The sequence below is a fragment of the Cebidichthys violaceus genome, unplaced genomic scaffold (genome assembly GCF_023349555.1).
Source record: "Cebidichthys violaceus isolate CVI_PGR_0920_01 unplaced genomic scaffold, fCebVio1.0.p SCAF_19, whole genome shotgun sequence".
NCBI classification, from domain to species: Eukaryota; Metazoa; Chordata; class Actinopteri; order Perciformes; family Stichaeidae; genus Cebidichthys; species Cebidichthys violaceus.
Window position 1 is genome coordinate 8,066,815 of NW_027176361.1, and position 118,098 is coordinate 8,184,912.

Below are 118,098 nucleotides of genomic sequence, written 5' to 3' on the forward strand. Positions count from 1 at the left end.
CTCAACTAAGGCCTTCTTTTTCATGACGGTTTCACAAGAGTCTTGTTAATGTCAGCCTGGCATGTTTTCCAAGATCTAATAATTCAGCCTTTGGCACACTACTCTTTGGAAATATGATTGTTAAGATGTTGTTACAGTTGTGTGAATCCTGTGATTAACAATGTCTGAGCAGCGCGACTCACTGATTCCATTGAAACTAAGATGTAGGAAGTCAGCTGTGGAGAAGCCGCCCGTTATGGTTTTTGGCGTGTTGGAGAGACTCTTTGCAGCCAATTGTTCAAAACCCAATTGTTTCTCAGATCTGAGCAAAAAGCATTTAGTGATGCAATGAAGTGATGAAAAGAGGACTTGATCATAGCTGTGGTGTTGTTGTAAAGTATGATAAGTGAAAGCTCAAAAGTAGACTCCGTAGAAAAAAACAGACTGCTTTAGATTTGTGTCATCACAAGATTCCTCCAAGTTTCACTACATCACATATGTTTCTGTTTATCACATGGCTCAGTTAAACACCTGCTGGGCACCATTTTAGAAAGTGCTTGCAATCAGACCAGAAGCTAACAGTTTCCAGATAAAACCCCATTTTCCCCAATCCAATACTTTCAGTCCCCCCGCTGACCATCTTGTCAGCAAAACACAACATATACTTGGTCAACAGTGCACGGCTTCTTAAAAACAAATATGAAAATCTATAACGTGAAATGTGATTTCCTCCTGTTTCTGGACATATTTTCGGGACATATGCAGGGCAGACAGCCACAACTGTACCTAGCAGATTAGACTTCTCCACTTCTTCCTGTTTCATTCCATCCAGGTGCATACTGGGAACGCTGCCATCTATATCCCTCGGTGCACAACAGTACAGCGCAGCTGTGGAAGCCACCTAAATTTGATTCCTCTTGTTGTAGCCTAGCAACGGCGGGTATTAGCGCACACAAGCTGGATGGATGCGGTTCTGGTGCCAGAGGCAGGATGGGCGCCTGGTTGCAGCTCATTGGCAGATGACATTGAGTGAAAGCTGGCATTCTGAGATTAGAGGATCAGATGCTCACAGTGCTCTATGCAGGAAGTAGTATGAAATGTAAAATCAATACCGGGGGGGCTTGACAGGTTCTTTACACTCGACGTACAGATGTACACAGATACACCGTGCATAATGTTGTTATACACACATAAACCCACATTACACCAATTCGGGTTTTAATTTGTTGGGATACTGTAGCTTTTTGAAAAATATTTACAGAGGACCATTTTTAAAAATCTGTTATCAGATCTTGGCTCCCGCTGCAGATAAGAAAAGTGGCCCAGGATTTGAGCAGATGTACTGGCGTCCCTCCAGCAAGCACAAATTCCTAATGTCACCTTTGCTATTGATTTACTTTGAATAAATAAGCTACTGTTTAGACTTGTTGTGGTAACTCAGCACAGGGGGCGTCCTGGCAGCCTGGTGGTTTGTGTGTACCATGTAAACATGAATTTCAACCAGCCCAGGACTTTTGTCACATGCCTGTCTTGTGTCTCTACTACCAGCAACCCCCCCCCCCCCCCCCAAAAAAAAACCTTAGGACAACACAGCCAAACAATACACCTCGTGTAGATTTAAAAAACAAGCCAGTAGCATTTCCACTGGCTTGAGGCCGCTGAGCGGGGGAGGCTCTCTCCCCCAAAAGCGTTGGCAGCTACGCTAGTTTCTGTTTGCTGGAATACCAGATGCCTCACGCCACATGCTTCAACCACTTTGATTTCATCTCTGTGCAGTTGTTGATCAGATCTGTCTCTGTTTGACGCAACCTGCCTCCCGTCTCCCTCATAACTTTCATCTTTTTCAAGCCGGGCAGGCAGGCGGCTGCGGCTGTCTTGAGATGTCACCCGGTGACGTGCAGTGTCCATCTGGTATATGTTGTAATGGGGCTGGATGAATGAATGGCCAGCCACTCCACTGCTTCCTTTATGAATCTCAGCAGTGGTGCTGTCCAACTTTGATTCCCCAGTTATTAGGGAATCGAATTCCCCACTGAGGCGACGCCCAGAGGAGAGGAAGAGAAAGAGACACACAAAAAGAGTGTGAAATCTGTGGCAGGGCTACAGAACATATTGTACAGCCCACCACCACTCTCTTCCTGGAGCCTCTTCTTTCTTAGTTTCTCTGTTTCTCTGTTAACGCCACAATCAGCCCTCTAATAGTGGAAGGATGGCAAAGATGTTGCAACAAACTAATGTGTAGCACGAGATTCTTAAACTGAGGCTTTGAACTGTATGAGTCTTGTCTTTGCGGCTGAGAGAGTGAAATTTTGCGGTTGTTTTAAAGAGTAGCAGATCATAAAAAAGCAGTCTGAAGGTCATGTAATGAACCAAGCACCCTACGTCAGAGACAGACTACATTGGGTGAAGAACCCTCGGGGGATTTTCCTTCATCTTAAAAAATATCAACCGTTTCCCTCTGAATTTAAAGGGCTCCTACTGGATCCCATCACAAGGGGATTAAAGAGGAAAAGGGCAACTGGGATCACTTGGAGAGCGGACCCCTTCCACTTGAGCCAACACTCAAGCAGGGATGAAGTGGAGGCGCAGAGACGACCCAGAGGGAGAGAGCGCAGAGGGTAGGGAGAGACGGGGAGGTGGCATAGTTTGGGTTCCCAATATGTGTCCGGGGAATCTGAAGTGAGGCCAGATGGCACAGGCCTGCCGGTCTTTGGGAATCACAGCATACGGCGGCGGGACGCATGGCAGAAGGTAGCGGGAAACAGTGCCGGGGTCAGCTCTTGATGTTGGACGCTCCCCGGAGCGGTTCCTTCCATCCCTTTGAACAAGAGAGCATCTCCACACAACTGTGCCGCTCCTCTGCTTAATGCGGCAGTTGACTTCAAACGCCGCGCTATTCCCTCCTGCCCAAAGCCTCCTGAGTTCTAAACATATGTTGTCAGACCTGATGAAAACTCTGTGCCAATAACATGCCACTGAGCGCCATGCATGGACATATGTGTTCTGTTTTCGCCGCAACTTTCATCTTGAACAATTTCATCTGACTCACTCCGACTGACGCGTCAGAGCCTACGTCACCGAGCGGCGGCAACGCTTCTACCTTGCCAGTGTGCTTTGCCATAGAATGAAGCGCGATATGATGGCAGCCAATTACATCAGTCAGCTCTCTGAGACAGATGTCCAATATAACCTGGTTAGCACTAATAGGCCGATTTTTAAACAAGAGTAATTATTCGTCTCTCACAGACCAGTAAAAGAGACGGATGCTAATATCTGATGCTGAATGTGTGTGACAGGTGTTACCGCCAATTTCCCTCAGTCTCCTGTGGCATCGGCCACTATGAAAACATCTTAAAACATGTCTACACACATTTTTAACACATACTCTTTGACTTTGGGAAAGAAGCTACTCTGCATATGCATACTGATTATCTCCTTCTATTTCTGTCTGAATAACAGTTTTTTGGAAGCCAAGTGTGGTGTTAGGATTGTTGTTGCATCTCCATATCCGTGTATAGACTAAGATCCTCTCGTTATTCTCATTAATGGTCCATCTGTCATTTTGGCAGAAACCCACTGCTATAGAGTTAGCTATGATTAACATTTAATCTATATGATTTTCTAATGAGAGCGGGGTGCCACACTCGGCAATGATTGATTTGTTCGCCTTTTTAATAATGGCTCTAGTTGTTGAGGGAGATGTTTAACTGTGTGCTGATTATGACGCCATTGTTTTCTGCATTTCACACAGTGCTACTTATTAGGCTACTGTGAATTTCTGCTGTTGAGCATTGTAGTTATTATTGTATTCGTATAGGGAGGATGAAAACACTGTCACTCAAATGCAAGTGATGCAACCTTTTGTAGTTTGGCTTTTGATAATCTTTATTTCAATCATGAAGTTTGCTTGTTTGGTGTGTGTAAGTTTCCTTCAGGTGGTCCGGACCGTCAAAGCTTGTTTGTATAGTACATTCATTGCAATAGATTGTGTGTCTCTTAATGTCACCCTGTGCATGCTGGGATGCATTCCAACTCCTGTGACCCTGAACAGGAATAAGCAAAGATTTACACATTTTCTTTTTGCAACATAAAAAAAAAGCTTTTCAAAAAAATGTTCCATTAAGATTTTAGCAAACTAGTATTTCCAACATTAGTTAGTCTCTTGATTATTTTTGTGATTGGTTAATTATCTGTTAAGTCAACAAAATGTCAGATAATAATGAAACGTAGTCAAATCAAGTCAATTATCTTTATATGGCTCAAAATCTAATTTGCCTGTGCGGCGCATGATAACGTCTATTCTTACACTTGATTCTTTAACGGGGCAGGGTAGGACAAAAGAGGAGAAATCCCTCTTCCAGGATGCAACAGATGTTGTATGTGCTGTATTTAGTAGACAGAAATTACACTTACTACACCACGGAAAAACAGAATGTCAATATTGGGGTACAAAAACGTATGAAGAACCTCAGAAACCATTGGGCCACACTAGGTGCTGCCAAAACAGGCAGGACCTGGTCAAACAACCTCCTCTCTACCATCCACTCCAAATTCCCCATCCCACTTTGCTGGAGCCCTTGATGACAAATGCTATGTTTTGTCTGGCCAACAGTTCAAAACCCAAAGATATTACATTTAAAGCAATATAAAAATATTTGAAAAGCTGGAGCGAGCAAATATTTGGTGTTACAGAGAGTGACCAGATAAAGTGCTCAGGAAATCAATGGGATGTTAAAAACAGGATAATTAATGATGAGTGGGAGCTACCGGTTGGCAGTGTTTACTGTCTTTAACTCGCACTTCGTACCCCAACTCAAAAACAATATTTGCTGATTAAATGGACAGAATAATCTGCCACATCGATACGAAAAATAAAATACCTCCACTTCTCATATACTGCAGATGCCTAAAGACACCAACTTGCATCGCAGTTCTGTCTATATGAGCAACATAGATCTGAAAGCTTCCATAGGCTCACCCAGACATCTGCCATACATGGCAACATGAATGGAACTGTTGGCTTGAGTTCAAGCTTTTCGAGAGTGCCTTTTGTCTGCGAACGGCCCATTGTGGAAGGATAGGAGGATGGTGTTTACGGTCGCCGCTGCCTCCGTGGCCCCCACAAGGCGGATAATGAGACACAGTCGTTATCAGTGACAGCCGAGGGCCACGAGGAGTTGTATCGGCCCGGTGTCTCCGCTCGGATCCTCCCAGGGTGTGAGAGAAGATTAGGATGACGCTGATGTCGAATTGCTCCATCGTAGAAACCATACATAAACATGTTTCTGAGCAGGATATGTATATTTCAGATTGTAATTAGGAATTAGTTTGGTCAAGGAAGTAGTGATGAGGTGCTTTGTAAATTGAAGGTGGCCTATAGACTCATAGGATATGTTTAATGGAGAGTATAAGCAGGGTTGGAAAAGTAAATAAAAAAGTGAATTCTCTTTCAGTTACCTCATTGCAAAAGTAGTTCATTACTTTTATTACTTGGGCCAGCTCCGTGCCTTTAAACAACCTCGAATCCTCCAGTTAACGCGTGTAGAAATGCTGACCATCAAAAGCTAACGTTAGCTCAGCCCTGGAACAAAACCAGGTGACTGCAAGCTTCCTAACCAGATGTACAGCCTGGTCACACTCCCAGGGCATCAGATCCCCATGCTTAGGTCGTGGCCATTGCCATTGACACCATAGTCACCCGAAAGCGTCTGTATGAGATGCACTGTGCTTTCTAATTAATAACTAATTTAAACCCATCCACATCATTATTAGACACCCAGAGCAATGTAGCTTAAGTTACGTAACAAATGTACTTATTTCATCCCTACCCATGATGATTGGTTGTAAATAAGATTTCTCTTTGGCTTCCTCCAGCCCCTTTGCCAAGCTAACGTTTCCCATGACTTCATATCAACTGTCCTTCAAACTCCTGGCAAGACAACAAACAATTCAACCCAGAAAATATTAGTATTGAATCATTATTAAGGTAAGTAACTGTAATTTCTACATTTCATCCCTTTTCACACTGAGAAGTTTTGATCTGAAATATAACCAACGTTTGTTTGAACTTTGACATTTCTGTTACCAAACCAACCTCCCCCTACACACAGACGCCATTCATTCTTATCTCACAGCTCAGGCCAAACATAAAAGTGAATCAGTGGTGGCACACTTTATCCTATATCCATGCTGGATGTGGCACAACATCTTAATTGATTTGTTCCAAAACCAGATGAAGTGAGTCACAAAAATCTGCTCTATATGCCCCCAGATAAGTGCAAAGAAACACGTTTTCTCCTTTGAAGAGTATCCAGCAATTATGTGTGGTATTTGCGGACAAACACCATTGTTCATGGAATTTAGGGTCGAAGCTGAGGCCCTTACAGATGATTTATGTATTCAGCTGGGGATGGGGGTGGATAAAATGGGCAAATTTCATCCGGCTGTAGAAAGCTCCAGCCCAGCGGGCCCGGAGAAGGCTTAAACATAAGCAGGACGGGTGCCAGGTCCTCTCCTCGGCCATTGTGCTTTAATTAACCTACATAGGAGCTGACTGCTTAAATGTGCAGTGATAGATAAGGCCCCTTGGATGATTGATTTATTTACTGCACATGCAAGTGATTTCCATAACATTACTATCCCAAATTACTAGCCATATGAGGCTCAAACATCATTAACATCCAGCCTCAACGTATGTATGGGCACGAGTGAACCAAAATGCAGTAAAACGTCCATTACAGTGGATATTAGCTACCGAAAACATGACAACGCTTCAGGAACCTGGAATCAGGAAGAAAGATCTCTGCATTAAGATCAGCCAAGGTCAGTGAGGGACAGTGAGGAGCAATTACAGTAAATGATTAAGAGATGGTGGATCCACGACTCCTGGAGACATTGTTTTACAAAAGTACACTGGCTCTGGCTTTGTCAAGTGAAGTCTGGCATGGGCCCAGCAGCAGTCTGAGGCTGTGATTGCAGCAGAACGTCTCCATCAGAGAGCACTAGAAGGTAACGGTGGGATTAAAATGGGCACTGCTGGCACATACAGGCGGGCAGAGTGTTTCATTTTTATTTTTTTTGCTAGGCCATTGTTCCATATGTGCTCCACCTGCGCCTCTCAGAGCCTCGCGCCAAACACACGGCCGGCAGGCTCCACCATCCTTGCTGATTGGAAGTTGCCATGGTGACGCTGGAAGCCGGCACTGAAAATGGGGGGTTGCGCTGTAAATCACAACATGGTATTTTTTTAATTTAGGAAATTGGCAAAGGAAGTGTAGTAAATGAATCGTCGTTAATAATAATTCACATATGGGACAAAACACAATTAGGCTGTTTTTGGCTACAGGCAAAGAGCAGGCAGCTCCCTCTAAAATGTGATCTCATCTCATCAAAGGCACTTCAGCTCTCCCAGTAGTCCTGAGTGAGGACATAGTACGTCTCGATCTGATAATGATGTTTATGGAAATAATATCAGTGAAGATTATCATTGGACACAGAGAGCAGCGAGATGGAGACATCAATCATGTAGTGATGACCCATAAATTGATTCCTTATCAGCGCATGCAAATGGATGGTAAGAGTGATTCAGTGCATTGAAGGACAGAAAACTCATATTTATTTTTTCCCCTCTGGGAAGCTTACCCACTACTCAACGCTGTTTTGTTTCATAAGTTATTTTTTCATAAAGTGTTTGGAGTGCAGAGGAGAGGCGAGCAGCAAAGCTCACCCATAGTTTTTAATAACGCGATGGCCACCATCCAGCTTCAAACGAGTGCTGGGATTGGCTGATCCCTTCACACCCTGGCACCTGGAGAAGCCAGAAGTGTGTGTGTGTGTGTGTGTGTGTGTGTGTGTGTGTGTGTGTGTGTGTGTGTGTGTGTGTGTGTGTGTGTGTGTGTGTGTGTGTGTGTGTGTGTGTGTGTGTGTAGGTGTGTGTGTGTGTGTGTGTGGGAGGGATGAAGGCAAGGGAGACTGTTATTGGTGGCTGCACTATTGGAGGCGTGACAAGGCCCTCACCTGCAACCAAGTGAGAAGAAAAATCATTAAAATGGTTTCAGGCCAAAAGCCTTTGCATAAAATCCAGAAACTTTTAGCTTAAAAAAGAAATCTCCTTAAATTCAAAGTTCAAAGTATATTGAAGGAAATTCTTGGCTTTGGTATTTGCAGCAGGTGTGCGAGGAAATATGTGAGAAGGAAACCCCCCCCCCCCCGTCTAAAGATTTGCAGGGCTCAAGTTTGTATGAGACCGACAAATCCGCAGTGATGCTCATCACTCGCTATGGTGACCCGCGTATTTGCCTCTGATTAGCAGCCTCTGCTGAAAACGGCTGTGCAAATATGATATGTACATTTGCATGTTTGTTGTCATTCATTTGACCATTAATCCATAATCCAAATTAAAACTGGTGGTAAACAGCATTGTGTGGATGTGTGTTTGATTGTTCAGCTGTGGTCTGCAGGATCATCCAGTGGGTTGAAATGTGGAGCGTCGATAAAGTGGCATCGACGGGGACAAATTCAAGAAATTCTGCCATTTCCCGACACAATCTCTGACAGAGAACGTAAAAATATACCATACTGATCTCAAGATGTCTACTTAAATTGGTGCCGTCTGCGGGGGATCGTGCACGAGCTTATCCAGTGCGGATGTGACCTTTGTGAGTCATTGAAAATCCAGAGTAGTAACAGACAAACTGACCTGCAGAGGAATTAGCCGCTGCTCCTTTCGTCTCCTGCAAACCCAACAGCTTGAACACGCCTGGGCGCTGCCTCACAAAGGCGCTCTACAGAGGAGGCCTATTAATCTTCCCAAAGCCTCAAAAAGCAGTGGAGCCAGCGTGGGCCCCCGAGTCTGGTGCCTGGGGCCCACAGACAGGGGCCCTTGGCAGGCTCTGCGGGGTCACTCTTGGCCCTCGATCAAATGAGCGGGGGCGGGACAAGGGCACAGGACGGCGTACCTGTGCCCTTTGGCAGATGCCAGGCTGAGGCGTGCTCCGGGGAGAGGTGAGAGGATCAGTCCTGGTGCTGCTGGCCTTCACCAACATCAATCAGGACGTGGCTGCTGTTTCTCCATCATTAAAGAGGAGATCGATGGAATGTACTCCGAAACAGCGGTGCAGCTTTCTCTCTGGTGTTCAAGGCCCGACGTGGAATAAGCAACACCTGTGGCATCACTTTTGCCGAGGCTGTTGTCTTTGTTGTTCAAGTTATCGTGTAGAGACATCACTTTGACTACCAGTTTGATCTCTTGATACACGAAGCGACGACACCTGACAGCACAACAAATACATTGTGGGTGTTTGCTAGTAAATGAGGAAAGTATTGAAGCACAATTTGTTTAGTATTTTTCAGTCAAAATGATCTCTTCCCAACAGGGAAGAGTGTGTATTACATATGAAATAAACAACCCTAATGCCTTTTGGGTAGCAGTTGTATTATTAGATGTATATCACCATTTTATTGGCAGGCTTTCATTGAAATGTGTTTATGTATCGACAGCCTAATATCTTATTCCTCTGTAACATAGCGCTCTATTCATCAGTGTACATTTTGGGTATGGGCGGTGGGGACATGTCCCATAGTGGCATAGTGGTTGGACAGACAAAAGAATGTCTCCACCTCTGAATGTTCCAAAAACTATTAAAAACACATCAATGAGCCAAACTGTTGCTCTGAGTGACACGTTCCTTCACAATGCTGCTGTAAATACCCACAAGCATACCAATTATGTATTCATCCGCAGCGGAAAATAGTCCCCAAACAAATGTTTCTTACTTTTGTTTGAGTAAGGTTTGCCAAAAACTTCAGTGCCCATCTGTTTTAAGAACATACAGAGCCTTTTTCAAATAAATTAAACTATATATTTGTGATAATAATAATAATTTATATTTCATAATAACACAAACGGGAGCAGGTAGATTGAGACCAGAGCTGTGTTAACATTAGTCAGCATTAAATGACACTGTCAATTGACAACATAGCAGAAAGTACAGCAACACCTTCTGGACACAATTCACACAGAATGCATAGAAACTCAAAATCATTGGAAGCGCCTGGAAAACCGTAACTGAGCGAGGTTTAATTATGATGCAGCTTAATAATTCATTTAATTTATGCAATGACAACACATATGCATGCTTCAAAAGGTTTAAATATATAATTAATCCCTAAACCTACCACACTCTTTAATACACTCCACAATCGGTAACATAATAGTGATGTAATCTGATTATTTCAAAGCCCTGTTACTGACAAGCATTCTTTTGTGGAGAAATAGCAGTTTTCTACCAGTCCCAAGGGAACAGTATTGAATCCAACACAGACCTTTGACCTTTTGTGGAGGAGGTTACGGGAAACCAGAGTTTCACCACGGATATCAAAAACAGAATCACATTGTTAATATTATCTACATCCATTAATAACCATTTCAAAGGGGATGTGTGTGTATAAAGGAGTCGCTGTCGGAAATATAGGCAAGGTGCTGCCCTCTTTGAGAAATATTTCCAAACCCTCTGCATAAATCTGAATTAAAAGAAGCGAGGAGACTGCAACTCTGTGCTCTCAAGTCGTTTATCAACAGAAAACTGTGATTTTAAATCTTGTGTTTTAACATTTTACTCCCAGGAGGTTTGATCCTCACTCTCCACTTTACTCAAGTCCTCATTCACAACTATTGAAGTAAGTTTTTTACAGTCATATAGTCTTAAAAAAAGTTTGTGTTTAGTATGTGTATTTTATGACACGAGCCAATGTTTTTTTTTTTAAATCCAAAACAATAATTAAATTTCCGGAACTGTTAACGCTCAAACAGCAGCAGCAAACTCGGTTACCTTTTACATCGTCCACAAGCAAAACCATAAAATGATCCTGTTATCGTGTTAAAGCTTCAGCATCCTTCCGCTGGGTCTATTGCCTCTTAAACAAATAGACCTCGCTCCGGCTTTTCACTGTGTGTAAGGACTTGTCAGAATGGATATACCCTGCTGTGGCTGCTGCTCTTTTCACCCCACAGCCTGCGAGGACCGAACAGAGCTCTACTGTGCCTCAGCGGACATTGAAATTCCCCCGACGTTTGTACAGTGAATTCCATTTCCTAGCCTTTTGATTCATACTTTTTCCCCCTTCTCTCTTTTTGCTGTGAAGTACCTTTTTGTCCCCTGTTTGAACTTCGGTGAAGAATTACTCTGGCAAATGAAGGTTGGGGGTCAGACAAAATGGGGTGAAATGAATGACTCGAGAAGGAGGGAAAGCTGTGAAGAATAATGGCATGCAATGATTAAGGAAACGCATTAAATAAGGTCTTTATAAACGAGGGCTACTCCTGTTACGAGGAGTGGGCTGTTTACATAAGTGCAAATATAAATAATTTACACTTGTTAAAGTGGTTTACACTGATTTGAATTGCAACAACTGATGTGTCTAGACATTTTAATTTAATTGACATTTTAAAAAGTTCAACCTATTAGCTGAGTCTCAGAAACCCTTGTTCACTAAAACACTATTTTTGCCTATTGTACTTCTGCATTAGCTGTAATCCCTGCTTGCTGTTGGTCAACGCATAATTAATCATCTAATTAGTGGCTAAAAAGGAAGTGAAGGTCAATATGCCGCATTGGACCGGACACTGCTTTCCTGCTCCAACTCCCTACAGTCTGGCCGCTCAATGTCTCTATAGCCGATCGAAGGTGTCCACATTGACCATTGGGGGGGTCAGCTCAGAACAGCTTGTTCTCATCGCAGTGAGGCTCATCTATACTGTATGCGGGGTTGTGGATTAGTGGATGAAAGAATGCCACTGACTGTGAAATTGCCTGATTTTTATCGGGGATGTTGGGGAGCAGCTGTGCACAATCCTCTGCCCTAATCCTGGGGTCGGAGAAAGGACCGAGCAGGAAGGGGAGGTGTGTGTGTGTGTGTGTGTGTGTGTGTGTGTGTGTGTGTGTGTGTGTGTGTGTGTGTGTGTGTGTGTGTGTGTGTGTGTGTGTGTGTGTGTGTGTGTGTGTGTGTGTGTGTGTGTCGCATGCATACCAAGGTGTATAATGGAGAAGTTCTGAGTGGTTGTGTTAATGCATGCTCCTTCTAGTTATCCCTGATAGGTTGTCCCAGTGTTTGTACTCTCATGAGTGTTTTTGCGGCAGTGTGGAACCAGCGGCATCGCGGCGATGCAGGAAGGATTCAGCAGATGACTGAGGCGAAAGCTTGGCTTTTCATGTTTCAATTGGTCGAGGCCATCACCAGTTAAGAACTGTGTCATAACAGTCTTATTGATGCGTTGACTGTGTAATCCTGTCTCTCCACTATCTGACCAAGCCTGCTGCTGGAATAGAGGGGGAAAAGAAATCCAACAGGGAAGTTTGTAAAGGTTTCAACTGAATTTTCAATTCTTCCATTCACTGTTGAAGGGGAACTAAAAGCAGCACTTATGGGTGCACTTATATGTTTGAAATGTGTAATATTAAAGAGGTAATTCATAGTGACCAACCCACAGACAATTATCACCCAACTCTCCAGTCATCCTCAGGTTTTAGCATCTTTCAGCTTATTGTTTTGGGTGTTAGCAGGCTGCTAATTCACTGTTTTGGTTCAGGTTCACCGCTCTTATCAGCATCGTTTACAGACACAGCAGGCACACTGAACGGTAGACAGACGAAGTTAGCGACCAGCTGGTTAACATTGGTGAGCATTTAACTGCTAGAGAGACAGAAATTTGTCTCAGGAGTTAGTGGAGACCAAGAAACTAAAGCTAAACGGAGAGTGGATATTGGACTAACTTTTGTCTGGTGAATAGGCATATAGAATAGACAATATTTCTGGATGTGTAAATAGTCAACTCCTTTTTAAAATGTTCGCCATATCAACATTATAAGGTGATTTGATATGTCAATATTTCGTTTACAGTTTGGTCTTTTGCCTTCAAGAGGAAAAAACTGTGTTAATGTGTTTTAAACTGAGTTCAAATCAAAAGTTGATTTAATGCAGCACTAAACTGAGTATTTGCGATATTGGAAAGTATTAAAATGTTTTGCTTGATTATCAAATCATTAAAAGTAATCACACATTTGAAGAAAATACATCCTTCACATTGCTTATTACCATAACCTTTAGGATTTATTTGTTGTAAAATGTTAGAAAATATGAAAATATTGTACCTCCAGTACTTTTCACTGTTGAACATAGGCAAACACATTTACTGGGTAGAAATAGTCAATTTGGTCAACCAAATTACATCCTAATTATAGTTGAGATGTGGATATTCAGTACGGGGTTTTGAAAGACAGTGAATCTTTGATCCCTCGTCTTTGATGTGGCGCTGCCGGCATATAGAAGCATGTTTTGTGTGGGCGACACATGCCCATGAAGCGCTCCATCTATCTGCTCGTCTCTCTGCGACTGGGGAATCATTCCTTGTGACGACGCTCGCATGTTTGTATGCAGGATGAATCGAGGCCCGTCTCGGTGGCCGTGCCTGACGCACGCGCTGAAACGCACTCAGCAGGTGACAGGCAAACATATGCCTCAAATGCCATGGGGTCCTGAAGCCGGATCATCTCCAAAGGCTAACTGGCAGGTCTAAGTAGGGACGGCATTAATACATATTATTCACAAAGAGCATGATTGAACAGAAAAATGTGCCCGGCGTGTACCCAGCTGCTTTGTTGGCACATACTCTGCCTGGGCTTCAAGACTGAGCTTGGATTTAGCCATGCATTCACTGAATTCCCCATGCAGCTCTTATTCATTCATTCAGGCGCAGGCTGGGCTGCACCAACAAACTGGTATCTGTGAGTGTGTGTGTGTGTGTGTGTGTGTGTGTGTGTGTCTGTGTGTGACACAGACTATGTGCATTTGTGCCAAGGCCTGAATAGTTTGGTAAATCACAGCAAATTTTGAATTTTGACAAGTATATACAGGAAGCGTTTATTATTCAGTGATTGAATGGAAGTGATTTAAAAAGGCCTCTTTGCGCTTTTTTTTATTGGATAATTCTAAAGCCGTTTGTCACACACAGATGCCTGCACTATGGCAGCTGAACAGAATGAGATTCCCAGGAAAATTAAGCCTTTGACCTTTAATTTTACTGTCACTTGCTGTTACAGCACCCCTCTGTGGATATTCCTGTTCATCCCAATGAGCTGAGTTACATCAGTTTTACAGTTTTCATTTTATTTCAATTATATTTAATGAGCAGATTCGATTTGACATGTCTTGGCTGAGGCAAACCAATCTGTTGCTGATCTGTTTACGTTCATAAACATGTATGGATAGTTTTTTTGAACCATAGCTTGTCTTGAAGCCATCAGGAGGTCAGCAGGTGCTTCTGGGTTCGACAGATGTCTTTGGTTGCTTCACACAGTGAGTGTGATGGATATATTTAAAGATACAGCGCCCTCTAGAGGCAAAGGTTTGAAGGGTTTTCAGGCCAACGCTTGCTGGGATATTGATCCACAGACCCATGAAAACATATCACACTTTTTACGCTGTTTTTAACCTTTTTTTGATTTTTATTTAATTTACGTGTGAAAAATTGATGAACAAAATGTATTACAATATTAGTCGCTGAATTATTGCCAATATGGTGACATTGAATTCAACGTGTAAGAAATAGTCTAATTAGTTTAATTGACTTTCAAAATTGTTGTTGACATGGAAAAAATGACATGAGACATTTTACAAAATTAAGAAATTGATTCTGAAGATGTACATTTGCTTAGAAAAGGTAACGTCACACATATTGTACATTACTGTATGTATGTGATTGAACAAACAAATATATTAAAACATCTGTCACTATTACTTTGAAAAACAAATCTTTGTAAATCCGTGGTGAAACATCTGGTGGGAGAATAGAGTCTCTGTAGAGTGATGATGGTGCCTGCAAATATGAAAAAAATGTGACAATTTACAAGCTTGAATATTATAAATAGAAAACTAGATTCATTGATTTCAGTCTTACCTTCACCATTTATCACCTTTCGAGAACAAACTCTACTGCGAAACAATTCAGATGGACACTTGTTAGTTTGTTCGGCATTAATGTTTGTTTACTGTAACTTCAAACCTAACATGTGTAAAGCAAACTCACACGCTGTCCTTTAAGTGGCTTGCTGTAACGTTCAGACTCCACTGCTTGGCTTCCCCTCCGACTTTCACTCACTGTAACACCTGGAGGGAAATGATCCAATATCCACAGTTGAACAGAGAGTTGTTCAGTAAAAGAAAATAAAAGACTCTCATTTAGTGCAAGTGAAACTCACTCGATCATAACAGACCACTGGGGATTTGATTAAACAACACTTCCCCGAGGATTAATCCCCCACCACTGCAACTGGGACTGAGGAAACTACAAAGGCATGCAAGCACAGGTTTTTCCTCCATGCACACTGAGATACGGTTTTAAAAACTCACTTGGCGTGTGATGAACGATGTTGATTTTATCTGGTGGGGAGAGAAGAGTTTCTGAGCCATTTACAGTATACAGTTTAATACTGTAAGGGGGCTACTTGTTCCAGCTTTAACGGTGCTGCACATTATTTATTTTGAAGTTGAAGTTCCAGGAAAGCTGCAGCTCTGTGGAGCCTCACTGTGATGACAGCACAGCTTAACCCTCACATCCAAGAAGGAGGAATATTTACCATAGACACTGTCGCCGTCCTCTCTGCTGTTGACGATTCTGGCTCTCAGATCCTTAAACTTCTCCTGCGGAGTCAAAGATCAGTGCTTTAGTATTAGACAGACACACATCCACTGATTTAAAATTATGAGATTTCCATATATGACGTTGTGTTTCCACAGGCTGAGAAAAGGAATCGATCAAAGTTTTGCAGTTTGCTCATAAATCTTTCGGTACCTTCATAGACGTCCTCTGGAAAACTGTCTATAAATGCATAATAGTACATAAAGTAGTAAAATTCTCCACGTCAACCACCATGATACATATACATTGATGCATCAGTAACAATTTAATAATGTAACCTATAATAATAATAATCACATTTAGTATTATTGGTAAGTAACTCAAGCAAAAGATATGAACACTTATTATTATATTTGTGGTTATTGTGATCTATATTATATTAAAAAACACAGACTGTTTCTTCTATATGCCATTGTTTCAAAACCTCTGATTATAAGTCATTCTGACCTGTCATACTGGGAAATTCAGCCATCATTCATTTCAATATTTACACCTGTGTTTTTCCTACAGTGATGTCATTTGCCATGTCTGACTCTTCTAACCACTCCTGTCGTTCCTTCTCCACCCAGCAGGTGTCCTCAGCTCATTTCCCCCCAACCACCTGATCCTCGCCCACCTGATTCTCATTCCCCCAATCTACCACTTGGTATATGCACTGGCCCACTTTCTGCTTGGTCTTGTTTTTTTTAAAGCAAGCGACAAATTAAATCTTTTACATCTTAACTGTTGTGCCTAAAAAGTAGAAAAATCAACACTTGAGTCATTGGCTGACCGAAGGAAATCTTTTTGGCCATCAAACAGAAGCTTACAACAGTACCACACCGCCCACACCTTCAATCACATGTTCCCTTCTTGCACTGTGAAAGTACCGAGTGCAAGACAAACCAGCGGTAAGTGGCTCTTCATCACTATCTCTCCTCTCTGTGGAGCCATCGCTGTGTTTTCTTGAACAGCCCTTTCTTTTCCTCTAAGGTAGATGTTTGCTTGTACCCTCGCGCTCTCCTGTGAGTAGATTGCTTTGCAGCTTGGCATGGCATGAGCAACAGATGGTTATAGTTTTATTAGGGTTTTGGTCCGGCCATGCTCATTCATTACTAGTCCATGTGTGGGTGCGATCACAGTGTGTGATAGTCCCATACCTGCTGGACGGCGTTCATGCCCTTCTGAGCCCGCTGCCACTCGCTGAAGCGCTCCAGGGCCTCGTCCACAGTGAGTGAACCGGCCTTCACCCTCTGCTGGAGCTCGATGAGCTGCTGCTGCAGCCCGCTTGGCTGGTTTGGCACAAAGGTATCGTAGGTGGAGGAGACGCTGTTCTCCTGCCCGCATGCAGCAACTCAATAAAAATGTCATAAAAATAAGGTGTAAAACACAAAATAATCACCACACAAGTGGGGACAAGTTAACAAGCAAGATCTCAAATGAAACATCAGAAATGAAACCGTTCTTTTTTCTGACAGAAATGAACTAAGACGGGGCATAAAGCCACTCCAGATGGCCTTCATAGTGGGGGCTGATAATGTGATTTTGCTCTGCACATCTGTAATGTCAGGGAGTCATGACGACGGCAGGTAATCTTCTGGGTGACTGTGATGATCTTTGGACCCGTCACTCAGTGCCACCAACATTACAGCAGAGCAGAACAATGGCTTTCTGTCTCTGTAGATGCTCAAAGGCAGAAGCAGCTCTTTTACAATTTTTATTTTTTATTTTTTTTTGCTCATCTCAGTCATAATACAAATTCGGCCCAGAAAGGAGAAATTCATTAATTTTTGGAAAATTTCCAAAATGATGGCTGCGACGGTCTTTTTGGGAGTGAATGATAAGGCCAGACACCCAGAGAGTGGTGATTAAAAGTGTCTGTGCATTAATATGCAGATTAAAACTCCTAGTGGTTAAGACACAAACCGTGATGTCCTCCTTTGCTGCTGTCACACCCTGCTCTATTTCTGTCAACCTCTCAACTGTACCCTGTCTTTAAAAAAAGGTATTTATTGTATAATTGCCAAAAACTAATCTTTAAAAAGTCTTAACAAAAATATTCTATTGATTTTGTTTTGGAAGCTTCAGTCATTTTAGAGATTAAAAGTCAGGACACGTCTGTTGTAATCTGTCCCTTGTGAGCTCCACAACTTTATGGAGGTGCAACACTACATTACTGGAGTGACTCTTTGTTCCCTGTATCACCTGACACACCTTCTTTAGTGGGAAGTGAATACAGATCAGCATCGCTCTGTGGCGTCGTCTTCTGCTGGAACACTGTAAAACACAGAGCAGCTTATAATAAATTGTATTGCAGAACATTTGCTGTATTTAGTAATCATGTTATCTATAATCTTCACTTTTTAAAGGAGAGTTTTCTTGTTGACATTACCCTCACTGAATCCATTGCAAGGCTCAGGCTGGAACTGATTTTATAAATTTCTACAAAGGATTTGTTCGCCTACATTTGAACAATTCCTCCACAAGATGGCGCCACAGCCTAAATTTACAACCTATTGAATGGATTGCTAAATCTGACCAGCCAGCAGAAAACAAACATCCCATCAATCTAAATGTTTCAGAAAAATACCAATATAATTTAATCTAAATACATGTGAAATTACATTTATCCTTGTTTTTCATTCCAGAGCTTAAATTTGTTTCTCTCAGAGAAAGACACGCATTCAGCTCTGGATTGAATTAAACGCCCCTGAATGATGCTTTTGGTTTGGTTGTGAGCTCTCGGTATGAAAGGCTACACTGTTTAGCTGTCAGGAGGGCGGAGGAGCTGCGGCTGTGTGACCAACACTGGATTAAAATTCAACATCCACACCCTGAAAGATAATCCCCACCTCTGACCATTTCCTCCATGACAGCGTCTCTCCTTTCCACTTCATGTTTGAGCGCGGCTTGCTCACAACACAAGCCTGGCATTGTGGCTCAATTCAGAATGAAACTGTGAGTGGAGCACAGCTGAGGGGCAGATCCACATGACTGTAGCGTGTACATTACTCTCAGTGTAGTTTACAAGCGGAGTAATTCCACTCTGTAAGACTGAATTTGATTCACATTTGAGCATTTTAGTCTCATTGAGCTGGAGACTGTGCTCACAACAGAAAACCCCCCTCATTATTTCCACTTGCACAGTGGTCTCCAATAACTGGCTCCTCGCCTAATCCTCCACCGAGCCTCATCTCTACTCTCACATCTCTCACTGTGGCAGCGGGAGTGAGGAGCAAAATGTGATCCTTGTGCAGTTTTTGAAGCTCCACTGTCTCAATGGATGGAAACCCCAAAATCCCTCTCCTCTCTCCCTCGTGCACTCTGGGGACAAGGACGATGGAAAACATGTGTAATGACTTATTCTGGCTGACTTGGCCTTGGTCTGGCCAAGATTGGTTGCAGATGGCAGCACGGTAGTTCCTTCTCTGTTACTGAGGGGATGGTTGGGCTGCAGGGAGTTCAGTGGTGCACCGTTTCTTTTTTTTTTCTTCTTTTGCTTTGTAGGCCCCATCGGGAAGAATAAACTCCATAATGGAGATAGAGCGCCTGTTGCGTCGTTAAAATCGTGTTTGTGTGTTTTGAATATGAAAGTGATGGTTAGTGGGGGACGAGTGTAATATCTGTGGGAGTAACAATTAATTGTCGAAGCATGTGTGTATGTTTGGATTAGCAAGATGTAAGAGAGAGAAGTCGCAACTGTTTTAATGATTCATAAGCCTTAATAATACCAGTCACTTTTGGATGTTTCATCTTCATGAAATATTCACGCAGCTGAAATTGAACAGTTAGACTGTGGGCTTTCTCTTTCCTCACTGTGGTTTTGTCATAAACCACAACATCCCCATGTTGTGGTTTATGGGATCAAAACAAACTACGTTGCAAAAAAAAAAGCATCTCTACTGAATGGCAATGCACATTCCAGGAACTTCCTCCCTCCCACATGCTCTCCCAAACTCCCCCTTCACATACTGTGCATGACTCAGTGTTTTTTTACTCCAAATCAGCTCCATCGTGTCCTTTTTTGATTTGGAAGAAAACGGGGGCAAAGGATAGCAACAGAAGACTCATAAGTTACCTTTAATGATGTAAGGGGTTTTGTCCTCCACGTGGGTGATCTCGGGCCGAGGCGTGGGCGCTGGTGGGCGACTGGCAATGACCACGGCTTGTGTGGAGTTCAGGATGGTGTCGTATTCATCACTCACCCCCAGCGGTGTATAGATATCCTCGTCCTCCCCCTCTTTGTGCTCTTTTTGAGGATGTGCGGTGGAAGGAGTCCCTAATGCACAAAGTGTTTACTGCACTGTTGCCTGAGTGTGACGATGGATGCTGCTTTTGCTACCGTTTACAGCTACAGCGGAGGCAGGGCTACACGCTGTGCCCATCGGCAAGGGGGGGGGGGGATATTCAGTGCTCGGAAATGAACAGCAACTCGACATACAGATGTGATGGGATAGAACAAACACCATTACCAGCCTTCCTTTGTCCTCCCACTTCCCATCAGTCCTTCACTCACCTGCAGCGCACATCATTTCGTACAAACCGGCATCCCCATTGTCCTCGTCTGAGCCGAACATGTTCTGCAATAACAGAATGAAGAGATGCATTTTATGCCTCTTCCAAATCACAAAGAAGCGGCTCAATAGAGGCAATTTAGAATTCAAGGAAAGACATGTCTAATCTGTTATGTTGAAGCTGGGAATTTGCTATGTGAGGGTAGATTTAAAAAAAAAAAAATACAAATTTTGTCTCAGTATTCATTCATGTTTGACCAACGCAGGTGTATTTTGTTGTATGTAAAGCTCTCCTTTGGCTGGCTCACTGAATCCAGCTCATTCTCACCCGTATCCCCCCCCCTCCCCCCCCAATGTACAATACTAAAACCATTCAGCTCCGTCACACCATAGGCTGATATCTGCCTCCATGCCATGCTTTATTATGCAGTTTTCTCATGTCAGTTTGTGACAAACGTCGAGACTGTTAATTGAGGTTTCCCACCGCATCTGTTAGGACATCAGCTTGTGGCAAAAGCAATTTCAGAGCTATCGCAGGAATTGGAGAGGTGGCTGTAAGTTACCTCGCCTGCTGCCGGATAACAGAGAGCAGTGTTCCCTCTGACAGCGAAGCTGTTGCAGAGTCGGCCTATCTGCTAATAGCATGCTGAGGGACAGACAGGGCTATGATCAGGGTAATTATGAAATCAGACAAATCTTCCCCTTTCAGTCCAAACGTATCATTTAGTGAGCAATTCAAGGCCCGTGGCTTGATATTTAGACTGCATCCGTAATTAGATTGCGATACGGCTATCAATTAACTGCTGCATTTCAACTTTTGATAGACATGTGAAGAACTGAAGAGTTGCATCATCATTTTCAAATTACTTGTGAAAAGCTGCTTTCTTAAAGAATTGTTTTTTTTGACATAGGAACCATTAAAGAAATGCAATAAATGCGATTTCACAACATAACACTTTTTGGACTAATCACTACAGTGTACACTTTTATGCATTTTGAATCAAGTCGACTATAATTACAATGTATTAATGGGGACCTATTGGGAAAAACTCACTTTCAGTGAACATACATTTGGGTATCTGGAGTGCCTACAATCCCACAAACTGTGAAATAAGGCGACCCACTCAGTCTTTTGTGGACTGCCTTGATCAGAAACAATTTGACAACTTGTTGCGATTCAACAAGCCATTCAGATTTGGATCCCCTTCCTATGTCACATGCAGATTCATTAGAATAGACCGGTATATTCAGACTACTGCATGAGAAAAATGTTTTTTTGAACATTAAAGTATGTCAACATGTTCTAGTAGACCCACAATACAAGGTCCTGAAAATGAGCATTATCTCTCTAAAGCAGCTGCATTGTAGAATTTGCCTCAAAACAGATGACAATGAAGACTCTATCATAATGCATATATACACATACACTTATATGATATATTCTCAACTCAATAATAATCTCAGTCAGTAATGTAAATAAGAACATATGAGATACAGCTCACTTTGATCAAGATGTCCTCCATATAACCCGCCACGCTCTGTGTGCAGTTTCCAAGCAACACAGCCACTCATGACTCAATTACAATATTACACCATTCCTACTACTGCAAATTACTGATTGGTTGCCATGAATACATTACTTAACAGTGGAAGTTCATATCAAGCACAACAGGTAGAAGGGACGGGTTAATTACCACCGCAGCTTGAACATTGAATTCTAATACTTGGATGCTGTGAGCACAATGTGGTATTTTCAGAGGTAATTTCTGGACAGGGGAGAGGAATTTATTTACTAACCACGAATGCTGAATCATTTTACAGATGTCTGAAACTGCAGGAGCCCCCGGGGCATTCCAGACAAATTCACTTTCACCGCCGCAATCCAAGCAGCAGTGCTTCAGACAAAACAGCAGGCATGATTTTGTTAGAGAGAGAGCAAATCTCAAGTGAATCTAGAGTAAGATAAGGAGCGTAAATCTGCTTTCAGCAGCTGAAATGGTCAATTCACAAGCTGGCTCGTCTCGGATCTCAGCGCCAGCGTGCTGGTTGTCTTTTGACATCGTGGTTTCAGGATAAGAGTGTTGTGTTTTGTGGCAGATTGTAGAGTGTAACACTTAACCCGTCACTTCAGTGACGAGCAGACAAAATCTGCACAACTTATTTTTTGGCTAGGGGAAAATAAGAAGTGGTCAGCTCAGCAGGCAAAGAAACACTTCAAACCAGGTTTACTTTGTACAGTGTTATATTTCTAGTTTTCTTTTAAACCATGTATCCTAGTCGGCCATTATAACAAGACTACAGCCATGCTGGCAGCTCCTTGAGGCTGTACTTAAACACAGTGATGCCATCACCCAAATGTCAATATGCTCACAATGGTAACGCTAACATCCTGGTGTTTAGCAGGTATGGTGTTACCCATGCTGACTTATTATTTAGCATGCTAATATTTGCTAATAAGCGCTGAACTCAAAGCACAGCTGAACCACACATTCAATGTCAACCTCTTGGTTGCACTAAAGGGAAAGTCAGGGGATCCCCAAACTCAGTAGGATTCATCATCTAGGAACCATGAATGTCTAGAATATTTTGAAACAATCTATTGAGCAGATATTTTAGTGGACCAACATTGCAATCCATGAAGCAACTCTGCTAGCATAGCTAAAGACTGACTCAAAGTGGTTGGATAAATGTTTATTTTTCCGTAGCCTAGTCCTGCGATACATGTGTAACGTAAAGTTTGAGGGATGAAAACAGTTTCTTTTTTTGAAAAGGGACTGTGTAATTCAAATTATAAACAAATCTGCGAAGTTTGCCTGTAATGATGTGCAGTCACTGACCGAACAAACATGCAAAATAGGGTCAGTGGACTCGGCAAATCCCTGGATTAGCGTGCGTCACCTAATTTGTCTATGCTGCATTCGAGTAGAGAGATACGGCATGCAGCACGTAAACAGCTCTTTTGAGGACCATACAGTTGCAAGCTGATTTGTATTTATCGAGCCCTGCTCTGCTCTGTGTGCGAGCACGCAGTGGATTCTTGGTAGGAGCGCAGAGTCCATCTAAATGCCAAGTGACCCAGTACTGAAATATTAAATAAGGACAATGTGTGTTTATGTTAGTAATTACGATGAGCAGGCACATTGCAGTCTGTGGACATAAACAACGCAGATAATAGCATTTTCTATATTTATATTCTAGTTATACTCCCCCTGAATAATTCAGCTTTCCCCTCTGGAGCGGTTCACAGCTAATTAACAAAGAAGTGTGGTGCCAGGGCAGACTCGTGGATCTGATGCGGGGCCTGTGAGTGATTCAGCCTGTGTATGAAGCAGGGGACCGATCCATCTCGGGTTTTATTGACAGAGTTCTGCTACACCGATGCCCAAATCACTGATGCAGCGTGGCTTGATTAATTGGAGGTGGGGGAAACACTGCAGATGAGTTAATGAAACTGCCGTGCAAAAAAAAAAAAAAAAAAAGAGGAGCAAGAACAAAACACCATGACACATACGTCCTCTTATACTTCCTCTGACACGCCACACAAGCACAGTATGCATGTAGTTTGCTGTTAAGTTACATTTTAATTACCCTCCAAGGAGACCACAAATGTCAGTTGCTTGTGCATGTCTAATCTGTCTGTTATGTTGCATCTATAGGCTTGTTGAAGTCCCCGTGGGGAGACCTCTGTTTGACTCTACCACTCCCCTGTCAGCTCAGCCGACTCGCTGCAGACTCTCAGCGAGCACTTTGACTCACTAGAGCAATCTGATCAAACCTCGCACCATCTGCAGTCACTCTCAATTAGCAGCGTTGCTAGGGGGATAAATACATTTGCAACAGCTGTTGGAGTGTCTAAATTTCCCTCGAGGGGCGATACTCTAGGTTGATTCAAGACATCAGAGAATGTTAAAAGTTGTCACTGTTATCAGGGAAGACGGTAGCAGAGGTTTTATGATGTCTGTTACCAATTGACAAGTAGCTGATTCAACTGCTGGTACAAGCTTTTGACGCAAGTATTTTGTTTCAAGTTGTGCAATTTTCGAGTTACTTGTACTTGAAATATTTGAAGTGTAGTATTTCAAATCTATTTTTATGACGACAGGTACAGTATAGTTATTTAGAGGAATACGATTGTATGTACAAAACAATTGGCTTACAAAACTACACAACAGCTACGCAACAGCATGTGAAGTAGTCAAAATTAGCTCCACATTGACTTCCTAATTCATTTAAATGCTGCTTTCATGTTAGCAAGTTTGCATCTGCAGCCAGTTGGCTTAGATTTGCCAAAAGCGTGGAAACTGCTAGCCTGTTTCTGTTCAAAGATAACAAAAATCTTCCCCGCAGCACATACTGTATAAAGCTCACTAATTAACGTGTTTTTCAAGAATTGTGTTCGATGTTCTACAGGGGGTCGTGTGCCACACTATTTCCTGGGCGGGTACAGTGACTTCATTGAGTCTACCCTGATTGCTTGGCAACCTCACAATAACGACGAGACTGAAGGAAGTTACTGCGCCTGCATGGCGAAGAAAGTCTGACACATAACCTCCCATAACACCTCAACCTCAAGTCGTTTATATCTCAGTTTTTGTAGGAATTAAACAAATGAGATGTAAACATGTTAAGATTAGAAGTGATGCTTGATGGATTTTGTCTGTGTTTACCTTCGGATAGTTCCAGGCTAGCTGTTTTTACTCTATTCAAAAACATACAGGCAGGAACTGTAAGTATTCTTTATTTTTTATATAAAAGTGAATCATGTTTATGTGAAAATGTTAATTTGCTTCTTGCATTGAGTGTAGTATTTGCAGGACACACCAGAAATGGTGTGGTGTTTTCAGCCTGCCATCTTTGCTAATGTTACACCACTGGGCACATGATGTCTTTCTTTTAATGATAATGTCCTCACTGCCTAATTAAATTAGCATTGGGGGAAAAAAAGAAAAACAAAACATGATCCTAGTGTCCTTCAGATTTGTCAAATAAAAGGATGTGCATGCATGCAAAGGATCTATTAAATTTGGATTGCTGCTTTTATGTTTCTCCCCACACAATGAAATGGGAGGTTGAAAGGAATAGGCTCTTCATATTAACACGGGGAAATGGCAGCCATTACGCAAGAAAATCTCAACGTTAGTGGCTGCATTAATTGTCTGAATGTATGCAGACGACCTGCCCTCTGAGCCATTGTGCGTGCATGAACAAACACAGCCTTTCGATTATCTGTGGGGATGTTCCATTAGGAACCTCATAGGCCAAACTAATTCAGGATGAGATGGAAGGGTGGGGTACCACCACCACCACCACCACCAATCCACCAACTGTGCCATGAGCTGGATGTAAAGACACTAGATAGCAGGGAGTGAAGTCGCACTCTCCCTGCTTTCTCTCTTTCTATCCTCTCCATTCGGTTTATTATTGATAACCACTCACTCAGCCCTAACGCTGTATTTGTGTTGGTAAGAGTGTTTCTGGGCGCTCGCTTTCAGATCTCGAGAGCCAAGGTGCACGTGTTGTCAGCAGGTAACTAAAAACTATGGAATTCCAATACTTTAGGTGACATTACATCCAGCTAGCTCTATAGATGATGAATAATGTCATCGTGTGAATTTAATTAGCTCATGTGAAGCAGTCATCGGATATTGGCATTTTGAGAAATGTGTTTGTTGTATACAGGGTCAATAAAGCCAATGTAATATTTACTGGCATGTTGCAAGGACGCATAACTGGAACAGAAGTGAAAATGATCCGGAACATAAAAATGAATGAAACCCTATTTGAGAGCTGTGAATAGTTTAATATGGAAGCAGTTACCAGTGTTTCCTTCAATAAGACGTGAAGCTCTGTATGGCCGTGGCTCTTGGCGATCTCAGTGGGCGTCTGTCCATGGCGATTGGCTGTGTGCATCGCTCGCTCAGCACCTGGACACAGCAGGAGCAGGCTGGAGACGCTCTTGAATCCATACCGGGCAGCGAAGTGGAGGAGCGATGGTGCCTCTGCATGGTGGAGCTCTGATGTGGATATATGCCAGTTTTGATAAGGTTTGGAATTTATTATCATTAATTTAAAAGAAATCCCCACTCACCACTTCCCTCCATAACCTGAAGTTGACCCGATGTGTGCAATCTAACAATCAGGAGAGTCGAAGGACGACAGCTTGGAGGCACTTATTGACCCGTTTGTCATGAGAAACATTTCCCTGTGCCTTTTCTTTTTTTGTGGTTCTTTTTAGCAGAGTTAGATCAATCTCTTAACCCTTGATCAATCTCAGTGGCTGATGAAGCCATCAATCTGCCACATAATGAGCCAAGAAATAATGGAAGGCTTCCTGGTGGATAATGTGCATCTTGCAACAGGAATGCATTATTACTGTAAAACTTGTAAAACATGTTCAGCCCACATTGTTGCATAAACACATGCTCCGAGGGAAACATTCGCAGCATTTGCATAAATGTCTTCTATGGGGCACATCAGTTGTTTATCTCTTGTTTCAACATGACGTGATACATATTTGTAAATCTGCATGTGTGAAAGTGTTTGACACAATTATGGACTGTATACCACTGGGTTTTGGGGGGTATATCTTGTAACACTGCATTTAATTATACAAAGAGAACAAATAATGTGATAAACTATACTGTCAGCTGATGATTGAGAAATTTGTATCCCTGAACATCGAAATTCAATTTAAAGAAAGTTCTCCCTGGTTGTTTTTTTTGTTCTTTTTACTAAGTGATACTGAGCAGCAGATTCAATGTAAAGTTCGGAGTAAGCAATCCCACAGTGCTGTACCTCTTCCAGGAGTGTTTTCACAATGCAGTCCCTGAAATTCTCCGCTGGGCATGCCAGCCAACAGCATGGAGGACAACTTCTGGTCCAGCTTCTCCACAGAGGACTCCTGAAGAGCCTGAAATCCAGAGAGACAGACAGTTCACAAGCTGGACACATATTGAAATAATTTGAGGCGAGGCAAGTCAGCACAAACAAATTAGCAATTATAAGTCCAACAAAAGCAGCATTTAAAACAATGGATTTTAAATTGCCGTACAGTCTATAGAGGCACAATAAAGATGCCAAGCTGAACATAACCAAATGCATCAGAGTCCATTTGTGTTAGTCCAGATTTTTTGTTTGAAATTCTCTTGGCAAATTCTTCTTTTGGCAATGCTCAAGTTTGCCTCTTCAGCAAAAGAGACCTAATCGAATCAAGCGTTCATGGCAGTGGGAAGGCCGAAACCTGCTGTCTCTTCATTTCCAGAGAGGAGACGGGGAAACAGTGGCGCACATACACGGCAGCAGAAATATGCAGATTCAATCAATTCTGTTTTTCTGCGTCTTTCCAACGACTCGAAGGGGATCGATTATCGGTAGTGTTTTCAGGCAGCGATTGACTAATTTCCTATAACTGTGTTGCATAACAATGAGTCACAAAGTAACATTCACAATGCCTTGGAAAATTTGGTTTTATTAAGGGGGGGAAAGAATAGAACAGCATTCCAATGAGTTTCCTAAATCAATGGTTGATGGAGTTATTTAAATATATTTGCAAGAGGTTTGAGGTATGCCCACTGCTTGTACAAACAACTGAGTAGTGTAATATAAAGTTTACTTTCTTTTTACAGGAAGTAACATACAAACAAAGTTTAGACATATTAATGTTCATCTTCATTACAGCATTGCCATTGAAAGGTTTGGCCGTGTTGCCAACTGCAGTTGGCTGTTCTCCAGACTATGATTTCATGCACAGAAAAAAAAATAATAAACCCCCACTATTAAAGTGCTACTCCATTTAGTACTGCACTGCCATAAAGACGTAGTGGGACTGGCAAACACACTGAAGAAAGAATGGTCAAAATCAAAAGAACTGATGATCTGACAAACTCGAAAAACACTATCCTGCATTTCCTACAGTGTAACTCAACAGCATGTATTTGTTAGCCTGCCTGGTAAACACCCACATTTGATACAGCCCTTTGATGACTTTACCTGACACATGAAATCTACAGGGTCTGCTGCCCTCGCCAGAAGGGAGGTTATTTCCTCCATGTTGCTGTAGTACTGCAGCTGTGCCTTGCTCAGTGGCACCCCTCTGCTATACACGGTCACTCTTACGTTTCCTGCTGGAAAATCTGCAATAGAAAACATACAGATACTGCACACGGGCTGGGCTGAACTTAATATTTCATTGTAGAGTATTCTAATCATACACTCATTGTTACTTTGTTCACCTGGTGCATTGACACACAGGATCCGCTCATTCCAGCATGTAGGCTTCACCGTCAGCGTCTGATTCTCACCAGTGAACTCAACCTCAGCGTTGCTGCCAGCAGACTCATTTTTCAACAGAATGAACACTTCCGTAGAGCTCTGCCAAAGAGACAGTACAGTGAACTGCAATGCAGTAAATGTTAAGGACTCTTTATGAAAAAAAAATACTGGCAGAGTGTCTCACCCTGCATGGAACTCTGGAGGGAACGACCACAATGTTGGATTTGACACTTGACTGCATTTGTTCCGCCTTTTGCTCTGATCCTGATTGTTGACTTGTCAAGGGGTTGATGTTTGCCGCCTCTAACACACCTACAAAAGATGGGACATTGACTGTAACATCACAGTGATGTCTATTAAATGTGTCCCAGATACCATAAGCTATCTAGGAGCGGGTTTTTTTTAGCCATGCAAGTAACGTGGCTTTAGGGATTGCAATGTTGGCCAAACTGAACTATCTTGCCAACTAAAAGATGCGTTGATGAATCCTATACAGACTTTGGTGCTCCTCTGATGTTTCCTTTGACACCACCGTGAGGTTATCGTTAATGAGTGAACTGTCTCAACAACTACTATAATGTAATCACTTGGCAATTACCTAGCTACCTAGCTCCATTATCAAGTCAAAATCTCAATGGTTTATGACTAAATACCTGCAAAACTAAAGACATTCCCATCAGCCTCCATTGTACTTTGTGATTAACAGAGCCACTAACATGGCTGTGTAGAGTATTTGTCTTGTTATTTTGAATCAAATTAGGTTTACTTACACTAAATTGAAAACTCTCTGGTATATATTATTAAAAGTGACATTTTAAGTCATGCAAATAGAAATAGGAAAGGTGTCGTAATTTCCAACACTGCTTTTCAGGCCGTGATCATAGAAACCAGTTATGAAGTGCCCTTTATTTACACTGGAACTTGTCAAACACCCACATGTCTGTTGCATGTGCTAACAAACAAACAGCATCATCCTGTATGAATAGAGAAGGTACTCCTGGGTTAAAATATAACCGTTTGTGGGATCCTGGCCTGAAGCCCTTCACTTTATCAGTGCAATGAAGTGATGCAGAGTGCACTTGAATTTGCATTGCTCACAAAGAGTATAGTCAGTGGTAACCAAAGAGGAAAGGCTATTTGCATCATATGGTGCTCCTGCGCACACACCTGTCGAAATACAAGCCCCCTTCTCTGCTTTATGATTTAATACAAACAGTGTAATTAGGAAAAACAAGGAAGGGGGCAGATGATAATTGACATGAGGACATGCTAGAGATACACGCAGTCACAAAAAAAGTCTGGTGCCTTAAAAAATATTGGATGTCAATCTTTAGCACACACAATTCACAGGAAGAAAAAAAAAAAAAAAAAAAAAAGTCAGTAAACAGGTTTCCGAGCTGCTGCTCAGCCATTCTCACAAATAATGAGCATTCTTTTCCCCTCGCATTTATGGCAGGGGAACAGTGAGGCCATGTGATTTTTTTTCCTGAAGGAAGGGCATTCTGAAGAGGGTGATTGTGTTCTGGGTTTGCAGACTGGGATGATGCACGCTTTGACTAAATCTGTTTTACCGTCGCGCATTAACATATTTCTGCTCACTATTCATTGATTCATATTACTCTAATGATCATTGTATTAGAGTTTCAGTGGGTAAAATAATTATTTTGAAAACGTCAGCGTCCGAATTAGAGTGACACTTCTTCGGTTCAAATATATTGACTAGAAGCACAAGACATTTTTGTGAAGAAACTGAGGTGGGTTGCATACCTCACTGGCTTCTGAAATAAGGACAGGGACCTCCATGGGTCTTTGATTTCATCCTAGGTCCCCAGTAAATGTTACAAATACTTTGATTTCACTATTAATCAATTCTGCAGAATTCTTTAGAGGTGGAATATTGTGAAAGAGTATGTATTTTGCACTTTTACCTTTCTTTCTGTAGTGCAGCCATTATTAAAATCATATCTAAAGCCAGAATCTTCTCACATGGGGCTCAAGACAAAATGTTATTAACAGGTGGTCAGTGATATTTGAGGTTTCACAAAAAGAAAATAATAATAAAATTCCAATTCCTCACCTTTTCCCAAAATATCAGTCACAATGGTCAGGTACTCATGAGGATCTTGTTCACTGGAGATCTGCAGGCACTCGTCGCCGTTCAGGGGCACCAGCTCCAGCAGTGGGGTCAGACTCTCCACCCCACACAGCAGCACCACCACATGAGCTGCAGGACGCAATACACGGGCCAGGAAGAAGCGCCGCTTCTGGCACAGACCCTCCAGCATTCCCTTGGAGAGGACCAGCAGCTTGCAGGTGTACTGGACCAGCCTGAGGAAGTCGTCCCGCCGACTGGACACTGTAGCGATGTCATAGCAGCAGATCCCAGCCTCTGAGACTGGACCAGTGAAGACTGAATGCAGATAAGTTGCCCATTGCTCTGCCTCCGTCTCATAGATGATTAACAACTGCTCAGCTACAAGAGAAAGTGTTTCAGTATTCAATGGAATAAAACACGACATCCCCCTTACGCATTTAGGCTGCATAAGCTATATCTACAGCACAAGTTCCCAAGGATGCATTGAAATGGCTTCACTGTCACAAATCTTGTTGTTGATGTTTTTTTTTTTTTACATTGCCGTATACAAAAGACAACCAGCACTTTTCCATATTGTTTCAGGTTCATTTTGTGCCAATATTAATCAAAATGTTGCTCTGAGCATTGCAAATAATCATGAATCGGCAAGACTTGTAAATTAAAAGCGATGAATGGTTTTTGTTACCCCAGTAGAAATGTAGTGAGTGAATAAATAATCAAGGCAATGGGACGGCTTACCTGTCTGGCTCATGGCTACAGGTCCGTATGTCTGCAGGTTCAACTTCACAGTGACATGGAAAACAGCACTGCTATTGTCAGGAAGAGCTCAGATAAGAGGGAGTTTCCTGCTACACCAACATGGACAAAGAAATGAGACCATTTTTTTTAAGTGAACATAGAGCCTGTTCTCTGGGCTCCATGTGATTTACTACAGCACTAGCTCCATGGCAGCAATTCTAAGTAATTAAGTAATTTAACCAGTAAAATGAAATGTGCGTCATCCATGTGTCACGTGGGGGCAAAAAGACAACAGGGGATGGACCCAAATGCAGATAGACCCGGGGGAACAGAGGGATGATTCACGGTGACTTTAATAAATAAAAAATGTCCAAAACTAAAAACTTATAGCAGGGGAGTTCAAAATTGCGTAACTAAAAATCCAAGGCAAACAAGAATGGACAAAACAACACAAAACAGGATCAGGTAATTCAGACATCTGCACAAGCGATATTAGCAGGAACACTGCAGGGAACAAAGCATGAAGCCCTATAGTAGACGAACCAACACAGACACAGGGGAACACAGGGTTTAAAGACACTGGGGAGGCGTGTAGGTGATTAGACACAGGAGGATTCAATCACGGGCGGGGCAGACAATCACAATTGGCGAGAAAACATACAAAGGCAGGAAGTGAAGTGAACACGGGGACACATGAGGCAGGGAAATAAAACTGTAAACAAACTAAATCAAAACCAAGATCATGACACCATGTGATGGAAAAATGTATTATGTGGTTTGGACATTAAAAGTCTTGTCATCCGAGTTTGTTTTTTGCTGTCAACATGTTACTGGTACTGGCACAACTAAACCCGATACACAAAACTTGTAGTCGTAAGAAGTCAAGTTTTTTTTTATTTATATATTGTCATGGAATGAAAACTAGACAGACCAACAGTGGAAGTATATACTGATACTGAAATACAAAAAACTAAAGCACACAAACTAAAGAAATCCATAAGTTTCTATTCTATGAAAGGCCATTAAAAGGACAGAGCACGACTATGAGCAGAAAACAGCAGATAATAAACAGAAAAGGTCGCTGCCAAGCAGACAACAGGTAATCAGAAAGAGAAAAACTTGAGTCTCTGACCTGACCGGCGTTTAATTAAGTCTGCAGATCCATGGGTGCAAAGCAGAGCACTAGAGCCATGAGGCGTGTTAAAACTAATGATCTGCTGTGAATGTCTCCACTACAGGCAGAAATAAAAAGGCAGTGGGATGTTCTGACCTACTATGCACACACACACACACAGACACACACACACACACACACACACACAGTCTAGCATTGAGAGAAATGTTAAACTCAGGGCTTCATTAACTGCCTTCACCTGCCAAACAACTGACTCATACCACACCAGTGTCTCACTAATAGCAGTTTGCCACCATTTATTCCCTTTGGGCAGCAGTGGGGTAACTGAAATCCACAACTGCTGAGAAAATGAGCAGGTGAGTGCTGAGGTCTCCTTCAGGCAAATCGCCAGTGCCGTGTAGCTGATGACTCACCAATGAAAGACCGTTCTGTTCCATGCAGATCCACACACTTCTAACTCACTCACATTTCCTGTATGTCTACCACGATCTAACCACAAAGACAGGATCGGCAGTGAGTTCAACTGAGCAGAACACGTCCACTGTAGCAGACATTGAAGCCAGCTACTTTTGTATGGAAACATGTAGACAAATGAGTGAATGTCAGGTTAACCGTGACCTCAAAGAGATAATGTTATTATCACTGTAAACTAACAAGAAGTGAAGCTGCAACTCTTATCCTGAGGGTGGCACTGGAGGAAAAGTATTCAAGCATCCAAAATAGAAAGATCAGCGTTTCACTGAAACTATCGGGGTTCATCTTCAGGGAACTATGAAAAGAGCAAAATCGAAGTCTGGCCTTTATTTAGTGTTGCAGATATTTTTCTAATGTTATTGTCGTTGACTAAAAAGTGGAGCAAAATTAAAATTATGCAGATGAGATTCATTTTTAAGTGGCCCTGATCTATAGAAACCCATTTCGGGCAGAAAGAAATAAGATGAAAAGTTAGTTAGAAATAAAAAATAAATACAACTTTACTCACTATCTCATCATTTTGACAGTTTATCTCAAAACCTTCACTCATCAACTCATAATGTTTAACTTACCGTCTCATAATTTTAACTTTTTATCAAATGATTTTGAATTATTAGCTCATAATTTTGACTTTTCAGCTTATAATCTTTTACTCACTATCTTGACTGACTTTTGTCTCATACTTTTTTTGCATTACTATCTCATACCTTTGTCTGTATACCTTATTAACTTGACTTAGGAAGTCAAGACTATCAACCTTCAAAGAACTGCAGTTGAGCATTAGCCAGTGGGTTAACACTGGCACATGTATAGAAATGTTAATTAATCAATAACATCTTTACAAATAAAGCAATACAATAAAGACCATGCACATTTTTACATGCAAACTTTTTTTTTCGCTTTCAGGTGAAAATAAGCTTCTGTAATGAGAATGTATTTCTAGGGTCCAAATATGTTTTCAATCCTTTTTTTGTGCTAAATCTAATATATCATCTGCTTTTGGGAAGTGACCACTATTGTTTTATAAATCTGTTCATTCAAGTATTTATTGTGCACACCCAGCCACAAATGTGTATCATAAGTTATGCATACCAGTTATTCATACCAGACCAGATTGACACAGAAGCAGTCCTTTAATAAAAGTGAATGGACATGAAGAGTGGCAGCCTGCCGCTCTCCGCCAATAGCAGGAGTCGCTGTGAGTCGGGGGCGGGTCCTGTGGGTTAGCACTTTAGACTGCGCACTGCGCTCAGACAACTTGATACAGAGTAACAGTAAATCAGACAGAGCAGCTCCTCCAGCACCAGCAGTGAAATTGTAACCCTGTTGCAAGTATTTTTGGCCGCTGATAGGACCGAGTGAGATCACTGCGGTCTCTTTTTCTCGGATAGACTCGAGAGTTGTTCGGCTAAAGAGCAACGCAGGGACCTTTTCTTTTTTTTTCTTCTCCCAGTCTCATTTCTGCTATATCTCAATATTATACCACACTGGAAATGTCCGAAAACAAGCCGAATGATGAACCGAAGTTATCTACGACGGACAGGGTGGTGAAATGTAAGTGTATTTCGTTCATGACACGCTGAAAACGAGACGCTATATACCCACGGCTGTGCTCTCTAACCAGCGGTGGCAGACTTGAAGAATTCACGGTCGCAGCAGCAGCAGCAGCAGCAAACAATTTTTGCTGCTGCTATGGAGGAAGAAGGGTGTTAGCCGAGCTATGACAGCAGCAGTAAACTAGGAAGTGAGGGCAACTCCAGTGTGCAGACCAGAGCGGGGAATTCTTCTAGAAATGTTGTCCCATTTGTCTGTACATGCACTGTTTTCATTAGCAGCAGCTGTGCCAGATGCATGGCCATTCGGTTCATACACACATTGCACAGCTTTACAGTGTGCATGCAGATATTGCACAACCAGTGCATTCTACCCGAGGGCGATTTTCCCTCATTTTGCATGCACCACCAAGCATAGTTTCAACAAGGCTCTATTTTTCTTCTTCTTCACCATTGCATAATACTACTTGATGTCGCCTGTGTTTAGTAAGCTCCCCGTTTTGAGGGTGTCCATCGTGTGCCTTTAGTGGTCATGCCATATGGGGAGGTGCTTCCCTGCCTCCTGTGCATTTTACAGGTCTGACATTCCACCTTTGCAGTCTACCATAAGAATGCAATAAAGATCACTATCAAGTCGACCTATCAGTAGGAGCAATGCAGCCTGCCCAGTTTCATGTCAGTTGACATCTTGTGTTGACTTAAAGGCAACGGCACTCCACTTAAAATTGCAGCGTCGAAGCCAATTTCTGTGAGAATATGAGCACCTAATGTCGTTGGAAGTGGAATTTCTGTCATTGGAAGACCAACGCACAAAGCCTTTTTCCCCTCAGCACCGAGATGACAGAATGTGTTTTATTTGTGGCTGTGCTGCTTGTGCTCCAGCACTAGTTACAACCATTATCCTCTCCAGCTTCCAGCACATCACAACAGGCGTGTGCAGTGATCGCAGTGTGCACAAGCACAGTCGAGACGCGTTAAAATCATATTTTTTTCAAGGGTTCAACCGCTTGACATGATTGGATCATCGGTGAGCATTAAACGTTAAAGATTTTTCTGCTGAGAAAGGATGGAAAGGCAACGCCACAGTGTTCAAAAGACCATGACCGGAGTCATTGACTACATTAAAAGACGAGCCTGAGCTCCCTCGCAAATATAGTTCCACTTGATTGCTTCCTTAGGCTGAGCTTAGTGCCATTTGGGGAAAAAAAAAAAAAAAAAAAGTTAAACAAAACTGATGCCTGCAACGAGGTCTTTTCAGTACAGAGATAACCCGTCGTGTTTTGGCTACGTTCTGCTCAGAAAATGGGGTTGAACGTTAAAAGGGAGTCACAGCGTGTCTTGGGTGCTTTTTGTGATGAATATTTCAAGAGATCATCCCCCTACAGTCTCCACCAACTTGAAGGCTAATGAAAAATAGATACAACAAGTACGGGCCTTTTTCTTTTTTTTTTTTGAAGAGATTTAACATGATCAGTGGGGATACTTGGTCTGGTCGCGTTAGATCTGAAGCTCCTTTTTCGCTGAGGAGATGCCAACGTCTCAACGCTGTGTTTTCACTTCTCTGCTTGGAGAAAAGTCTGCTTTGGTCTTAAATCGGGTTAAAAGGCATTGATTGGTCTTCTTGAAGGGGCTGTCAGGGAATCTGAGAGCCTCGGTCTCCTTCAGGCTCACTCTTCAACCAGATGATCGGCAAAGTAATTCAACTCATTATTCATCCAAGTTTGGAGAAGTCAGTGTTTTGGTAATGCATCAGTATTATGACAACACTGACGCTGGCTGTGTACAAAGCAGCTCTCCAAAATAACTGCAGGCTATAGGTGTGAAGTAATTTGTTTTCAGCTGCCTGGTTTGCCCCGCTACGAGGTGTCAGTCCAACTTATCATAAGTGCTTTGCATCCACCTGTTCTCCAAAACGCATTATCATAATGCTCCTGAAAGCCGCTGCCGCATGCATAGTAATTACTCATCAGAGTTTAATCAACTGAGGCAGCAGAAGTTACGTAACTTGCGTCGTGTCTTCGTCCCAGACCGAAAGAACCTGAATTAAATGAGCAATCTTTCCACCATTACATTTAATAAGCGCCATTGCTCCTAAGTTAGTCGGTTGTTTGATAGTGTTGTTGGTATGGAATTCGTGCTCGTATATTCTATCGATATGGTGATATGAGACTAGATGTCGTCTTGGGTTTTGGATGACGTCATGGTATATGTGTTGTGTTTTCCTGGTTTTAAACGCTGCATTACAGTAAAATGATTTCATTTTCTGAACTTACCAGACTGTTCTTGCTGCTGTTATTTCCCTTTACCCACTTAGTCATTATATCCACTTTTCTGATGAATCATTATCAAAAATCTCACCGTGTAAACATTTTGTTTGAGCACCAATGGTCAACCCTACAATATCGACGCAACATCAAAATCTGGTCCAGATATTAGATTTTCTCCATATTGGGTATTCAGCATTCGCAGCGACTGCAGTTCTTTTGAATGTATAATTATTGCCAATTAACTACGATTGAATGTGGAAACAAAAGTGTGCTCTGCATTTGTGTACCGTTCGAAGGTTTTCACCAGAGCGACCCTCGGCTAGATACAAAACAAATAAACTGTTGGTAATATGGTCGTCACGGTGCAATCATGACAACCGCCGCGCCCCGAAGCACAACGAGCTCAGTAATGGTGTTTTTCCGTCACCGGCTCAGAAGCAGGGCCTCCGAGCCCCCGATGGTGGGTCCTTCTCTGCGAGCGGGGATGGATAACATCTGACATTTGACTTTTGAGGAGAGGCCCCCATGCTCAGACATGCGTGGGCTGGAGAAATGGCGGCGGTGACAGCGGCGCAATGCCAGCCACTGATCCCAGCTGGATAGCCGAGTCATTTATAGAACAGAACATTAAGTAATGCCACATACTTGATCCTTGCCTTACATGTGAACACCTGCATACGGTTCTGCTTCATTTTCATAACCGGGCATGTGTGCGTCATCATTCTGTTGGGTTTTCTTTCTCATCAGGTATAAACACAGTGTAATACAGAGGTATTAATTCATAATTCGTCTGGATTTCTCCTCTGGGTGCCGCCAGTCTCAGTAATATTTTCTCATTAGCATTCATAAAGCTCGTCATTAGCTTTATTTGCATGGCAATAAGTTCGCTGTGGGAAAGTTAAGCGATTTATAATCACTGCTGCGGCTTTTTGTGATTTTTATTTGTATTTATTTATTTTTAATCCTGCTGTAATGTGAAAAGTTAAAATTTCAGTAGAAACGGTCCGCGATATTTTGGTTTGAGGCAGAAGTTGTTTGGTGTTACCAATCGTGGGCGAATCAAATTATCAGTAACTACATCCTTTTTTTTTTTTGTTGTTTTCGCCGCATAAATTATTCTTCTGCAAGACCGTCAGTTTGAATCCAGAGTGAATAACGACATCAAACTGCCTTTATTCGTTTTGGCTTTCCAATCCTCGAGGGTGGTTGCACTGTTTTTTGACTGGCTGCCCAAAAATGTAAGCGTTTATTGTGCAGATTCAAAGACACTGATCGCTGCAGCGATATATATTCATTCTATTAGGCTGCCTCTCTAATGGATTGAATTGATCTTCTCTGTGAGAGGTGCCTAAGAATTTGATTCACTGGTAGTGGTTGCTCAGCATTTCTTGACTCACGAGAAAGTGTGAATGAGGGGAAAAAAGAGGCACCGATCAAGCCTCTTTGGTTTAGTATGATTACGGCAAACACAGTTAAGATAATTGTTATAGTCAGCATTTTTTTGTTTTTTTTACCAGAACATCATACGAAAAGAAAAAGAATTATAATTGTGATGGGCATTTTCTAGACAAAAGATGAATTGACAATTATTGTATTTTGGCCAGATGTGGTTGCAACACTTCAGAATACTAATACTGCTTATGAATATTACTATACTACCATAGCATTGCAGCTAAATACAAAGGTTCTAGCCCTGCACACAGCACATTCAGGCGAAAGCGTGAACATAATCCTGCTGGCAGCCGCTTCTCTGTTGAAGAAGCAGAGTGGTTAATTAGAGCCTGTGATTGGACAGTTGACCTGTGAGCGGGGAGCGCTTGATCTGCTGCCGAAGAGCAGGAGCTGAAATAGCAAACTGTCAATATCGTCGAATACATCATGATCACAATTATTATTATTATTTGTGCAACATAGTTTGCTGTCAGCTGCTGGCCTCAACTGATTCTCAGCGTTTTCTCTCCAGGCTTCAAGCTTGTCATGAACAAAAGGCCCGAAAGATTCAGGGTGGATGTGCGAGGCTGTTGCTCTCTGGTTGGTTTGAAACTCTTCTTGTAAATGAGGAAAAGTTAGTCCGAGTAAGTCGGTTTCACAGTCTTCAGGGATGCTCCCTCCATGCTTGCTGTCATGTCTCCTTGGCATGTGAAGAAGCCTGGGTCCTGGTGGCTAAGGGGGGTAAAGGGGGGGGGGGGGGGCGTCCACCTCCTCCTCAGCATCTTTTGACAGCGGTCCACTCAAACAGCTCGACCTGGAAAATGTCTCATACAGCAGAAACTGTGTGTGACAAGAAGATAACCAAACAAGCAACCGAAACCTCTCATGTATCTGGTTGCCTGGTCTGCCGTCAAGTAAAAGATGGTTTTGGCTTCTTTCTTCTTTTTTTTTTTTGATAGCCGTGTATCACATTTTAGTAGGGAAGACTTGGAACTACCTCTGTGACGCTCAGATACACAGTCCGCGGTATTCTGGACCTGAGTAAGTGCACCTTTACCGCTCATTAGATTAAAGAGGAATTAGGCTCTGTTGTGGATTTAGGGCACGGCAAAGCAGCGGATTTGGACAGATTACGCTCCATATAGGGGGATAAAGGCGGCTCTGCTCAGAGGTTGTAATCTGACTCCATGCATTAAAGCCGCTGCTCTTGCTAATTCATGTGAACAAATGGATGTTGGGTCTCGATAAAGCAATAGGGGGAGAAAAACTGTTTACCTACCTTGGCGTTTTTAGATTGTAGCTAAGCCTACGAGTACAGTTCGGGGATCTGCTATCCTTTTAAACTCCCGCCGTTGATATATCTGAACCAGTAGTTATAATAAGCAGTTTTGTAGCTCATATGTAGAGGGGCAGAGTTTTACTGCAGCTTTTTCCCATTGCGGCTCATCACATTTCGCCTGAACATGCGCTACATTCTCCTCTTCAACCACCAAAGTGCCATTTCGCAGAGGAGCAAACAAACAAATTATTCCACTCTCGATTGCTTGTACACACACCGTGAGCCATGCATCATGACGTCGCGCAAATCGTGTTTGGGGGGAAAAAAAATCGGCCCTCCGTATAAACAAACACTCTGCATTTCCCATTTCATTTCTGGCAGACGGGCCTTTTGTCGGCTGCAGCGGCGAACAAAAGCGATTTTGGAACGGGGACAGGAGTCGTGTGTCATTAGATCCCTCCCCTGGAGCTGGTCACAGATCAATCAATACAGTGTCTACAACACATGTAACTACATGTTGGGCACCCAGTACAGTGAGTGTGGGGAAGGATGGGCCAAATCCGGAGCAGTAAATCGGCTTTCTCACCTCAAGTCCCAAGCAGTAGAGTGTACACACTCACTCATGCATGCATGCACGGTCCACAGCATGGGTCACTTTTAGTTGATTTTAGGATTCAGATGTAGAAAAAAAACCATCTGTCACGGGACTGTTGCCAAATGCTGTTTAGCAAAAATTGAGAGCAAATGCTTTGTCAAGGGCTGTGACTCATTAGCTTCACAGAGACTCATTCAATTAACAACTCTGTGGATGTTTATTTTGGTTCAGGAGCGATTTTGTGTGTGTGTTTTTTGTGTGCGTGTGCATAATTTGATTTAGTAAATTACAGTCAGATTTGGTAACTGTTGGCTAAAATAAGCAAAAACAAATGTGTAGTAAAACAAGTGAGGCTGTGATTGTTGTTTTGCGTGGTGAATTGGAACAACACGGCGTAATTACAGTTAACAACACTGTTCTCTATGTGATAAAAAGGTGTTTCAGTTACAAAGAAACTGAAGATTTGAGCTGACTTTTTCCCTTAAAACACTCAAGCTGAAACTTTGAGACATCCAATATCTCAAGGCTTGCTTTCTTTTGAACTGTATACATAAAGTAAACAAACTAATTATCCTGTATTTAAAACAATGCCTTATGAAATGATGAGGAGCAGTCAGTAAGTCATTAAGTTTTAGTGTTCTAGTTTTTGCAAGTTTACAGTATTTTATCGTTTCTGTCCCATTCATTTCAGGAACAGGAAGGTGTCGGGAACTCTAACTTTATGGATCTCTTGTTTGTCGGCAGTGCTTGTTTATGAAATATAGTGTCAGTAGTATAAAATTGATGCAGTTCCATTTTGCATTGAATCAATGCATTAGTGTAATGAATGAATCCTTACACCCCTGGATGTATCATTAGCAGAGAATTGCAGTCTGTTTACATTTTAAAAATGCCTGAATATTTATTTAACTCCAGCCCACAGGTATGCACACACACACACACACACACACACACACACACACACACACACACACACACACACACACACACACACACACACACACACAGAGCCACCTCAAACCGCATGCTAAATGAGAAACCATTTTGCACCTCAGAATAAAACGCAGGTATGTGCTTCTTTTTTTTTTTTATTGAGGACAAACCTCTTCAGTTTGAACACCCGCGCTGTATTTTGGCCTCGTTTCTCCCGCCGTACTCGTCTCCATTACCAGGAGGAGGTTCCTTGTGGTGAAACAGAAAAAAAAAACATACCTGTATGCTAAATGGGAGACTTGTCTTCTTGGATCGGGAACAGGCCCTGGCATGCTGCCGTGTGACAGATGCAAACATAGACACACGCTCCTGTGTTGTGGCAGCCAACCGGTTTTGTATTTAAATATGGGTAAAAAGAGTAAAGCCATCTGCGGGCCTGCCTGTAAATGGTAGATTAGAAAAGTCACCGCAGCGGGGGGGCGGGGGGGATGTCGTAGCTCTTGTGTGGGCTCGTCGACTCGGTGCATGTGCTGCGGGGAATGACATGGGAAGGGGTGTGCAGTATCTCATGGTGACTGTCAATGCGAGATTGCCTCTTCTCTGCTGTCTCGTAGGCATCGCTACTTGTTGACACACAGAATTTGAAGCTGATGTAAATGAAAACCTGCTCCTATGAAGAACTGATGAATATGCAGATTTTCTTTCTTTTCAGTGCGTGAGGTGACGTGCAAGAAACGCAGCAGGCAATACACAACCTGGAACACTTTATCCGGCATTATGGCTGGACAGGTGAAGTCAAACCTCAGCTATGAGGGAGTTTGTTACGATTACCTTTTTTTTGTGTTTCCACACCTGAAGCACGGACCGTGACGCTGAATTTTGCTTCGAAACCACTGCGCCCATTGGAGCACATCCTGGGAATGACGACCAGTCGGGTCCAATTTTCTCATTTCAGGTTGGAGGGCTGCAGTCGAGTGCAGCTTTATTTTGGCAGTGGGGGGGGGGGGGGGTGGTTCGGCAGATCACTGAAGCATAGAGGCACGGAGAGCAGCATCAGCCAACGTGGCATCAGAGCGGTGCATTCAGACAATTTGCCCTGTGATTTCTGGCTTTCACATGCAGTCTGACATTTTTAAGGGCGTTTTTCAGCACCGGCGGCTCTTGACTATAAACCAGGAGACCCTTCGGAGTGATGTACGTGTGGGGATTTATAGTGAATGTCATGCGGACCAGTTTGCCGACTGTTTGCTGCTCTATAAAAGAACGCAACGGAGGGTTAATCCCACTCCCCCCCCCCAGTTTATTTACCACTTTTCATCATCGTCATCATTTCAACTGAGGCTCGAGAAATGAATCCTTTTGCCGGACAGATTTTTATCAGACAAGGAGATCGTGTTGGGTGTATTCAGTTCCTTTTAATTATCAGACCAATCAATACTTTTAATCAAGTATTATTGATACACTCCTTAAAGCCTCCAGTAACAGAGGCTGTAAGATTAAGAGCAATAGAACCACTTCTACTTTTCTGGTTGACTTTTACAATGTGATTCAGTGTTTTTAGGATATTTAGACTAAAAAGACTTTTCTCAGGTTCCGCATGGGCCCTTTTTAACTGAAAGGTTTTTTTATTATTATTTCTCCATTAAGCAAATGAATAAAAATGAGCTTAACTGAGAAAAACCCTAATTACAGATGGGTAAATAAGCCATTATATGCCACGTTGTTTTCCCTCCGTTCATTCGCTGTTGATCGGTGGAAAGACAACCTCGGGGGTAACTTTTCCCTTCTTTCAGGTGTTGTTAGCCCAACTAGCTGAAGCACCCAGTGTGTGGACGAGAGAGAAACTCCAGCTATACAAATACAGCTGGAGGTGAGTCGAGGCCCCAAGGTTTATTTACACTCATTCACAAGCGTTAATTATAGACCACCTGGCTGAAAATGAACTCCCTTAGTACGTGTGGTGGTGACTTTGGTTGGTGTCTGCTTGTCTTCTATAGAAAAAAAAAAATCTTTCATTAGATGTCATCTTGTTCTATAATTGACCTGAGAGGATGTTGCATTGTGAGATTGGCATTTATGTAACTAGACAAGACGGTGATGTTGACTAACGATCTTCTCATCTACATATTTATGTATTTATTTCCCCCCCAAATTTTCAAAATGATGAATTTTTCTTAAAGTGAATTTTGCATGAGTCAAACCTAAAACCTGAATGTCTAAAAAAAATGTGACATTACCAGGGTTTGGTTTGGTTTGGCCCCAGTTCTGATGATGGCAGGCCGCTCGGTCACTCCCGCCCACGTGGAGAGCAGAGGGAAGAGGACTCGCTCCAAACACTGGCTCTACAGAGGCCGACCCCAGCCACAGTCGTGACTGGTGGACCTATATTTGTTACCGTGCCCCTTGCTGTTTTGTCTGTTGAATCAGGCCCCAGGGTCAATTCAAAAAAGGACCACCGGGTGACATTTCATTACTGGCGGTTGGCCCCCCTCAGCAAGTCGTCTTCTTCTGGGAATAGTCTACTGGTAATTGCGGGGGTAAATTTATCTTTGTTAAAGTTAGATATAATTTACATCGGTTTGTCCTTCGACGGACTGTATCTCAGCAACGGCAAAGGCCGGTGACAGACGGTCGCTGCCCCCCCCACCTGGAAGTAAAGCCGACCCTGAGTTGGCCCCCGCAGTTAGCTGGGGGCCAAGGGGAGCGCGGTGATGGTGCAAACTGATATCTCATCGGTCTGACGCTCACCGCGGGCCTCTGTTAGCCAGATTGCAGAGAGGTTAGTGTGTCCCAGGGCTCCGATTGATTTTGTGCCTGTCCAAACCACGCCGGGGAGCCATGCATTACAATGACCAATCATTTGAGCTTTAATGCCGTCCCGCTCCCTATCGGACCATTAGAGGGCGGGAGGGAAGGCTCGTGGACTCGAGCGTTGCACATTATTGACCGCATGCAGACAGATCCTGTTTCTCCGTATAGACTGTGACGTGCTCGTTAGCTGCCATTGTTGTGCATGTTCATACATGTGTGACGGGGATGACTCGGAAGAATGTCAAACTCAAAGGAAGTAGTAGGAGCCTCCCATTCCACTGATTTTTACTTTTTGTTTGTGTGAAGCTTCTAAAAAAAATACTGAATCATGAAACCGTGGGAGATATTGTTTCAACAAGCTGATATTGACTCTGTGTTAACTCCTGAGCCCCGAGATGTGGCCCTATTGTTGGAAATTAATGCCGTTGTCACACCCCAGTCCTGCACACACACGCACACACACGCACTCGCTAGCTGTACTTTGTATTATTTTTTTTGGCAGCTTGTTTGTTGCTTCGCTATATCATGCACGCCTTTTAATAGTGGCCCAGCCCCCACAGAAACTGGCGAGGTTGAGGAGTGACACACAAGCTCACTGGCGCACAGTCACTGCTGCGAGCACAAGTCCATGACACACAGTCTCAAGCAGACTAAAGAGTACAACGTCTTTGACAGCTTTTCTACCGGGGCCCGACAGTTACTTACAGTCAGCACTGTCTTTTTTTTTTTTCTTCTTCTTCTTCTTCTGTCCTGTAAAAATGTGAGACATATTGTACAGAGGCAGATTTTTATTATTTCTTTTTCACAGGCCCAACTGTTTCCTGTCTCTCTGTCATGTTACCCTCCAACAACGTATTTTGTGTCTTTTCTTCCCCTCGATTTAGTTCTCGCTGTGGTTATGCCATCCCTGCTTTCAGCCAGGACTACAGTGCTTCCTCTCTAGGCCGCCGTCTGCCATTCATTTCGGCGTTTTCTTTTTTCGTTCCTTCTTCCGCACACTCGCTTGCTCACGCCGCTGCTCGACTGTGCCAGGCCCGCGTTGTAAGACCAAAACACCCATAATGCTTCGGGCCCGTCTCCCTGTATAGAACGTAATCCGATCCCCCTGGAGGAATGTGGCAAGCCTTGGGGACGGCCAAATCGAGGTACAAATCTGCCGGTCAGCCGGCAGCTAGGGTATCTCCGACTGATTCTTAAGCCAGCACTTTGGCAATTTAGCCTTTAGCATTCCCCCTCAACCAGCCCAAATTCATGTTTTTTATTTTTTTATCAATCTCAATCATTTCATGAGAGTAGCATTGGCAGACAGTAGTTGAAAGCTGAATTAAACAGTTGTTGAGTGCCGTCTGTTTTGTAGACGGCAGTTAAGAGGGCAGGGACTCCTTTTCAGTCCAACAGATGGTGTATATAGTACAGAGCTATGCACTCGAGCAGTATCAGCCTGCAGCCCTGCATGGGATGTCTTTTATAAAGCCTATTTGCTTTTTTAAAGTAAATATAGTGTGCGTTTTAGAATCCGCAAACTGCCAGGATGTGGGGCAGCGTATGCTTTCGTGTCTCCGTTTGTGTTTTAGTGAAGAGAAATTGTTAGAAACACCAAACATTAGGGATGGTTGCTGTTCCAGGGGTCGTCAGTGGTCGTGATGATAATGTGAATCCCTTAATATTAAAGGTTCATCTGCAATTTTCTGGTCCCAGTAATATTTGATCCTCGAGTGTACTGACGTAGCATATCACATGATGTGGTCAAGCTATGTTTGAGACTGAAGATATGACCGCAAATACTAATATACCACATATGGTAAAACAAACTATTATTTCCACAAAGGTAGATCTCTTCCATGTGTAAATGAGTTGTATTTGACATACTTTTATAACACAGCCTTCCTTTTTTATATTATTTAAAGTATCTCCTAATTTAAATGATTTGCTTGTATCAGTAGTATTTGTAGTGATACTACTGTTCTCAAATGTATTGATGATGAACTAATATCCTGTTCTACAGACGTCTGTTTGAACCTTTGTACTCGATGAAGTGAGAAAAATGTGATTTTAAAAATATCATAATTCTACTACATTTCTTTCCTTTTTAACCGATAAGTGCAAGACAGCTTTTCTATTGTGTGTTGTGAATAGCTTTGCTTAATCAACACACCTGTAAATATTCCAGCTTGTTAAAGGCTTTAATATGCACTAACCAACGACTGGTGATTGCTTCTATTTCTGTTCAACTGTTCAGTGGGATCTTTGTCTCTTTTTGCCGCAAAATATTGTGCAAGGATTCAACCAGACTGATAATTGATATCAGTCTGGTTGAATCCTTGCACAATATTTTGCTTTCCATGTACAAAACGTGTTCTTTATGCAAAACCCTGCATTATACAAAATAACATCTATTTGTAAAGAGGACTTTCTTCGACCTAAAAGCGTGAAACGAATGTCTGACTAACGAATCAAACTTTTGTGGCAGGGCGATCCCGAACCTTTGAACGGCAGTGTAATGGTGACTCTAATGTAATGTTAATAAATGAGAGGCACCAACTGAAGCTAAGCTTAGCTCTGCAGAGGAACGTACCAAGTAGGAATGTCTTTGAAAGTTTACAGAAGTGAAGAAATTGGAAAAAATCAAATAAAAATCAGCTCAGCCACAGTATCTGATCTGTAAATGTAAAGAGATGTGCAGCGAAGGCAATGCAGCAGGCCTTTGACCACAGCAGAGAGGAGTCTGGGAGTCGAGACTCCCTTCAGGCAGTCAAGCTGTCAAGTGGCCCTTTCCGAGTCCTGAACCTGCTCGCTGACCGGATCCTCAAGGACACGTGGCCCTTGCAGCAGGCCCGTTTGCCCCGAAGAGATCGGGGGCCCGACCTAGGCAGCCTGCTACTACTTGACCCACACTACCCGGCAGCGCCTAGAGTTTTATAGAGGCCCCGGCCCTCACTTACACATCTCGCCTTTTTGATTGGACGCCGGCTGCAGAGACGGCTTTTGAATGCGATGCTTTAACTGCCTTTTAATCTCGCGGCTCCTAGTAAAGCCTGCACAGATGGTGCCTTCAGCGTAATACTCCGCTAGTGAATTTTGAAAGTGCTTTCCCTGCAGTTATAGAGGTCAGGCTGGCAGCAGAGAAGGATGATTTACTTTACAGTCACTTTAAGCCCAGAAGGGTTGCATAATAGCAGCTACTTCAGGGGCTCCGTCACAGCTTCTCCCGATATATAGAGCTCCTCCAGGGGGCTGGGAATGGCGAGACGAGGTGTGTGTGTGTGTGTGTGTGTGGTTGGTGTGGAATTATATCCCTTGCTGACTCAGAATTCCTTTGGTCTTTTAGGGCAATAATTCCTTTGTTTCCCTCCCTCTATGTCGTTTTTTTTTATTTTTCTTTCTTGGCAGTCAGGTGCCCCTGCTGGCAGGAGAACCCACCACACCCGCACAGTCATGGCCTAGATTCAGAGATGGGCTTGAGAGGTGGGCGTGGGCATCGGGGGGAGAAGGAAGCGATCGCAAAGGAAGGGGGCTCTTAGGGGCCTTGTTGTCTTGGCAAGAGGTGGGAGGAGGTGGCTGGCTGCGCCATCCCATTGCCTCACCACCTGTTCATCAGCAAAACCACAGTCAGTCTGCCAGAAATTAAAACTCAACCATGGATCTCTTGGACACAAGCATTTGGTGCCACAAAGACGCTTGTTACAATATTAGATGTCTTTATATTATAATTGAATCCCAATCCCTGAGTACAGTTTCAAATCCTGTATTTTTGCTTTATTTATGTGTAGTTTATAGTTATGGGATCTGTGCTTGCCTTTTATCTGACCCTCCCTTGGACACATCATGGAGAGGAATGCCGTTTCACATGTGTGACGGGGCTATTCTCGTACGGTTAGTAAGGGTTTGTCCCAGTTCACAGGTCGTTGTGATAGTGGCAAGGAGGTATTCGCTTTCAAGTTGAGCAGGTAACCCCCCCCCCCCCCCCCCCCCCCTCCAGCTGAGAGGAGTGCCCAAGGTGAGTTAATTAATAATGAGGAACGTTATTTACAGTTCAGGCCTTTTGGGTCGGCCTCAAACCTCGTATGCTCCGTTTACCGAGTGTGGGTGCAAATATAGACCGGCCTCATCCCCTCTGTATGCGTCTAGTAATTGCATTCTAGAAATGCCAACTTCTCGGCTGCCAACGAGCCCTCCTTGGGAGGTGCGATCACGCCTGTTGAGGCATATTATCTCTGAGGCAAGCTGCGAATGAGTACAGAAAACACTGAAGTCGGTCGGAGTTTCTGCACCGTGGCCACATTTCTCTATTCATTTGCATGCCACATTGTTGTATTCGATACTATAGGATTGAATCCGATTGCGTCAGGAGTCCCGGTGTTATCGTCAGTCTAGATTTCTTACCTGTGAGTTCTAGATGTGGTCGTAGAACTTGGGTCAGTACTTGACCTCCCACAGGTGCCAACCAGATATTGAAAATGTTCAAGGCATCGTGTGTGGATGCCACCCCAGAGTTTGTTTTTTGTACTCCGCGAACGAGACATGATATGTCTCAGTGCTTGCGGCAAATGTGTTCTGCCAGCTGAAATTCCTTTTCAGTGGTCTCTCCAGAGGGTGTACATGTGTGGCTTGAAATATTTAAAAGGGGTTGGGAAAGAAGAAGCTGCAATATGGCTCTTGACAGTTGACTGTAGCAGGCAGTGAAAAGGATGAAAAAAAAAAAAACCCGGTTCCCAGGTGCAAGATGTTGAATTTATTCCCTTACTAGGCTTACAATGTTATGATCAACCAACATTTTAAAGCACTTATGCAAAAGTTGCTCCGAAGCAGTTTAAGTGTGGCAGCAATACATTTCTACTTCTCTCTCTCTCTCTCTCATGGTATCATTATGATATTGAGTTTCAGATGTTTTACTTAGCGGTGAAGCTTTTGAAGTCCAAACCCTTAGCTGAGCTGCACACGGCGGATCTGTATCTCATCCAGCCACTCGTCTGCACGTCACTACACACCCCTAGAAACAAGCAACCAAACAAGAGCGCTTTGTAAAGTGGCTGCCGGCGCTCTGGAGAAGCTCTCTAGGGTTAGCGGGGGACTCATGTTCTCGATAGACCCGTGTCGTCGGTCCTTCCCGATGCAAGCGGCAGTTGACGATGGAGAAAGGTGGTTCTGTGCACGTGTAGGGCAAGGTTTTTTTTGGTCCCGACTGGAATCCAAACACACCCACCAATCCCTCCTTAGCTGCCTGACCTTTCTCTTTACAGTCTGGGGAAAAGCTTGAAATTGTAGCCTTGAAGCCCTGCTGAAACCAAGACCAGACACTTGATAGCGCAGACCTTATGGGAAGCCTGATTTACTTTCATTTGATCTATGAATGGCAATTTAGAGTTGTGATCGGTTGTCATATTTGCGATATGAGAATATTGGATTTTTTTTTGTGTGTGTGTTTTTTCATTGGCAGAGAAAAATTCTTGATCTCACTTTGTGCAATTCAACAGGACAAAAAAACTAAAGCCGACGGCCATTTGACCCAGTGAGCATAAGTTCTGCTCATTGCTTTTCTTTGGGTTAGCTCACGGTCTTTGCTTCAACCTAAGTAATTAAGGATAAACCAGACTAAATAAGTGAAATCATTGGTCCGAACAGCCAGTCATCTATCTTTCTCTTGCAGTGTCTGCCATAAGATAATAATCATGCTAACACAGTGTGACTGCAAAAACTATTGCGCAGCTTATAGCCGACTGTCTGCTTGTTGTGTCAGGGGCCCTAAAAATGACAAGTGAGGCAATTAGCATGTTGCGTTTATGCTGTGTTTTTCGCGGTAGCAGTCTTTTTAAGCGTAGTACATAACGCTGGGGACTATGCAGATAAGTGCGGCTGTGAAACTGTCTGGCTGTTATGTGCCACAGGTTCCGTTTGTGGGGAATAGCTTGCACACCGCCGAACATGCACCCAAAGCACCCCGTCTTCCAGATCCTTTCAGCCTCCTCCATTGTTCCGTCTCCGCTATGCTCCAAAGCTGATTACAGCGCCTTCTCTAATGAAAGCTAATCCTGTGTCACGGCATTGTGGAGGAAGTGGAGGAAGTGGAGGGGGGGGGGGGGGGGGGGGGGGGGGGGGGGGGGCCTCAGCACGGCAAAGCTAGCAGGGAATGTCTTCTTCAGGGCCTGTCAGAGTGGCTTTCAGAGGAAATGCCAGAGAGTGTTAACGTCTCCGCAAACATGGAAGTCTACAGGGTTTTACATTGAGATTGAGCTTTCCTTTTTTTTTTTTTTTTTTTTTTGCGCTGGTCTGTTGGCCCTAAACACCTTACACACAGCACAGACCAAACTTCTAGTGGCCTGCAATACATTAACCTTGTTCAGTCCAGCCGTTTATCATAGCTTCTTGGATGGAATTGACACGTCTGATACTGACCTAGAGTGTTGTTTCAATGCATGTGGCAGCTTAGTAGCTTTTAAGGATACATTAATCCAACTTTCTTTCCCAATATCAATGCTGATACCTCAACTCTGTGCATCTGTCAATACCAGCTATACCTAGCTGATACCAGTACTCTCGTTTTCCCCCAAATATGACATTTGTGCAACGACAATTCATTTTAATGTAAGGTAAAGAAGGCCACTATCAACACCAACACATATCTGAACATGGCTTTTGATTATGTAAATTTAAAAAGCACTGAGGCAGAAAGAATCCCTGAGGCATTATGATAACATGCTCCAACATTCCCATAGTTTTCCTACGTTTTGCCATAACTTACCAGTTAAACCTGACCATGTTGCTGAGTGCCTTGATCGGATGAAAAGTAGACAGTAGTAGCTTCCATCCACGGAGTATAGAAATGTATGTACCTTAATACTTACTTTCTTTCTAGACAGTGGACTGACTTGACTTGAATACATTTCTGGAGCGTATAAGTTGTGTGTAAATGGTAAATCTGTAGGGACATCCCATCAGCAGACCGTCAGTAAGAGGGTGGATCGTTTTTTGAGAGATTGACTGGTGCCTTTTCCCCAGCACACTTTAAAAAAAGAATTAAAAAAAAAAATGTTTTCATCTTGACCCTTGATGCATTTTTATTTCACTGACCGATCTTTTCCCTCTCCCTGACTCATGCACCACCCCCACGCCGGCTCCGAATCACTGTAGTCATTTGCCAGCCGCGTTCCAGGTCCCTGCCGACCTTTCACTGTGTCATTGATCGGCTGCTACGTCGATGGCTCGCCACATGCCCCACCACCCCCAGAAAACCAGTGCAGGGACATCCCTTTTAGAGAAAGGTCCACCCCCCCCCCCCCCCCCCCCCCCCCCCCCCAACCACAGCATCCGCCGCCTCCTCCCATCCATCCGTCCATACATACATTTATCCATCCCTCCGTTCACCCACGCCAAGCCTCCCACGCTTCAGCCCCTAACCTCACTAATTAATCAGGGACTTAGTCAGAGTGCTGTCTGAGCAGCGGTGCATTTTGATCACCTGCTGCTGCTGCTTACGCTTTCTACATCTCTCATCTAAAATCTGTTGAGCCAGCAGCGGGATTAACGTTTGCTTGTCACTCACTCTCGCATTGCTGAAGCACCGGCCTCTAGAACTCTGCTGCGGGCTATTCTCTGTCAGCACTCGATTGGTCTTTGATAACCCTGACAGCCGTGGCAGAGTGGATGCAGGTCTTGGGCATATATCGTTGGTTTTTGTTTCGTGTACAACCACGTCTATCTCAATAATGAGGATCCCTAGATACCTGTCGGTGACGAGTGCCTCTGTGGAGACGGACACGCATGTTATTGCAGCGAACAGCTGTGGTGTCAGATGCACCATCACACTCCTCTTTTGTTCACCGCATTCTGCTAACGTCTAATCTATTAAGCATGCAACAGCGGAATATTTACAATAAGGCTCCCCGCTCGGATTTCCAAGCCTTGGATGATCACGTCGGTGCAGAATCCAACATGCTGCCGGCGATTCGGTTTTTTTAAGCCAATATTTTGATGGATGAAAGATTAAGACTGAGACTCCACAGCGCTGTTTCCCTGGCAACCCCCCGTTTTACTCACTTGTATCTAATATCTCTCCTGTTTGTTGATGCGATGTAAAAGCTGATAGCGCTGCAGCAGATGATGGTCAGCAACTCTTTCAAGTACAGTAATGGTCCACCGATAGCGTTAAAGGAAAGCAATGAGCTGCAATTAGTTATACTGACCACAGGGTAATGCCTGAAGTCGTGAAAATGAGCAGTTAAAGAAATTTAATATATGTTTTCATGCCAGTACAAACAAATATGTTTGTTATTTGTGAAATAATCTTGGTTAATGTGATTTGAAAATGTATTAAGTATCATTAGAAGTTTCAGCAGTAACATTTAGATAATATGCACGCACATATAAGTAGCTTCAAATTGAGATTGGTGAACATGAATTTACGGATCAGAAACAATATGTTGGCGTGACAAATGTCACCGTGTTGCGCCAAAAAACCTGAAACATATTTCCTTAACAAAATCTGAATAATACTATTTAACCCAATTGGCCTATTTAGGTTGTTATTTATTCATCTAACGACGCGCACCGTTTATTTTTAATGCGGTACACAGCAGCGACATTTGTGCTCCGTGTAACCAAAGCTGACCAGCAACCGGAGCAAGCAAATGAAATAGTGCAAGATTGAATTATTAATTGGAGGGAACGATTGATGATTTGTGTGCACACTTGATTAATACCTGCTGGTCTCTGTAGCGTTACATATCTGATACGAGCCCCCTGAGTCTTTGTTGACTGTTCTGCTCAGTCCTCCTTTTTGCATTTTTATTTCCTCCGACGCCGCTGTGGGTTCTCTTCCCTGCCTTTTTTTCCTCTCTTTCTGTCTCTCCGTCCCTGGGAAAGATGAGTGCCATTGGCTCTGCTCTCCTTTCCTGCCTCATCCACAGATGTAACAAGTCCAATCCCGCACACAGAGATATTCGGCAGACTCAAAAGCACTGAGCTTCAAAGCTGCGCTCTGCTAAGCGTTCCGCTCAGGGCCGGCTTCTATCCCTACTAATGCATGGTAAAGAGGTTTGCGCCAATTCATAGGTGACCTTTTTCTCCGTTAGCTCTAATTCCTGCCAGCCTTTTTTAAATCTCTGCTCGTCGGTGGCCAGATGGGAGGCTTATATGTTTTATAGGTTGACTTATATTTGAATACGTCTTCATATAACATAATGTATCTTTGCTGTACTGAGTCACATTGCAAATGCTAGGTGTTTGGACATCAGCACGATGATGGAATCCGGTCCGTTTCATGCAGACAACTGCTCACCCAGTTTAGGATCAAAATAAAGGGGTACCTGAAAGACCGAATTTCATTGTCGTCTTAAAGTGCAATTCTTTTTTCCATCCATTAAGACACACAATATTGCTTTTCTGAATCCTACTAAATGTGGAGAATGATGTATTTTGTTCACAGTAGCAGAAGCAGGTTGTTTTTGTTGGAATAACCTACCAGCCGTTTCTGTTTTCATGATTAATTCGCTCCAACCATTTCTACTGTGGACTGTGGGTGTCATTCTGCAACTGGAATATATATTGTGTTAATTGCGTTGAAGGAATGCATTATTTCTAGGGACTTATGAATTATTGATTGACCGTGCTTTCTAGATGGGATGGAGTTGTAGAAAAACCGCGGTGCCGATTTCAGAACCTGACATGTAGCCATCACGCTGGTCTATCCGGTTTGTGAGGGAGACCATATTGCAAATAATTTATCAGCTTGTGACTATAATGCGTTGTATGGTTCAGCTACTGCAGGTTCTTTGTCGTCGGCAATGATATCCCCATCTTTTGCATTATGCATGTCAGATAATCAGCTTCTGAATGGACTCTGTGGTGGTGTAATAATGAAGCAGTGCCACTGCTGCCAGATGACATTTGAAGTCGAGGTGCTTCCTGATGTACCGTATGTCCTTTTTTGTTTCCTGCCGCCCACAGAAGCTCACGCATTCTTTGCATCCTGGACTCCTAAACATATCTTGCTCTAATTGAATGCTGAGGCGTGATTTAATTAACGAACTCCCGGCTATGAGTGGAGAGTGACTTGCACGCTCTCGGTGCCCCATTCAACACTTGGCAGTCGTCTCTCTGTGCCTCCACCACGCGCAGTGAAGGCTTCATCACTTAAAGGCTTCCAACTGGAAAAAAGTCTGAGATCTGCGATTGATTTTTTTTTTTTTTCATTTCTGCTCTGTCAATAGCAGATTCATCTCATGCATGCAGCGCGGTGCCATTATACTCGTATTCTGAGGCATAATCCCACATCTGTCAATGTGCTGCTGGATGTGTTGCCTATGGCAAACAAATACTGCTGCATGCCACTGCACTGTGGTTGTGCTGTCTAACCTATGGACAGAGTTATGAAAGAGCCGACCAGACACAGGCTCAGGGGCCCCTAGTCTTCAGCTGCAAAATGCCCCACAAAGAGACACAAAACAACCTCAAGGAGTCACAGAATGACCACAAAGAGACACAAAACAACCACAAGGAGTCACAGAATGACCACAAAGAGACACAAAACAACCACAAGGAGTCACAGAAGGACTACCTAGAGACACAAAACAACCACAAGGAGTCACAGAAGGACCACCTAGAGACACAAAACAACCACAAGGAGTCACAGAAGGACCACAAAGACACACCACAAAACAACCACAAGGAGTCACAGAATGACCACAAAGAGACACAAAACAACCACAAGGAGTCACAGAAGGACCACAAAGACACACCACAAAACAACCACAAGGAGTCACAGAAGGACCACAAAGAGACACCACAAAACAACCACAAGGAGTCACAGAAGGACCACCTAGAGACACAAAACAACCACAAGGAGTCACAGAAGGACCACAAAGAGACACAAAACAACCACAAGGAGTCACAGAATGACCACAAAGAGACACAAAACAACCACAAGGAGTCACAGAAGGACCACCTAGAGACACAAAACAACCACAAGGAGTCACAGAAGGACCACAAAGACACACCACAAAACAACCACAAGGAGTCACAGAATGACCACAAAGAGACACAAAACAACCACAAGGAGTCACAGAAGGACCACAAAGACACACCACAAAACAACCACAAGGAGTCACAGAAGGACCACAAAGAGACACCACAAAACAACCACAAGGAGTCACAGAATGACCACAAAGAAACACCACAAAACAACCACAAGGAGTCACAGAATGTCCACAAAGAGACACAAAACAACCACAAGGAGTCACAGAAGGACCACAAAGAGACACAAAACAACCACAAGGAGTCACAGAATGACCACAAAGAGACACCACAAAACAACCACAAGGAGTCACAGAAGGACCACAAAGAGACACAAAACAACCACAAGGAGTCACAGAATGACCACAAAGAGACACCACAAAACAACCACAAGGAGTCACAGAAGGACCACAAAGAGACACCACAAAACAACCACAAGGAGTCACAGAATGACCACAAAGAGACACAAAACAACCACAAGGAGTCACAAAAAAGGTGGGGGGCCTTTTACGTGTCTGGGAATTGAAAATCCGTCTTACGTTACATAGGTATCTACGTACCATTTGATCAGCGAACGAGTTTCCACATGATTTATTACACAGAGATCTTGCATGAGGAGGAAGAGCACAGCTCCGTCGTTCTAAAAAAGGCAAATGGATCAGGTGAATAGTGACTTTGTGCAAGTAAGGAAGTTAAGTTGGATAGATCGGCATCACGATTTCGATCAGACGCTGCACTGCCTTTGCATAATACCGTTTGTTCACGCAGTCAAATTACTTCTGGTATTCTATGCTTTGTATGAAGTGACCTTTGTTGCACTCGCACATAGTTCTGGAGCCTTTGTTCGGCCTCAGCTCCCTGTTGGTCCTGCTGAGATTTCCACTGGTCATGCTGAGTCTTAGGGGGCAGAAAATTGCTGGTGCGGTGGCTTGTCTGGTGGAAGGGGGCGGCTGGTTTGACGTGGGCAGTGACAACCCCGGGTCTCGCCCACGCTCCGCGAGGGCTCCCGCTGCATCACGCACCGTCAGCAATTACTTGGGGGGGTGGAATAAGAATGTATCATAAGTTGTCAGTTTTCTCGCTGTACGTTAGGAATTCATTTGTTTTATCAATGCCCACTCATTGACTTAATACAGAGGCAGATGGCTTGCTCTTCATGGCCGTCTGGGGCACAGTCAGTGTTTTACCATAGGTATTGCTGTGCAGTAGAGGACAATAAACGGGCGCTGTGGCTGCCTGTAGTGGCACTAGTTAGATATTGATTGACTGACCATATTGTGTGAGAGGTGCTTTATTATATCAATAAAAGCGCTTCTTAAAACGATTTTCTGAGGCTATAATGCACAAAGTACAGGCATTTTTTATTGTTCGGAAGTACATTTTTGCTCAGTAGTTGTCTTCTGAATGGTAGAAAATGTGACTGTACTGTTATGTTCTGTGCAGTTTATTCACGCACCTTTCAGACGGCTGACAGGGACCAGGAAGGAAGACGATATTCAGGAATTGTCGACATCTGGGCTGCCAGCTCAGGCAATCCCGGTTGCGCTCCATGTTCTTCACTAAAAGAAGCCAGGCGCTGCTTGGTGAGCTCCGCAGCAGTCTGTCTCACTTTCTCCAATTAAGCTGATCTGTCCGGCACCATATGACTGCTCACCTCCCGCTGTTTCGTTCCTCTGAGGGAATCGCATTAGCTCTGAACTACACCAACCTGAACATTTCAAGCTGCCGTTTTCCCACTGCTTCACAGCGGTCTCGATGTGATTCAGATTGCTCAAGAATCACACCCCGAATGTCTGCTGTACTCGGGGATAATTATTCTACTCACGGATGTTGCATGAACAAGGTGACTGCTGCGGGTGACAATCTGAGGCTTTGTTAGTTCAAGACCTCCGCCTCGGCCCTAATCCACTGAAAAAGGAAATCATTAAATGTTGCTACATACCTTGCTGACCAACACAAGAAGGTATATACTTTTATTAGATGAACTTCGAAGTTTATTTAGCGCACCCTCAAGACATTCAGAGGTTTAGTGGTCTAGTAGTCTTCAAACCTAATGGCGGATGGATGGCTTTAATTTGTATCTTGGCAAATTACAATGCTAATCTGAGACAAATTACCAGGGAAAGTTGAATCAGACTTTCATCCTCGCTGACCCTCGCTCACTCACTCACTCTCTCGTCACTTTCACTCTCTTTTCAAGATTGGAGGCCGCAGTGTAATTTCAGCGGTTACATAACGGAAAGGAACAGGGAAATGGCAAAATTAATGAAGGCAAAAAGGGACCGGCTAATGGAGACCATTTTTGAGTCATACTCCAGCACTTCATACTGACTTCAGTCAGTTTCTGCTCTCACAGCTATAAACAACAATTCCTGTGTGGGGATGTTCAGACACTGTTGTTTTGACATGTCGATAGCTCATATTTGAATGGTTAATAACTGCCCATATTTTCAAGCCATCTTTGACATCACCATTTATTTTGATGATTGATGATTTTTTTTTTTTTGTCTTGCTTGAATGATTTGTTAATCTACAGAGTGGCTTTTTTTTAGCTCAGTGATTTTTGTCGTGAGGGTAACGCCTTTCACTTTGGAGCGTAGAACCTACCATGACAATGTGTCGTGTAATGTTTTGGCAGAGGTGGGTGTTACTTCTTGTAATAAGAGGGTTATTAGAAATTCCACGGAAAGGGGGAAAGTTCACAGTGGTTCCATTGTCACGAGTGTGGGAAGTGGAAGGGTGAAAGGACGCCGGTGCGCCAACAACCACAGCTTCCACGCAGGTTATTTCTATAAAAGAATGTTATTCTTCAGTGTTTTTAGGGTGCGTTCCATTTTGTCACTTCAGATGATGGTCAACATCCACAGCTACTCCGATGGTTAACGGCTAAACTGTATCTGAGAACGCCAACCGTCTCAGCTCAGAGGCTGACATTGTGTCGCATCACTTACAGATGTGCATCTTCAGTATCGCTGTGGAGATATTTTAATAACGGTTTGAGTGATGGAGATAGTTTATTTTTATGGGAAGCAAAATCTGATAACCGCTGCAACCATTAGATATGTGGTGTTCCCGTTCATCTTCCTCATAAAACTCAATGTTGTTACCAGCTACCTCTCCATTCAGGCACAATATGGTTGTTGTTTTTTTTTGCAGAGAGAGTTGGAAATAACTTGGTTTCATGTCATAAAGTTTAGGTTTCGTCTCATATAGTTCAGATTCAAGAACAGAGTGGTTGCGGTAGACCGCCTCAGGAGTTTACCTGTCACTGCAGTAATTCTTAATTGGCTAACAATGTGGGCTCAGGAAAACACTGTAACGTCCGCACCCTCTGCCCCTGTCTGACGGTTATCCCGTTCATACCAGATCTCCTAATCCTCCGGGGGATATTTGCGCCGTAGAACGTTGCAGATTCTTGACCTTGCTTGTCATGTCATTCTCTTCAGGAGAGAAAACGCCTCCAAACAGGTCCGTTACAGTTCGCGCGAATGTTTCACGCCGTATGTCCCCAACATCTCAGGGACCGATCTGGTGTCGTCTTTTTGGTGTCGTCAAAAGCCCCGAGGCCCTGGCCTCAGGCTAGAGTTGCACGGCAGGTGCTCGGTGGAGGCCAACCTAGGGTTTTTGGGTAATTCTATCTCTCTATTTCTGAATGCTCCAGATAACTACGGGAGACGTTTAGGCTGATATTGTTTTGAAGAGATTGTTTTAAGCGCATTGAGTATTTATTTGGCTGGAACAATGTGTGTGTTTAGAGCCTATTTCAGAACATTTTGGTCTTAAGTATGCAGATGGTGGTAGCTGGAAAGAAGAAAAATAGCATCTCACCATCTTAATGTAGACTCTCACATTTCTAAAATAGATTCTCACTTCATTTGTTGGCTTTAGGCAATGTTAGAGTTTTTAAAGTTGATCCAGTTTTATATATGCAGAGAAAGTTATCAGTGCGATAGCCTGCTGTACTTTGGTGGTTTAGACTGTTTAAGGCATAGTAATGCTGAAAACATTCACTGTACAAATATACAAGTCCTGTATTTATGCAATTTCAACTTCACACCTGTTAGTCAACTTTAAATGCTGCAGTTGAGATCCTAAATATGGTCTGTCACTAAGCACAGAGTGACACAGATAAAATGCAGGTCTGATTACCACTGATGTCACTTTTGGAAGGATGGATGTTCACACACACGCACGCACACACACACACACACACACACACACACACACACACACACACACACACACACACACACACACACACACACACACAACCAGCAACTCAACAGTATTTGCCACTAGCTTAGTGCATTAGTCACCCTCGAATGCTGTGTGCAAAATCGTCACGTAGACGTTAATTAAGAGCAAGTCTTATTTTTTAGCGGCTCGAGTTTAAAAGTTCACAGCATGCGGTCTTTCATTCTGTCCTTTCTGTACCTGTCAGTAAGTAATATGCTCATCATCAGGGGGTTGTAATAAATGAAATATTAACAGACTACGCTTTTGTGTTGAGGCCACTTAAAGTAAGTTTAAATGATGGTTTCATTAAAGAGACCTTAAGTTTCTTTTTACCCATTTGAAGTCGGCTCCTAAAATGCCACTGACATGAGGTCCATATTAAAGAATTGTGGGGTTTCTGTTCTTTTGTTAAAGGACCACGCTTTCCATTTAAAGGCTGTCTAAAGACTCACTGGGCTATTTGAATAGCAATTGTGCTTCATGTATTTTATTTTTAGTGCTGTGATTAGATTGGAAGGTTCACTTTTGAATTAAAATGCATGCAAACAGGATTCAGGCTTTTGAATGCGTCTGTTATATGCAGAATTGCGGGAGCACATTGAAATGGTGTGAAAAGCCATCCTTTATGAGCCACTAATTAAAGGCAGCATGAGGAGGATTTGTCTCTTGCGGTTTGTAAACACAACATTCAAAGTGGGCCCCTCCTCCGCCGGCTCATCGCTCTAGCCAGTGGGGATGCACCAATACTGATATCGAGCCGATACTGACTCAAATAGAGTATCAGGGAGTGTGGGGCCGATCTATTAAATTCAATCATATGCTCATAAACTATATACAATATAGTTTTAATAACACTGATATCCTATAATTAAACACTGATACTCGGTACTGACCAGGTATTGCTATCGGCATCGGGACCGAAAAGAAGGGATCTGCGCATCGTTAGCAGCTGGTTCAGCGATATTCAGTCCAGCGAGCTAATGGCCGTAGTATTTGTGTTTTAGACGGGAGAATTAAGCGGAGCTTCGGACTCAGTCGACACTGGTTACAGATGCTGGTTACAGACGCTGGTTACAGACGCTGGTTACAGACACTGGTTACAGTGTCGACCAGGGCAGAGCAGAGCCCACGGGGGGGAGAAGAGGCCGAGGATTGACAGCTGGAAAGGCAGCGAAATGGAAAGAAAATGGGAAATCCAGGCAGAGGACAGGGTCTCTGCAGATACAGACAGCACCACTCACTTCTACTGAGTCATACACGATGATGTGTGAATCCATACATTGTCGTTTTTTTTCCGAAATACTCATCTTGCCTTTAGATTGACAGTAACGGAGATTCCTTGTGGATTTGGTTCGTCTAATTTTCATGATGCTTTCAAGACTCTCATGAATAAGCATAATTTTACCCTTTTTAAATAATTGTGACTGACAAAAAAGTAAATGCGTGTCAGATTGAAGATTATGTCTCTCTTCTAATCGCACATATAAAAGTGAGCATGTTTAAATATAGAAATGGTTCCATATTCAACACTCGCATGAAAGGCTAAAAAACATTTGGATTCTGTGCTTCATTTCCAAAGTGTAATTTCTTCTGCTATGAATATTGCCAAGCAAACTAGAAACTGTGTAGGCCTGTTATAAATATTGGAAATTGAATGACTCGCAGATCAGAGTGGCAATCTGGTAAATTGTCTCAGAGGGTGGGCTGGAAGCATGGGAGTGAACACCGACTCCCTCCTCGGTCGGGACTAGATCCCCTGGAAGGTACAGAGTACCTGCTAATCAAACAGCGTAAACACCTTTTGCTCAGCGATGTGGAATTAGCTGCATATCCTCATAAGCCTTTTGTCAATGAAAAGTATATTAAAGCACTGTAAATATGCTGTGAAAGCAGCCGTAATGATGCTTATTATTTTCTCTTTTTTTTTTCTTCTTTCCTTTACCCTCGCAGCTGTTCCGTTCCCCCCCAGTCACCGGCTGACGGCTAAAGAGGTGTTTGACAGCGATGGGAAGCCCAAAGTGGACGTGCTGAAAGCCCACCTAACCAAGGAAGGCCGCGTGGAGGAAGCGGTGGCCCTGAGGCTCATCGGAGAGGGCGCCTCGATCTTGCGTGCGGAGAAGAACCTGCTGGACATCGAGGCCCCCGTGACAGGTCAGTGGTCCGATTTTAGCACATCGTGTCCAGGGGTGAGCTTAAAGATTTAATCGATTGGACAATTGACTGAAAATGTATCTGCAAATATTTTAATTGTCAATTATTCATTTGATTCATTATATCTAGTCAAAATACTGATTATTTACTGGTTCCACCCTCTGCATTGTGAGGATTTACTGCTAACACACGGAATATGATCTGCTTTTCTACTTATTTATAGTTGGATGAAAACAAGACATTTGAAGACGTCAGCTTGTGCTTGACAGAACATTTTATTTAATAGATAATGAAAATATTCGTCAAATTTCAGGACAGCTTAAGAGCTCTAAGGGAAAAAAAACCTTGACCTGCATTTGTGCTTTTTTATTTATGACTTAACAAATGAGTGATGGCGCTCCACTTTAAAAGATGAAAATAGTGTTTGCATGCAGACGTGGCAGAAGAAGCAAATCATTTTCCAACTCCCTGATATCCAGCCGTTTCCTTCTGTCATTATTTAATCTGCCATGACGACGATACAGGACTCCAAATCACATTAAAAATTGCACTATATTTAAAATATTTAAAATTGTATCTAATAGATTTAATATATTCAACTAAACTAACTTGTGCAGGCCAGAACTGTTTGTTTTATGCGAGCTAGACACGTTTTAGATTTGAAACGCACACTCTGGGTTATTTTAAGAGAGGACTGCATGCTAACAGTCAGATGAAAGCTTCATTTATTTATTTATTTATATTAAGTTAAGTGAGTCACTGTGTCTCCGGGCCACGTGTGGGCCATGTGGCCAGCCGTAGCAGTGTGTTTTTACTTTAGTAAACACACAGGTTTAGTTCATCCAATTTGCCAAAACGAACAACCCTGGTGACGCTCGCTCAGTTGATGCAGCTTCATGCATTTAAACACAGTTCCGACACAGAAAAGCTTAACAGGCTGTTTAGATAAACACCTGCTAACCTTAAATAAAGATAACATGACTTTCTCTGTTGCTCAGTTGCTAACCAGTGTGGCAAAAGTATAAAATCAGCATGACAAGCTGAACATTTTCTGTCACTTGTGGCTACTAATTTTCCGCACAATATTTATTTATTTTACAGTTGAGCTCTTATTCAGTCTGAAAAGCGCCCTGGAGCTGAAGTCCAACTCATCGGTGCCTGCCTCGCTGAATGAACGTACTGTAGAAGGAGGCTCGCTGATGCATATGCACAGAACCATTGTTGTCTTTCTTCCTGGTCAAGTGCCCTGTTCCTCCATTAGACTTTCTGATGAGGCTTCTTTGATGTTGTTGTAATCAGAGGCACAGACCTCCTCAAAGGATCTATGGCAACCCATCATCATTTCCAAATACGAGATTGTTCTCAAAATACAGTCCAGAGTGGCCTGTGTGCTCATATTTGGCAGGCATCGCTCTTACTTAAATTCATGAATGCACAGCCCTTTTTGAACAAAAGTGTGGGTCTCATATGTTTACTGAGGCCATTATAATAATAGAATATTTTGTCTGGGCTGTTAAAGAGAATGAAGCTTAACAAAAAGATGCAAACAGGTTTGGACAAAAGCCTTATTTGCTGCCTCGGTCTTCATATTTGCAGGCACACAGGCAAGGGATTAGGATAAATCCTGTTAAACATAACTAGATTTCCGATTATTTATTTTATTTTTATTTTTTTTAGCCATGTATAAGCGTAACTGGATTTTTGAGTGATTCATGTGCATGACAAAGTACCACTGTGGACCCAATGTAGAGGGGTGAAAGGAGAACAAATCTGCACACAAGTGTATCTCAACAAATTCAATTCTAACTCGCACGGAACCAAGTTGTATTGACCTTCCAGTTTAAAGTAAACACTACTAAATGCGTCCATTTCCACAGTGAAACTGTGCTATCTATCCAACTTAAACACATATGCACAATAAGGCAAAGTTGTGATCTTTCTCAGAGCCTGTCCTCTCACTATGCCGTGGCTCAGAGCAAATAGAGAAATCTCTTAAAGGCACAGCGTTTGTTATATAAGACGTTAATTTAAATACACTTAAAACGTGTACGTGCTGGATTAAAAATTCGGCAGTCGGTGTGACGGCGTTAATCCAACATGTAAGCATGTGTTATGAGCTTCTGCCCTAACCTGATGACAATCTGGTTTCTTATGTGTAAACAGAGCTCTAACTCTGACCTTTCGGGAAGGTTGTCATTTAAATTCTTACAAGCGGCGTCACACGCTAACACGTGTTGTTTTCAGATCTGAGAACTGTTCAAAAAACGTTGATTTCGTCCAGCAAACCTCCATCCTTTTGTTGTGTTACATAGAAACAGTGGGCAGCTCCTGTTCTGTGTGCAAGCCGTGGATCCTGAGGAGCTCTCTGTATGTGTGTGTGTTTGTGTGCGTGCACTTGTGTACACCAGCGCGGCAATGAAGCGCTTCTTTCCCTCCCACTCGACACCCCTGTCTCAACCCCTCTCCCACGCACGAGTCCTTTTCAACAAGGATTTCTCCGTTGCGCGTGCTCGCGATCCCGCTGTGTTTCCCTCTCATGCGTGCTCCCGAAACTCACACACCGCTCTCTATAAACATTTCTTTTGTTTGTCTCCTGTTCCCTCTTGTCTGCCATGTTTTATCCCTCCTTGTCATGCTCAGAGACCGGTTCTATATCCCTCTGTCTCTATCTCCCAAACGTGACACGCGGTCAGCAAATTAGTGAGTAAATATTTATCGTCGTCGATATCGGCCGTCTCTTCCCTCGCTCCGCTTCTCACATTCGCACAGTCACTTCCTGGTCGGGCCAGATGGCAGGTGGGGTTTTCGTGGAGGGAGGGGGTGCGTGTGACGACTGAGCTGGCTTAGGCCACCGAGTACAAGCTGCTCCCATGGCCTTCGCACACCCATCGATTTCCCCCCCCCTACAGCCACATCACCAGGCAACAGCAAGCTTTTACACTGTTCATACACCTGTTTGCAGTGCGGGTGCTCGACTAAAACACTGTGAAACAAGTGTACAAGTGCACAGTATTTCTTATGATTCATTCTAAGTGAGGAAATGTTATGAACTCGGTTGTGAAATATCCTGTGTACACTTTAAAAAAGGTCTCACTGAGACCTTGATCAGCATGATCATTTTATGAGCTGAATGTGAATTGTGCTTGCTCTGTGAAGCATTTCAAGGCCATTAAACCCTTTCCTTTAGTTTGTTATGCAACCGTTTTTCAATGAGAAGTACACTAATGTGGATATTAGAGACAGATGGATAAATTGACTGGGGTGATATTAGCTTATTGCAGACTTTTTATTTATTTTTTTACACTCTCATATATCAATTGGTATCGGTCGTGCTAAAATTTATATTCCCACCATGGTTTACACCTCCGGTTCCAAACCCGATGAAAACGATAGATGAGAATAAACATATCTTTTGTCTTTTCTCAAATGCTTTGTTTTGAAGTGAAATACAGGAAAGAGTTGCCTCTTCACGCCTCTCAAAAAATGAAATAAGCAGCGGTTCACACCAACACAGTAGTTTGAAGTGCGTTGAGCTCGTCAATGTCCAACTCTAAATCAGACGTAACATGTATTGGAGACAGCAGCTTGTCCAGCCATACAGAACGATGTTCATAACAGATCTGCAAGCTCCACCTCCCCCCCTTTGCATAAATGCATGCACTGAAGGATGTACGCTCTCACTGAGTGCCATCATAAAAACCGGGGGGGGGGGGGGGGGGGGGGGGGGGGGTGTATTGTTATCACCCAGTCTCAATCAAAACATGATCTGGCACAGTCTGCCTCGCCGTGGATTTCGCTCGCTCAATGAGTACACAGGCCTTGTGGAGTGGCCTGTGTAGGTTCTGAAGCCAGGTTGTGTAATGCCTGCCGCCCACTCGGTAGCTGCTGCCCGCTGATACGCTGCTACTCAGGGAGATCACTCCAGTGCACAAGCAGGAGATGGCCAGAACGAATTGTTTCTCACTCCAGATAATGTACTCCCACCTGCTCTTCTTATGTGGGCTCTGGTTCCCACCTCGTTTTTTTTTTTTTTTTTTGGTGCGCATTGTGTGACAAGCGGGAGGGAAGGCAGGCAAAGCGTGTCTGTAGGTGTACTGGAGCGGAGAGCGATTGGATGGATTGCGTGTTTGCTGTGATAAAGCAGGGCCCCGAGCTGGAGGAGTGAGCTATTGTGGCGTTTGTTTTTTTTTTGTTGTTTTTTTCTCGTCGAACAGCCTCGTCCACGCTCGCACAGATGAGGCGACTACAATTCACAGCGACCGTCACATTTGGTCTTTTTTGGCCAGCGATTAAACTCCCGTCGCCATGTCTCCCCGCTGTTCACTTCGCCTGGCAAAGTGACAGCTTTCCAAAAGGTCAGCTGGAGGTGCAGTCCTCCCACACACACACACTGTGTGCTTCAGGTGAAATTGCAGCCTCTCTACTCCCTCACCAACGGACTCCCTCCTGCAGAGCTGACTTCTGAAAACATGAAAATATTGTTAATTTCCCTGTGAGCACTAAATTTTCACAATAATTGCTCTCTTGGTGGTCATTCCTTTAGACAGAATTGTACTCTAGGGCACAGTGAAATGAGTGTTTTTAGAACAAGGACTTTACAGAGGGGACGGCTGCCTGTTGCATCCATCTCTGTGTTTCTACACTGTGGATGGATTGCGTTGTTTTCCCTCGGTGGTACTCGTCGTGGTCCTTTATCTGGTCGGCAGCAGCCGCTTAGATTTGTTTGAGGATTCGTTTCCATAGCAATAACCAGCCATAGCATCACACACTTTCTGGATAAAACCAGATGAATCAAGTTGATTGCCTAGTTTTATTTCATCTTGACATTTAGTACATTAGCCCTTAAAGTGAAGCCTCAGTGGTGGCCAGGGTGCAAAAAAAAACAAGATATGACAAAAAATATATGCAAAAGGTGCCTTTTAAATTTTTTCAGGATCAAAGAAAATGTCTCTCTCGCTTTAATTGCCATTTCTTTTTACATTTTTATTAAACCGATGCAAGGTCGATGCTTGCTTTACCCCAATTAAAACCTAATTTAAAGGTTAAATGTTTTGTTTTACTTCACCATCCAAGAAAACCTGGTATTGAATCCTAATTAAATAAAGGCAAGCAAAAAATGTTAAAGCGTAGACGAGCTAATGTTGCTCTCAATTGGCCTGTCATTACTCAATACATGGCCAAAGTAAAAAAGTTGATGCATAATCATTTTGGCACAAATTGAAGGCTGTTCTGAAGATAAAACCATCAAGACAGTTAGGAGACTGAAAACAAATATTAAAAGAGCTACACAGATCTTTTGACAGTTAAATCTTACTGATTTGAATTGATGAATATGAACATGAAGGTTATGAACTGCATGTACAGTCCGCTCACTGTCACCTACTGTATCGTTGGTAAAAGAGTAGGGGGATTTGTTACATAAAGACATAGAAAAATAGAAAGCAGGTGAACAAACCTCCAACACATGAAGGTATGTTGTATTTTTTTTTTTTTGCATACTGGTGTAGTCCACACATACATCTGTATTTTTATATCCCTTTTTCCTTCTGAAAAGAAATCCTGTCAACACGAGCATGGTTTTAAAACACAATTGAGGCGCTGCCGGGGCCAGTGGGCAGGTCAGACCGCACACAGCGGTGGCGTTGCGGCAGAGTATGCGTCGTGGGAGTGTTGCGTTTGATAAGAAGCCGTCACCTCTGCAGCGCATTCTGATGTTGATGTGTAAACATGTAAAGAGGTTATTTGGCCACGTCCACAGCTATAACGCTGTTTGTGTGTGAACGGAAGCCCGAGACGCTAGAAAAAGCCACGTTGACAAAAATACCTGAAGTTAATAAATGCAAATAAATAAAAACATTAGTAAAATAGCTGCAATTTAAGTTCCCTTCATTCAAGCATTGTTTTTGCCATTATTGTTCAGATGAATCGATGTTTTTCAGTATCGGCTTGATTGCAAGACGGACTACGGGCATCTTCAGAAATCGGACACAAATAACGAGGCTCCTTTTTTAAAGTTGGTCCACCACTGTGGATTTAAACCGTTACACAGTGTGGGTTTAATAAAAGACCACTGGTTAAGCAGAGGTTTACGATACAGTCAAGGAGAGCTGATTCTCAGAGCCGTCTCACGAGGCTCGTAACTTCACATAATTGCTCTCCAACGTTGTCCTCCAGCTCCCACTAATTGGGTATCTCTCTGAAAGACTTTTTCACCGACTCCTATTGTAATTCTTCCTGCGAGATACAGTTCATAAAGCGATAAACAGCCTTGCGAAAAAGAAAGCCTGTGTCCTTTTTTCAAATTAGATTTCAGTCTATTCACCCTTTTGTTAATTGCTCAACTAGCTTGAAGAAAAGATGAATTGCGGCACTTTGGCATCAACCGCGGATGCCGTGCGTATCGTTGCTGTCGCTGCCATCCCGTTCACATTCGATATCGCTGATTGCCGTCTTTGTGCGGTGTGTTTATCACCGCTCTCAGGTGAAGAAGGTGACTTTTGACTTTTCCAACGTGTTCACTGAAGTGGAAAGGCTTTAAGTCCGTGTTAATTGCTGTTTTGATCACACCAGCACAGTATAGATTTATATCTGTGATTTAAATGTCTTGGCATTTTTATATGACATCACAGAGGTCACGGGTGAACCCACACTGGACGCCACTTGACAGCCTTTTAAATGAAATATGAAGCGCTGCATCAAGAAACTAGCAAAGCAGTTAAAGCATTGCAATAGTAGTTACAACTAATTCAGCAAATTGGCTCGATAAACAGAACGGGAGAAAAAGGGTAATACAAGAGCTGCAGAGCGGAGAATGATTAACGAGAATACAAGTTGTTTTCAAGCCCAGTTTTAACCCAGTACTTCACTGAATGATACTTTTTTCTACTTCTTTTGTGTTCACTGTCAGTAAAACTGATTTTGACGATATTCTGTGTCAATTGTGTCCAGCTTCTCCTCAGGGAAAGACCTCGACACCACCGTTGAATGCCAGGAATTTACCTAAAATCCGCTGCCATTTCCCGGAAAAAAGTACCTGCGGATATAGCGCCCGTGTGTTCTCGTGTATCTGTGTGTACCTGTGTACCGAAGACTATGTACTGAAACAAAGACACCTTCTACAAGCCTCATTAAAGCCGCCGCGTATTTATGGTGATTTAACTGGATCTACTTTCCAGCTGCAGGTTTCAGCTGGCAGCTTACAGACCTGCTGTGCGGTTAAATACTGCTCTGGATCCGCAGTTGAGCTTTCAGGTGGTGTTTCGCGTTTCCCAAACAAAGGCTAATGCCAAATAAGAGAAAGCCACTTGATGAAAATGACTGCAGGTTTTTATATGCAAGTCTTGAGCTCCGTCAAAGCTATCAGCCTTTCTTTTTCAGCAGGAGATCTGACAATCAGCTTGAATACATTATTATATTGCTCATTTTATAGTATTTTTTTATACCCTGTGGTTAAATACTCAAATTGTATTTTTGTATTTATTACCTGTGGACCATATGGGAACCACCAATGAAATGTATCAATAATAAGTTCCGGTGTAACGACCCGTTGAACCAACCCTTTAGAGTAGCTCAAAAATCGACATAAGGCCCTTAAATCAGACGACCTCACATGCACCCCCGTCAGTCAATGACAGCTAAGCAGCAAATCTTCTGTGGCCTCTGCTCCCCTCTTCTCCCTCGAGAGTAATAGAGTACAGAGTCACGGATACCAATCCAGGTTGAGTGATTTGCTGTCCCTGATTTCTGACGCGGACGGGTTTGTCCCAGGACACTCCGCTGACGCCGTTTAACGATGCCTGCAGTGCTGCTGGTAGCTGTGCAGGAAGGATGTGACGCTAGCGACGCCGTGGAGTTACCCGTGGTGCTGAATATACTATATCATATCCCGGTTAACAAAACATGTTAAGAAATGGAGACGACTGCGAGCTTTCCAGTTGTTTCAGCCAATGAAGTTTTAGTGTATTTGGCGAGGATGTGTTCGAATTACGAGCCAGTTGAAACACCTCAAGGTTACGGAGAGGCCGAAAGAGGATGTGGTGGAAAAAGCGAGCTGCAGCCAGTTCTTGTGATTCCTTTCCATACTGGACAGCTACTTTTAATAATGAAATCAGTGTTCACTGAAGTATTGACTTCTTTTGTGAGAGTGGAGCTTGTAGGAAAGATGGCACTCTTAACAACAAGTTTGACAGATGTTGTTTGTGATGTGATTCATGGCGTCTAACGATACAGGAATTCTAGCGCGTCTCTGCTGCCATTGATAGTCAAATCTAAATTCCTCGTACAGACTGTGATTTGCAATTATGCTCATACATTTTTTTTTTTCTGAATGGAGTGGATTCAGATTACAAGCCTCATTTTAGTGAACACTGAGTTTGTAAAATCTGCTGTTATTATTGTTTTTACGTCGTTTTCCGTTTTATTCTTTGCATAATGTCCCGCCGTAAGCGTGGGCTGTAGACAGTGGTCCATGTATAAACGATGCCTTTTTCCAGTTACAAGTGAGCAGTTTATGTTAATAACAAAATTTCACATTGTTTGACAAAGCAAACTGATTCAAAACAATGATATAGTGAACTGCCAGATGGAATGTTTGTCACTATAATTATGAAAAGCCACCAAAGTAGGTTTATCCAGGATTTTACTCATATAGGACGTCTTCTGCGGGATAGCATACATAGTCTGAGCGCCTCACATCTGACAGAAAATATAGAAATAAGCAAATAGCCTCGCACGGTGTTATAGAGGCTTTCATCTGCTGTTGCTCAGCTGTAAAAATAGCAGTTATCCTGATGTGCCTTTGTTCCTCTTTCTGCCTTATTCCAGTGTGCGGAGACATCCATGGGCAGTTCTTTGACCTGATGAAGCTGTTTGAAGTCGGAGGATCACCAGCATCCACGCGCTACCTTTTCCTGGGGGACTACGTTGACAGAGGGTATTTCAGTATTGAAGTAAGTCTGGGTATTTGTTTTTGTCCTCACGAGGGCCTAATCAAGTGTGACACGCTGTGTTTATTAATAGCTTTCTTTGAGCGTGGATCAAATCAGGCTGCAGATATTGGAGCGGTGATGGGCCTTTTGTAATAACTTCAAATATAGCCTGGATAGCAAATGTCACTGTGTATCTCAGGGTTATGTGGAGAGAGATTTTTAATATGAAGCAAAATGCACGTATTTAATCTGCGACTGCAGATTGGAATTAACTTAGATCTGTATTTCCTGCCATCTTGTCGCCTGAAACATTCTACTTTTATTACTAAAATATATTGTAATGGAGTGTGCCGTGCCTGTCCTCTGATGGCTCCTCTGAAGGATTGTCATCTCCTCCTGCAAGCCTGAACTATGCCACGAAGTGCACCGCATGAATATTTCATTATAAGCAGAATTGCTTGTATTATGCCACTCCGTGATATTGACAAAGTCTGACTTGACGGTTCATGTTTCCAGTGTTATTTAAAGATGACAAGCTAACTGTTCCCCAACCTTTCTTTTGTGCTTCTTTGTTTCAGTGTGTGCTGTACTTGTGGGCCTTAAAGATCCTTTACCCAAAAACACTGTTTTTGCTGCGTGGGAATCATGAATGTAGACATTTAACAGAGTATTTCACATTTAAGCAGGAATGTAAGTAATGCTTTGACACTTCTATTTGGTTTTTTTCTACATTTTGATGTAGATTGAGTCCAAACAGTCTGGTCTGTGACTCTCTGTACAGAGGGGAAGGAGGACTAAGTTATTCTTTTAATAAGCTGTTTATCATGCGTCCATCGACCTCAAACGCTCACTTAAAAGTGCCCTCTAGCCTGGTGCGGGATTCACTCTGATATTTTGCCTTTCTTGTTATTTACACAAGTCAGAACTATTAGACAGAGAATGGGGGGGGAGTAAAATACAAAAGAGCTGTGAAATTGTGCTGTTTTTAAAAATGTGTTTGGGGAGTTTTATGGCACTTTGGAGAGCCTTTCCGCCGCAGTCTAGCACACTGTGAGCCCCAGTGTACGAGAGCTGTGTTGTTTGACTTGGCATGCTTACCTTTCCCTGCCCTGTCTCTCCCCCCCACCCCACCCCCCATGACAGGTAGAATTAAGTATTCAGAGAGGGTGTATGACGCATGTATGGACGCCTTCGACTGCCTTCCCCTGGCTGCCCTTATGAACCAGCAGTTCCTGTGTGTACACGGAGGACTGTCTCCAGAAATCACAAATCTTGACGACATCAGGAAAGTATGTGTCTGATTCGAGGCCATTTTCTCGATCATTTCATAAAGCTACAGTTTGTGTGTGTGTGTGTGTGTTTTTAACAGCAGGTGGCTGTTAATGGCTTTAAAAATACAATTGAAGCTTCCTGTACGCCTCATATGCTTTCTGCATTCATTCAAAGTTAATGAGGAGATAACTGTATTTGTTTTAGAATGATGGGCTGTGAAAATAACAACCGTAGTTGCAATGCATGAAGTGATTCACCCAGATGTGTCTCAAGTACTGCTCAGGACTTTGACACCAGGGAATGTAAGCACCGGGTCTGGTCCTCAGTTGGACTTAAAAACATCAAATGTTGAAGAGTCGGATTCTGCTTTCAAACTAATTCAATAATTCCAAATGGATTTTATGGCTGCAATCAGAGGGCATGCATAATAGAATTTGCTCTATTGAAGTGTCCATCATGCTACCCATCCAGTAATCCACAAGCTTTTTGTTCGAGAAAGAGCTATCCTTGGCTGAAAGCAAAGTCATTTATGTTCATTGCACCAAAAGAATGGCTGCCATCGAGTTTTTTTTCACGTCTTTCCAAAAAAAAAAAGAAAAAAAAGCCTTCTAGGTACTCAGAGGTGAGCGCTGTCTTTGAATACATCATCCACACTGTATATTCAAAATATTCCACTCCTTTCTACCCTGAATAGAATTTGAGAATCACTTCAGCAAACGCGTTAGTCAGAGTCACGATTTAATTATGATCACGGCAGCAGCAGCAGCCGCTCTCCCAGAGACGGCGAAAGTGTTTTCTCTGCAGCAGAACGCACACTCCATGTGCCTCTTTCCAGTCAAACACGGCTGACACGAGTCCCAATTTTTCTTCCACAGTTAGACAGATTCAAAGAGCCCCCAGCATACGGACCAATGTGCGATCTGCTGTGGTCCGACCCCCTGGAGGACTTTGGGAATGAGAAGAGCCAAGAGCATTTCACACACAACACAGTGCGAGGCTGTTCCTACTTCTACAGGTGAGTATTCTGTCTCTTACAGTAAGAGAGGAATTTGATGTTTTAGAACATTTCTGTGTTGGTCATTTTTTTTTTTACCACATTAGAAAATTAAAGGATGAAGGATTCCAGCCAACAGCCGGATAGATAGCAGCTTTGATTCTCTACTAGCATTAAATAGCGTCCGCCATGTTCAGTCTATAGGACTGATACTAAGCCAACACTTTGTTTTATATTAAAAACATGATCTTAGTAACCGTAATCAAAAAGCTTTTTTTTGTGTGTTCTGACTAATTTTAGGAAAAATAAATCATCTACTCATTAGCCTTGGCTGTGCGATCTGTAAATACCTTATTGCCAAAGACAATACAATAGAAATGTTCCAAGACAGAATACTTGAACTTAAAGACGGGTACGGAAGTTGCTGAAGTGCTTCAGTAATCATAAACAAATGTTTTTAAACAAAAATGGAAAATAAAGTTGACAAATCAAGACACCCGGCTTCCAAATTTCCATTTGTCATCCACTCGTTTTCTCCGCCCTGCAATTCCTCAACCGTGAGTGGGAGATCGACATTCGTTAGAACATGGCGTGCATCAGAGAAGTCCCAAAGTCTCCTCCTCAGACAGTCGCCGGTGTTTATGTAACTCGCATTACCTTCAAATGAGCAGAGCGACTGAACAAACGGAGGAAATGCACGGAGCAGGGCAGTTCCCACTGTCACAAGATGTAATGAACTAGCGCATTACCACAAGGCGCAGTGCTGCTCCACTCATTATTGCCTAAGCAATGCTTGCTTGGCCCCGGCGTGCCTGGGGCAAGCTGGCAGAAGTACTCCGACATGTCCTGAGGCTCCTGATTTGCATTTTTCTCCTTCTTAATAACAGGTGTTTCATAACCACTGACTTAATAGTATTTTAATGTCCACGCTCGGAAATGAACTCCCAGTGCCGCTCTTGGTGTGGATTCGTGAGGACACACTTTGCCTGATGGTCTGAACATCTTTATGTGAGCCATTACACTGCAGATCCACAACAGGTCCTTTTCCCGCTAATGTCATCGCTTTACTGAAGACAGACCCAACAGAATCGTTATGTAATGTTAGGTGTATGACCTTTTTTTTTTTTTTTTTACCTCAAGCCACTGATTTGACTGTTTGTGCTGTACCAGCACCCTTGTCAGCCCGCTGCCTTTTGGTCAGAATTCCTCTGCGGTCTTGTTTTCATCAGTGTCCCTCACGTCATCTGCCCAGGGCACGCTCGCTAATTGGCATCACGCTGGCATTCAGGATTTATGAGACAGTTTAAGCCAGACGGAGAGGGAGCCATTCCTCAGCACCCCTCCCCAAAAAAACATTCAGCTTCTTTGTTGCTTCTGTCTTGCAGCGACCAATAATTCCCCCCCCAGCGCCGTAGGCACGCTCGTAACTTTTTTATAAACGCAATTCAGGCATGAAATTGCACATGTTTTGTATGCGGTCGTTTTCATTTTAGCCGCCACTCAGCAGCGCAAATAAATCAGCCTGATGTGATTTTTTTTTTTTTTTCCATTGGTGTTAATCCAAGCTATTGATATTAAAACTAAATTTAAGAGCTTTAACATTGACGTAGTGAACATGCAGAGCGATACTAATATTGCACACGTTTCAGTTCTTGCACAAACTCCTCATGTTGGCCACGGAGCTCATTAACATCTGCGCCCTGTTGTTGGACAGATGGGAGACGCTCGGAACTCAAAAAGCAAAAAAAACAAACTAGGCCAAAATGTATCTTGTCTGCTGAACGGCTCCATATGGCAAGTATCTACATCTGTTGCAGGAAATCAAGTGAGAAATAAAACATTTATTCCTAATTTCTTCCCCCCCCCCCCCCCCCCCCTGCAAAACTCATTATGTTTTTAATTCCCTCTCGGCAACTGCTCCCTCCTTTTCACATCCCTCCCAGCAGATGTTTCTTGTGACTGTCAGGAATGCATGTGTTCTCATGTCTACATGAACCAAGATTGTTAATGAACCTTTCTGAACTCCTTCAATTTCGGTCTCCCATTATGGGGTTTTCACACAATTTAAATATAGAATATTTTTTTTCTGCACCAAGCATGGTATCGGAGCATGCGATACAAATAAACAAGCCATCCAAAGTTAATTTTCTTATATAACACTTTTTACAACCCTGCCTCAAAGTACTTTACATTGAGAGATGCAATAAAGCTGCCATAAGAGTATAGTATGTCAGTCAAACTCGATCAATACTGGATTTTGTTGTGCAGCATTTGCTAAAAAAAAAAAAAAAAAAATCTTCTCTTGGTACTTTTCCCGAGAGGTCGGAAGCCAAAATGTATAGTTTGGTTTTGATTACTTTATGTGGGCGTTGTTCATTGCTGTGCTCTGATTTTGCTGGGGCGTTGAGCTAAGATTACAGAATTTAATACAAAGTCATAACCTGTTTTTGAACAAACACAATATACTTCTTCACTGAACAAAGGTTTGGGTATTTTGAGATTGGATATGGACTCTGATTGTACTGTTTATTTCTAGGTTGTTTTTTTTGCGTTTAGAATTACGACTGATCCAAGTAATCACAATGATAAAAGTTTCACATTACACAGTGTAATAGAGATGCCCGAAAATTCACCCCGATTGCCAGAAATGCTGTGCAGTGACTTTTATAATAATCAGCCAAAAATTCTAGAGATGAAATAAAAAAAAAAAAACAACTTTGATTTAGCCCCTGTTATTGTATAGTGGTTGTGATATAATGTAAAGGTGTCACTCCTTCACTGTGAGCTGTCACTCACTGCGTTCATTACACAGCATCCCACGATTCACAAACCCTTGCGTCCACTGTTGTTTTACTCATGTTTGTTAGAAGCAACGCTCAAAAAGTATTGTGGCAGTGCAGTTTTACTTTTTAAACCTATTTTCAGGTCAGGAGATTTTACGTAACAAATGCTGTCTGCCAGTGACTTGTCTTCTGCCTTTCCCATTGCGAGCATAGGAAATTTCCAGTGGAAGCTGGTGCTGAGAAACGAAAGGTTGTAGCATGGAAAACCCTGAAACCACACTGTAGTCTGATAGTTGGCAGTAAGGTTTTTGGTCTCCCTGCTCACAGAATGACTCGATCAGCGTGAGCATAAAACATGCTTTAACGCTCCCCAGCGATCAACTCCTTTTTCTTGAAGAAACCGAAGTCCGCTACGAATCATGTGTCGTACTTGACGTTATTTGAGTTTCATTCGAAAATAAAAATCCGCCGTTCCAAAAAAGACCACACCTACTCCGCTTACACTATGAAAGCTTGTTTAAAAGTAAAGCATATTACGGGTTATTATGTAGATTATGATACCTTTGCTGGCAAACGTGTTTTAGACGCATTAAAGGGCCTGTTTTGAATTCAAGGCAAACTTAACAATTGATATGAAAGCCGTCAGGCCAACCTTTCAAGGCAAAGCGCTTTATAAGCCACATGGTTTTAGAACAAATTTAAGCTTGAACTCAGAGTTCAGAGTTTCTCTGAGCACAATCAATAATACCTCGGACTTATTTCATTATTTCTATTGATTGTTCTTCTTGATCTTACTGGGGTTTTTTCTTGATGTATGAGTAAACCGAATGTTTGTCTCTTTTATTCAACAGCTACCCTGCAGTCTGTGACTTTCTACAACACAATAACTTATTATCTGTCATCCGGGCCCATGAAGCGCAGGATGCTGGGTGAGTGTTGTGGCATTTCGTCGTCTCCTCTCACACTGTCACGCGGCAGAGTGAGTCAGAGCAGGGTATTAAATGAAAAGCTACCCCGGGGGGGGGGGGGGAGTCTGGAAAGCTGGTTTCGGTGCTGGTTTTTTGCAGTCTGAACTTTGAGAGAAGTCATGTTAATCCAAGAAATGAAAATGAATCCAGCAGCAGAAGGAGGAGTAAGTCGGCCAGATGTGATGGGACCAGTGTGATTCATGCAGACCTAGTCAAGAAATGTGGTTTAAAAAGTCAAGTTTGATTGTGGAGTTTTGCCACTACATGTTGTTTACTTCAAATTCAGACACATTTCTAACAACACGCTGGAAAGCCAAGGCAAATTTTCAAACGGGCAGGTGGGTGGATGTGTCAAGCTGATCTCCCTTTTAAGCGAGGTTAAGGCGGTGGGATTCACACCACACAGTTGTTTACCATTCCCTCCCGCAGCGTGGTCACATGGGACGCCTGGACACGTCTCAGATGAGGCTGCAGCCCCAAGCCAATTCAAACCACACATGTCGTAATGTTATTGAGTTCCATACATGTTTGTTTGCACCTTCTTTCTTTCTTTATTTTGATCTCTGTAAATAGTTGCTGCGAGGTGTGGTGCAGCAAACGTATCCTCTGAGTTAGTGCTCTGTTTACCTAAAGCTCGATTCCATTCCAAGTATCCAAACCACCAAACACAGCACAGACGTTCCTGGGAGATCCGAGTAGGTGGGTTTGAATGCTGAGTCGGTTCAGCGTGATGATGACTACTTAAGGGCATGTTTAACCTGTAACGCGGGGGATTTACTCTCGTAAGGCTACGCCGATGTTGCCCCCATTGCCGATGCGTCAGCATACAAGACGAACACACAGCCGCGGTGAAAACAAGAGGCCATGAAAACTGTCGCCGCTAATCATATCCCGAGGGTTGAACACCAATGATTAATCCATGAGTACAAGGTTGTAATGTTTACTCATGCTTACCTCTCCTTTTGGATGTTTCACCAGATACCGCATGTACAGAAAGAGTCAGACCACTGGCTTCCCATCCCTTATCACCATCTTCTCTGCACCCAACTACCTAGATGTCTACAACAACAAAGGTAAGGCTTGTATCTTTGTCAATCTTCAGTGGCTAATTAAGAACATGGCAGCTGACGTTGCTTACCGAGGCTCACAAGCACCCCTGTTTTATCTCTGGTTTAGTCATCTTACTCCTGAGACAAATGTCTGGCTCCCTTTTTTGCTGGGTTTACACCATCTTCACTCGTATGCTTTGGCTCTTCACCATTTTGCAATGGGCAAGCAGCACACAAATGAGTTTTTTGGAATCGCTAAGCAGGCTTTTATATTTAGGGCATTTTGGACTTGACCACAAGCTGCACAGAGCTGCAGACTGTGTTGATTCTGAGTGGGATTGGTAGTACTAACAACCTTAGATGATAGTAGAGTTTTGTTTTACTGTCAGTACAAACAGTTGAAAATTTGCCTAACACTGGCACATTTACGGTAATGTTGATAAATTCTTTCCGCCTTAGAAAATGAATTGTATTGTCTTTTGCTGTCCTTTGTTCTTTAAATAACGCCATACATTGAGGATTTTTTTCCAATTACCCTGATACGGCATCAAAAAGGTCTTCATGAGCCTTAAGTTTCACTTATGCAGTTGATGACAACCATTTTACGCCTGTCGTACACAACATATTGGTGACAATATTGAACTTGTCCAATGACAATAATCTCTGCGCCACTGATTTTGATCGGGTCAGTTCAGGGACAAAGCCGGCGAGAAATGAAATGGCCTGGTGCCGGTTGACTTGGCACCTGGTGGCACCCTATGCTGTGCTATGGTGCCTACGCAGCAAGACAGGCTTGCCTCTGTGCTGTGAGTCAGCACTTTTTCCCTGGAGAACAGACAGTATATTGCTTTGGCTGTTGGGGCATGTTTGGATGGGGGCGGTGATGGGCGAACCACAGGAAATGGAAATGGGAAGGAAAGAGTGATGGTGCTGGTGCACGCTGTTTTTGCAATGCCTCTCGTGATGAAATGCCATAACGGAGCTTTATAATGCAGCGCTTTTGGTTTGAATACATCACAGACGGGAGTGAGGGCTGGTCTTTTCTATTTTCTTTTGCCCCATTTGCAGGTGCATTTGGTTGATCTAAGATTAGGTCACATTTGTTTGCTCCCCCCCCGCCCCCCCCCATGAGCTGCCTCTGTGCCTCCTTCACTGCACAATAACGATAGTGAAGAAACTGCAGTTTGCCTGCCTGTATTGTTGTTTATTATTAGGACCCCATTTGTACCATGCCAACTAATCTTCCGAGGACTCGTGGTCAACACGATACGAACGAACAAACAAAGTGATCTCGAGCGCATGTTGTTTTTAGTTTTGGCAGCCAATTGCCGGGCAAATCATTTACGCCTCTCGAGCTCAATATGGGAAATGGAAAATGATTTGGTCTGCACCCTGTTCTGAGCTGCGACTGGCTGACCTTCACTTGATAAAATGCCTGCCAGAGCAAGAGTGGTTATCAGAAAGAAAAAGATTACTCTCGGTTTGATTTTAGGACTGACTTCAATCAGGCATACATCCTTTACTGCCAGCGCTACGTGTTCATTATTCCTCTCGTCATTCACCGTCTGCGTGAATACGAGACGCTCTTTTTCTCTTTCGGCTGAATCTGTCATAAAGTGGCAAGATCTTTGGCTTAAAGAGGCAAATACAGGAGCAAGAGCAAATAAACATCCCTTAAGCTAAATGTCTAGTCAGAGATTTCATGTCAAAGCTCTTAAAACTTTCAACAAGTTGCGGTTATGTAATTACTTGGTTCCCAATCCACTTTATCAACTGTCTGTATCAACCCCCCCCCCCCCCCAAGTTCCACGGAGCAGGCACAGCTAGCCAATACAGTCCTATCAGTCCTGTTGATGCTCTTCTAATCAGTCGTGTGGGTGGGGTTCACTGGTAGAACCAAAGCCTCTGTAATGAATTGGTCTACTCTTAGCTTCTTGGCAGAGCTGGAAGCCCACTGAGCATGTACCGTGATTGATGACCAATCGAGTGGGCACATAAATCTTAAAAAGGGGGGAGGGAGGAGGCATCAGCGAATCCCATCAATACAGTGCAGGGAGTAGGCCAGATTAACCAATGAGACGTCTCCACGAATTGCGGTGGCGCCTCCTCCTCCTCCTCCTCCTCCTCCTCCTCTTCCTCTTCGGCGGAGGATATCTATGAGGCACCACAAACAGACGACAACTCTTCCACAAGAAGTAAAGCGGACTGGTGGCTGAGTCAGGTCGATCAACGCGTGAATGATGCTCGGGATGTGATTCTGTAAAGATATAAAGTCCTGCTTCAGGGATGCCACCCATCAATCCTTTGTCATTTGAGACAAACTGTTGGCTTTGCAGTAAGTGTCAGGCGCTGACCAGCTGTCCATCGCAGCGCTGACCCCTGCACACCGCACCCCTGCACTCCAGTGCTGGCAGGGGAGCTGTGTTAAATGAAAACACAGCAGCAGTGATTTAGCAGTTTTCACTGTTTGAGCTTCGAGTTCTGAAGGGACTGCAGTAGAGGGAGAGGAGGAGGATGAAGGGGGGGTGGTGGGTGGGGTGCAGTTGGCAGTTGCACACTTTGGAGATTGCTTGCGGTTTTGTATTAATGGAATGTTTTCTGCTGCATCATTATTGACTGGCCCCGAAAGCCAACAACTGAGTCCTAATGGTTATGGTGCTTTGATGGAATAAAAGCTAAATGTCCGAGATGTTGGCAACGCTGTTGACGCTAATTTGTATTAAATCTCACTCCTGAGACACTGAAGGATTGTTTGGGTTAGATTCATCCCACACCTGTTAAACCATATAGAACCAAATACATGTCTCCTGTCTTGTGTTGTTGTTTGATGAGGAGGTGGAAACAGGAACGGACTGATGAAGTGGAAACTTGAATGCATTTTTTTATTAATATTCTTTTAAAGAGGAGCTGTGTCCAAGAGAAGGGGTCAGGACATCACTTTAGTTCACTTGCAGGTCAAACTGGACAGAGGTCACTTTTTACACCGTTTCCTTCCTGCGGACAGGTGCTGATTGGCAGGTTGACGGGACGGGGGGGTTTTTAAAAGAAAGGAAACGGAGTGGCATGATTGTCTCCTGGCCCTGCCACTGGAATGAATGGCAGGATGGAAGCTATGGCAGTGATGATGCCAGCGCAGCAGGGAATTCACTTTTCCCCCTCGTCACGGGTGTCAGCGAGAAGAGTATCCCTGGCACGGATGAACCGCCCATCTGTTATCACTCTGGTCATTACTGGGCTTCCCTTCAGTTTCCTGTAAACATGCGGCATCAACCAAGAAATAATAACAACGTAATGCCGGACAGGCTCTTCTCGGTCCACACAAAACGGGATCTTAAAGTCATTACAGTATAATATATGCCCAGTTATGGGTCATTGGTGAGCGTAGTGTGTAGGACTGGGTATTGTTGAAGTTTCATCAATTCTAAATCAAATTGTGCTTATTTACTAGACTCATTGTTCCCATTATCTTCATATTTTTGAGTAAGAATATGGCTATGGTAAATCCACGACAACTGAGCAAACTCTGTCCGCTGGAGAAGACCGTGAGTTGCGGTTGCCAGCTCCAGAAAAAGCAATTAAAGGGACCCTTGAGTTCAGATGTTACTTTCAAATCATCATTTTGAAATCATTACCTGTTGTCGGCTAGTCATTTGTCAAACATACTGCTCTCTACTCCCTACTTATCTGTGCTACTACAACGTATTTCATTGATTTATGAACTGAAAATGAATTGGAAACCATTCACGCAGTAGTCAACTGTACATAGACTATATTCAGTCCCTGCCATCCATGTGTCATGAAATGGAGGAGAGCCGCCGAATGTAATGGACCAAGAAGGTCTAAAACGGTTGGCCTGCGATACTAATCCAGTGGAACTTGATACAAGAGGCCTTAGAGACAGATATGCAGTCAGCATTAAAGCATCAGGGGCAGGACGGCGGGAATCTCCCCCTCTTCTCAAAGCAGACTTAACAGTCCTCGTTACCGGGGAAACCGACTCGAGGCACTCCCTTTTGAATAAGTAATGAGCGGGGCACCGGCTCGCAATATCTGTGTTACCGTGGCAGCGGGCTTGGCCTCAGCTACCCTGCTGGCCCACCACCGGAGCAGCAGAGACATCTAGTGGCTGACATGCAGCGTTAAACACAGAGCTCCCAGCAGGCAGTGCCCTCCTGCTGCATGAGAAATACCTTCTAAGCATATGATCGTGCATTTGTTGTAGAGCATGTATGGATAATGGCGAAGCAGCAACGTGTTGATCTTGTCACCATTATATCTGCATGTTAAATGGAATATCAAAAGAAAAAGAGAAATAACGTGGGCCTTGACCTGCTCTCACCCAGAGCTCGACGGAGATGTTTGTTTTGCACGGGGGAGGTTGTCGGGTGTGTCTTGTTCCTTTTTAAAGGGAATCCGATTCGAAGGAGGGACGGCGTGGGAGCTGACCTTCTCCCCCGCTCTGCCTTTTTTTTTTTTTCCTCTGGGCTTCCATGGCTGCATTCAATCAAGTGCTTCGACCATGTTTATGGAGTATGTGATGTTTATGCAGGGCCTGCCCACGCGCGCGACTGCTGTCATGCACGCCGACGCACACGCATAAATACCCACATGCTGTGTGTGTGTGTGTGTGTGTGTGTGTGTGTGTGTGTGTGTGTGTGTGTGTGTGTGTGTGTGTGTGTGTGTGTGTGTGTGTGTGTGTGTGTCATGGTAATGCAATGCTTTTGTGATTGGACTGAGTTGTTGTGTTCTGCCGCAATCGATAATAACGGCACAATAATTATACAGTACATGGATGTTCCCCGACAAGAGATTTTTCTGTTTGTGTTGGAGAGTGTGTGTGTGTGTGTGTGTGTGTGTGTGTGTGTGTGTGTGTGTGTGTGTGTGTGTGTGTGTGTGTGTGTGTGTGTGTGTGTGTGTGTGTGTGTTCATCTGTGCAGCCTGGGATAAAGAGGTGACTGCAGTGGAATGTAAATGCTTTGCAATACTTAAGGGACCACTTTGATTGCATAGTTACTGCACTATATGCATTACCATGCCTCATTGATTCCGCACACACACACACACACACACACACACACACACACACACACACACACACACACACACACACACACACACACACATACATACATACATACACACTGGGGCAAACTCCTGCCTAGCAGGATGTTTTCTGACCCCATTTGTGTTGCGACCGAGGTTCTAGCTGCTTGGGATGCCAGGTTTGATGAGCTATTCTCGACCAGAGAGAGAGGGAGAGACCGAGGCAGGAAAGTCCCCCATGGTGACCCAGCCATGGTGTCCGCTTTCCCCAGATCTGGGCCACCAGACTGGCCTTGTGTATGCAAGAGGCTGGGGCTTCTATATATATATATATGCAGCGCAGATATATTTGTGATGGGCGGCTCTCATGTTTTCCTCAGCACCCACGTTCACACTGGGCCTTAATCATGGGTGAGGTCACATGGGGCCTTCTGTGGTCAGTGTTTGGGAGGTGGTTTCTATGTCAGCGGGGCACAGAGACCATGTGATTATGATAAGGCATATATAGTGAATACGACACACCGAGAAATACTCAATATGCATCCCGTCTCATTTAAAGTCAGCAGGCAAATTTAGTTTGTGCTGCTTTTATTCTGCTAACCCTTTCTACACCCTTACAGTGGACAACAACCTAACCACACCCACTGGGTCCTCCACTGAGACAGGATTAATAGAACTGCTTGAATAATTTAAAGCCACTATGTGTGTATTGTTTTTATGATTGTAGTATTGTAATTGTTCTGATGGGATCCATTTTAGCTTGTAGAAAAAAATAATAATAATTATAGGGAAATAAATCCATTTGCTTGCTCAGTCTTTTCATCTAACTCTCGACAACAAAGCAAATAAGCCCATTTCTCAGCTGTTGGACTAATTCCTTAAAGCACACTTAGTCATATATATTCTTGAAATAATGCATCACATAGGTTTTTATATACTTTAGCATTTGAAGCAGCTTACAAAGGAACACTTTCGTAGCAGAAGCAGGTGGGTGGAAGTAAGCAGTTTAGCATCTCATGGTTCCATGTCAGATTGCCTGGAAAATTACCTTACAGTGTCCATAACTATCATCCCTGCTGCCTCTGGCTATTCCCCCCCCCCCCCCCCCCCCCCCCCTTCCTCACCAGGAATTGATGGTTTTCTGTTAACTAATGAGAAGTGCTCAGCCTACAGAGCCTAAATGCTGAGCCGTGTGTTTCTGTGATGTTATTCACGCATCCAATCCTGGGAATGACAGACACGCTTCACCAACTGGGGGCGGTAATCAATACACAGAGGAAATGTTCCAAAGCGGGAAAAACGGAGATTGATTATTTCCCCCCCCCCAAACCCAAACCCTGGTTACCTTCATTTTGATGCTTGTGCGGTTTTCAAGCCTCAATTTACACATCTCAGTTTGCAATTATGCAGATGTATTAGTTCTTCTGTCAGAGTGAGAGATTGACAAACGCTAGTGTTAAGACATCACCTTAAAATGTCTTTGTGTGTAGGTAGTTTTATACCGGATCCTTTTATTCACTGTCATCACCCAGAGGTTTGACTGACAGCATCTGACAACATTTTGAGTTGCATCCAGGCTTGGTGTTGTGGTGTTGATGATGGCGTTTTGGCCACTTTACACTATTTCTCCATTGTTTTTTAGCCAAATGGAGCTCTGTAGCGAAGGTTGTCTTTAGTCACAAGTCTGCACAGAACCTGTAGCTAATGACTAACAAAAACAGCCAAGAACATTCCACATTCAAACTCAAAGTAAAGTAAAGTTTTTGTGCCATTGTTTTTTTTAATGATTAAAGAAGAAATGCTTCAGTGGCTTAATAAACCACATAAATAAACAAAATGATTAAAAAAATTATATTTACTAGTAGAGAATATTTTGGTTTTCTTTTTGTTCAAATTTGATGTCCAAAACAATCCATCGAACCATGCTTTGGATATGTTTTAATGTCCATCCTGTTAGCTCCTCAGATGGTGATTTTTTTCCAGCAACCATCTTGTTCCTTGGCACTTTAGGCAGAGTGCTTTGTGGGTAACTCTCTCCTGGCTAATAACATGTTGGGCGGTCCGTCGGAGGGATACGTACCTCGATATGTGAAGCTGCCGAGACCACACAGTGTTTCTAAGTGGTGGTTGGGAACAGGATGGCGGCCGGTAATGGACCTGGACCTTAATCCGATCTGATGCTTTCTCTTGGTTTTGTTGAAGTATGGAGTCAAGTATTGATTTCAGACCGCTGTGTACGATCTGAGACTATCGAAGAAGAAAAGGGAGATGGCGTAAGCTTCAACACGTATACGCACATGTTAAAATAATCAGACCGTGGGACATGTGGATGTGGACATCATCATAGGTTTCGTGATTATTAAGCAGAATTTGTTATATCTGCTCTTGCACATTTGGGCGTATGTTAACAACCACTTTTCCCATCTTTTCTCCCCCCCCCCCCCCCCCCCCCCCCCCCCAGCGGCAGTGCTGAAGTACGAGAACAACGTAATGAACATCCGGCAGTTCAACTGCTCACCTCACCCTTACTGGCTGCCCAACTTCATGGACGTTTTCACCTGGTCCCTGCCCTTCGTCGGGGAGAAGGGTGAGCTCGCATGCACGCACACATTCTAAGTACGCTTTTGATGTAATAGACATCAACTGAGAACATTGAGTACAAGCAGTTTTTACCTAATGCGCCATTGAGTTGTTATGCACATTGAGTTCCCTGAGTCAGTAATTGAAAATGGGCCGACCTCAAGGAATGTAGCACGGACAGTTTATAGTTCATAAATACAATACTTACTACGCATGATTTCTGAACCAGAAACACACAAAGCGAAATCCTGCAAGTCAGCAATAAGTGCAAAGTCAGTGAAAGTTTAAAAATGGCTATAAACATGAGCAAGAGGGGTTGAGTTCTCTCACGGGCTTGAAGATTGTTCCAGTCTTTAGTTTTTAGAGCACCCCGCCGTCAGATCTGTGACACGTCTGTGTCAGTGAATCACACATCACTATGACTGACTCGCTCACTGCAGGAAGCCTATTTTGGGTGTGACCCTTCCGCACAGGGCAAATCCTAGGAATGTGTGCAAGGTCACAGATGGACACTGCTCGCTGTGTGTGTGGGTGTGTGTGTGGGGTTAGGGTGAATCTTTGGCCGTGTAACTAGCGCTGCGTGACCTGTCGTGGCTAGAAAACCTTCCCCCAGACACACTTGCCAGGTGGAAAGCATGCACAGATTTGACTGATGTTTTTCTGATTTCTTTACAGTGACTGAGATGCTTGTGAACGTATTGAGCATCTGCTCCAATGATGAGCTGACGACTGACGAGGAGCTGGACGGTAAGCACGGCAGACAAATGGCGACCTCGACACCCCCCCACCCCCCCCCCCCCCCCCACCCCCCCCACCCCCTTCAGTTTGCCCACTAGAGGGAGTTCTCTGCCAACAGGAGCACCAGACACACACTCATTCAAAACCTCATACGAATGCACAATCCTTGTGTTTTTTGCGCATACCATGGCTGCTCTGCCCTATTTTCAGAGCATTCAGTTTAAATATATAGAATTTTCACAACGTTCTTCCACATCTCACCAACAGAGAGACCGTCCAGAAACTGTTTGACACATGACACAGTCGAATCAATAAACCGTTCTGGTTTTGCCCTCGGCGGCTTGAAAATACTTCCTTTTAATATAGCGTATCCTTAGAAAGTCTGAATAGAAAAATATCAAAATTGTGGGCCTTAAAATTGTGGATATGCCTTAAATACAGTTGTTGGGGGTGTTTTGTTCTGCTAGATAACTCTGTGGTGCAAGTCCTCTTGGGTTCAAACAGCACAGTTAGTCATACAGTAATCGTACTTTTTATAATCTCAGAATAGTGGCAAGTTCTGGAAATCTGTTTGGTCACAGCTTATCTACAATGAGCTTCCCTCTGGCAGTAAGGGGTGGGGCAGGCAAACAGGAAATGATCTTACCAGTCCTTCCTCCACCTCCCTCTCTCTCTCTTTGTGTTTACTGATGCACACAGTATGACTCTGTAAACAGCACCCAGGGGTGCGGCGTATTAGACTGTTGAAAACACAAATGCTGCCTGTTCCTTCAGCTGATTTGAAATAAAACTCGTATGATCAAAGCTCACGAATAATCAGGGAGTATAAATAGGTAGCATATGAAAAAGTTCAACTAAAATTGATATTAATATTTGCACACAGCGTGGTGCCGCCACGCCAGAAAAAGAAAACAACGGATCAGCATCACATTAGAACATGAAAAGTTAGTTTTTCACGTAACTTTTCACATTATAAGGTGATACTGATCCATTTTTCTTTTTCTGGCATGGCAGCAATACGCTCCCGTGGATTTGGACTGCGGCACAACTCGCACTACGCGGTCCCTCAAATAATTAGCCATCCTTGAACGTCTAATCAAATCCCACCAACTCCTTCACTCGGAGCTTTCGGTTGATCCACTTTGTTTTCGTCTTTCCTTGCCCTCACTTTCACCTTTCTGTTTCGTCTTTTCACTCATTTCTTTTTCAGATCTCTCGTATATTTTCACTAGGTTAACATGGGTCGTTCTTTCCTTTGTCTTTTCACTCATGATCTTGTTTTCTGTGCCAGTATAATCCTTTCGTTGCACTGCTCTATATCTACTTTTGTTTCCAGTTGCCTTCATGTTAATATTTCAAACCTCACTACTTTTTCATTCTCCTCTTTTCTCTGTCTCATGCTGTGATGTTGTCACTACTTTGGTTTACCTCATCTAATCTCTCTTTTCTATGTTTTCCAGAGTTTTTGTGTTCAAGGCAACGCTTTACTTTACACTTGTTGTGCTTTCTTGCCTCTTTATCTCGCCCTCTCCACCACCTCATCTTTCATTCTACGGCCATCCACTGATCTCTCTGTCCTTTCTCTTGTCTTCTCTTCTGGGGGTGTTTCATGAGAAGGACAGCTAATATATCCCCCCAAAAAAGGTACAAACATTAGCCGTAGCGGTGTGTGCAGAGGTAGATAGATAGACTTTTGTCCAGTGCTTGCTCTCTGCGTTTTTAGAAGTCTGTCAACTAACAGCACTGTTTCAAACACCTACTAACTCTACTACAGAGTCTTTCTATTGATCTCTCTTTAATTGTTTACCACAAAGACGTGTCAGTAATGTTACAGTTACATGCTCCTGCTTCAGGTAAAGCCAAATGTGACACATAAGAACAAAAAAAACAAAACATTTACAGGAAGTAGTATATTTGCTTTTCACATTGACTTAAGCAGTGTTACTCCAGGGGATCAATCCTGTGGGGAAACATATTTCAAAGTAATGATGGCTTATCTAACAGTGGAAGAAATTAAGAGTCTTAAACGAGACATCAGACAGGCAGCTCTTTCTCCAGCCTTTCACCACACATCAGCTTCATTTCCATCCTTCATACTTCATGCATTTTCCAAGCTGGCTCCCTGGGGCCTTGAAACTGTTATTCTGTAAAAGAGGTCTCTTTGAACAAAGTTTTGTTTTCCAGTCCAGGAAAATTCCTGTTTGAGTCTCCGCAACCAAAACACAGCACAGGAAAATTCATATAGAGTGTGCTCATCTATAGTGCTGATAAGACATGTTTGGACAAGGACCAGGCCATGTACAGATAATTTAACAATGTTCAGTGGTACCAAGTACTACCTGACCCAAAATAGTGTGTCGGAGTTAAAGGGACTGAACACCACTAATGGTACAATACAGACAGGCAGCATGAGTGCACTGAATGCTGAGAATTACTCAGTTGTTGTGATGTGTGGGTGGATCTAAACTATTTAGTATAAGCTGAACTTCAGTAACCTCACCATGTTTCCGTCGTGTCCATCTGATGCACTTCTGGATCAAATTAATAGTCCCAAATACTCGCTCCATCCTACCGCATTTACTAAACGTTATGGGACACACAGAACCACAGACAAGGAAGTCTGTGTTACACTTCCACAGGACATGATTTAGTATGCATGAGTCACAGCTTGTGTGACTGTGTCTGACCTCTGACCCCTCCAGGTGCCACAGCTTCTGCCCGTAAAGAGGTCATCCGCAACAAGATTCGTGCCATTGGCAAGATGGCCAGGGTATTTTCTGTGCTCAGGTATGCCAACATTAAAATACTCCCTTGTGTCCTGTATGTTCTACCATTGTAGTTGCAGTTCCCCTCAGCTCTACAGATGGTTTTAGCATCTTGCAGCTCATTGTTTTGGTTTTTCAGCCCCAACTTTACTGAATAGTTTCAGTCTCAATGCTCTCAGGCTCTGATAATCCCCCTTCAAACAACAGACAGGCTAATTTAGCAACTAGCTGGTGAACATGGTGGAGCCTTTTACAGAGCCACGTATTTCCCTCAGGAGTTGGTGGAGACCAAAAGAGAGCAAAAAGGAGAGTGAATATTGGACATTCCTTCAATGGCTGGAAACCCGACTTTAAATGAATGTCAATGCAACATGTCTGCTGTATGTGTAGAAAAAAATGTTGTGGTTTGAGCTTGTTCCACTGCCCCCAAGTGGCAAAAAAAATCAAGATATTTATTGTTTTATTGAGTCGATATTACAGTAGATTAACCCAAACTTTTGTTATTTTACATATAAAAAATGATGCAAAAAAATATCCTACGGGAAGTAATACGTACTGGAGTAAATAATGTGTGCATTTCTGTGATGACATTGCAGAGAGGAGAGTGAGAGCGTGCTGACGCTGAAGGGACTGACCCCAACAGGCATGCTACCAAGCGGAGTGTTGTCCGGTGGCAAAGAAAAGCTGCAGAATGGTAAGACTGTCACCAAGTACCCCGAGACCCCCAGCTTCGGCCCCCAGAACGGATTCTCTCTCGCACATAAATTCCCCTTACGCAGCAATGGCCTGAATAAAGTGCTAGCTCAGAGTTTAGGGAATGCTGTATATATAGACTCCCCCCCCCCCCCCCCCCCCCCCCCCCTCAGTGAAGGGCCAGGATTTTAAAATTGCTGCCTCGAAGTAAAAGAAGTTAAATGTTTCTGGCAGCTTCACTCGGTAGTATCCTTTCTATACTGCATGTTTTAGTTAAATACTTCTAAGCGATAACGGCTGCTCTATGAAGCTTTCTTTTAACGTCAGTGTAGTTCAGTGAAGTATTTTTTTCCTGGATAAATGACGATAGCATATCAAGTTACATTTCCTGTCGCTAGTCTCCTCTTCAGTGCCACATACATTCAGCAGATTTTCTTTGTCCCTTTTGTCTTCTCTAGTGTGTCTCGCAGTAATACCCTGTCTCCCCGTCTCTTTCTATATTCCACTGGTTTTATCTCAAATATCACCTGTATCTTTTTCTTTCTCCTTTCTTTCTAGAAACCGCAGGTATAATCGGTTGTGCAAGTATTCTGTTGTGTTGTTTTTCTTTTCGTTTTTTTATTTATTTTGTGAGACAAGTTTAGCGTTCAGTCCACCCTCTTATGTTGAATTCCAAACACTCCCTAAATGAGTTTGACAAGCTGCTGCAGCAAGGAAGTAAAGGCTTTCTGGAAACGCCTTTACAAACACTTCAAATTTACTTGGAACTCCTGACAGAAATGGTCACTTTATTGTCCAAATTTGAGTGCTAGTCGTGGATCTCAGCAGGGCTCCGTCGGGATAGACGCGGGACTCTCTGTGATCCAAAGGATGAATTGGAATTGACACAAGCGACTGTGAATGAAAGGGGGATAACCGCTGTCTGCCTTTCCTTTACAAAAAACGAAGCAGAAATCCAGACAACTTCCCTCTCCTCTCACAGGTTCTCACACATCAGCTAGCTCTACAGCAGGGTGTACACTAGAAAAACAAGTCTGTTAAGTTTGTTTTATCGCTTTTGAATTCTACTTTTCATTTCTAACATGAAAGAATGTGTCTTTTTTTTATTTCTAAAGTTCCATAGTTTCGCTTTAAAGGACATTAGCACTCAGATTAAGCTTTAACATTTTGGAAGATGCACGTAGCAGATAGACTGATGGGGAATTCTTGGCTGCAAACAGCAGAAGAAGTTCTTGTTGTTTCTTCAAATCATGGAACAGAAAGTACACGGGGGGGCATAGATTCTGAGCCGGGCCCGCTTCGAATTGCATTGTGACCTCCTGTGGGAGGAGAAGTGATCAAATTGAAATAACATCCGGACAAAGTTGGCAATCCTGCATATCCCAATTAGGGAGGATACTCTCTTCTACGGATGTCGATTTAAGTCACAAACAAAGCTCTAAATTCATAGTAATGGAACATTTGCAAATGTGTACACAGACAGCGTGTCTCTAATAAATAGATGGCTTTTAACCCAACATTAACTGTTTTTTTAGAGTTTCATCAGAACTTTGAAACCACTAAACACACTCGCATCTCTAGAGATTGTGTTTCTGCTGATGACCTGTTTAACAGTGGTGGTCCTGGAAGTTTGAGAGTATTTGTATTTAAGCCAATTGTGAAGCAGCTGACACTAAAGAGAACCCCAGTGAAGGTAGAGTGATGTTCAGAGATTCCTGTTGCAACATTGGTAGAATCACATTGCTCCCCTCCTTTTTAAGCAGACGCCAGTGTGCTTCTACTGTAATGTTGACTCCATCAGCCATTCCGTTGACACTTTGTGGCCTCTCACGCCTTTTTGTAATCTCATCCTCATGGTAGTCTGTCCCGTAGTCGTCAGTACTGTATAGCCGTTACGTTACTTTCACCTTCTGCCTCATCCCTGTCTTTGTGTGAAGCTGATTTACAACGTTGTACTGTATGTAAACTTATAATCTCAAGGACGACCGTAAGAAATTGGTAAGTGGTTAAAACGCCAAAAGGTTTTCTCTCCCCTTCCCCGCCCCCTCGCACCTCACAACAGTAAGCCAGCATTTTTGATATTTCATATCAAAAGATGCTAATCCCGCAGTTCCAGATGCTGCTTCATGTTGCGCACAACACAACAAGTAACGCTGCCTCCATGTGTCAACAGCGCTTCGATTTCACCTTGACGACTAAGCCACAGCCATGAAACCCACAGTCACACATGCACTTAAAACCTTGTTCTTGTTTTCCATTCGTCCTATTTCAACACTCCTTTCACAATGTATGGCCTGATTTGCGTAATGGTTAAGAACTAATCTATTTCCAGCTTTAATCTGTTGTATTTGCTATCAGTGTTCGTCCCTGCCGTATTCATTTTTCTTTTTCTTATCACCGCATTGATTCGTTTGTCCGACTTTTTCAAAGTACCTCAAAGACCTCAAATCCTCTCCATGGGGTCACATGTGTCACCTTCCCTTTTACAGATCTGGAACTCATCTTAAAGCTAAGGCTCATCCCTCTTCCTCTCTCCTTTCTGCTAACATCCATGTGTCCTTTTTGTCATAAAAAAAAAATGTGGAGATGACGTTAACCTTTTGTTGTCGGCATTGGCTGTCTTTGCTGCTCATTGACTTGTACCTAGGACGAAATGAACTCCTCTGCTCACTTCTCTCATTCGTTTTGCAACCCCCCTCTTCTTCTCTTCAGCTACTATTGAAGCTATTGAGGCTGACGAAGGTAAATGGGTCTGGCTGCCCTCTTCTGTTGCTTTTCATGGCAATAGACAGGGGGCTCCGCTGGGTTTTCATTCATCTCGCTGGTGCTTGAATAGAGTGTGTTGGGTGTTTGGGCTAACAAAATGTGGCATAGTATTAACAGAGAAAAAGAAGTAAGTCATCCAGGAAATCCTGTGGTCACACAATGTTTTAAAGGGGAATGGATTTCATAGCGCGGATTTCAAAGTCACACTGATTTTGAGTGAGTGCAAAGCAAGTGCTAAGTAAGTTCTAAATCTTTGCTAGTCCACGCAACATGCTATAATACCATTATAGCAATACTTTGCTTTTCATTTCAAAAGTTAAAATATCTGTTTATGTAATCTTTCATTGAAGATTATCAGACCATCCAGGTTCAGGATAGAGGTTGCATTTTTGAGGAAATGCACATTCACACTCACATAATGTGGGAGGTGTAAATAAATGGGCATCATCGGGTCCTCTGGCATTTCTAAGGAGCTTTCACCAGATACCAGAGGCACCGGCTGCCTACCATACTGTATCCAGTAGAGCTAGAGCACCAGCCTATCTATAACTCACTCGGTGCTTTGTAGATCTTTTTAAACTATGTTATTAAGAGTCCTGTGCAAGGTTGCGTTTGCTTTCCAATCTAAAGCTGTTAAAGTTCTGGAGACCCTTAAACAAACAAGTATTTCATTTAAATCACTCAACGTGGTAGTAGTACCGTGCTAGATAGTGTACCACCTGCTCTGCCCTCACGCAATACAGTTAAATCTTGCTATGAAAGCTTATAATATTATTTCCCCTTTGAAACGACTGAAGCAGTTGTGCATTGTCGTTGCTGTTGTATTAATATAATAATACCGCAGTTTTCTTTCGAGCTCAATCTGATTTAATAGAGTTAAAAACGCTCCACAGGGGGCTTTGAAATCCAAATTGGATTCTCCCGAAAATCATTTTTATTTACATCGCCTCTGGCGCAAGAACAACCTCAACTGCGGGCTAAATAGTAGTTTTCCAGCTGCTATTTACGTTGGAGTTGTCCGGTTCTTCCTCTTTAGCCCCACAGAGGACAGTCCGTTGTAGTGTAGCACTTCTCTGCTTCTCTCTCCATGTGGATCCTCTGTGGCCCTGCTGTGTCGTGTTCTTTCCTGTGAGCTGCTAATAACCTGTGTCTGACCTGTGCTATGCAGCAACACAACTACGCTACCCATCATGCCCCGCTCCACGCTCCCCAATTTGTTGTCTAAAATGATGCCCCCTTCCCTTCCTCATTCTGACAAAGGGTCTTTGCAATTATACCCATTATTACTATTAAGACCCCCCCCCCCCCCCGGCCTTTATGAGAGGTGGAAGTAACACTTTTTGGCATTAATATGAGCTGAAATGAAACTTGATCAAGCTGAATAGTGGAGTAATAATCCCATTACAAACCAATGAATTGAATAAAACTATTTTGAGTTGACAAATGTCATGCCGTTGTGTCATTAAGCATCTGTATCAGACTGGGTTTATTCAATGCAGTGGTACTTTTATTAACCAGCTGTTATTTTTTTCCATTATTCAGTTCAATTGAGTCTTGTTTTTGATTTAACTCCAGTCTAAATGCTATCCCCTCCTAACCTCCAGTGAACCCTTAAATTGCTGCATGCTCCAAGCAGACTTAACAAGTCGTTAGCACCCCGAGTACCTCTGTAGTGTCTTTGTACGTGAGCTCAGTCTCCACGTGGTTCTATTTTTGTGGAAGTGAATGTCTCAGTGGGCTCCACTCTAGTGTGTTTTTTCTTTATTATTTCCCTCCCCTCGTTCTTTTTCTTTTCTCTCTGTTCGATCATTCTCCTTCTTCCCTTTTTTTGTCGGTTTTTTTAATCTGTGACGTGACGGGGCAATCTGGATGTTTGGGGTCCTCAGGTGTTCTGGAATGTGCCCAATTATATATGCCATATTTTATCAATGTTTAAGATTTACAAAATGGCATGTACAAGATGGTCATTAGATGGTCCGGTACTGTCGGAGTCTTTTCACAGATACTGATTGTAGCATGGATTGATGGCACAGTGAAAACCTGTTGACCCTGACTCCAGGAGTGCCCTCTATAGATCTAGAAGGATTGTTTAATCCTTTTGTCTGTGCAGTTATATCATTTTTCAAACTCTGATAAATGGTGTTAATGTGTTGTCATTTCATGAAAATGAGTTATACCCTTTGAATATGAATTGTTCTGTTATTAAACTACTAAACACTCTAAATGATGAATAAGTAAATATGCGCTGTGGTTCATAAACAACATAATGCAACAACTATATCACCGGTTGGAGGTTTACTTCAGCCTTATGAATAGATTTGTGTTGCATCACACATATAGGACGATATATAGCATATAGGAATAGGTGTACATTTTGGGAAAATGTGCTTATTCACTTCTTTGCATAAAGTTAGATGAGAGGATCAAAGCTCTCTCATATTTAATATAATGCTACAGTCAGCAGCCGGTTAGCTTAGCGCCACTAACTTCCAGCAAAGTGTTATAAATACTTTTTACTGCATCCTGCCATATTTAATTCCTCATAATGTCACCATTTTTTGTGGTACTTAGTTTTTCTTATTGGTATTAGAGCTTCAGAGGCCCTTTGTGTTACCTTCAGACAGAGCCAGCCGTGTTCCCCTTTTTTAATATGCAGAAAGAAAGAAGGCAAATAAGCATGTTTTCCAGAATGACAGACTATTCCTTTAAAGTAGGACCTTAAGGATCAACATGATGCAGGTATCATTAGTGTCAACAAGCCCTTCAGTTACTCATTTTTCATGGTTGACTGGCACTTATTAGCCAACAGCTCCTCAGATGCCGTCTGTATGTTGTCGTTTTCTCAGTTCAACAAGTTTTTTCTGTTACAACAATTCCAACCAAAGATAAGCCAAATCTGGTGATGTGTGAGTGAATGTGAGCAAGTGAGAGTCTCTTCATTCTCCATTCTCTTCATCATGTAATCCCTCCCCTCTAAAATCGCTCCTGATCTCCCCCCCCTCTTCTCCTTTTTTCTTGCATCCCCAACAGCCATCAAGGGCTTCTCGCCCCAGCACAAGATCACCAGCTTCGCGGAGGCGAAGGGTCTGGACCGCATCAACGAGAGGATGCCGCCGCGGCGAGACGCCTTGCCCTCCGACGCCAGCCTCAACTCCCTCAACAAGGCCCTGTCCTCGGAGACCAACGGCACGGACGCCAAAGGAAGCACCAGCAGCGGAGGCAACATCCAGTGAAGGCCGTCCGACGGGGCTGCCCTGTCATCACGGCCCGCCACCGCAGAAAAGGGTGAAGGGTGAAGGTGTAGAAAGGATGGGGGGAGTGTTGGGAGTGTGGAGGGGGGGAGGCATCTATGGCTCAAGCTGGGGGGGGGACACATCTCACTTTCTAGTCTTTGGATATGCCTTCAAAATATTAGTTCATAGTCAAATCTGCTAAGTTATTGCTGAATCACATTTCTGAACGGTCGGGCCTCTGTTGTGCTTGATTCTCCGCCGCAGTATGTCAGAGAGGAGGAGAAAGGGAGGGATAGAGAGATCTTAAAGGTGATTCTATTTTCTTTTATTTCTTGAAAGACCCTCGCTCATTTACACCGAAAATGGAAAGTCGTGTAACTTCTTACTAACTATTGTACGTTTACAAAAATACAGCACTAAAAAGGACAGGACATGAGATAATGTTTTTAACATATAAGGGTGTACAAACTAAATAAGGACTATTTATTGATAACTTTTTTTTGCTACTCTTATAAAATAGCTCTGAATTTAATTAGGCAGTCTTAAAAAGAATGTTGCAATGTTGTCGAAATGCCAAATAATGGAACGTTTTATGGTTTTGTACATATTATGCTTACCTCAGGTTCTTTTGGTGTGTGCTCTGACCTGATTTTTCTGTATAATGGCTAAATAACTCTGTAATGAATACCTATTTTCTTGAGTTTCATAACTGGAATTTACATTTACCTATCTATCATTTGCAAATATGTTTATTTTTTGTCTCTTTTTGGAAGGGGTTGGGGGGTAGATTTATTGTGGCTTGCTGGAATTGAGTGTTAATTTTTCTCTTTTTAAGTATTGCGAACAAAGTAAAAATAGAGAACCTATATTGTGTAAAAAAAAAGAATACAATAAACTTAAAGTGTCTGCCTATGCATGTTTTATAAAAATCAAACAAAGGAAATAGAAAATCTGAATACCTTGGCTGCGGAGGCCTGTTTTGAAATATACTGCGCTTTAGTGAACATATACTGGAAACGTATATACCTGCATACTTTCAATTAACACCATGATGCTCTATGCCTTCAACTTCTTTTGTAATTGAAGCATTTAAGATGGATGAGAAATCATATTTTTAACCTGCGCTTGTAAGTGCACACAGTCCAATTAAGCATGTTTGACAATTCTTGTGAGGTGTGTGGTTACATGTGTAACTCAAAAATGCATGATTAGCTGTTTGTGTCATATAACAGGTAAATCGGTTTTGTTCTGTTTTGTAAATGTGCCACAGAAAGTGTAATTTGATTATTATTATTATTACTATTATTATTATTTGGAACTCTGCTTTGTATATCAGTTACAGGTTTGATACTGCTCAATACTTTAAGATGAAACAAAAAAAAATAACTTTGATCTTTTTTAAGAACTGCTTAAGTGCCCAAGTAATTCACTACACGACATGAAGCCTTGCTTTTGTAATTTAACTTCAAAACTGTTGGCAGATGAGGCATGCACTTGCAACTATGAAAAGTATTTTATATAACTGTTCAATAAAAATGTGCATGAATTTCAACTTGAAACAAACCCGCTTCTCGTGTGTGTGTGTGTGTGTGTGTGTGTGTGTGTGTGTGTGTGTGTGTGTGTGTGTGTGTGTGTGTGTGTGTGTGTGTGTGTGTGTGTGTGTGTGTGTGTGTGTGTGTGTGTGTGTGTGTGTGTGTGAGACTCCGACTGTCAGTTCTCCGCCAATGGATATGCAACCGTGTAAAATAAAAAAAAAATACAGAAGACACATAGTCCTGCGGGCGTTTTTTGCATCACAAGTGAATGAAGCTGGATGCGATGGTTTGTGTTTTCCAACGAGATTACGGGAAACGCAAACGCCATCACCCGTAATTCAAACCTGCAAGGAAAACACACACCACACATGCTCTACTCCACATTGAGCTATCGTCTTATCGTCTTAACACTGCTGCAAATTGAGTCTCTGGAAAATAGTGTTTGAGGTTTTTGCTCTGCTGGTTCCGGTTATTTTTGAGAGTTTGGCATTGCCTGGCCTGTAGATCCGCGTTTCCTCCTCGTCAACCTCAGTGACTTCTTTGATTAAACTACGAAGACGAAGCCAAGATTGCTCGAGAGTACCTGTGTACACAGGAAACAGAGATCTGCAGGCTTCCTCCTTCACACAAAGATAAAATGTGGCAACAGCCATTTTCTTATTTCAGGGCAGCTCTGCCTCATAGAAATGGTATGTTAGAAATTAAACCTCCAATCTTCAGGCACATGAGAATACTTAATGATCAATCAAGCTACCAGAAAAATCCAACCTATTTTTCTTGACGCAGTTGTCTAAATATATAACATACTCCAACGTAAACTAAGCCAAGCAGCCTACATATTGTTTGTCCTTGGTTCCCGAAGTGTCTCTCTTTGGTCTCTTCAGCTGAAATCAAACACAATGCTCAATTGAAGGGAAGTAAACTCTGGCATCCTGTTTTTTTCGGGAGGGCCAAAACAGGAGCTAGAGTTTGTGGCCTTCAGGGGCACAATCTGAAAACCAACAAGACAGAGAAGTTGTCAAAGGGGAAATGATGGTAACATAAGATTGGTAGTGGACGGAGTCTAACTATCCACTCATCTCACCAGTAGAAACTAGATTTTTCCTTATGGTCAGTGCAATGGTCTTTATCGTGACCCATCTGAGGTCATCGCCATGATTCTGGAGGCACTGTTACATAAACAATGAAGAATGGTAAAGACGTCACGGCTGGTATTTGAGCAGCTCCCCAGGGCTGTCCAGACTTGCCTCTTTGTCATGCGTTTCAATCATTAGTCATCAAAAACAAACTGCCACTTTATAGTAGTTGTATTTGTTTGTGTCTGTATTTGTTTGAATCTGAAATGTTCGACAGTGTGTGTACTAGTGGTCCCAAAGTCCTTTGTTTTTCTTCTCATATATATAATTATTATATACAGTAACTACTCACGTACAGTTCATGGATACCACGTTGTTTATTTCACACTTGGTTGACATTCTGTACCTGAGTGATCGCAAATAAAAGTGTTTTTGCACCAGTAAGTCCCAGTGTCCTCCCAACTGGTCAAGTGGTGTCAATGCAGTGGAAATAAATAAAGTGATGGGAGTTGGCGATGCATTCAAACACATTACTTAAAACTGAGACTCCTGTTGAACGGACATAGGTCTGCACCCACTGACGGCCTTGTTCTGGTCTCCACAACCACCCACTTTTACGTCAGGAAGGGAAGTCACTGTATTTCCTCCCCTTCTCTATCTAAAGGAAGTGCCAAAATAAGTATCGCCAGCAGAGCGCCCGAGCACCTTTCCCACTGTCCACTGAGCTGGTGTCCGAGGAAGAAGTCAGAGGAGTTTACGGCCGCAGAATCACCATGAAGACCACCAGTGTTCTTGTCCTCTTCCTGCTAGCGTCCGTCCATGTCTTCACACCAGGTAAGGGAACCAATCAGACTGCTTTTTGCTGATATACATGCAATGGATCTCTCAGAATCAGGGTTTGAGGGGCCCTTAAAAATCTTCAGCTCTCTTTAACCAAGATGAGTTAGTTTCAGGCTCGTTTCTGTGCATTGTGGATGATAAAGAGTGGGTCTTCTTTGCTCATGTGTGTTACAAATTTAAATTTGTGTCAAAACATTTCCATAGTCAGGGTTTTCTATCAAGTTGATTGGCCCCATTGTGAGAAATTAAGAACATGTATTCTGTTGCGTTGTGCAGCCGTAGTTGTTCTGATGGATAATGTTTTACTCATGTTTTATCGTGATGTCATTTTGTTTTGGTACGTGCAAAGATAAAGATCACAGTGTTGTTCAAAAGACACTCACACTTTGAACGGTACCTCAGAGACATCCACTCAAAGAGCGTATTTCCGTTAATTGAGGCAAAGATAAGCTGTGTGTGTGTGTGTGTGTGTGTGTGTGTGTGTGTGTGTGTGTGTGTCTGTGTGTGTGGGTGGGTGTGTGGGTGGGTGTGTGCGTGCCTTTTGGTTGTCCTTGGTAATAAGAAAAAAATAAGTAGTTCGTTATTTGGCATATTTAGTCAAAGTGAAGGTAGAATATATTTTTATATGAGCTTAAAATACCAAGCAAAAATCAAAACCTCAGGAATGAAAAAAAAGTGCCAAATGAGTGGCTCTTGGTAGAAGGAAAGAAAAATAAAAAAGGGTGGCTCTCGATTTGTTTGTTTTCCTTGTGCGGAGCCCAAAGGACTTGTGTCTGTTCTGCGCTGTGCAGATAGGTGATCTCACAGCAGATAGCCAGTGGGAAGCAAACTGCCCCCTCTCTCACAGATGCAACAGATCTTTGTCCTGAGACCAAAATGTCCCAACTGGCCACCAATCTACTTCCAGCGTCTAAGAGTAAACATCTGGAGGAAACACCCTCGGCCTGGCTACTGCTCACCCGGCAGAGGCATTACTCAACCTTGTGAGCTTTTCTTTCCACGGCGCATAAAGAAAAGGAACAACGATTTCTGACCTTTCAACACTGACTTGAAATTGACTTGCTGATAAAAACATACGACTTAACGCTGACTTGCCCCAAAGGACAACAGACATGACTTGAGGCTTTACTTAAAGAATGTAAGACTTTTATTACATGTACTTGAGAGACTTGAGTTGACTTGAACATATCTCAAATGACTTATAGGACTCGTTACTGACTTGAGATTTGCTTCAAGGACTTGACTTGTGACTTGTTCCAAAATACTTGAGGCTTGGCTTGAAGACTTGTCTCGAATGATTTGTGGTACTTGTGACTTCACTCAAGATCTGCACCAAAAATACCGGAGACCTGACATGGAATTGGTCTTGAATGACTTAAAGGAATTGTGACTTGATCTGGCATATTAAGGACTTGGTCTTAACTTGTCTGCAATGACTCAGGACTCCAGATTTAAAAATTGAGACTTTATTTAACACGCAATCCAAAATATGCCTACTTGAGGTTTGATGTGGATTTGTCTCAAAATGTATTAAAGTACTTGAGACCTGACTGGAGGGTTCTCTACGTGAAACCAGTCTTGATTTGGATGACTCAAAGGACTTCAAATTAGCTTGGACAAAACACTGGAATAAAAGTGAGGTTTAAGGACTTTCGACTTGACTTTCGACCCGCTCCAAAATACTTGAGACTTGACTCGGACTTGTGCACAAAGTCTGAGAAAACAGCTTTGGCAAGAAGAGCGGCTTTTCCCGATGAGACTCATGAACCCAGACAGAGCAGCATGTCTGGTGAGAAATATGTTGAATGAAATCCTAACTGAAGACGATGAAGACAGGATGCTTGGTCTGCTAAGGTCAGGGGACAACAATAGTGTGTCTGTGACAGGATGCAGCTTCACACTGCTGAAGCGCTTCAAGCAGAGGATATCCACCTCAACACGCCGCGACCTCCACCACTATCTTGACTTCTCATCCCTAGTTTGACACTTCGAGCCGGGGGCATGCCTTTGTCTCGGATGCTGGGCTTTAAAGCCGTGCCAAACAGGAACGATGCGAATACTGAGAACCTAAAATAGAGAATCTGTCTGAGAAAATGTTTTACACAGACAAACTGTGTCTGGTGTCTTTGTAATGGAGGCATTCTGCATTCCTTGATAGCACATTAGTTTAGAATATTGCGCTCTGACTTCAGACAGTGACGATATAAAGCAGAAGAGCCAGCATGGTGGTTTACTGATTACTGGACAAAGATTTCATCTGATTTTCATCTGTTCAAGTGGTTGTGTTTCTGCTTTACAGTTTCATCAGATGAATCAGTGACTGGTGACATGAAGCAACAACAACCAGCAACAGCATCACCAGAAAAAAAGACACCAAGTAAGTATAGCATTAATGCAATAGTTACATTTGGGAAATACATTTATTTGCTCTCTGGTGGAGAGCAAGATGACAAGATCAATAGCACTCTCATAAGCAAGTGTGAGGCTGCAGTCAGCAGCTAAGCACAACGACTGGAAACAAGGGGAGCAGCTGGCTTGGCTACAGACGTTAAGAAACCATTTCTATGTCAATTTATCGTGTTTTTGTACACATCTACAGCACTGACAACACCAGCAAAAGCCCCAATTGCAGGGACACCAACAGCAGCACCAAAAGCAGCAGGAACAGCAGCAGCAGCATCAGCAGCAGCACCAACAGCAGCAGCAGCATCAGCAGCACCACCAACAGCACCAACAGCAGCAGCAGCACCAGCAGCAACCCCAGAGGCAGCGCCAGCAACACCACCCCGTGTATCTCCCACTGCTCCTCGTGTTGCCACCAGCAAAACTCCTGACAACAGTGAGACTGAAGATAGATACGATGCTCCTTGTAGACCTGTTTGGCCGTGTTCCTGAAAAAAAACGTCTTTAATTTCCCTTTTATTTCTAGGAAAAACTGAGGCGGCAACCCCAGAACCTAAGAAGGCTGCAGATTCAACCATCCCAGCATCTGTGGACCGCAAGACTGTGATGGCTACAACTCACGTTGTTGCCCAGACAGACAATAAAAGTTAGTTTCTTTGAATGTATTGGTTTGGGGATGATACACAGCCTTCACCTACCAAATGTCACTCAAAAAGATACTACCAACCAGGAAGAGACTGAAAATGACTACGAACACACACACAAAGATGCAGAACAGCTGCAAAGAGACTCAACAACTTTGAAAAGGGGCAGAATAATTAAATGAACTGAACCTTAAGTTGGCCTGATGGTGGTGCTTTGTTGCACCACTGGGTCCACGTTTGGGAAATCTGTTCATCCAACATCTGTTAGATATAAGGATTGCGACTTATATATCCTGAGAAGAGATAGAATAATACATATTATAAGTCATATAGTAATGTCCAAAATTACAAAAGAAATAACTAATGAATGAGATTTATTGTATTTACATGAGATTTATTTTCCTTTTGTCTTAGCTTCGATAAACGGCAGTTTGCAACCAAGATCTCTTAACCCAGGAAACGACTCTGAGGTCGGGACAACTGAGACTGGAGATAAGAAGAGATTTGGTACAAGTGGTGCATCATCAGTTTCTTTTAATCATACAAGAAATGTAAATAGTCCAAGTTTGACTAAAATATCTTTATTTTCTGCAGGTACAACTACTCCTGCCTCAGGTACTGTATATCATTTTTTACATGCGTTGCCATGTATAGAACAAGCACTTCTCTTTATTCTTCTTATATTCTTTATATTTCTTTATTTACATTTATAAATAAAAATGTAATGGCAACATAATATGACGTACATATTCTCTTCAGCTAATACACTGTCTGTGAGGTGGATACTTTCAGTCAAACAGCTTCATATTTCCATGAAAATGTACATTTAAAGTGTGGTTTAAATATGAATTAAATATCTGTGTGGATAGTTGTTGGATAGTAAAGATAGTAATCAGTAGATGTTCATGTCTTATGTTTATTCTAGTAAATAATTCATTAACCGTAGCAGCACACCAAACCAGTGGACCTCGAGGGACGCCACAACATCCGAATAAAAAGGAACTAGAGAAAGGTACAGGTAAGTCAATTCATTTTTTGTTTATTCTGCATATGAAGTCATGATTAAATGAAATCATAACCTTTTTTAATCATAAAACACTGTTTTGAAAGGTTCTCATACTGGCAATGAAAAAGTACCGTCCAAATCAGGTAAACTTTACTCTGCTTAACTCGTGAGTAGTGCCCCACAAACACTTCTTGGTGATTTAAAGACAGACAAGGCTAACAAAGCACGCTATTGACCACTTTTCATATAGGGATGGCTTTGGCACTCCAATGTGGAGGTTTTAAAGTCATTTGACTTGATTGTGCGATGGGCATTTAAGGTTACCTTTGAGGTGCTGTAGCTGCTACATCACCAGTCTGCCGTCATTTGGTTGGACGTTAATCTTTCTGAGGCAAGTCAGACTAGATTCATGGAGATCATCGTCTGTCAAAATGTCCCCCTCAGACAAAAGGCTGTGGTGGATTATGCTGCCCGTCCTCCTGGTTGGAGCTGCCGCCGCCATTGTCCTCAAGTTCAAATGCAAGAAGATCCACGATCACTCGGGTACGTGTAAAAATAGGCTGCACAATGTACTCCCATGTACCACAACAGAGCATCTATACTGTCAACTCTGAGGTGGACTATAGTTTGATTTTGAAATGAGAAGATGTGTATTTTTGACATTGAATGAGTTGTCTCTTGTCCTCCCTTCGACAGAAACCATTGATAACGGAACTGAGAAGTAAGTTTGAGCTTTTGTCTTAATGGATTGTATTTAAAAAGCGTGCAAACCCCTTAATCATCCATCCCTTTCTCTCTCTCTCTCTCTCTCTCTCTCTCTCTCTCTCTCTCTCTCTCTCTCTCTCTCTCTCTCTCTCTCTCTCTCTCTCAAACTCTCTGCAGCGCATCTTTCCAGAGCAGACCCGAGAGCACCAAAGATGGTGTCATGCTCCTCGGGGTGAAGTCATCGGGCGGAGAAGAAAACGGTGAGCTTCCTTCTGTCTGTTTCCTGCGAGAGTCGCTGGCACGTTCGTTCTGTTTGTTCATTCTTCCATCCCTTGGTAGAGCTGTTTCTCCAGACACGCACTCGCAGTGATTCCAGGGAAGTTACAGGCTTTTAATATCTCATTGTACTGTATGGGCTTTTGGGGCTTTGCTGGGCAACAGAAGGTGTTTCCTGTGATTTTGCGGCGAACCCCCCCCCCCCTCGAATAAGCAGCAGGGCTAGAAAGATAGGGACTTCCTAACATAAACACAGATTATTTTGGACAGGAGCTATTGTGCGCTCAGTAAATGTCAGTGCGGCCCAGATACTAACAGGCGTGTGCATGTTTGTTGGTGGGGGTGAATGCACGTGCACATCCACGGGGGCGCGTGTGTCATGTGTTGCTTGTACACAGACTCAGTACCCCTTCACCCCACCCATGAAGAAAAAAAAAATGAATTATAGGCAGTGAATGTCCTACCTTCCTTCCCTAGTACAATCCGCCCAACATGACTTGGCCGCGAGCTTCAGAGGGGAAACGGAGTCATGCTTTAGGAATTTTCGCTGAGGAAGAACGTGTTTATGTTGCTACGTCTTTGGATTGTAGCGTTGTAAATTCTTATCTGACTGCAACATATTGCACACAAAACCTTTTAATCCCACGCTCGAAGCTCATTAACAAAACCTGTTTTTTACTGACTTTAAGGGTCAGTGTGTTGCATTTAGGGGGATTTATTGGCAGAGGTGGAATATAATATTAGTTTTCTTTCTTGTATGTTGGAGCGGGTCCTCCTCACAGCCCAGACTGGACAAACCGAAAACAGGTCCTAAACAGGGCCATTCCTGTTTTTCACATTTTTGCATCAGCCTCCGTAGTTCTCCTAAAAGCTTGGCACACGGGAGAAGTTTCAGTTGGTTGCAATCTGCAACCTCACCGCTAGATGCCGCCAAATCCTACACATTAGATCTTTGATGCAGGGGTTCTCAAACCTTTTGTAGGCCTGGGACCTCTCACAGAATGTATATTGGAGAACATTTTGCAAGGATCCCCTCTTCATCACAATACCAATCAAGCATAATGTTTACTACCATTTGTACTCTTAAATGCTATTGAAACTCGTTTTATTCTTCTACACCACTTCCTAACCCTGGTGACATAATGTCCTGTACTGTAGGCAGTGCAGCACTGCCGTCTTGTGTTGCCTTGACTAAAAGGCACAAATGATCTTCTCAAAACACAAGAGCTTTATTTGTTATTGTTTTTCAGGTTGGATGAAGCTCTCACTTTTTGATCACACAGATGTGGTTTTATTCTTGTGTGATTTTATCACTTTCCTCTGTTGTTATGTGTGTTTCAGCTTCTGCGAGATAAAAAAAAAAAAAAAGAAGAACAAAAAAGAAGGGCAGCAACATCAAGATCGGCCAGTTGATGAGTCACACCTGTCGCCCACGCACTGATGGTCTGGAGGAACCGTTTAGATGTTTGATTTTGTGAATTTTTGTGAAACGTTTTGGGAAGCAGAAAAGCATGCATGATTCTGTGTGTTGAGAGCAGTTCTGTTTGTGACTGTGATAATACATCTCAGAGTAAGTGAATTTAATGTTCCCACGGAATCTTTGAATTGAAAGTGTAGACGAAAGACTTTAAGCAGATTAATCATTGCCTGTGGAATTGAGTAAATGAACTTAATCAGAACCCTTTATTTCAGTATTCTGTTGACAAAGACAAACCTAAATACAACTTATTTCTGTGTACATGATGGACCACAAAACACATCTTCTGCACAGTGCACTGACCTCAGATCCATCACCTGTTTCATGTAATGAATCATAGTTTTATAATTGTCTTTCGGTTGTGTTGTTTCATCATGTATGTGCCTTGAACTGTTGTGCGGATTGTGATGTTTTTGGGGTTGGGGTTGTTTTTTATGTGTGTCATTTAATTTCCCCAAAGGATGGCATTGGAACTGGCTCTTTTGAGGTGTGTTCATTTTTACTTTTCTTGTGTCTCAGTGAGGTATTTCTTAATAAGTTGTTAAATATTCTACCATGCTTCTCCACTGCAAACATGTTTTAAGCCAACAACCTTTCCCTGCAAGTCAGTGCTGTACATCTACCATCCATTTTGTGTGCATGCTGAGAATTTGCAGTAATGGTGGTTTTAAGACTATTATTTTTTCACCCCAGTAAATATTCAAGCACAAGAAATAAGTGAAGCAGATGCAGGGGGGTTGTATTTAAAGACACTGTAACTGCTTTATGGCTGGATTTTGTTGCTGTCAACCTCAATTTTTCTCAATAAATCACAAGGAAACAGTTGGGTTATGCAAATTCAGTTCTTTAAATCAACTGTTGAACTTACTTTGGGTTATTTGTTAAATGGTTTGGTTTAATATAGTATATTAAATGACTTGAGATGGTTCTTTGACTTTTGAAAGCGTTGCTTCACGCTTAAACAATTGACATTGCTCTTTAAAATCATCAGAAGTCCTTTTCAGCCATTTATATTTCCAAAATAATTAGTAGCTTTTCTTATGGGAATTTATTGAATTCAGTAATTCTGCCAGATTAGACATCTGACATGACGTTATCTGTTCTGCTTGTAAATGAGGTTGAATGTACTATACTCAACCACCAACAGAGTCAGTTCAGTGATTTGCCACTAGAGGGAGCAGACGGTCAACACAACACAAAGAAAGCAACTGCGGTTCTGCCCCAGTTTATAAACTGGTGTTTATTGCTGAGAGGTTTCATGAGGCTGTTGACAGAGAAGTGAGACATAGGCAACCGGTGTAAAAGTCACACTCTGCTTGATCTTCATACCACAGGGCGCTCATAGAGTGCAGCACGGACACGCTCATAACCAAGCTCTTTACGTTGTGATTTTCATGGAACTAATTAAATGTCATAGTAGCCTATAAATTCAAACGACTTTTGTAGTCATGACCTCCATTATTAATTGGATTCACACCAGGGTTATAAGCGCCGGCTCTGTCTGTGGCCTTTGTAAGATGAGACTGGGCAACGGCTTCGACTGTGGGCACATTTCCCTCAAAGAGACAGTGAGGAGATGGGCAGAAGGCCCACCATACACACACACACACACACACACACACACACATTCTCACACACACACACCAAACCACACACAACTATAATGCCAGCTGTGGCATGGACTGAGTTACATTCAGGATATCACGCCAGGTCAGCCGCCCTCTTTAGGCCCGATAACATCTTCATTTTCTCTTTCAATCTTAAAGTGGATCTCTAAAGTGTCTGACAGTGAAAAATCAATGTTTGAAATCATTCCAATCGAGTGCCTTCATTGCTGGATATTGCCTTTGTGAGGCAGCAGTCTTATTGATTTCCAACTATATGCTCTGGAGAACTAATTTCCACATATTCAATCTCTTGATCTGTAATACTTGCAGCACGGCGAACATTACAAATGAGAACATTAAGAGTGTTTCTCTGCATTATCCTCAGATTATCTTTATATTCAGAAGTGACACAACAATAGGACCAAATAAAAGCTCATATTTTGGTGTTGCTGATAAATATTCCTTGTTGTTTTTTTAAGTGTATGCCCTAAATTAGACAAACATGTAAAAAGCAGAGAAAATATCTATTGGCTTCAGGTGGCATTGGGTTTATTCTATTGCCTCATGCTGCTCATTTGTGCCAAAAACTGAACTGCTTTCTCAGCTAGTAGTGACATGTAGGAATGTCTAAGTCAAATGATTCCAAGATATCATTACACCAACTGTTAAAGCAAACTGTTAACACTAGCAGGGGTTTTGTTGGGGTTTTGAGGACATCTATGCACAATCAAGTAACAGTAGATGCTCCTTTACACAATTTAACTTGCATAATGAAAAATGACGAATAACTGAATATCCTGTTCGCTAGCTCTAACAAAGAAAAACATATCATATTACATGTTCTCAACTGCTTTCACGTGGAAAACCTACTTCTTCTCACATGTCAGCTCTGATGTGCACAGAGAATACTCCTGCACATGCAACCAGCTATCTCCTGTGGTTGAGAAGTGCAACTAGGCAAAAAGGCCCCCTGTTGTTAAATTTCATGGGGCAGGGAGGAGGACGCAGTGAGGAGCACGTTTCACTGAGCAGGGAGTGGTGTCAGCCTGGCATACCGGGCACTCTTGACGGGGGATGACAGAAGGTTCATGGATGGATTCGTAACCTGAAACACAACACCTTTTATCTTCTGCCTCAACAGGGGAAACAGGAGTTGGCACGTGGAAGGAATTCACAAGCAGATTTCGTTTGACTCGCCTTACCAGCGCGAGAGTGAAGGTCAAAAGCAGAGGTGCTTCACGCTACCTCGTGTGACCTGGTCTTTGCTCTCTTACACTATATTTTATTGCCATGTCAACGATTTATTGCACTTTTATTAACAATTGAAATCCAACTGAGGCCACACGTTCTTTGCCAGTGTGACTGGAGCAGATGGGGCTGCACGTCGAAAAAGCAAAGTTAGAATAGAGGCAGAATGTAATACAGAGGAATTGGAAACATCTTAAGCAGTGGCAACAACAAATGGATTGATCTTCCAGAGAGCTGACAGTTGCTGTTACCGCCGCAGGTCTCCTGAGCTTTTAGGTGCAGAGTTCAGAGATCATCCTGGCTTTCAATCAGTCACAAATGTGGGACCTCACACTTCACTGAGCTGCGTTCTATCTGAACTATATACTTTCTCGTTCTGCACACTTATGGCTTTGTTTGTCTCGAGATATCATGTTGACCTGCTCCCAAATGATTTTCCATTGCGTGAATCTGCTGCAATCTTTCACTTCTTAACATCGGGGAGTAAAGTTGCTCTTAATATGAACATTTCATTGCCCTGAATTTACTGCTTTATATATAATTGATATGCATCTGCTGCAGACCTTGCTGTAATTAATGCAGGACTATATTTTCACCCAGTTAACCCACATTGTTGCAAGTTATGAGAGCATCTGCAGATAAGTGTTGAACACTATAGAGACAGGTTTCAGTCTGAAGTCTTTTCCTCTTCTTAAATGTTTCAGTGAAGCTCACTTTCAAGATTCTGGATTTTACAGGATATGTAAAATATTTAATCTGATATTATTTTGGGTTCACTGACCTCACATGTTATCTTAAACAGTTAACAAGTCTGTTTCTGCTTGTTATGGTACAGCGCAAAATGTGGGCTACTGGGTCCGAATGATAGCGCTCTCAGCAACTGTAGTGACCTTGTACATTCAACATGAATTTAGGTCAAAACCTCATTAAAACCATGTGATGCTGAGAGCTGATGCTGTGCACTCTTGAACTTTGGTCTCAACGCCTGATTCAGAAGCAAGTTCTTTCTTGCATAATCAAGTAACCGATATTGTTTTATTGATTCTTTCAGTGTTTCACTATTTCAGTATTAACACATATTTCAACACAGTTTAATAACAACATTTTGCACTAATACTAATACTCAACGGACTTTTTCACATTTCATATTTAAACCTTTGTCCCAAATAAACTGTTAAGATAAAGAAATACATTGCTCAGATTCCCACTCCAATATAAAATGTGTCAAACTAATATCAAAGCCTTTTGCACATAACTTAAACAAAAGCCTTGCTCAACCAGCTCTTTACACAGTATATGCCTGCATCCACAAAGGCAGTAACACTAGCTAAAGCATGTGACTTTTGTTTCTGAAGCATATCTAGTTCTCCCCCATGTGACTGGAGGAAAGCTCTCTCTCTCTCTCTCTCTCTCTCTCTCTCTCTCTCTCTCTCTCTCTCTCTCTCTCTCTCTCTCATCCACTGGATTCCATTACCCTTTGGCCAGCAGAGCTGCTGGGGGTGAGAGGGGCAGATCCAGTTACTGGGAGAAAAACTTCTGTTGAGACAGTGTGTGATGAGGGATAATCTGCTGACGAGGTGAACAACTGTGCTCAGTGTTTACCTGCCAAATGTACCAACGCACACACATACAAATACAGTAAGATGTAAATGAAGCTGGTCAAGCAGCTGCTTCCTCCGTAAAACAGACTACATATCTGTCCTGATTTGTTTTCAGACATTCATTTGGGAAACATTTTTTTTTCCCTTATTTTGCACATAATTACATGCCTGTCTGATGTGAAAGCAAAGTATAGATTTCAGTCTCCGGGCTTCTCTACTTTTGGGGTAGTTTTTCACATGGCAACCGCTAATAATGCTTCAGCTTGCTGCCGGCCCCTTTTGGATTGGAGAGTGAGGGTTTCTAAGCTTGACGTCAAACTCCATGTTTATGCTTCGGCTTCTTATTTCAACACCAGAACCGTATTTTAATAACCGTATTTGTTACTGAAAACGCAGTTAAAAAATGCTGTAGATTATTGTTCTGTCTATGATAAAACCCAATAAGTATCTACGACAATACTTGGTAGTAAAAAATAACTCATCATCTTTTTAACAAAGATTAAAAAGAAAAATTTGACAACACCACTATTTTATTAATCTTGTGTTCAAAGAATATGAGCTCCTGTTTGTGCATCTGTATTATTACTGCATGGTTGTACTTCCAAACTTGACTAAAACCAACATCACTAGATTCAAATGTTTCTTTGGCCATCGTTCCACAAAATCCCAAAAGACATCTAGGTTCATTGTGGCTGAGATAAAGTATCTAAGGTGATGTCACTTGTGGCTAAATGCACCATGTTGAATATTGACAAGGAATACTAACACAAAGACTTCATAAAGAGATTGGTTGTCATTCTGTATTTCAGTATGAAGTATAAACTGTGTGTTTGCCATTCTTAGTTTAGTTCCGGTCACTTTCATCTGTCAGTATTACAAATCCTTCCGAACAGCTGTTTGGAAATAAAAAGCAGGGTTGAGGCAGATTAACCCCAGAAAAATCCGGATTTCAAAGCAAATACAAAACTTCACTGACCAAACTTCATCATAAGGTTACCTCGTCCAAGTAGCAACACAAATATCCTCCCAAAGTATTGGTCAATTATTTATTTCAAGACCTCTTTCACAGCCAATCAGGGACGGGTTGGGTTTCACGTCGAGAGGCGTGCTCTGATTGGTCAAACCCTCGGGTCAGCTGAGTTGAGCAAGGTATAAATATTCCTCAGAACTTTTTTCAGCTGCAGTGTTTGTGTGTCTGAGTGTGAGTGTGTGTGTGTCAGTGTGGGAGGAAAACAGTGTATGAATTTATCTATGAGAAAGCGTTTAAACTAAATTATTTGTTGCACTAAATAATATTTAAGGTAAGTCATTCAGTCATGTTTGTTTCGTGGGGGGCGGTCATGTTGCCTTCTTAGTGGCTATGTTCACATCTTATTAATGAAGTTTAAAAAAAACAAGCTGCTTCGACTGTCGCACTGACGCTGCTCCTTCACGTCGCTTTGCAGGCTGCGTTTGCTCAAACCACAGGACAACAGCCCGCTGCTGGAGACGCCAAGACTGTCAGCATGGTCGCCACAAGCACATTAAAGACCAAAAGCAGCGAATGCATTTCCGAACTGGTCGACCGAAGATATGACCAGGCTTGCATTGAGAAAGGTAGGTGCACGAGCTTGTTCCGTGTTTTTGTTTTAGTCTGCATAGATAGCCTGCTAGTTGCTGGATACTTCCAGTTGTGTGCTTGTTTATCCCTGCGTGGTGCATGGCTGCAGCAGTGGAGGGGAGGGGAGGGGAGGGGGGGAGGGAGGGAAGTCAACAGAGGATGAAGTCATCCCTTCAGCCAGTCTTAACAACAGCAACCTGATGTAATAGCCAGTCTAAACGCATTTCTTTCTGTCCGAAGCTGATTTATTGTGTTGTAAAACTCGTATTGGGATTGGTTGGATTCATGTCTTCAGGTTTTAGACTGTTTAGCACTCCCTCTGTGATGTATATCCTTCTTTTTCCTCATGTGTTGACTCATAATCCACACACTGCAACCAGAGGGAACGTAAAAGCAGATCACATCCCTCATCCCCCCCATTACTTATTATTTTGTAGTTTAGGATTTTAAATAAAAACCTTTTGTGATTTATGCATGTTGGCATCATGAACGTCTTTTATTGACCGGCTCTTAGTATGTTTAAATGATTCATTAGTCCCCAAGTGTTAAGCTTGCATTGTTTTCCCAGAGCTGGATTTCTGGGACCACTGCTTGGCTGAACCCCAGAGGAATGCAGATGTCACTGAAGACCGGAGCTGTCAGCAGCTGGCCAAGATGTTTGAAAACTGCCTGTCTCGGGCCAAGAAGACGACGCTCCACTGCTCCTCTGTGCTGGTACCGGAGAAGCTCACGCGGAGGATAGCCCGCGAGGTCCTGCGCCTGGCGTCCTGCGAGCCCTGCGGCCTGCGCGGCTGTGTCCTCTACGTGGACCTGGAGCTGGACAAGGGCTGCAAGCGGCTGGAGCGCATCGTGTACGATGCCACAGTGGTGCCCACGTTTGAGCTGACTCTTGTGTTCAAGCAGGACGGCACCGCCTGGCCCAGCCTACGGGACTTCCTGATTATGGGGACGTGCTTTGCCCCGACTTTCAGGCACGCACTCAAACTGAGTCCGGGTTTCCGGCTGGTCAAGAAAAAACTGTACTCCTCCTCGGCTGGTACCGTGGTAGAGGAGTGCTGAACTATGGGAGGGGGGAGGAGAGAGGGAGATCGGGTTTCCTGTGGGTCAACACACCTCTGCCCAAATGTAAATGACACTCTGGTGGTGTCATATTTTCTACAGTGTGTTTTTTTTTTTTGTTTTTTTTGTACAATACATATTTGTCAGATTAACTACAAGTAGCCAGTCAGTTCAGTTGGGAACTTGGGATGTAAAGTTAAAAAACGTATATGCATATACTGCCTGCTAGTTCTGGGTCTGGCTTCAGTGTTTAGAAGTCCATTTTTATTTTATATCGGCACAATTGTAATATTCTGGATGGTTTTTGGTTTTCTAACCAGAGCGTTTGTTGCTCACACACAATTTTAAATTGTACATTTTGTAGATGAATGTAAAACCATGTGCACATCGACGTGTTTGAGAGGGACATACTGTGGGTACACTTTAGTTAACGACACTAGCCACTTTGTCGATGCGTCTGTGCTTTTCCAGATGCATTGAATGTGTTCAGCAGCAGGAAACGCACCTGGGCTTGAATAAGAGACTGAAATCTAGTCTTTTGGGGGGCCATATGTAGCTTGTTGTGTAATGCTGTATTTGCTGCTGTCATGGTGTATGCTCCTCACACTGTAGGGGAATGTGGATGCCTTAAATGTCATAGAAATGTTCTTTTTCTTTTCACTGTGTGTATGAATGTAAACGTTTTATTGTATTTTTATTTTTATACCCCCTCCCCCCAGACTTACTTTCAATGGAGAGCCTTTATAGAATATTAAAAGATGGTTCACACAAATGTAAAGGCTTATTTGATTTCATGGAACTTGTTGACTCGGACGTGCAAAGACATTACCGGAGATGCTTATAATTTGAGTGTTTGTTTTTTTTAAATACCATTTGAACTTCCTGTTGAAGGAAACTATATCTTGTCTATTAGACAATAAAAAACCATAACCGTATTTTACATTTGAAGACTTGAGTGCAATTTGTTCAAAGTCTGACTGGTTTTGTTTGTTCAGTCACAGAACCTTACTGTGTGTATTCTGGAGCCGTGACCAAGCCAGGAGTGGGCAGGCAACAGTGGTACAATGCAGGCTTTCTAAACCGGGACAAATGGATCTGTAAAAGAATGCGTTTGTCATGCGTCCTCATGGCTAGTATGACAAAAGAATTTTCAGCTTGACATCATGGAAGCCATCAACAGTCACTGTAGTACAGCTTTATAGGCACAGTGTTTGTTGGCTTAACTAATTCATAGAAACTAACACACTTTGGCAAACACCTTAACATTTCCAGCTATAATCAAATTCAATTTCTGCTCTTGGCATTATTTTTTGTATAATTTGAGTATTAATATTTTATTGATCCCATCTGTTCCTGCAGGGCTGAGAATCATTGTCAGATTGCATATACAGTAGGTTGCCGTTTGTGCACAGCCTCTGCTGCAGCTGTTTACATAAGCACTTAATCTGCTTGTGGTGCAAACCTGCAGAGTTTGTGTGGCATTTCTCTCGCTGTCTTCAACGGAGGCGTCTCCATAGTGATTTTGTGAGAGCCTCCCGTTTGTCAGCTGTACAAATGAGATTCTGAGGAACTGAAGATTGTGGCACTTCTGTGGGACATTTGTAGTAATGACATTTGAGCTCCTAATGCAGGATTTGAGGCAAAAGTAATTGCGTAGTGGTGCACTACACGTTGATTTGCATAAAGGTTTTTACCAGTTATGCGGTCGCGTCATTCAGGCACAAACAATTGAACTGGTCCCCGTGGTTACTGTAGGTTAATGGCAGAAGCACATGATCTTGTGCAAGATGCATCGCCGTCATTGTGAAGGGACAAAAGCACCAGTGATCATTTACTCGGCGTCACATGTACCCAACCTCGCTTGACCCCTTCCCCCTGCTGTGCAAATGTGGGTCAGCAACACGAGTTGGCATAGGGGGCCCATAGCATACGAGTATAAGGTCTGTCTGCGGAGAATCAATGGTAAATATACCACTATACTATACTGAATATCACCAACTAAGCTGTGCAGAATGTGTGAGAGTAATTGTCAGACCATACCTTTTCAAAAGTACTTGAGTGTTTAATCTTCAAATTCATAGCCTGTATATCTGCAGCCAAATTAGAAAAAGATGGTATAGATTCATTGACACCCACACTAGGCCTGTCAATTATTGAATTTGACAGAAGGATCTTTAATAAGGCCATTATTCAAATGTGACATTTACAGTATATTACATTTTTGGCTTATGCTGTGTGTATAATGAAAGGCAGCAAATGCTCCTACCGAGACACACACCAGCATGAATAATCTTCCCTCTCGCCCACCCCCATGGAAAAGTACTGAAGGCCTTTGCAGGCTGCTGCAACCAAAAGAAACTGAGCCACTGTACTGGCTGGGCAGCTCATTCACTGAAGCTCGTGAATATGTTGGTGGCACTTGAGATCCTCGGTGTCGACGTGATTCATCATAAGTCGCGCAGCGCAGGTTTCAGTTGTTGTGAAAGGGGTGCTTGTCGCCACAGCTGCAGAGTCAATCACACTGAACAGAATGATCGTACCTGCCCACTGCCTGCACAGCACATTGTGGAGCCCCGACAACCTACAGACGTACAGCTTTGAGTCCCTCTCCATCCCCAAGGGGGCGGGGGGGGGGGGGTTCAAGTCACTGGATAGGACTGTTTGTTCCCCCCCGACCATCTGCGCGTGATTCCATGTTTCCTTCTGACCCACCAGTGTGATCCACATATGTTTATCCTTCTTCTTAGTGTTTGTATACAATCTGTAAACGATGCTTTTTGGCTTTGCATTATGTTTTCTTTTTGTTAATTTACAGGATATTCCCCACCAATCCCATCAGCCCTGGCTGCTTTTACATATGTACCATATGTACCTTTTCATATATAGTAGTGTAGAAATAGATCCTTGTTTACTCATTCACTATTTCCATTTGGCATCAGGTTGCGAATAGGGTCTGACTTTGGACGGTTTATTGCTGCCCTGTGAGACTGTAGGCCAAATGCTCCCATCACACCAGGCAACAAAAGGAGAGCAACATTTTTATGAAATTACAATCAAAATTCAAAAGTAATTTTCCTGTCAGGTATGGTCACTATCCAACACACATCCAGAGAATCCTGAACTCCAAAAAAGGTGGGGCCGGTAAACATGACCTTGCTCTTTGCTCTTTACTGATGTTACATCCCATGATTTCCTGGAATTGAAATTCAAATCTTCTTCATTCTAACACCGCTGCAGTTTGAGCTGGCATCATGCAATGTTGGTGAGTGAAATTTTAAATCCACTTTGCATTGCCAAGTAGCGAGCAGTGGTCATAAACACCTTAGCACTGAGGGCAGTCTGATGCAGTAGGAATAGTTCATTCTTCACTGTTCTATGCATCAAGTATTGAATTTAATCCAACAGGAACACAGACAAAAGGAAAACATTGTAGGGTTTCAAGTTTAGATATCTTTTTGGTCATTTTGTAAATGTTAACACACTTAAGATTGTGAACATAGTATATACACCTACTAAATACTGTGTGATAATAGCATAGCATGTTGGAATGCTTACATTAGCATGGTGGCTAAGGCAGCTAGCATGATGCCTTGGTCCATGCTAAAAGAATCTTAACAGTTATTTACATTTTTGTTTTTGAGATGAATAAGTCTGTGAGTTGACTTGGTTCTGTTGCATTTTCAGTCTGAGGCTGTACTTTGCGGTGGTGTTAAATTGGACTAATATATATTTAGTATTCAATATTTGATATTCATCTAATGGTTTGCATTTAAATGCACAGAGGATTTGTCTGATCGTTCAGTGTGTTGTCCTCATAGCCTCTTGGCCGTCACAGTTATTTCAGCGTTTTATGCTTTATGGACTGTTGATCAACTTGATATTTGAAAGAAGTCCGAGTTCCCATCATCTATATTCAGCATTGAAACATTTGCGAGCACATGATTCCGAATTGATTGCTCAAGTGGTCATAGATATCTTGAGGTCCCGGGAGTTGCATCGTGTAAAGTACAGGCAGTGCCTTCCAGGGAATTTGGTGTCTCATTTTATTTATTTACTTAGGGACTTGTGTGTATATTTTGGTTTTACATGTGATGATGAGCACCTGGATTGCTCATTATTCAGCCATTTCCTTCGGTATAAATAGTTAAAAACTTTTTTTTCAATCTTAGTTTATCTTATAATAACTTCAGTAAGACACATCATTTTGAGTAACTAAGTAGAACGGGGATACAGTTCCTAAATAAACCATTACGACAGAAATGAAACAGAATAGCTACAACAGACACATGATACACATGTTTAACAGCAGTGTATTTCTAAAAAAACAAGGATATTTTGAGATGTTGCTATGCTATTCGCAGCAGTGTGCACGGAGTGTTATTTAAGTGTCACTACAGTTTTTTATCTGGCTTATAGTGTGACCTTTGTAGGACGCTGTCTCTGGAAGGGTTGGAGCTGACAACAACCCCATAACTAACGCGCTGCTGGCTTCAAACGTGGATCTCTCTGGCATCTTGCAAGTGGGCGTTGTCTCACTTTTGAGCTTTTATGGGGAGCTGCTGGAAGTGGCTTGCTGCCTTGGTGAAATCACCGTCATGACAATGGCCCCTTGTATTGATAAAAACGACTCCAATGGGATTGATTGGAAATCAAATCATGGCATGCAGAGATGCTGTGCATGAAATTCTTTATGATACGCTCTGATGAATAGAGCAAGAAGCATTCCACAAATTCAGTGCCAGTGAGTCTTTGTCAACAGAGGCCCAGTGTATGTATTTTATTGATCATTCATTTTGAAATGGAGCGTTTTTTCTTACTCAAATAGACCTCATTGAGACAGCTCTGCACAGTCCAAAAAAGCTTCTATCAAACAAATGGAATATATTACCTATAACTACTGTAGTAAATGTATGTGCCAAGACGAACCCCTCAGGAAAACATAAAACAAGCAGCCAGTTTGACCATTGATGTTAAAGTGCATCTCTGGTGTCTTTCAGCTGGGTTGCAAAGAGACTGAAAGTAAAAGAGGAAATGCTTTAGGGTGACTGACCACGTTTTTTTCTTTCTTTTTCCAGTAAAATGTATAATTAAAGTCTATCCCAAACACAGTTTTCTTTTCCACTTTAATAACTAAATTATAATTGCAAACCTAATAAATGAAAATACAAATTATCATTAGTAAGATACGTTGTCACTCATTTAAATTTGTTGCCTGAGAGTGTGTGGGAGTGGTGAAGTGGCCACGACCCCTTTCACACTTCTCTCTTCATTATCATTAATGTGATACAGTAGCTCTTTATATTTATTCCACTTCAGTATTCACCTAATTAGCATTCACAATTTCCCTCTCTTTGAATAAAACCTGGTCAAGGTTAAATCTAGTGTCATAATGCATGCATTATTATGGTTCAAAATTGATTTATATTCTACTCAAGATTAATACAGTATATCAAAGTAGGATTAGAGGCTCTTCTTCTTGGTGTTGATGATTTAACCTCTTTCTTCTTGCTTGGCTCATCTTGTGGATCACTTGTATCATTCATTATGCAGATGAAATGGCACTGAAGTGTAGGCCTATGTGTTCCAAAATGCCATTCTTAGGATGTTTTGGGTCTTTTTTTTAAATGATTCTAGCACTGAAATCAGACCAACTGTCTTTCATAATGTCATTCAAAGTTCAATGGCTCAAGTGCTTCATTCAATGGCTGGACCAAGTAGAAAATGTTTCATTTTTTATTCCAAATGGTTGCAATGTATTGATTATTCCCTTATGGAATGGCTGCACAGTGTACTATAATATGTACAGACAATAATTACAATTTATATTAATAATAATTGTGAAAGAGTGAAATGATGTGCAAACTGTTCCCATTATTTGGGAATTTCAGTCTCAGACAGACCGGAGATCACACTGCCATCTAGTGGAGAAAATAAATACTTCATATGTTACCTACAAAAATGGATTTCTATTTAAACTAAATAATGTAATTCTTGGTAAGGGATATTCCGTACCCAAATAAAAAAAAGTTAAATATGTTTACTATAGATCATTTAAATGTGTTTTACTG

At 42.7% G+C, this 118,098-nt stretch overlaps 3 protein-coding genes across 6 annotated transcripts; 2 read left to right on the forward strand and 1 right to left on the reverse strand.

Annotated features, from left to right (window-relative positions):
- Window positions 1–14,105: 14,105 nt before the first annotated feature.
- On the reverse strand, window positions 14,106–31,349 carry LOC137874642 (B-cell scaffold protein with ankyrin repeats-like). 2 transcript variants are annotated; one of them, XM_068713496.1, is made up of 16 exons: window positions 31,271–31,349; window positions 30,515–30,910; window positions 28,622–28,749; window positions 28,398–28,536; window positions 28,156–28,298; window positions 26,962–27,076; window positions 25,984–26,180; window positions 20,169–20,232; window positions 19,731–19,931; window positions 17,867–17,929; window positions 16,813–17,006; window positions 15,612–15,675; window positions 15,385–15,414; window positions 15,062–15,141; window positions 14,933–14,967; window positions 14,106–14,851 (listed from the first exon to the last, which is right to left on the reverse strand). In XM_068713496.1, the coding sequence occupies exons 1-15, from the start codon at window positions 31,281–31,283 to the stop codon at window positions 14,965–14,967; spliced, it is 1,830 nt and encodes a 609-aa protein (XP_068569597.1). In that variant the 5' UTR covers window positions 31,284–31,349; the 3' UTR covers window positions 14,106–14,851; window positions 14,933–14,964. The 2 variants fall into 2 exon arrangements, with proteins under 2 accessions (XP_068569597.1, XP_068569596.1); XM_068713495.1 differs by lacking the exons at window positions 14,106–14,851; window positions 14,933–14,967 and having other exon boundaries at window positions 14,979–15,141.
- Window positions 31,350–34,133: 2,784 nt separating this feature from the next.
- On the forward strand, window positions 34,134–96,516 carry LOC137874643 (protein phosphatase 3 catalytic subunit alpha). Of its 3 annotated transcripts, none has more exons than XR_011103324.1 (14): window positions 34,134–34,433; window positions 60,942–61,142; window positions 69,966–70,090; window positions 70,648–70,759; window positions 71,213–71,358; window positions 72,217–72,356; window positions 75,970–76,047; window positions 77,065–77,159; window positions 84,640–84,765; window positions 85,434–85,505; window positions 88,199–88,283; window positions 88,858–88,955; window positions 89,513–91,696; window positions 94,751–94,819. XR_011103324.1 is itself a non-coding variant. In XM_068713497.1 (14 exons), the coding sequence occupies exons 1-14, from the start codon at window positions 34,373–34,375 to the stop codon at window positions 94,951–94,953; spliced, it is 1,572 nt and encodes a 523-aa protein (XP_068569598.1). In that variant the 5' UTR covers window positions 34,134–34,372; the 3' UTR covers window positions 94,954–96,516. The 3 variants fall into 3 exon arrangements, 2 of the variants coding, with proteins under 2 accessions (XP_068569598.1, XP_068569600.1); XM_068713497.1 differs by having other exon boundaries at window positions 91,667–91,696; window positions 94,751–96,516; XM_068713499.1 differs by lacking the exon at window positions 89,513–91,696 and having other exon boundaries at window positions 94,751–96,516.
- A 14,040-nt stretch (window positions 96,517–110,556) lies between these two features.
- Window positions 110,557–112,965, forward strand: LOC137874644 (DNA damage-inducible transcript 4-like protein). Its single transcript, XM_068713500.1, has 3 exons — window positions 110,557–110,672; window positions 110,817–110,967; window positions 111,540–112,965. Exons 2-3 carry the CDS (start codon window positions 110,877–110,879, stop codon window positions 112,028–112,030), a joined length of 582 nt encoding a protein of 193 aa, XP_068569601.1. The 5' UTR covers window positions 110,557–110,672; window positions 110,817–110,876; the 3' UTR covers window positions 112,031–112,965.
- Window positions 112,966–118,098: the final 5,133 nt, after the last annotated feature.

Bases quoted from the DNA above. Each gene is read 5' to 3' on its own strand.
- LOC137874642 (XM_068713495.1), bottom strand. The intron at 28,537-28,621 runs GTGAGACACTCT...TCTCTTTGGCAG, and splicing joins CCTCCAGAGTTCCATGCAGG to AGCTCTACGGAAGTGTTCAT. The intron at 15,142-15,384 runs GTGAGTTTTTAA...ATTTCCCTCCAG, and splicing joins CATCGTTCATCACACGCCAA to GTGTTACAGTGAGTGAAAGT.
- LOC137874643 (XM_068713497.1), top strand. From the start codon at position 34,373: ATGTCCGAAAACAAGCCGAATGATGAACCGAAGTTATCTACGACGGAC. The intron at 34,434-60,941 runs GTAAGTGTATTT...TTACCCTCGCAG, and splicing joins GACGGACAGGGTGGTGAAAT to CTGTTCCGTTCCCCCCCAGT. The intron at 72,357-75,969 runs GTGAGTATTCTG...TTTATTCAACAG, and splicing joins GGCTGTTCCTACTTCTACAG to CTACCCTGCAGTCTGTGACT.
- LOC137874644 (XM_068713500.1), top strand. From the start codon at position 110,877: ATGGTCGCCACAAGCACATTAAAGACCAAAAGCAGCGAATGCATTTCC. The intron at 110,968-111,539 runs GTAGGTGCACGA...TTGTTTTCCCAG, and splicing joins CCAGGCTTGCATTGAGAAAG to AGCTGGATTTCTGGGACCAC.